The sequence below is a fragment of the Chanodichthys erythropterus genome, chromosome 11, assembly GCF_024489055.1.
Source record: "Chanodichthys erythropterus isolate Z2021 chromosome 11, ASM2448905v1, whole genome shotgun sequence".
Classification (NCBI taxonomy): domain Eukaryota; kingdom Metazoa; phylum Chordata; class Actinopteri; order Cypriniformes; family Xenocyprididae; genus Chanodichthys; species Chanodichthys erythropterus.
The window spans coordinates 11,799,043-11,922,410 of record NC_090231.1 but is presented as its reverse complement, the minus strand read 5'-3'; the positions used below and the strand labels follow the sequence as shown (position 1 = coordinate 11,922,410).

Here is a 123,368-nt window from a genome sequence, read left to right as displayed (position 1 = left end):
TGCTCTCTAGAAACCCAGTCAGTTTGGGTTAAAATTCTTTGAAGTTCAAGTATTAGCATTATAAACACTGAATTATTACCAACATATGAAATTAAATTAAGGACATGCATCAGAAAAACTGGGAATGTTGGACAATAAATGGCATATGAATATAACAGCTTGATTTTGCAGTTTTGTCTAATGTCTAAATTTTTTTTTTTTTTAATTATTAATTTACTATTAATAAATGTGGAAAGTTGCATAAAATGGAAATACTCAATAAAGTAGGCTAACTTACCTCAGATGGATGAATGGTTGGATTTCACAACTGGTAAAATAAAATAAAATAAGACAATACAACATTTACTGTAGGAGCCATTCGATTTACTGATGATTTCATTTGAAAACTGTTCTATTGCGCGTCTGATTTGGCAGTGAAATTCGCTGATTTTGGGTGTGTAAGATGTGAAGGATTCTATGGTCCAGTTAGTATTTTCACCCCATAATGGCGGCCGCGCTACCGGAGCGCCACCTAGTGACTGTTACCCAAATATAATCAGAGTGTCGCCTCTTGGGTTTTAAACTCTTTGGTTTTTAGACAGGATATCTGAACGGCCCCTTAATATTAGAAAATCCCCAAAATATTAGAAAATGTCTGTTCGCAAGCTAACAAACATTCTTAAAAACTAATTAATGTTTAATTTGACACGTTTTTTTTCTTCTTCTGTCATTTACTCTAGGTTAGCTTAAATATGGTGATGCGAACTGTCTGTTGCGCACAATTCTCCTAATTTATCGAATCAGTCTTTCTCTTGCTGTGTTTTTCTGGGCTGCTGAAGAGTTTAAGATGGCCATTAGGGATTTGGCACCCTGTCTATTATTCCGTTGACTGTGGGTCATTATGGCCGGACAACAGCAGAAAAAGAGATCTTGGCGTGCTTCAGTGGAGTGTGCCCGTCCCGTAGGTGAACAGAACAATGCTAAAGGGGGTAGAGGGGATGGGTCGCGCGCTGTGGAGGAAGGGTTGGGAAACTGGGAATAATAGTAGTTCTCCCACTGTGAAAACACTTAAAAACTAAGATTTCTTTGCTATTGTTACGCGTTAGCTACCATCCTCCAACTTTTACCATCCTCTGTCTTTGTTGGAGCAGCGGATACCCCATTCTTGTTTTTGTTTAGGTACATATTATGAATAATTTTGCTTCTAGAAATCAATATGAAATTGATTAATGTTTCTACCTATGTGCTCTACATCAGGTTTAAGCACAGAATCGAAGAGACTCTTTTCTGCATCCACAGGTGCACCCTTAATTGTGCACTTTTCAACTATAGCGTGAATAGTCTCCAAATGAGAGCCACTTTCATTTTTCGTTTTCTGGTTGAGTCAAATTTCTGAAAATGTGTCACATGTGAAATCAAACTTTTGAACTCTGTGCTTTACTCAGTGCACCATCACTATGCGTGGAACGTGGGATTCGTTCTGTTTAATAGGCCAAACCCGAGACTGTGGGAAATTGTGCAGCAAAAAGCACCCGTATTGTCATGGTAATTTCGGTGGGTGGAGGTTTGAGGGGGAGTGTGGGTACATGTTAAACGAGGTTAAGTAAGCTTGTTTAGTTCCAAGTTTTATCAAGCCAACGCCACCGCAAACTTTCAGAAAAACTCGTGGGAAAGCGATAAAGTTTCTAAACAGTTTCTTAGAGGTGCAGAATAATGACGGCCTCCAATATGGGCAACGGCCCGGAGAAGAACTTCAACGCAAAAGAAGAGCGAAAGGTATGTGACACCGTCGTCATTTTGGTTTGTTTTGTGACGTATGCAGCTTTGGCAAAGTATTTATGCATTTGTTCAATGGGGGATACAAGTAGCCTATAAATCGTTTAAAGTAACTGAACGTGCTTTTTTTTTTTTTAGTAAATCTTATAGAGCAACTTTAAAAAAGTTTGCTATATGCACAAGTTCCAGACTGCTGTTTGAGTGAGTGTCCAGTGGTAATTTTATATTGAATATAGGCCTATCTAAAGAAAACAGTTTAAGACCTAAATGTCAGAAATAGCAGTAGCAGTTACTAAATGGTCTATTCCATAAAACAATTATATTGTTTTGCAGATCTAAATATTGTTTAGTATCTAACTTTTAGATGTGCAGCAATTCCTTATGAATATAACCTTGTATGTGAAAAGAAATTGCAGTTTTCTCATGCAGTCTCTTTAAAATGATTTCCTTAAATCAGTTGATATATTTCAAGTACTGTTGTGAGAGTTGGACATATTGAATCTTAAATAACTATTACATTATGATTGAGTAACTTAAGTGAAGTCTTTACATGTTAAATAATTGCATGTAATAAACTCATCTGAGAATATTTCACACATAACTCAGACATGCACCTTACACGAGTCTTGTATTGTCAAATTTGTAGTGAATTAATCCCTTGAGGATGTCTAATGAATATTTCATAGACCCTATAACTGGCTTGTTTATCATTTTAGCTGAGGAAACCCTTGATAGAGAAAAGACGCAGAGAGAGGATAAACTCGAGCCTCGAGCAACTAAAGGGTATAATGGTGGATGCCTACAATTTGGATGTAAGTGACCTAAATAAACATGAATAAAATATACAGATATTCTTTGTATTTGAAATCTCTTTGCACCAATATAATTGGAATCATTTTAATAAATGTATAACGTTTTAAAATGAAAATGAATACATTTAAATGGCACTTCTCCTTTAACTTTTCCCACAGCAATCTAAATTGGAGAAGGCTGATGTTCTTGAGATAACAGTTCAGCACATGGAGAACCTTCAAAGAGGACCAGGTTAGACTTTCTATGCTAAAACAATTTAAGCCTACTTTTTTCTGTCTTTAAGGGGAAATTCATTATTGTTCACATTAAAAATGAATGCAAAATATTATATTATTGAAGTATACAACTTGTTTTTTTGATTGACTTCAATATACATGTATTAAGTTTTAGAAGCATGGTAAAAGATCTAAACACCCTCTGATTTTGCACTTTTTTTGGTATGCACTGAGCACTTGTGTATTTTTATTTCCTCTGAATAACAACTTTAGAAGTTTTTTTTTTTTTTTCTCAAAGGAAATTGTGTGCAGGCTTTTATTATTATGATTACATGAAATCACTCCCATGGTCTTATATGTATCATTTTGCATTGATTTTCAGGTGGTAGTCACAGTCCAGGCACTGGGTTCGAGTCTCGACAAAGATACAGCAGCGGGTATATTCAGTGCATGCATGAGGTGCACAACCTGCTCCTGAGCTGCCCTGGGATGGACAAGACTCTTGGTGCGCGTCTGCTAAACCACTTGTTGAAATCTCTTCCCCATATCAGCACTGAGGCCGGTTCTGTTGGCACCCCTAGCCCTCTTCCTCTATCCCCGACCCATTCCCCTCTTAACCTGCCTTCCTTACAGCCTCATTCTCTCCACCTGCACACCCCTCCATCCCCTTCAACTCCTTCCCCACCCTCCAGCCCCACTCACTCACCCAGAGTCCCACTGATTAGAGAGAGACCCCGAGAACAACCCTCTCCCCCCAGGTCTCCTTCCCCTCAGTCTCCAGCACAATCGGCCCTTCCCCCTTTCTTTCCAGGGGCTGATCCTTCTATGTGGAGGCCCTGGTGAATGAATCCAGCCCAACCCCCCCATTTGCCCTCCCCTTGCCCTTCCTGGCCTGCCCTCTTCTACCTAATAGTTTCCATTACATTTGATCTCTTGAGAGGTTGTAGGGCTTTCCACTCAGAGGGGTGCGTCATATTGGGTTACAACGTCTCATTGGGTTGTGTGGTATCATTTAAAGCACTGTACTGCATGCTTGGAAACAAATGATGTTATGTGCATGCTTTGAGGGTATGATCACAAATGACACCAAAGCTGCCCTCACTGACTGTATATACTAGTTATTGCTGTCTTGACTACTTATAGGGCAAGTTTAGATGACCTTACTTTGGTTTTCTTTTCTTTCTTTTTTTTTAAACAATAGCTGGGTTTTAGATGAGGTGTATTTTGTACATGTAGTAAAGGGGATTTTGTTAAAATCATGCATATTTCTCTACCTTAAATGCAAAACACTAATAGTGACTCAGAATGGGTAGAATGGACGAGATCATTTGTGAAAAATACTCCATCCTTGTATATTACAAGAAGCGAGGAGTCTTGACTAGTACCTCATATTGAAGCAGTTAAAACTGGTTTCCTTTATGAAAAATCAGAACTGTGTATTGATTTTGTACTCTCATAACATTTGAAAATTATGATGATTGTGGTAAAGGTGATTTTAAAATAAAACATGACACTAATCAGTTTGTATGTGTGCCTTTTTTTACACTAATATTTAATCACTTGTACTTGATATCTGGCTGTTAACCCAGTTTTACTTTTACAAACAGCGTCACAGGCATTTACTTCTAAATTAATTTGCTCAGATTATAATATTATGTACATCCCATTGTATTTCACTTATTTTGGCAGCAATTTGAACTTGAAAAATGTGATCTACTTGCCTACATCTTGTAAAGTAACTTTGCTTTCCATTCAATACACTGTAAATATGAAAAATGAGAACACATTTTTTCAGATAATTTGTTGATGGATAATTTAGCTTGGCAAAGACAAAAGAGCTCAAGATCAACAAAATATCAAATAAGCAAAAGGTCTGTTAAATGACATGCCAATCGAATTAAGGCTAACAAAACTATATGTTCCTTCAATCTATATTGTGAGAAATGGTGTAATTACTTAAAACATCCTGAGGATGTCACTATTTACTAGTCACATGCTAAATCACAGATTATATTAAAATTAGATAACTGCCCCCTACTGGATAATCACCCACCTCCCTTGACTGTCCTCCTAAAGAAAATATCTCAATAAAACATTTTTAGCATTAGTCTAGCGTTCTAGTTAATAATAGATTAACTAGGAAAGTGTGATTTAACGCATTTTTAGTGATATTCAGTGCTGTTGTAGAGCTGGATGTCAATCATTCAGCTGATGCAGCATTGATAATAGGCTATTTATTACCAAAACACTTTTACCTGTAAATCAATCAATCAATCACTAAATAAATGCTGGAAAAAAATGTTGTGAAAATTGTGTGATATACAGCTAAGACTTGGTGGTACACTGTCAACGCCTCATTTTCATTCCTGAAAATGAAATATGATCCATATGTTCCAGACATGTGAGTCACAGTTGCGAGAATGAAAAAAAAGGCATTTTTTCTTCTCATCGTCAATAATCACAAAATGACAATATAATTTTAGGTAGAATGAGCTGTTTTGCTCAACATGTGGTTCAGTAGGGCCACCGGTGTGTTTGGACATGTCCTTGACATGGTGATCTGCATCCACTCCTGTTCACCATACATCCAGGTGGCAACTGACTGTTTCAACAAGACAAAACAGGTCTGTGATGGCCAGCATTTATCCTGTAACTGGCCCCTTTGTTGACAGAACAAGGCTGCTCAGTTTTCCTCATAAAGACTTTCATCTTTTTCCCTTTAAGCTTGTAAATATACATAATCAAAACGTTGAACATGGCTGTGCTAAGCATTATTCTTATACAAATTAATGAAAAGTCCAAGTGACCAGGGACAGTCTGATTTCAGATGATGAAAACTGTGAGCTTTGTGATCCACAGATTCCCCTTGAGGTTCATTATTCAGTATCAGCTGGCAGAGCAAGAGCCCAAGATGAATGGGGCTTTTGTTTGGCTTTGGATATTGAATGTGAGTGAAACAGATGGGGGTCGCAGAGTTTGGGTGTACAGTGACACATAAAACCTTGGAGTTGTCAGTTCTTCAGTGTCATAGCAAAGCAAAAGCTCCCACATTTATTTAATTCACATTTATTAACATTAAGTATGGCAAAAAAGTAATATGTAAAACATTGTTATACTATTTCACACAACTATAGAATTAATTCAAAGAAAATAGGATATTTGAACATTTAAAAAATCAAGTCACATAACAGGTCAATTTAAAATGAACTAGTGAGGGTAAAATGTGATTAAAAATGAAGACAGTCTTAATGGAGATATTGACAGAATACACTTCCTAACTCTTTTAACCTAAAATAATAAGTAATTCATGAATTTATACTTGAAATTTTACACAAATTTATAATAGATTAACTTTTTATTTTAAAAGTTTAATTGTAAACCTAAATTTTGGCCAGGTACACATTTATAGCCTGTTTATAGGCCTACATACATTGATACACTCTTAAAAGTAAAACAGCAATGCCATAGAAGAACCATTTTTTTGGTTCCTTGAACCTTTAATGAACAATACTTCGACAGCATTTATTAATCTTAGTTAATGTTAATTTCAACATTTACTCATACATTATTAAAATCAAATGTTGCATTTCACATTAGTTAAAGGTGCCCTAGAACGTTCTTTCACAAGATGTAATATAAGGTGTCCCCTGAATGTGTCTGTGAAGTTTCAGCTCAAAATACCCCATGGATTTTTTTTAATTCCTTTTTTTAACTGCCTATTTTGGGGCATCATTAACTATGCACCGATTCAGGCTGCGGCCCCTTTAAATCTCCCGCTGAAAATAGCGACGGCTCTTGTCTCCGTGAAAACAGTAAGAAACAATGGTAACTTTAACCACATTTAAAAGAACCATTCTTAGTGTGAAGAACATTTTAAAACTCTAAAGAACATTTTTTCACTATAAAGATCCTTTTGTGGAATGGAAAGGTTCTAATGATCTTCATGGAATCATAGTCAATAAAGAACCTTATTGACACAAAAGATTACATTATGGATTAGATGAACAAAACCGTCACTTTTATTGCTGCAGTGCTGCACCAAAAGCACTGAGATGCAGTGGTATTAAGATGTTGCAGGCTGCAGACAGGATAAAGTTACACTCTCCCTGCGGAGTGAAGAGAGCGCGCTGCGCGTGCACGGTCAGAACGCCGACAGACGGGGATACAGTAATGGATGGGGGTTGGGACACATGGACACAGGCAGAAGCGAGGAACTTCTTAAACGAGTAAGATCGCATTTAATGTAGTTTGAAGGACAGACAAATATCTCAGCGTGGTGGGCCGTTTATCAACACAAAACTTTGTTGCATTTGGTGCGAGTTTGTGGATAACGGAAGACTCCCGCATGGATTGATTCACAGGGAATGCTGGAGTGCCGCGCGAACTAACATTTCTTTGCACTTGGAGTAAAGAAACAGCTTTGCAAAGCAAATTTGCACTGACGCTATAAATTCCGAGACACATTTTGGGTGAGTAGATATGATAATAAATACAAACAAATACTAATAATGACAGTCTTAAGGTGCATTTTTCTTGTGACAGCCGCTCTTCCAACTTCAGCGTCGTCCAAGATTATGGGATTCAAATATCTTAATCTGACCGCACACACTATAATGACACAGTATTTTTTTTCTTTCTGGAAACCATTTGCCCTGCGATTAAGTTTTGCCCTTTACTCGGTCTTATGTATATTTCCTTTTATACTTTATTTACTTCGGTTTACTTTTGTCTTGATTACGTGTCAGATTGAATTAGACATATGGTCTAGTGACATCCACCCTAAAGCGGTTTTCCGTTGCTATAGTCATCCCAAGTAATTACATAGATTATTCGGCTATGGGGTCGATTAGTGAGGGTAAGCTTGTTTAGCAGCTTTAGTCACATGCGAACGGCCTGTGGAACAAGGTTGGACTGTTGTCCACTCTCCAAATTTACACACAGATGCAACTTTCTGCAAAGGACCAACTGTTAACTGCATAAGGGATAGTGAACCCTCCAAAAGGGCTGTCATTACTCACTCAACCTTCAAGGGTTAGTTCACCCCAAAATTAAAATTCTGTCATGACTGATCTTTTTGATGACAGAATGCTGTCAGATTTCCTTCCATTGACTACCTTTGTAACTACCACTTTGATGCTTCAAAAACTTTATAAAGAGATCAGAACATTTATCCTTATGAATTGAGCGGTTTAGTCCAAATTATAATATTTAATGTAGGCTTTTACTCACATGTAAACATCAATCAGCGAACATGTCAATGTTTACATGCGATTAAAAGCCTAATTTCAATCTTTTCATCATAACAAGCGATCGATTCTCTTCAGAAAATTTGGACTAAACAGCTCAATTCATAAGGATAAATGTTATGATCTCTTTATAAAGTTTTTGAAGCATCAAAGTGTTAATTTAAAAGGACAGCATTCTGTCATCAAAAAGACCTTCATTTGCATTCCGAAGAAGAGCTAAAGTCTTATGGGTGTGGAATGACATGAGGGTGAGTAATTACTGACAGAATTTTCATTTTGGTGTGAACTAACCCTTTCATGTTTTTCCAAACCAGGGGTGCGTTTCCCAAAGCCAAGTATGGTTGCAAGTTCTGTCGTTACAGATAGAGTTCAATGGAACTTGCGACCATAGTTGGCTAACGATGCTTTTGGGAAACGCACCCCTGACTGATTGATTTTCTTGATTTTTTTTGAAGAATATCCTGGTCACTTTTTCATTATAAAATAAGGACTGAAGCTTTCAAGCTCTGAAATGATGACAACAACAACAAAAACAACTTAACTATTAGGGCTGGGTATTGACACAATTTTCACGATTTGATTTCTAGTCATATGCTTGCAATTCAATTCTGACTTCGATTCGATATTGATTATTTTGGATGTAGTATATCATATACAGTACATGGCAAATTTTCTAATTTTCTCAACTAATGCTGTAAACTACACATTTGAGTCAGTTGGTACTACTTTACTATAATATTGAAGGTTAAAATTAACTTATTTATATACAAAAACTTAAATTACACGCAATGATCTTTTTTATAATAAATGAAGTTTAGAATTGCATAATTTTTCTACTCCAATTTGTTTAGTTTTTTTTAAATATAAATATTTAAATCGTGGCTGTCATAACTGATTTATTCAAACATGCATTAAAAATATTGAAGAATATTTCAGTAAGTTGTATTGTATCTTTTAACATACCTTCAGATGTTTATTCATGTTTATTTCGCGCTGTAACTGGTATTAAAATAGAGGATGTTCCCGTGCACTTCACTCTGCCACTTGTCCGAGGTGCTACAGTGATCTGTCACGCCACATTAAACAGTGCCAAAACGGTATTTATTTTTTGAATCTTAAAATAAGATAGAAGTAATTTGAAATCTGAGACTTTGCTTCATATCAAGAGTAACAAAACACAAAGATTATTGTAATTTTTTGGATGGGAGGTGCACTAAAAGTTTTACCAGAAAGACTCGGGAGGCAAGATAACGTGACACTGATATTTATTACCAAACAGCAAGCAGAATATATAAGATTAATGATCTTTGGCGTAGGCCCCGTCCGTAGCTCAAGTCCTGAGGGTTGCAGACTTTGCGTTTCCTGCCTGAAGCTGAAGGCAGGGGCGTAGCCAACCCCTAAAAATGGTGGTGAGACGTAACCGCCAGGATGGAGCCCACTCTCCCCCCAAAAACTGTGAGAGGGAATGTATACCCACCAGAGGAGAATCTTGCAGTTCCTGAAACAGAGAAAAACAACCGCGATATTTGCAGTTTTTCAATTTTTTGAAAGGTTATGTCCTTCTCGTTTTATACTTCATGCATGTATAATAAATAATAAATAAGTTAATAATGGTAGCATAATGTGTACCATGGTAACTTTCAGAGGCTCCGTAGATTTGTACTAAACAAGCCTAAACAGACAGTGAATGTGAGAGAGATCGACTGAGCGCGTGCGATTACCTGCGTCTGTCCTTCAGGCCGAGATGTATTTGTCGTCTGCAAGGATAGTGAAATCTCTGGAACGCACAGAGATGAGTAACGTTAGTTCTGCTAATACTCGTGAAATATCAACAGAAAGTCTCTTGTTTAGTCAGATTCGAGGATCGGAACTATTATACATATAACAATAGCCCTACGATCTTACTGTCAGGTAGACCCTTATTTTGACTTGACATTCTCTTCTGTTACTTCACTTCCTGTTTCAACGCTCTATTTAGTTTATTGAATATGTCCGCTTGTGTGTTTATTATATATATATATATATATACATATATATAATGGCGGTAAAACCGCATATCGCGCTATTGAGCTGCTCAAAAATACCGCAAGGGAAATTCCTTAACCGCGACAGCCCTACCACATAGAGACAAGGCCACGATAGGTCACATAGAGACAAGGCCACGATAGGCCACATAGAGACAAGGCCACGATAGGCCACATGAAGACAAAGCCACGATAGGCCACATAGAGACAAGCCCATGATAGGCCACATGAAGACAAGGCCACGATAGGCCACATAGAGACAAGGCCACGATAGGCCACATGAAGACAAAGCCACGATAGGCCACATAGAGACAAACCCATGATAGGCCACATGAAGACAAGGCCACGATAGGCCACATAGAGACAAGGCCACGATAGGCCACATAGAGACAAGGCCACGATAGGCCACATAGAGACAAGGCCACGATAGGCCACATAGAGACAAGGCCACGATAGGCAACACAGAGACAAGGCCGCGATAGGCCACACAGAGACAAGGCCGCGATAGGCCACACAGAGAAAAGGTCGCGATAGGCCACACAGAGACAAGGCCGCGATAGGCCACACAGAGACAAGGCCGCGATAGGCCACACAGAGACAAGGCCGCGATAGGCCACACAGAGACAAGGCCGCGATAGGCCACACAGAGACAAGGCCGCGATAGGCCACACAGAGACAAGGCCGCGATAGGCCACACAGAGACAAGGCCGCGATAGGCCACACAGAGACAAGGCCGCGATAGGCCACACAGAGACAAGGCCGCGATAGGCCACACAGAGACAAGGCCGCGATCGGCCACACAGAGACAAGGCCGCGATTGGCCACACAGAGGCAAGGCCACACAGAGACAAGGCCGCGATGGGCCACACAGAGACAAGCAGGGAACTACACTGCGATCAAAATGATCGCATATGCGACCTTTTGAAATGCCATTGCGACCCTAATTTCTATAGGGTCGCAAATGTACCACTGATTATTTTTGTACCTACCTTATGTTTTAGGCAATATGCTATGACTTACTATGATCATTTATTAAAACAAAAATGTGTATTTTAAGAATTCTTTTTATAACGTGCTCTGAGCATTCAACACATCAAGTTGGCTTCAAAACCGCGACCCCCGCCCCCTCCCGGAATGGTGTAGGCGAGGCGTAGCCTAACGTTGATTTAAAAAAATATACCTCTCGTTAAGACACACGCAGCAATCGCATATATATCTCAACATAGCCTACAATCTGTACGTGTTGAAATGAAGCAGACAATTGACTCCTATTTTAAGAAGGGAAGTATACAGTGTAACAGAATCATCACTTGATGTCGATGCGACATATCAAACGGAGCCTGTGAGTGAGAATGATGAGGTTAAGAAGGATTCGTCAGGGAAAGCATACGCGGGAACAACGATACGGACATATGAATTTCGACACCAGTGGCTCGAAGAATACCAGTGGTTAAGGTACCAAGACGGAGCAATGCACTGTGTGTACTGTAAATTATGTAGGCCTTCAATTGCTGGACTGTCCAAATTTGTAACTGCGTCAAAACAATTCAAACACGAATCATTGAAGCTTCATGAGAGTATGAAGCACGCGAAGTGTAGAGACAGGTACATATCCCGTGACTTAGCAGCACTCCCCACTGCATTTCGGTGTCAAGATTTAGCAAACCGAGCAAGTGAGGAGTTCAGTGTAGCTTATAATATAGCCAAAGAATAAATGCATTTCACCAAATTTAAATTGCAAATTATTATTTTGAAGAATAACGGGGTGGCCATTAATCCAACATACGCTAACCACAAATCATGTGCTGAATTTATTGGAGTAATCTCAGACACTCTCAAGCAAAAGACCTGTGCCAAAATTTCTTCTTTTTTTTGTATCTTTAATACAGAAAAGTCAATAGCTGCTGAAAATCTATTATTATATTATTTTATGGATTATATTTATTTTATTTTTCCTTAAGAGTTCAGGAGTCTGCCCATCTGCATAGCATGTTGAAATCCAAAAGAAATTCATTTTGCATTTTATTGTGTACTGTATTTTTATTGCAGTAAATCTATCCCAACCAATGTTAAAGAAAACAAGAATGTGGTTTAAAAGATGGCAAGTAAAATAAAAAGCACATCTGTATGCAATACAGTTTCATTATTGTTCATTATTATCCAGAGTGGCTTACTATAAATAATTTGTGCGACCAAATCATGTTTTGCGCCAGTAACTGAAAAAGTTAGTAGCGCAAGTGCCACCAGTGGAAAAGGTTAGTGTAGTTCCCTGACAAGGCCGCAATGGGCCACACAGAGACAAGGCCGCGATCGGCCACACAGAGACAAGGCCGCGATAGGCCACACAGAGGCAAGGCCACACAGAGACAAGGCCGCGATGGGTCACACAGAGACAAGGCCGCGATCAGCCACACAGAGACAAGGCCGCGATGGGCCACACAGAGACAAGGCCGCGATAGGCCACACAGAGACAAGGCCGCGATTGGCCACACAGAGGCAAGGCCACACAGAGACAAGGCCGCGATGGGCCACACAGAGACAAGGCCGCGATGGGCCACACAGAGACAAGGCCGCGATGGGCCACACAGAGACAAGGCCGCGATGGGCCACACAGAGGCAAGGCCGCGATCGGCCACACAGAGGCAAGGCCGCGATGGGCCACACAGAGACAAGGTCGCGATAGGCCACACAGAGACAAGGCCACGATAGGCCACATAGAGACAAGGCCACGATAGGCCACATGAAGACAAAGCCACGATAGGCCACATAGAGACAAACCCATGATAGGCCACATGAAGACAAGGCCACGATAGGCCACATAGAGACAAGGCCACGATAGGCCACATAGAGACAAGGCCACGATAGGCCACATAGAGACAAGGCCACGATAGGCCACATAGAGACAAGGCCACGATAGGCAACACAGAGACAAGGCCGCGATAGGCCACACAGAGACAAGGCCGCGATAGGCCACACAGAGAAAAGGTCGCGATAGGCCACACAGAGACAAGGCCGCGATAGGCCACACAGAGACAAGGCCGCGATAGGCCACACAGAGACAAGGCCGCGATAGGCCACACAGAGACAAGGCCGCGATAGGCCACACAGAGACAAGGCCGCGATAGGCCACACAGAGACAAGGCCGCGATAGGCCACACAGAGACAAGGCCGCGATAGGCCACACAGAGACAAGGCCGCGATAGGCCACACAGAGACAAGGCCGCGATCGGCCACACAGAGACAAGGCCGCGATTGGCCACACAGAGGCAAGGCCACACAGAGACAAGGCCGCGATGGGCCACACAGAGACAAGCAGGGAACTACACTGCGATCAAAATGATCGCATATGCGACCTTTTGAAATGCCATTGCGACCCTAATTTCTATAGGGTCGCAAATGTACCACTGATTATTTTTGTACCTACCTTATGTTTTAGGCAATATGCTATGACTTACTATGATCATTTATTAAAACAAAAATGTGTATTTTAAGAATTCTTTTTATAACGTGCTCTGAGCATTCAACACATCAAGTTGGCTTCAAAACCGCGACCCCCGCCCCCTCCCGGAATGGTGTAGGCGAGGCGTAGCCTAACGTTGATTTAAAAAAATATACCTCTCGTTAAGACACACGCAGCAATCGCATATATATCTCAACATAGCCTACAATCTGTACGTGTTGAAATGAAGCAGACAATTGACTCCTATTTTAAGAAGGGAAGTATACAGTGTAACAGAATCATCACTTGATGTCGATGCGACATATCAAACGGAGCCTGTGAGTGAGAATGATGAGGTTAAGAAGGATTCGTCAGGGAAAGCATACGCGGGAACAACGATACGGACATATGAATTTCGACACCAGTGGCTCGAAGAATACCAGTGGTTAAGGTACCAAGACGGAGCAATGCACTGTGTGTACTGTAAATTATGTAGGCCTTCAATTGCTGGACTGTCCAAATTTGTAACTGCGTCAAAACAATTCAAACACGAATCATTGAAGCTTCATGAGAGTATGAAGCACGCGAAGTGTAGAGACAGGTACATATCCCGTGACTTAGCAGCACTCCCCACTGCATTTCGGTGTCAAGATTTAGCAAACCGAGCAAGTGAGGAGTTCAGTGTAGCTTATAATATAGCCAAAGAATAAATGCATTTCACCAAATTTAAATTGCAAATTATTATTTTGAAGAATAACGGGGTGGCCATTAATCCAACATACGCTAACCACAAATCATGTGCTGAATTTATTGGAGTAATCTCAGACACTCTCAAGCAAAAGACCTGTGCCAAAATTTCTTCTTTTTTTTGTATCTTTAATACAGAAAAGTCAATAGCTGCTGAAAATCTATTATTATATTATTTTATGGATTATATTTATTTTATTTTTCCTTAAGAGTTCAGGAGTCTGCCCATCTGCATAGCATGTTGAAATCCAAAAGAAATTCATTTTGCATTTTATTGTGTACTGTATTTTTATTGCAGTAAATCTATCCCAACCAATGTTAAAGAAAACAAGAATGTGGTTTAAAAGATGGCAAGTAAAATAAAAAGCACATCTGTATGCAATACAGTTTCATTATTGTTCATTATTATCCAGAGTGGCTTACTATAAATAATTTGTGCGACCAAATCATGTTTTGCGCCAGTAACTGAAAAAGTTAGTAGCGCAAGTGCCACCAGTGGAAAAGGTTAGTGTAGTTCCCTGACAAGGCCGCAATGGGCCACACAGAGACAAGGCCGCGATCGGCCACACAGAGACAAGGCCGCGATAGGCCACACAGAGGCAAGGCCACACAGAGACAAGGCCGCGATGGGTCACACAGAGACAAGGCCGCGATCAGCCACACAGAGACAAGGCCGCGATGGGCCACACAGAGACAAGGCCGCGATAGGCCACACAGAGACAAGGCCGCGATTGGCCACACAGAGGCAAGGCCACACAGAGACAAGGCCGCGATGGGCCACACAGAGACAAGGCCGCGATGGGCCACACAGAGACAAGGCCGCGATGGGCCACACAGAGGCAAGGCCGCGATCGGCCACACAGAGGCAAGGCCGCGATGGGCCACACAGAGACAAGGTCGCGATAGGCCACACAGAGACAAGGCCACGATAGGCCACATGAAGACAAAGCCACGATAGGCCACATAGAGACAAGGCCACGATAGGCCACACAGAGACAAGGCCACAATAGGCCACACAGAAACAAGGCCACAATAGGCCACACAGAGACAAGGCCACGATAGGCCACACAGAGACAAGGCCGCGATAGGCCACACAGAGACAAGGCCGCGATAGGCCACACAGAGACAAGGCCGCGATAGGCCACACAGAGAAAAGGCCGCGATAGGCCACACAGAGACAAGGTTGCGATAGGCCACACAGAGACAAGGCCGCGATAGGCCACACAGAGACAAGGCCATGGTCGGCCACACAGAGACAAGGCCGCGATAGGCCACACAGAGACAAGGCCGCGATGGGCCACACAGAGACAAGGCCGCGATCGGCCACACAGAGACAAGGCCGTGATCGGCCACACAGAGACAAGGCCGCGATAGGCCACACAGAGGCAAGGCCACACAGAGACAAGGCCGCGATGGGTCACACAGAGACAAGGCCGCGTCCGGCCACACAGAGACAAGGCTGCGATGGGCCACACAGAGACAAGGCCGCGATCGGCCACACAGAGACAAGGCCGCGATAGGCCACACAGAGGCAAGGCCACACAGAGACAAGGCCGCGATGGGTCACACAGAGACAAGGCCGCGATCGGCCACACAGAGACAAGGCCGCGATGGGCCACACAGAGACAAGGCCGCGATGGGCCACACAGAGACAAGGCCGCGATAGGCCACACAGAGACAAGGCCGCGATCGGCCACACAGAGACAAGGCCGCGATAGGCCAGACAGAGACAAGGCTGCGATCGGCCACACAGAGACAAGGCAGCGATGGGTCACACAGAGACAAGGCCGCGATCGGCCACACAGGGGCAAGGCCGCGATGGGCCACACAGAGACAAGGTCGCGATAGGCCACACAGAGACAAGGCCACGATAGGCCACATGAAGACAAAGCCACGATAGGCCACATAGAGACAAGGCCACGATAGGCCACATAGAGACAAGGCCACGATAGGCCACACAGAGACAAGGCCACGATAGGCCACACAGAGACAAGGCCACGATAGGCCACACAGAGACAAGGCCGCGATAGGCCACACAGAGACAAGGCCGCGATCGGCCACACAGAGACAAGGTCGCGATGGGTCACACAGAGACAAGGCCACGATGGGCCACATAGAGGCAAGGCCGTGATGGGCTTCACAGAGACACAGAGACAAGGCCACACAGAGACAAGGCCACGATAGGCCACACAGAGACAAGGCCACGATAGGCCACATGAAGACAAAGCCACGATAGGCCACACAGAGACAAGGCCACGATAGGACACATGAAGACAAAGCCACGATAGGCCACATAGAGACAAGGCCACGATAGGCCACATAGAGACAAGGCCACGATAGGCCACACAGAGACAAGGCCACGATAGGCCACATAGAGGCAAGGCCACACAGAGACAAGGCCGCGATGGGTCACACAGAGACAAGGCCGCGATAGGCCACATAGAGACAAGGCCACGATAGGCCACACAGAGACAAGGCCACGATAGGCCACACAGAGACAAGGCCACGATAGGCCACACAGAGACAAGGCCACGATAGGCCACACAGAGACAAGGCCACGATAGGCCACATAGAGACAAGGCCACGATAAGCCACACAGAGACAAGGCCACGATAGGCCACACAGAGACAAGGCCACGATAGGCCACATAGAGGCAAGGCCACACAGAGACAAGGCCGCGATGGGTCACACAGAGACAAGGCCGCGATAGGCCACATAGAGACAAGGCCACGATAGGCCACACAGAGACAAGGCCACGATAGGCCACACAGAGACAAGGCCACGATAGGCCACACAGAGACAAGGCCACGATAGGCCACACAGAGACAAGGCCACGATAGGCCACATAGAGACAAGGCCACGATCGGCCACACAGAGACAAGGCCACGATCGGCCACACCGAGACAAGGCCACGATAGGCCACACAGAGACAAGGCCATGATAGGCCACATGAAGACAAAGCCACGATAGGCCGCAATAAGCCTCAGAAAATTCATAAGGTTATAGAAGCTGAAAATAGTATGAAGAAATACGGCAAACATACACCACCACAAGTATTTGCGTGAAATTACTAAGAGAAGGAGAAAGAACAAGACAGGGAGATAACATGGAGACAAGGCTGTGATGAGCCCCAGAAAATCATAAGGCTATAGAAGCTGAAAATGGCATGATGAAAATACGAAAACATACCACCACCAGTATTTGCATGAAATTACTTAACACATGATGAGAGAAGGATAAAGAACAAGAAAGGGAGATAAGCAACATAGAGACAAAGCCACAATAGGCCACACAGAGGCAAGGCCACACAGAGACAAGGCCGCGATGGGTCACACAGAGACAAGGCCGCGTCCGGCCACACAGAGACAAGGCTGCGATGGGCCACACAGAGACAAGGCCGCGATCGGCCACACAGAGACAAGGCCGCGATAGGCCACACAGAGGCAAGGCCACACAGAGACAAGGCCGCGATGGGTCACACAGAGACAAGGCCGCGATCGGCCACACAGAGACAAGGCCGCGATGGGCCACACAGAGACAAGGCCGCGATGGGCCACACAGAGACAAGGCCGCGATAGGCCACACAGAGACAAGGCCGCGATCGGCCACACAGAGACAAGGCCGCGATAGGCCAGACAGAGACAAGGCTGCGATCGGCCACACAGAGACAAGGCAGCGATGGGTCACACAGAGACAAGGCCGCGATCGGCCACACAGGGGCAAGGCCGCGATGGGCCACACAGAGACAAGGTCGCGATAGGCCACACAGAGACAAGGCCACGATAGGCCACATGAAGACAAAGCCACGATAGGCCACATAGAGACAAGGCCACGATAGGCCACATAGAGACAAGGCCACGATAGGCCACACAGAGACAAGGCCACGATAGGCCACACAGAGACAAGGCCACGATAGGCCACACAGAGACAAGGCCGCGATAGGCCACACAGAGACAAGGCCGCGATCGGCCACACAGAGACAAGGTCGCGATGGGTCACACAGAGACAAGGCCACGATGGGCCACATAGAGGCAAGGCCGTGATGGGCTTCACAGAGACACAGAGACAAGGCCACACAGAGACAAGGCCACGATAGGCCACACAGAGACAAGGCCACGATAGGCCACATGAAGACAAAGCCACGATAGGCCACACAGAGACAAGGCCACGATAGGACACATGAAGACAAAGCCACGATAGGCCACATAGAGACAAGGCCACGATAGGCCACATAGAGACAAGGCCACGATAGGCCACACAGAGACAAGGCCACGATAGGCCACATAGAGGCAAGGCCACACAGAGACAAGGCCGCGATGGGTCACACAGAGACAAGGCCGCGATAGGCCACATAGAGACAAGGCCACGATAGGCCACACAGAGACAAGGCCACGATAGGCCACACAGAGACAAGGCCACGATAGGCCACACAGAGACAAGGCCACGATAGGCCACACAGAGACAAGGCCACGATAGGCCACATAGAGACAAGGCCACGATAAGCCACACAGAGACAAGGCCACGATAGGCCACACAGAGACAAGGCCACGATAGGCCACATAGAGGCAAGGCCACACAGAGACAAGGCCGCGATGGGTCACACAGAGACAAGGCCGCGATAGGCCACATAGAGACAAGGCCACGATAGGCCACACAGAGACAAGGCCACGATAGGCCACACAGAGACAAGGCCACGATAGGCCACACAGAGACAAGGCCACGATAGGCCACACAGAGACAAGGCCACGATAGGCCACATAGAGACAAGGCCACGATCGGCCACACAGAGACAAGGCCACGATCGGCCACACCGAGACAAGGCCACGATAGGCCACACAGAGACAAGGCCATGATAGGCCACATGAAGACAAAGCCACGATAGGCCGCAATAAGCCTCAGAAAATTCATAAGGTTATAGAAGCTGAAAATAGTATGAAGAAATACGGCAAACATACACCACCACAAGTATTTGCGTGAAATTACTAAGAGAAGGAGAAAGAACAAGACAGGGAGATAACATGGAGACAAGGCTGTGATGAGCCCCAGAAAATCATAAGGCTATAGAAGCTGAAAATGGCATGATGAAAATACGAAAACATACCACCACCAGTATTTGCATGAAATTACTTAACACATGATGAGAGAAGGATAAAGAACAAGAAAGGGAGATAAGCAACATAGAGACAAAGCCACAATAGGCCACATGGAGACAAGGCCGCGTTAGAAAATACGTTAAAGCTATAGAAGCTAAAAATACGGAAGCAATGATAAAAACGAGAAACATTACCACCACCAGTATTTGCAGAAAATTACTGATTGTAATGAGCATTTGAGTTGAGCATTGAGCACACAGCAGTCCTCTTCATCTGCTGTTAGGAAAATTTCTAAACCATGCTAGTGGCTTGCTGGAACTTAGCCAACAGGACTCCAACTAGCAGTCAGAACCTGCCGAGAGAACCCCCAAAAGAAGACTGAGAAAACCTTGTCATAATGCTATTGAAGAAAGGAAAACGCATACTTGGTAATGCTTTATTAGCTAACCCTAGCTAGCTATTGAACTCTGCAAAAGCTAGCAAACCTTGGCAAAAGGATAATGCGATAATTGTTGCTCAGTACCTCTGTGAAGAGAAAAACTGTTAAGAGCCCTGCACAGGAGATGGGGCGCGATAAGCACAAGCAAAATACTTATAACCAGGCAGGGGCAGAGTACTGAACGCAATAAATTCAGATGTTTGAAATGCGGTAGGCAGCACGATCGCGATGAACACATCCACAATAGTCACGTCACGGAAATTGCAGTGATTAGACCAAGTTGCATGCGTTCAGGTCCTGAAGATGAGCACACTATTTTCTGTGAACACCAAAACGTGTGTACCATCTATGTGTGTTTGGATGGGCACGTGCGGGTTATGTCAAAAGTCCTTGTGCATACAGCACTTATTGCTTAGGTAACGAACACAGAAAACTGATGTGCTAATTGTAGGGGATCAACGCAATGCCAGATCAAATTGATGAAATGTTAGAATATCGTATAATAATTTGATCTAGCTTACAGTCAACAGACTAATACACAGAACCGCATAAACTTTAAACACGCCCAAATGCAGATTAGTATGATAGTATGACACTAGACCAAGTAAAACATATCTGCTTTATCTCACAATTTTAATTTGACAAATAAACTGACATGTATGAGTAATATTTCAGCACTGGAAGTATTTTGGTAGAATGAATCATCTTATCCTTTATAGCTATACCCTGGGATTCGCTTGGCACTGATATCCGTCTCTCATTACGATCACACCCACAATTTCACACTGAAAAAGATTTTAGTTTTATGCAGTGAAGACAATGCAGTGTTATTTACATTTAATTTATTCATTTCCTGAACTTAAATACTTAGCTGAAAATGTAAACACTTATTACATTTAAAGGTGCAATAAGTAATATTTTTTGCTGTAAATAACGGAAAACCACTAGTCCAGTGTTATATTTGTTTACTTGAGTACTTACAATATCCCAATGTTTCCAACTATATTTAAATTGTGAAAAAATTACAATTTTAACCAAGGCTCCGGGATGTGTGAGGAGTCGCCGGTCAATGGCGTCATACCTGCATTAACCTCGGTTTCCGGTTTTAATTCGTAGTACACTTTAAAATATTATACATTTTAATAGACAACGGAACAACTGTTTTGATATATCTATAGACTAAAAACAATTGATGTTAAATAGCTCAACATGATATTCATTGTTTAAATCTAATATCCTTGATTTTGGTGAGTACTATGCCAAGTAGCTAACATAGCATAATCAGATGCAGCTTTATTTTTATTAACAGTAATACAGCATTTCTCCATCATACAATACGTTTTAAAACAGTAAGCCAGCCTGCAGAACACTCAAAAATGGGTTGAACATCTGTTCTGATTGGATCCTAGACAACATGGAAAAAAAATACTTCATGCAACTAACTTTATTATCATGTACAGGACAGCAAAAATAAATAAGTGTATTAAGTTTAAAAAGGGCAGAGAAAACGGTTCACTTACCTTTTGTTGATGTCAAAGGCAGGACACCTAATCACAGTAGCAAATTTAGCTAAATGCCAACTTGGTCAGGTTGCGTGACATGCCCTCCTCCTCAAAAAGCCATGAACAAACAAAACAAAAGTTAAAATGACCCAGATTAAATTAATTATGAGTTCACTTTGAGCTAGGATAAAATGTTTTGTGTAGTGAAATATTGGATGCAGAAAGAATGAAACCATGACATTTACAAACCAAACACTCTGTTTGCCGCGGGGCCCAGTGCTTTTTACACCAGTCACCTTAAATTATGATCATATATTACATTCATGCACATATATCAGGCTACAGGCAATTTGTCAGTAGATTCACTGCATTATAAGCTAAGTCTAACCCACTAAACTATGTAGGTATGCATAGGGGAAGTAACTATGCAGGCTTTAGCAAGCCGCCAGCAGAGTACCGTGTGAAGGGTCAACAGTCAGAACTAGCTTACATGCAAATTTTCCATTCAGTTGATTATCATATACAGTGGGTACGGAAAATATTCAGACCCCCTTAAATTTTTTACTCTTTGTTATATTGCAGCCATTTGCTAAAATCATTTAAGTTCTTTTTTTTCCTCATTAATGTACACACAGCACCTCATATTGACAGAAAAACACAGAATTGTTGACATTTTTGCAGATTTATTAAAAAAGAAAAACTGAAATATCACATGGTCCTAAGTATTCAGACCCTTTGCTGTGACACTCATATATTTAACTCAGGTGCTGTCCATTTCTTCTGATCATCCTTGAGATGGTTCTACACCTTCATTTGAGTCCAGCTGTGATTGATTATACTGATTGGACTTGATTAGGAAAGCCACACACCTGTCTATATAAGACCTTACAGCTTACAGTGCATGTCAGAGCAAATGAGAATCATGAGGTCAAAGGAACTGCCTGAAGAGCTCAGAGACAGAATTGTGGCAAGGCACAGATCTGGCCAAGGTTACAAAAAAATTTCTGCTGCCCTTAAGGTTCCTAAGAGCACAGTGGCCTCCATGATCCTTAAATGGAAGACGTTTGGGACGACCAGAACCCTTCCTAGAGCTGGCCGTCAAGCCAAACTGAGCTATCGGGGGAGAAGAGCCTTGGTGAGAGAGGTAAAGAAGAACTCAAAGTCGGGAGATGGGAGAAAGTTGTAGAAAGTCAAACATCACTGTAGCCCTCCACCAGTTGGGGCTTTATGGCAGAGTGGCCCGACGGAAGCCTCTCAGTGCAAGACACATGAAAGCCCGCATGGAGTTTGCTAAAAAACACCTGAAGGACTCCAAGATGGTCAGAAATAAGATTCTCTGGTCTGATGAGACCAAGATAGAACATTTTGGCCTTAATTCTAAGCGGTATGTGTGGAGAAAACCAGGCACTGCTCATCACCTGTCCAATACAGTCCCAACATTGAAGCATGGTGGTGGCAGCATTATGCTGTGGGGGTGTTTTTCAGCTGCAGCGACAGGATGACTGGTTGCAATTGAGGGAAAGATGAATGTGGCCAAGTACAGGGATATCCAGGATGAAAACCTTCTCCAGAGTGCTCAGGACCTCAGACTGGGCCAAAGGTTTACCTTCCAACAAAACAATGACCCTAAGCACACAGCTAAAATAACGAAGGAGTGGCTTCACAACAACTGTGACTGTTCTTGAATGGCCCAGCCAGAGTCCTGACTTAAACCCAATTGAGCATCTGTGGAGAGACCTAAAAATGGCTGTCCACCAATGTTTACCATCAAACCTGACAGAACTGGAGAGGATCTGCAAGGAGGAATGGCAGAGGACCCCCAAATCCAGGTATGAAAAACTTGTTGCATCTTTCCCAAAAAGACTCATGGCTGTATTAGATCCAAAGGTTGCTTCTACTAAATACTGAGCAAAGGGTCTGAATACCTAGGACCATGTGATATTTCAGTTTTTCTTTTTCAATCTGCAAAAAAGTCAATTCTGTGTTTTTCTGTCAATATGGGGTGCTGTGTGTACATTAATGAGGAAAAAAATGAACTTAAATGATTTTAGCAAATGGCTGCAATATAACAAAGAGTGAAAAATTTAAGGGGGCCTGAATACTTTCCGTACCCACTGTAAAAGGGAAATGTTCTTTATTGGCATTGATTGTTCAATAAACAACCTTTAAAATTCATGTAATCTTATGATTGTATAAATGGTTCTTTATAGTGGAAAAAGGTTCTTTATATTATTAAATTCTTTATATTATTATATTATGTTCTTCACACAAAGAATTTTTATTTTTTTTTAAGAATTGCTTGCTGAAAGATTCTTTGGGGAACCCAAAATGATTCTTCTGTAGTATTGCTGTAACCCACCCCGCCCACTCCCTTATTTTTAGGAGTGTTGCAACAAAAAAGTTGTGTAGTAAATGTGAACTAGAGACTGTTCTTTTTTTAATCAGAAACCTTTTGTATGAAAACTATTCCCAACTTACTACAAGGCACTGTTCCATAAATTAGTGTACTGTACGCTGCTTTAGAAACAACATCTGCTAAATGGTAACTATTTGCATTAAGTAATCTACAAATCCAATTGTGCATCCAATATTTTTACAGATACAAAGTTGTCCAGCATGTTTACATTTACTTACAACAAAATGGGTTAAGAATATTAATTTCAATCATGACAACTCTTGGAAGATTGTTAACATGGTAATGGATATGACAATGTTAATGGTCTTGGCGGAATAAATCTGCTACGCTGCTGCTGAATTGCTGCTGCTGCAGAGCAAGTACAGAAACTTGCTACTTCCAATACATAAATACATACACCAATAAGCTGCTGCGAGTAAGACGTAGTGCTGCTGCACAAATAGCATATATCAATAACCCATAGCAGATCTATACAGGTGGAGCTGGGGGAAGGTGGAGGGTTTTAGAGGAATTCTGAAGCCATAGTGAATGTAACCAGCCATTTAAATGTGTGAGCAACAAGATCATTGGCTGCAGATGTGACATGCACCAATCAGCTTGTGCCAGTAGTTAACACTGTAATTATCATCAGCTTGCGTTAAGGAACCATCAGCCTGCGCCCTCTAGAGTTTCATGACTGAACTATGTATATAGCCTATGAGGAAAAAAAAAAGGCACCTAAAAGCCAGGAAACCAGATCCTAGAAATCTAAACCTGATGTCTGCCTCAGTGAAACGTGTGTATGGTCCTTAGTAGCAATAAATGTCTTTGTACATTACAATTCGTTGTTCCTACAGTAACATACAAACTAGGTCAGTTTTCAGTTTTCAAAAATGTACACATTGCGTATGAACCATTTGTTTATTCAGGGGTGAAATTTTCCCCTAAGGCAAAGACATTTGTGTCAGGTAATACAGGCGCTCGACTAATATAACAATGACATTTCACAGCTTACCTTTGTGGGATTACAAAAAATAAAAAACTTTATTTGCTCGTTCAAAAAGCACTGATGTTGTAAGTAATGTGTATGCTGTGACAAAATCAGAATTCTTGCCCTCAACAAAATCCAAACACAAGTGGTCACCAGAGACATTAAAACAAGGTGGCCATCTGTCACACCTGACCACTTGTGATGCCGGGTCTCAAAAATAACAGATCCTTTTAAGTTAATTGTTTAGAAGCTTTTGGAACTGCTTACTTGGATATGCTTACAGGATTGAGTGAGTGTTATTGGTTCCATTTGGAGCTCTTTGTCATCCCAAGAATCCCTGAAGCAGTTTTGCAGTTTTATTAGATTTCTTCTGGTGAGCGGGTGTTAGTTAATTACATATCTAGACTGCATGCCAGTGTTTTCTGCACTGCTATTCAGCATCTCTTTGTTGCATTGTCCTCGCTCCAGGCAACACTGACTCAGTGCAACACTGTAATTCATGATGTAATTCATGATTCATGAACAAATGACTCTTTTAGACAAATGACTGATTATGAGTTTATTTGAACAGATTTTCTATTAAATTATTAGTGTCAAATTTTTCTAATAATTTCATCTTCGTCTTTCTTAGTCAAGTGCAAGCTCGAATTTTGATCTGCCACCATTTAATCAATAGCCTCATACACACGACAATTGGTATGTTTCAATAATTTGAGACTATATAACTTTTCAAGTCATAGGCCTATAATAGCTGACCTGAGCTGTGGCCGAAATCACATACTAGTAGATAATACATTTGCTTTCAAAAATTACTTTGCCACCATTAAAAAAGTATGTTCAATATCAGTGGTTCCTAAACTGGGATAGGTCTATGTGTACCCCTGGAGGTACATGAGGTGTCAGAGAGGGTTCGCCAAAAAATGCCCTTCATTTAATTTCCACCTTAAAATAGCATTACAACTAAGTATGTATTTCTAACAGGCAAAATGCCGCATCTAGTATAAAAACGGAATAATGGTATTCCCGTAAAAGGTTAAATACATAACATGACATCCAATCCAATTACTACATATGTTTTGGGCAAAACTGACTGAATCTACACAAGCAGCATGCATATGATAGGCTGTGTGCAGAGTATGCTACATCGTAGGCTATGTGTAGCACAGTTTAATTTTTGGATCTCTCCAAAAATGTAACAACGCGTCAATTCTACACGGCCCACAAGCGCTGTGATTGGTCTGCTAGAACCTCTCCCTCAGGTCAAAAAACTGCGGTGTTTCATTAGAGAACAAATCTGTGGCTTTGAACTAATCGGGAGAGTTAACATGACATACATTTAATAGGGGTTAGAAAAACTTTGCCTTTATAAAGGTAAAAATGCATCTGAAAATCTATTTAAGGGGGCAAATATTGTCCCTTAAAGGCATTATGTTTCTTTTGTTTTGTTGTAAATGAATCACACAATGGAAAACCTTGCGCAATGTAAGCCACTGGGAGACCACAGATTGTTGTCATTACCTGTACTGCATTAATAGAAAGCCAGCTGGTTTTTAATATAAAGTATTTTTAAAATTAAAATTTGAATAGTATTTTCGTGTCATGACCGCAGGGACTTATTAGACCATCTCATTCTAGCGTTCAATGCTGAGGAGGCCTTTCCTGTCCCAATTCGAAGGCTCCTTCAAATGCGTCCTTCGTTTCCCGTGAAATGAAGGATACAACAGATGGATCCTTCGCGGCCTTGCCTACCCCAGAATTCATTGTGCACCAGTGACTACAGGAATCTTTTTTTTTTTTTTTTTGAGAAATTGCTGAATTACTCTTTTAAATGTAAGTATTGGATTTCATCTTACTCTAAAAAAAGTGGTTAATTAATTTAAAAGAAGGAATTAATTTGATTAATTCTAACTCAATTCTTATTTGTTGAATTTAATTAATAATATTGCTTGTAATCTGTTGCCAAAAATGTATGGAGTAGATATAGCATATTACTTTTTACAGTGCAAGGCTAGACTTTGCAAAAAGAGTCAGTAATCAATGCTAAATCAATGTCTTTGGGATAAGGATACAGGCAGGTGAGTTTTTATTTTATTTTATTATTATTATTTATCTGGGTTGGAGCTAAACTCTGCAGGACTGACGTTGCTCATCCTTGATCTAACATATCTATCACAAAAATAATATATATATATATAAACCTTCATGTATACCTCTAATGCTCTAAAAAAACATCGAAGAGTACTGTATTCGTGGCAATCTCATTTGTTTTAATAATGATGAACGTGCTGTTTACTCCGCTTGCAATAATGCCTACGTTTATCGTTCCTGCGAATTTGGATTTGTGTTTGCAAGCAAAGAAAGAGCAGGTCTGACGTCAGACCTCGACTCACATAACAGCAGACTGGTCCCTGCACACCCGCCCACACACTCACCCAAAACACAAAGCAGTCCCTTTTCTCCGTCATAACCTATCGAGAAACTGAAGCGAAGCGCATGCATGTCAAAGAAACGGGAAATTGAACGCACTTGAGGGCAATCGTGCAGGCGCTCAGTTGTCGGTCCATGTACGCACGGATGGAGCACATACATTACACAGACGTCGTCGGGCGGATTTGAAAGGCATCGGCCGAAATGCACCGTGGCTGTTGCCAAACGCCGATCTATAGTGATACCGGCCGGATTTTATCATGGCTTTCAGACGGTCAGCTCGGTAAGTGTGTCAGGCTCAGACTGCGAGGCGCAATCTGTGATTTATGACAGCGGCAGTCTGTCTTTGTCTGAACGAATTCTGCAACACCCTTTTTCATCAAGATGAGACAAGCGAATGGAAACAAAGGCCATTTTTGTGTTGCATCTATTCTCTCAGACTGTTTAATTTTCCTCTACACCCGTTTTTCATGCAAACATCATTTAGTTTGCAATGAAGCACACGACAAAAGTCTGTTCGCTTTGATCGAAGCCTGAGTAGCAGAGAGTCTTGGTTGCTGATATAGCGCCATAAGGCATGGAAAATAATTTTAAATAGCAGCCTTTAAGGTTTTTTGTATGTGTTCTTTATATGTGGATTTGATCTGACAACAGATACACCTGCCTGTTTGTCCTGTCATATTGAATGTCTTCTCCATTTTCACTTTTGTGTTCCACTTTTGTATTTTGTGTACACATTCCATACTTCGCATGCTCACATTCTTCCCTTTTACTGTCCCTTTGTTGGTCTTTTATCATTTCATGTTCTATTAATGAACATTTCGCTGTCCTGTGCTGCACAGTATCACGGTCGAAGCTAACCAGTCCTGTTCTTGGTCATAGGAGAATGCGGTGGCTGGGATGTTATCGGCTGGGGCCCATATGGAAAGCACTCCTGGTATTTGTTGTCATCGCTTTTGCTGGGCAACTACTGGGAGTCATCTTCAACAAGAGGCAAGAAAATGTTCCCATTTCTATTTACATTCCCTCTCATATACCAATTTCCTCTTTTTTACTCTACAGCATTTATAAAAACATTGCTTGAATACCTATTATTGTCATTTAACATCCAGTGTTAAGATATAATGTTGCTTAAATGTTTCTGGATTATTTCCTGCAGCAAAATTATTATTTAAAAAAAAAAAAAAAAAACTATCCCTTTAAGTAATGCTATTTATCCAGTCAAGAGTATTGTGTAATTATTCTTCTGTACGGTATCTTATGCGATTATCTTAAGTGATTATGAATTTCACATCCTCAGAATATCTCTGAATTCATTATGAGGTAATCTGTTTTCATCCATTCTCTTTGAAGTGTTTATTCTCTACTTCCTTAATGATCTCAATTATCTCTATTGTGTAATTATCTGTAACCTGACAGGCCTTTTTGTCTCGTTTAACTTCTTCTCCTCATTTCACTCTTCATCCCGTCATTTTTCTCGTATTATATTGAGCAGAAAAAGAGATTCATTTTCGTTCTTGTTATCATTTTTATGTCATAATTTGCTCTTTCTCTCCATTAGCTGGATGCAGCCAGAGAGGCCTCACTCCCTCTACTCTCTTCCCTCTGAGAATTCCCAAGGGGCCTCTCTGGGGTCTTGTCAACCCCACATCCACATCATGTTCCTGAAGACTCACAAGACAGCAAGCAGCACCGTTCTCAATTTGCTCTATCGTTTTGGAGAGGAGCGGGGCCTTAAATTTGCCCTGCCTGTGGGGTACCAATTTGGCTACCCGCTGCCCTTTATCGCCCAGAGGGTGAAAGGATACAGAGGCCCTCACGTGGCAGAATTTGACATTATGGGAAATCACATGCGTTTCAACAAACCAGAGGTACAGCATATGGTAGCTGGCATTTTCTTGGACAGATCTGTTGAACTCACACTCTGTGTTCATACATATTTTAATCAAATTAATTTGGTTTCTAAGCAACAAAACTGATTAAATTCCTTTCGATTAAATATTGTTTTTATGGCCTAAAAGTGTTTGGGCATCAAAGATCTTTCTTTCTGACACAAGGGCCAGTTGTTAAAAAAGTTTAATCTGGATCAGAATGATCTGGATTTGGAAATCCCATGTTTTGCTATCCAGTATCAGGTTACTTTTGTGCTGGTTTTTTTAAAGCAAAATTGGATTGGATCACCCTGATCCAGATACAGACTTTTCAGATTACCAAATCTGGATTACTAGCTCTATGGAGTCCCTATAGGGCTCTCAAAGAACTTTTGACTGGTAAATCTCTTATTATTGTGCAAGTGTACTTTACAAACAATGATTAAAAAACACTTTGAATTGAATATAATATTTGTGTTTGATATTTACAGCTGTTTGGGGATTATTTTATGGCACCAAAATCTCTTTTTTACTTAACAGTATTACCAAAAGGCTAAATATGTTGCCTAATATCTACTTCTATTTTATTACTTTAACAGTTCAACTAATCAAGAGCAACATAAACAAATGTGTGTATGTATATTACATGATAAAAATGTTGCGTTTTTCAACCAGTTCTAGAGTTTGATTACATTTTTGTTCCTGAAATCCACCCTTCTGATGGGATCAGTATAATCCAGATTTTTTTGGATCAAAGGTATGCCAATCTTACTAAACAACACAAACTGATGATTTTATCCAGATCAAAACCAAGATTGGATTTTGTGATCTAATCTGATTTCAGAATCCTTTTTTCCTTTTGAACAACCCATTTTCAAGATTTGAGCCAATCAGATTACTTTTGAACAACTGGCCCTAGGTGATGCTATAATAAGCACAATTATGTTTTCATTCATAATAAATACCAAATAATCATGCAAATTCTTTTGATTGATGCTTGCAGATATTATTTACATTGTCTTTATCTTATTTATCTTTATCTTATCATTGTTTTTTTTTTCCCCGGTCAGATACTAATTAACTAAATAATTATTGCAAATTCATACATTTATAGCATGTTTATTTTCTTTTAGCTCAAAATCTGGACTTTTAAAGGTGCTCTAAGCCATGTCACAAGTTTTTAGACAAAAACATTTTTTGTCACATACAGCAAACATCTCCTCACTATCCGCTAGCTGCCTGTCCCCTGAACACACTGTAAAAAAACACGGTCTCTGTAGTCGCCACAAGCTCCGAAAACGGCAATAAAAACAAACTGGTGCAGCCTGGACCACGAATCATAATAAACATGTTCCAGCCAATAACCGACAAGAATGATTTTAAATGCGCGTTCATGACTGTTTCAGGAAGCACGGAGGGGAGGGGGAAGAGGAGGAGGAGGGAGGGTCTAGCTAGCCTCTGTTTTGTTTGACAACACTTCGAACGTCAACAGGAAGTTACTCCGCCCAGGATCGCTTAGAGCACCTTTAAACTGGACTTTTAAACTGTAGAAATCTCCTCTTCTGTAACCATTTATATTTGAGACAGTTACATGATTGAAAATGTTCCTGTTTGGAATGTTATTCTCTTTTTCTCTTTTGTTACAGGTTGAAAAGGTCATGCCAGCGGACACCTTCTATTTCTCCATCCTTCGAGACCCTGTGGCGCTAGCTGAATCTTCTTATGCCTATTATAAAAACGTTGCCCCTGCCTTCAGGCGTGCCAAAGGACTGGGTGATTTTGCAGACAACCCCCATAAGTACTACGACCCCAGACTCCGAAACAACCATTATGCCCGCAACCTGATGTGGTTTGACTTTGGTCTGGACCATACCTCCAACTTCAGCCTAGCTCTGGCCAAGCGCGGTGTGGCAGCAGTGCGTCGGAATTTCAAGCTCATTCTTCTCTCAGAGTATTTTGACCAATCTATGGTGCTGCTGCGCCATGCTCTGTGCTGGCCGTTAGATGCTGTGGTTTCTTTTAGCCTAAACGCCAGGCAGCAAGTGTCCAGTGTAAGGTCAGGATGGGTGGGCAAAGCTGCAGCTCCAGCCCCTTTGGCTTTAACAGACAAGCAAAGATCAAAATTACGTGAGTGGAATGCGCTAGACTGGTACCTTTACCAAGCTTTTAATCTGACTTTTTGGCAGGAAGTAGAGCGCTTTGGGCGTAGTCGAATGGAGACTGAGGTGGCCTTGCTTAGGACCAAGCGGGAGGTTCTCACTCGCATTTGCTTACGCGACGGCGGCCGCCCCATAGAAGCCAGTCGTATCCGAGACAAGACCATCCGCCCTTTCCAGAGTGGATTAGTGAAGATCTTGGGTTATGAGTTGCAGTCGGGACTAAACAACGCTACATGGGAAGCTTGTCTACGCATGATCAGGCCTGAGATTCAGTACAAAGACTTGCTGGATCTTCGGCAATTCCCACGTGCCCAGCAACCCCCAGTCGCTGGAGTGCTTCCAGTAAGGAGGGAGTCCTCGAAACTCAGGACTGAAGACCATGGGGGAAAGAGGCTTGTGGAAAGGGACTGGGATGGGACCATTCTGTTTCGGAATCAATCGTTAGATCATCAGGTTGATTCAAAAGTAAGATTTAGATAGTGAGCTAGTTGCACCTTTTTGCCTCAAGGTCAGTAGTTCTGACCCATTTTGGCTCCATGGGCCTCTGTGCTGCACTCCTAGAGGAGAAGGGATATCCAAGACATACAACACACCACTTTGTCATCGGCTCTTCCTCCTCATCTTGCCCTTCTACATGCTATTTTATACAATACTAAGTATTGAAGAAGAGGTATATTGCAGTGGCTGGTGTGATATAATGGTGCAAACATGCAGGATGGTGTCTAAGTGCAAAAAGCTTGCTGTTGGTGAGTTTGACATTGAGAAGAAGTGAGAAAATGCTGCTTCTCTGTCCATGACGAGCCATGGTGTGGTACGAAAATGCAACTTGGCAGTATACATGTCATGAAAGTGGTTGCAGTGTAGGGATGGGCGATATGGTGTTAAATGTATCACAATATTTTCTTGTATTTATTGCAATGTTAATGACGATATAAACATAGTACCATTCACCACTGTTTTGGCTACAAAAAAACTAAAAATTCCAAACACCAGCCCTTGCAGAAATGAAAATGTTGCAGATTTACTTTAAAATTACAAATTTACTTTAAGTTTACATTTAGCACGTCAATTCTGTGTGGTATGACTCTCTCGTTCTCTCTTTTAGTGTGTGAGAAACACCTATCACTCTCAGCAAAGCGACTGCGAGTTTTATCGCGGAGAGAATTTTGATCGCAAACGATAAGATAACGCCTATCCCTATTACAGTGTTTCAAACATACTGTTAAAACCCACTTTTGAACAGATAAAGTATCTTTGGTACATTAGCATTTTAACGTTTGGGGTCAATATTTTTTTTTTAATTTTAAGAAATTAATACTTTATTCAACAGGGATGCATTAAATTGATCAGAAGTGACAATACAGCCACTTATGTTACAAAATATTTCTGTTTCAAATAAATGCTGTTCTTTTTTTAACTTTTCATCCAAGAATACTGAAAATGTATCACATTTTCCACAAAAATATTTGTTAAAATAAATAACAGTAATGATTTTTGAAGGATCATGTGACACTGAAGACTGTAATGATGTTAAAAATTCAGGAATAAATTACTTTTAAAATATATTAAAATAGAAAACAGAATATCATAATAATATTTCTCAATATTACTGTTTTTACTGTATTTTTGATCAAATAAATGGTTAGCATAAGAGTCTTCTTTAAAAAAAGGAAAAAAAGATCCCAAACTTTTGAAAGTGTTAGTGAACATCTAGTATCACTACCAACTAAAAGGCTTTTTGCATCCAGTGAAATAGCAATTTGATATTGGAAATGCATTTGAATTTGTTTTAAAAAAACATGGAAATCCATTTGCTGTATGAAGAAATTCCACAAATGTGGATTCACAGACCCTTCATTGTCTGGCACGCATGATTCAACCAGTGGTACTGTTCAGAGTGGCTGGAATTTCATTTTTTATCCATTTATATGGGTGATTATTCAACAGGAATCCTGACAGCATTTTCTTATTGAATACATTGCTAACTTTTGTTTTATATGCCTCACATTCAGTTTTAAGAACTGGGAACTGAGAGAAGCCACAAAAGCAGACTTGCAATAGTTTGATTTTCCGTGAAACAGTATAAGCTATCATGACTTCCCTGGGTCTGTGAGAACAACATCTCCAGTTTTTAACACTGTGAAATAATATGACCATTCATGAAGGGCAAAATGGGCTGTAGATTTGTATTTATCAACCTCATTGATTGGCCAATGCACTTCCTGTAACAGTCTGTTTACCTCTTGATGTTTGCTAGAGTTTGATATTTTCAGTATTTTTATTTTGATGTTTTGAGTAAAAAAAGATGGTGAATGTTTAATAGCATGGTAAAGGCGGTCATTTCTGAGGCCTGTCATAGACACTTTATTGACCAGAAAAAAACTCCACCTGAAATTCCAAAACTCAATGGTTATTTTGCCTTACAGTTAGTACCTTTGTGAAGCAGTGCTTTAATATCAAAGCTTGCTGTATTTATTATGCTTTTGTATACATTTCTCTGTGTATCTACTGCATTTATACTCTAATACTAAAATGTTTTTTCTCTTATCGTGAGTGCTGAGAAAACGTAGTGTAGAAATTTGACTGGAATGCACTGTGCAAATTGCCCCATGTATAAATACAGCCAGCTTTATGCAAATTTCAATCCGCAGAGAAAGACGATATCTTACATTACAAATTAATTTATTTCCTCTGTTCTAATTCAGATGTTGTTGAAATGAAGAAAACACTAGGTATGCTCATTCATGTGTCATTTGTATAGTTAGGATTTATATGCATGACTATAATTAGCAATCATTTCCTTGTGTAATTGATAAACAACTGCATATTTTGACTTGCATTTTAATACCCCATTCCATTTTAGTTTGAATTGTACTACTGCCAGTTAATTAACTGTCTTTATCACTGAATTTTCCATCCACGGTAGCTCCTGTGTTTGCAGATCATTTGATGGAGCTAAATTCAAAAATAATTAAATGATTTAAATCCTAGAAAAAAAAGATTTTTGTTCAGTAAACATGGAGTGAAAGAAGATGCATTTAACTGATTATATTTGACAAAAAAAGACTTGATTTGTAAGTGTTCCAAGACATAAAGATCAATTTTGATAATACCCTTTTCTCTTTAAAAACTCTGAAAAGAAAATATTAATGCTACTGCTGTAAAACATTTTGAAGAAATTCACCCTAAATCGCTTTGATTTCCTGTTCAGCTTGAGATATATATAATAGCTTTTACATTCATTCACCTCATTTTAGTGAATATTCTGTAATAAGACTTAAAGTCTGGCAATATTGTGCTGTAATACCTGCGTTTCATACTAATCAGTAGGTTCAGCATCTTCATGACTCTTTAGGTAGACTATCTGTGGTACTGCAATTTAAAGATAAACCAAAGAGGTACTGATGTTTCTGTGCTTGGAATCTTGACATGAAAAAAATTGGCGTGCAGTTTTTCATTATATTCATTGACTGGAAAATTAATTCAGAAGGCGTGCAAGGGGGCAGATGCAGCCTACCTTCTGTGTTTTTGCAGATTTGATCTGGATGACATCAACTATCATCTCATAAGAGAAGAAAAAGACAGGCAGAAAGTTGATTAAAAAGCATGCTTTCCAAATGAGAAAAATGCTACACTGCTCTTACAACACATCCTATAAATCGGTACGAGTCATTCAGTTTCATTTGAGCAGGATAAGTAAACTCATTGATGTCTGTTCTGCACTTTTGAGGCCATAATGCGATTCACATGATGTTTCTGGTTGGGTTTCTCTTTGACTGAGATTTTTCAAATCTGTTTACCATATTTATTATTTTTCTTTCTTACTTGAATATATGGGGAAACCTCTGTAAATATTTGAGTGTGATCAAACCTGATTTAGGTTACTTGTATGTAGTAAAATAAAACAACTGAAACTTTTACGACTTTTGTGATGAATTTGAGTCGGATATGCCAATAGTATAGGTGTCTTTGAGTGAGTTAAGGTCATACTACAGAGTGGATATTTGATATACAAAGTTAAACAAAGGAAAAATAGGCTGGAACTGGAAGTTTGCACGTCTTTTCATGTGTAGCCTGCAAATAAGAACACAACAAACATAATACTCTCAGAGACGACTTTATTACGTTTTGCATTGATTCAATATGCAAACATTCAAATCGGTAAATTGAATCTGCTTTGCCTTCAATGAAAATGCTAAAGTTAAATAGCCTAACGCTAAGGCCTCAGTATTTCCTAACTTCCAAAAGAAGCAAAAAAGGTGAAGGAAGGGGCAAAAATGCATAACAATAAGGTGTGTGTGTGTGTGTGTGTGTTTTAATGAACTCTCAATTCTAAAGCTTGAACATTTTCTCAACGATAACAAATTTTAACATCTTGACCATATTCACTATATTATTATCTTAACTAGCTCAAACAATTGTGTTTGTTTACATTTAAATTCAGACAGAAGCTTAAAAACGCTGTACTTTTCCACATACATTCATGGTTGAATGTAAATAAATATTATTTTGTTGGAAATAATAATAAACATTTCAACTGAATATTAATACAAATAAATGAACTGAATATAATAATTATTTGCAGAATGATCCAAAAATAGCTATACCATTATTTACCTTAATCGACAAGCGACTATTCTCGCCTAGTTATTCTCCTGATCTACTCCATCTTAACTCGATAAGCATGCCTGTCATATAGCGCACTTGAATGTATTGTATACGTCAACGGGCAGACAACCGAAATGGGGCAAAATATGATGAATGTAATTTTTCTTCAATCTGGATAACCCTAATATGAACTGAGCTGAAAGGTAAAAGGGGTTTGTTTAATTTACTGATTCTTATTTGAATGGGGAGTGTTATTTGCAGACTGCATAGGCTAACCGGATACCTTCGCTGTCTGTCTGTTTGCAGTGCGCGGTGATGGTTATGGTGTTAATGATGGAATCGCAATGCGAGTACTTCATGTATTTCCCGGCCGTCCCCATCTCAGACCTATCTGACCCGGCCAAATACCGCACGCTTCCACGTCGCAGTCACCTTTATCTAGGGGAAACTGTGCGCTTTCTCCTGGTTTTGCGCTCCCAGAACGTCGCGTCTGTGTCCGGATCGAGCACTGCGGCAGCTGATGGCAGCGGCTCGGAGCATCACAGCAGTCGCTCTTGGAGGGAGCTGGCTGGCTCTCTCAGCGCCGTGGCCAGCGTTAGCCCGGGCGATAACCGACAACGGACACAGCCTCTGTATCACGACTACCACAGCAGCGGAGATGAGTGTGTGGAGGATACGGACGATGATGATGCTGCGGAGGTGGGATGCGCAGGTAGAGGGGGCCCGAGGTACCGGGGCTTCAGGGAATGCAAGCCGCTCCTCATTCACAACAACCCCGGCAACGGCGTGAGGGAATTCCGCAAGGCTCCTGTGCAGGTGCTTAAAAACACTGTAGTCTATTGCATTATAGCTGTTCCTTGTAGAGGTAAAGTTTTAGCTATGCATGCAAATACACTTGATTTTATCTATAATAACACGGAAGTGTTGAGATTTCCTGTTACTGTAATGTTTGAGAGATGTGTGTGTCTTTTCATATGGCTGGTAAGTTGGTAACCATGCAGAACACAGTCCTAAATTTATAACAGGGTTGTCTTATTACTGGTAAGAACTTCCTATTTTAGTGCTCTGGCCAAAATGCAAAATACTACCATGTGTATTTCATGCAGTATATTTCTGTAACAGTATTGACTTCAACACCTACAGGTGCACCCAAAATTGACAATTCTTGTTTATATATATATATATATATATATATATATATATATATATATATATATATATATATATATAATATATATAATATTGCATTATTTATTATAAATGTGCATGTCATTTTTTACTTCATGTGCCTTTGGAATCTTTAATCAAAATAACTACCCTTTCTCTTCTCTTCTCTTCTCTTCTCTTCTCTTCTCTTCTCTTCTCTTCTCTTCTCTTCTCTTCTGATGACGTGTTTACTGGCACTAGGCAATCTGTCACTCACAGCAATATCAAACCACAGCGATCCAATCAATTGCTGATGGACAAAATCAAGTCCCACCCTACATTTTTTCTTGTTCGAGAAGCATTTTCACTTGCATATACGCCACAATAGGGAAGACTAGGACTATTTCAACTTCTGTTTCATGCTGACTTTAACTAAAAAGATCTTACAAAAAAAAAAGAAATGAACTGCATTTTTAAGAAATATCATTGACTAATATTATTTGATTTCACAGGAGGGGTTCACCAATGAGGTGATGCCATAGACACCACATGATGATGGATAAATGGATTAGTGTAGTATACAGGGAGTGCAGAATTATTAGGCAAGTTGATTTTCTGATCATATTTTTTTTCCAAGCACATTTTACCAATTCCAATCCACATCAATCTTAATAACTACTATTAATATTGTTTTTAATCATTTATAAGTGATATATAATTGTTCATGAAGGCTGGAAATGAAAAATGCCCTATATTCAGGTGTGCAGAATTATTAGGCAGGTTTTCTTTTACAGATAAAATGAGCCAAAAAAGAGATTTAACTCAGACTGAAAAGTCAAAAATTATTAAATACTCATGAGAAGGACGCAATACTAATGTAATACTAGAAATTGCAAAGTTAAAGCATGACCATTGGACAGTGAAATGCTCATTGGGTCAGCGGGGTCATACAAAAACAGCTGGAGAAGAAAAGACACGTTAACTGCAAAATAATTAAGAATTAAGGTGAAGAATTAAGTGTGAAACCATCAGGAACCCTTTAGTCTCCAGCACCACCATTTCCCAGTACTGAAACCTACCTGGAGTCTTCAGAAGTGTGAGGTGTCAGGATCTCAGAGACTTAGGTTAGGTGAAGAATCCTAAAAAGCGACCTGCTCTTAATAAGAATCACAAGCTGAAGTGTTATAAAGTACATGAAGACTGGGTTTTTATAGGCCTTATAGACAGACAGCTTGAGAGTGACTCCTGAAGGACCAGCACCACATCCTCTTGTACCACTGTTTGAAGAATTTATCTTCCAGAATCTGGCAGTAAGTTTTGGAAGATCATTTAGTCCATCTCTGCAAGATGGACATTTCAGGATAAGAGATGGACTAAAACTCCCACACCTTACTGCCAGATTCTGGAAGATAAATTCTTCAAACAGTGGTACAAGAGGATGTGGTGCTGGTCCTTCAGGAGTCACTCTCAAGCTGTCTGTCTATAAGGCCTATAAAAACCCAGTCTTCATGTACTTTATAACACTTCAGCTTGTGATTCTTATTAAGAGCAGGTCGCTTTTTAGGATTCTTCACCTAACCTAAGTCTCTGAGATCCTGACACCTCACACTTCTGAAGACTCCAGGTAGGTTTCAGTACTGGGAAATGGTGGCGCTGGAGACTAAAGGGTTCCTGATGGTTTCACACTTAATTCTTCACCTTAATTCTTAATTATTTTGCAGTTAACGTGTCTTTTCTTCTCCAGCTGTTTTTGTATGACCCCGCTGACCCAATGAGCATTTCACTGTCCAATGGTCATGCTTTAACTTTGCAATTTCTAGTATTACATTAGTATTGCGTCCTTCTCATGAGTATTTAATAATTTTTGACTTTTCAGTCTGAGTTAAATCTCTTTTTTGGCTCATTTTATCTGTAAAAGAAAACCTGCCTAATAATTCTGCACACCTGAATATAGGGCATTTTTCATTTCCAGCCTTCATGAACAATTATATATCACTTATAAATGATTAAAAACAATATTAATAGTAGTTATTAAGATTGATGTGGATTGGAATTGGTAAAATGTGCTTGGAAAAAAAATATGATCAGAAAATCAACTTGCCTAATAATTCTGCACTCCCTGTATTAGACGGAAAAAATCAGATGAATATGAACAAGACAGAAGAGAAAGAGCTTCAGTGTGAAGCAATCCGAAGTTAGTAAACAAACTTCACAGATAAGCAAAAAAAAAAAAAAAACCCATAATCACTGATACTTTTGAAACAAATAAGAGACAGCTAAATGTAATATATATACAGTGGGTACGGAAAGTATTCAGACCCCCTTAAATTTTTCACTCTTTGTTATATTGCAGCCATTTGCTAAAATCATTTAAGTTCATTTTTTTCCTCATTAATGTACACACAGCACCCCATATTGACAGAAAAACACAGAATTGTTGACATTTTTGCAGATTTATTAAAAAAGAAAAACTGAAATATCACATGGTCCTAAGTATTCAGACCCTTTGCTGTGACACTCATATATTTATATCAGGTGCTGTCCATTTCTTCTGATCATCCTTGAGATGGTTCTACACCTTCATTTGAGTCCAGCTGTGTTTGATTATACTGATTGGACTTGATTAGGAAAGCCACACACCTGTCTATATAAGACCTTACAGCTCACAGTGCATGTCAGAGCAAATGAGAATCATGAGGTCAAAGGAACTGCCTGAAGAGCTCAGAGACAGAATTGTGGTAAGGCACTGGCCAAGGTTACAAAAAAATCATATTATATATATATATATATATATATATATATATATATATATATATATATAACTTTAAGTCATCAAGTAATTTTCTCTAAAATGGTTGCTGACACTTATTTGAGTTTTGGACAAATTCTTCACACCTAACAAAGACAGCCCATCAAGTTGCCATTCGATACACCTGTGTTTTTTTCCATATTGAAAATTCTCATAAGAAGCAAAGCATAGCAATTAGTTTTCCAAACAGATTGCACAGGTTAGGGAGGTTCAACCCACCTTTGAAATGAGGGCTTAGTCTGCTATTTGCTCTGCTTTCTTGTCACACCCCATAGTGCAAATCATGTGCCAGTTTTAGAAGTCAGACATTACAGAGCCATGATACTCAAGCTGTAGGCCAAGGTTGTGTGGCTATGTTTATTGTCCCTGAAGTATAAAAACACATAGATAAGAATAGTGTCTTTAAGTGCCCCATTATGCTTTTTTCAGATATTGTGTAATATAGCTTTGTGAGTTTGTGAATGTAAAATGTCTGCAAAAGATGAAAGTGCATGAGAAATAGAGTTATTGTTTCCCAAAAGAAAGAACCAATTCTGAACTGCCTGAAAGGAGTCAGTTATTCCAGCTCAGCTTCCTGCTTGAACCTACGTTTACAAACTGCCCTTCTGTTTACAAACTGGTCTTCATTGGCTGCCTGCGAACAATGTCTACTTTGACCCGCCCTCAAACACTGTAGTTAGTTGTAGCTGAGGCCTGGAAGAGTTTGGTTCATGTTGGCAGCATGTTGAGAACATGCTGAAATCCACTTTGCGTGCACTTCCAAAGGATGAGGACTCGGGCTCGAATTGATACAGTTCAACTAATGCCATCGTTATGGTTCTTATCACTGTGTATACAAGTGTTGAGGAAGCCTCCAGTACTGAAATTCAGATATGATAATTGCAGATTTGTTTCTGACATACACTGCAAAGGGTAGACCAATCTCAACAGACTGGGCCATCTGACAAATCAGAGCAGAGTAGGCTCGCAGAAAGGAGGGGTTTGGCGAGGCTGAATCACTTATTAAACCGTTTCAGACACTGTGAAAAAAGAGGTAATAATGCAATATACACTCCTGGGCAAAAAAAATGGGCCAAGCCCAAAATGGCTTAACAACACTAAGCTTTTAACCACAAATGAAAGCAAAATTTAAGCAAATGCACTACTTAAAAAGCCATTGCTGTCTCAGAAAATGGTCAAAGACAGAGTGAAATTTTTTGCTGAATATGGGAAGTTGTGTGTGGCAGAGGTGTAAAGAGTACCTGAAAACCATACTTGAGTAAAAGTACAGATACCTTACATCGAAAATGACTCCACTACAAGTTACAAGTAACCAATTCCAATACGACTTGAGTAAAAGTCTTAAAGTATCTGATTTTAACAGTACTTAAGTATTTTACTCATGCTGAATGTAGGCTCAGAGATCCACTAGTCCTCAAAACCTGAGAGACATGTCAGTGAAAATAAGAAACAGTTGATTTGTAAGATGTGAAATCAATTTTATTTTCTAAAATCGAAATAAACTTGAACACCTCAATGTTGCAACAAATCAAGTTTGATACAACAACCTTTTAAACTTCTACAAACTCTCAAGTCTCAGTTCAGCTCAAGTCCACAGAAAGGCCAAGTACACCAATATCCTTCAAAATGGTCTTGTCAATTAGCGGATAAATAAAACAATGTTAAGTAAAATTAAATAGTCAAAGTGTATGTGCTAGTTTGAGCCTCATCACCAGATGCAGTCATTTCCTCAATAAATCAAACAACTGCGATCAGCAACTACCTGCTAATGCACTCACAGAGACAGAATTGTGGCAAGGCACTGGCCAAGGTTACAAAAAAATCATATTATATATATGCCTTGTTGACAAGTTTTGGGTGAGTAAAGGCAAAATGCACAAGATATAGTACTTTCAGTGTCCTTAGATGGCGATATCGCTTCTATATATCTTAAACAAACTGCTGCAGAAAAAGTTAGGTGCCATGAAAAATGTAATTTGTAATTGCATTACTCATCACAAATGTAGTGGAGTAAAAAGTACATTTACTTGCTCAAAAATGTAGTCAAGTAGAGAGTAAAAGTTGCCCGTATCTTTGATACACAGTACAACTACAAAGTAGACAAAAAGATACTTAAGTACAGTAACTAATTACATTTACTCAAATACTTTAAACCTCTGGTTTGTGGAGTGATGAATCACAATGAAATGCGAGTTGCACGGTGCACAGTGAAAATCTGCTGAGAAGTGTAACAACAAATGCACCACAGTGAAGCATGGAGGAAGAGATGTCATTGTGGTGAGACTTTTTAGCTGCTGGTATCGGTGAGCTACTTCACTGTGAAAGGTCATGCTTTAGAGAATTGGAGAATATTGCAGAATGGCTTGCTTTCCACAAATGAAAAATTGATATCTAAAGAGGAATGATCAGATGTTATCTTCCAACAAGACAATCCTCCTGCCCAAATTGCAAAGACAACCAAGAAGTGGCTTGAGAACAAGTCCATCAGGCTCATGTTTTGGCCTGGTCAGAGTCCACATTTGAACCCGATAGTGTATTTGGTCTCACGTTAAACTCAAACAAACTGGGAGACATTTTTCAACTATTCGTGAACCGTTTGAAGCCAGTAACATTAAGTGGAATGAGACTGACTCTTCTTCCTGTAAAAAGCTGTCTGCAAGTTTACCCACATGGCTTAAACATTTAAAGAAAACAAAAGGGAAGATATATAGTTACTTTATCTACAGTATTTGTGCAATTTTTGCTAATTTCCTGAGAAGTGATTTGTGATTAAAATGGTTAAGACTATTAAAAGACCAAAAAAAATATGTATTTATTTATTTTTTGCCCAGGAGTGTATATTGTGAGAAGATGAAAGTGTTTTTTAACCTTAGATGCATGTAAATTGTAGGAGATCTCTAAATCAAAATTAGGAATCTTTAAAATGTCATAGTGGGGGGCCATTACCTCGTCCCATGTCTCATGTTTTACTTTATATTTCTCAGTCTCCTGTAGATGAGCCAGTTGTTTTAAGTGATGAGGTCATCTTCCCTCTGACTGTATCCCTGGATAAGCTCCCTGTCAACACTCTCAAAGTGAAGGTATGGCTAATGTGTTTGTTTTTATGTACTTTCTGGCATTTGTGCATGTGTTATGCATTTAATATGGGTTGTGATATAAATGGAAACAGGAAGGAACTTCTATCATCATCATATTTTTGGCACTCGATTGTGCTGCTGACTTGTAAATGTTTGTGCAAGGTTCTAATGCAAACAGTGTGAGCTCAAGAAATTATGAAATCAACCACCAGTTCACACGCTATGCCACATCACCTTGCATGTGTTGCCGGTTTCCGACCTCTTCTCGATCTCAGTGCTGCGTTTGACACTGTCGATCGCAACATACTTCTTGACAGGCTGGAAAACTGGGTTGGGCTTTCTGGGATGGTCCTTAAGTGGTTCAGGTTATACTTAGAAGGGAGAGGTTATTATGTGAGTATTGGTGACCATAAGTCTGAGTGGACATCCATGACATGCAGAGTCCATCAAGGTTCAATACTTGCACCCCTCCTGTTCAACCTATATATGCTGCTACTGAGCCAAATAATGAGAAAAAAACAAATTGCATATCACAGCTATGTAGATGACACCCAAATTTACCTAGCCCTATCACCTAACGACTACAGCCCCATTGACTCTCTGTGCCAGTGCATTGATGAAATTAAAAATTGGATGTGCCTAAACTTCCTTCAGTTAAACAAAGACAAAACTGAAGTCATTGCGTTTGGAAACAAAGATGAAGTTCTCAAAGTGAACATGTACCTTCACTCTAGGGGTCAAACAATTAAAAATCAAGTCAGGAATCTTGGTGTGATTTTGGAGTCGGACCTGAGTTTCAGTAGCCATGTAAAGACAGTAACTAAATCAGCATATTTCATCTCAAAAATATTTCAAGAATTAGATGCTTTGTCTCCAGTCAAGACATAGAGAAACTTGTTCATGCTTTCATCACCAGCAGGGTGGATTATTGTAATGGGCTCCTCACTGGTCTTCCCAAAAAGACCATAAGACAACTGCAGCTCGTACAGAACGCTGCTACCAGGATTCTGAGCAGAACCAGAAAACATGAACACATCACACCAGTCCTCAGGTCCTTGCACTGGCTTCCAGTTGCATTTAGAATATATTTTAAAGTACTGTTACTTGTTTATAAATCACTCAATGGCCTAGGACTTCAATACATTGCAGATATGATCATAGAATATAAACCTAACAGATCACTCAGATCATCAGGATCAAGTCATTTAGAAATACCAAGATGTGCTCCAACAGTAGCCACATTCAAATCCAGACTCAAAACATATCTTTTTATCTATGCATTTGCTGACAGAGCACTGTGCTATGTCTGAACTGTTTGCATTTTATTTTATACGCATTATCTTTTTATTCTTTTAATTCCTTTTCCTGTTTTTATTTCATTTTTAATGTATTTTATATCTTTTATGTATCATCTTGTTATTTCTGACTTTTAATGCATTTTAAATATTGCTGTGTGGTTGAAGGAGCTGGGAGAATTAGGAGGAAAGCATTTGTGCATTTGTGATTAGGTTAAAATTTGGGGGACAAACCATGGGGAAATTTGAGCCCTGGTGCATGGTTAAGATATCTCTGGATTACAGTCAGGACACTTTCCAAAGGGGGAAATTTGAACTGCGTTGCATAGATAAGATATCTTTAGGGCTATGTGGTGCAGTTTGAGATGTCTTGGCAAAAGGGGAGATTGAAACTTTGTTTATCAGTTTAAAGTGCCTTTACAGGTAGCGGTCCTGTCGTGTGAGGAAGATCCATTTAGATCTGCTCTGATGGATAGATCTGTTTAGATCCACTCTGACGGACAACAACAACAAAAAACTCCCTAAGACTTCCTAGCTCATCCATCCAGATAGCAATATTCTCTGTTTTTACTGTTATTTCCATTCCTTATGTCCTATTTTTATTATTCTTCTTTATGTAAAGCACTTTGAATTACCATTGTGTATTAAATGTGCTATATTAAAAAAATTGCCTTGCCTTGCCTTGCCTTCTGATTATGTGTTTATGTTTGTGTGTTACCTCAATGAAGATAATTGTGACTGTGTGGAAGCAAGAAGAGGAGAAAGCTGAGATCCAAGAACATGGCTACCTCAGCATCCTCCAACAAAAGAGCCCCTGCCAAACATTCCGCCAGGACCTAAACTCCTTCAAAGCGCAGGGTGAGCTCTTGCTTCCTTCAGCACAAAATTGCATGATGTCATTTGACTTTTTCGCTCGTCACTTCATAGTTGTCTCCTACATTTCAGTATTTGCCCTTTCTCTGTTTCTTTAGCCGTGTGCTTGTCAGAGTCATGTTTTTAGATATGTGTTTTTCCTACTGTGTTGCTTACTGTAACAATGTTAATGGTTCAGGGAAGAAGGAAGTGGGAACCGAAGAATGTTCCAAAATAACTTTAATTATAAAATAAACAAACAACAAAATGCAAGTAAAGCAGAAGTCCCTGAAGTAGGCTGGGGATACTGCTCTCTACCCCTTTTTTTTGGGGGGGGGGTTCTTTCTAGGGCTGGGTATGGACACAATTTTTACGATTAGATTGGATTACTATTCACATGCTTTCGATTCGATTACGATTTCGATTCGATTCAATATCGATTATTTTGGATGTAGTATTTCAGTTACAGTAAATGGCAAATTTTCTGGAGGAAAAAATCTCTCAACTAATGCTGTAAACTACACATGGGAGTCAGTTAGTATTAGCCTACTATAATAATATTTAAGATTAAATTAACTTATTTATATACAAACACTTAAATTACACTCAATGTTTTTATTATAAATAAAGTTTAGAATTACATAATCATATTCTACTCCAATTCGTTTTTGTTTTTTTTTAAATATAAACATTTAAATCGCGGCTGTCATATAATGTTAACCATTGATTAATCATCTGTAGCCATCTAGTGACTATAGTTAAAAATTCATGTGATTTTAATTTTAAAAGCGTTTGCTTTCCAGTAGATGGCATGATTTATTCAAACATGCATTAAATATTGAAGAACATTAAAAATTATAATGAATATGTAACGGCGCATAGCTATATTTATCAGAATGTTGCTTTCTAGAGTTCACTTTTCTAGCTGACTAACGAGTTTATGGTCACTGAATATTTTTCTGAGGTAAATGTGACATTACGTGACATTGTTTACAAGCTGTTTTATTGACATCTTTTCAAGGTTGAAACACTGATTGAGCGATTACACGAGACATGATACGGATTTCGGTAAGATGTACTGTATATTTTAACATACCTTTAGATGTTTAGTCATGTTTATTTCGCGCTGTAACTGGTATTAAAGTGGATGTTCACGTGCGCTTCACGCTGCCGCTTCTCTTTAACTGAGGCGCTAAAGCGATCTGTCACGTCACATTAAACGGCGCCAAAACGGTATTTATTTTTTGAATCTCATAATAAGATGGACATCATTTGAAATCTGAGACTTTGCTTCATATCAAAAGTAACAAAGCACAAAGATTATTGCGATTTATTGGATGGGAGGTGCTACATATTCTGCTCATTCATCAACTGAAAACAGACTAGACTAATCGATTCTTGGGATTTAAGAATCGATATTGGCTTGTAAAAATGAGAATCGATTAAAATCGAGAAATCGATATTTTTTTACCCAGCCCTAGATCTTACGCTTGAATGCTTTAAGGGTTTCTGTCATTAAAGGGTTAGTTCACCCAAAAATGAAAATTCTGTCATTTATCAGTGAGGCCTCCATAGTCAGCAATGACATTTCCTCTCTCAAGATCCATTAATGTACTAAAAACATATTTAAATCAGTTCATGTGAGTACAGTGGTTCAATATTAATATTATAAAGCGACAAGAATATTTTTGGTGCGCCAAAAAACAAAATAACTTATTTAGTGATGGCTGATTTCAAAACTCTGCTTTAGGAAGATTCGGAGTGTTATGAATCAGCATATGGGATCATGATTCAGATCGCGTGTCAAACCGCCAAACTGCTGATTCGACACGCTGATTCATTGTGCTCCAAAGCTTCCTGAAGCAGTGTTTTGAAATCGGCCATCACTAAATAAGTCATTATTTTGTTTTTTTTTGGCGCACCAAAAATATTCTTGTCGCTTTATAATATTAATATTGAACCACTGTACTCACATGAACTGATTTAAATATGTTTTTAGTACATTAATGGATCTTGAGAGAGGAAATGTCATTGCTCCCTATGCAGGCCTCACTGAGCCATCGGATTTCAACAAAAATATCTTAATTTGTGTTCCGAAGATTAACGAAGGTCTTACGGGTGTGGAATGGCATGATTCTGTAATAAATTACAGAATTTTCATTTTTGGGTGAACTAACCCTTTAAGTACTCATCCTCATGTCCCAAACCTGTAAGACCTTTGTTTTTCTTCTGAACACAAAGATAATATATATTTGATGAAATCCAAGGGTATCGATCCACACATAGGCAGCAACGACATTGTACCTTTTGAGGTCCAGAAAGGTACTAAAGACATTGTTAAATCCGGCAACGTGACTACAGTCGTTCAACCTTAATATTATGAAGTGACGAGAATACGCTTTGTGTGCAAAAAAATAAACGGCTTTATTTAACAAATTCAATATTTTCGTTGCAGAGCTTCGCATGCATGCTTCAAGCTGCTCACGTGACAAGAGAAACCGGTTATGTGAAACTGTCGCTTCATAACATTAAGGTTGAACCACTGCAGTCACGTTGCCAGTTTTAACGATGTCTTTAGTACCTTTCTGGACCTCAAAAGGTGCAGAAAGGGGCTGCCTATGTGTGGATCAGATACTCTTGGATTTCATCAAAAATATCTTAATTTGTGTTCCAAAGACAAACAAAGGACTTACAAGTGTGGAACGACATGAGGGTGAGTACTTAATGACAGAAATTTCATTTTTGGGTGATCTAACCCTTAAAATTGGCAAGGCTTGAAAACGTGTGCAAATAACATTACTTCTCTTTCACATCTCCTTGCATTAAACAGACAAATTCACACAAATTTATCTCAAAATGCCCGCCTTTGTGAGTGTCCAGGTAAACATAGTTGGTTATGGCTTAAGCAAACAGTAGAGAAAGAACGCAAGTGTGTTATTATATTGGATCCGTGCATTAGTCTTAAAGTGACAGCAGCCTAATATTCCTGCTGCGGTTTGTGTTTTTAATATTATTCAAACTACAAAAGGCAAAGACATCAGCTGGTCTTCAATGAATAACATGTTTGTAATTTTAATAATGATTAACATTTATATAATTTGCACATTGGATATTATTTGCAGTGTTATTTTACATTTGATTACTTTATTCAATTTCTGTACCTGAGGACTACTGTTAGACCTACCAGAAAAACCTAAAAAGCACTGATTATTTCATTTGTATCTTTGTTCTGTTGTATCTATTTATTTGTGTTATTGCTTGTAGTTTAATTATTTGTTCTTTTTTATTAATGACTGTTTTACTTGTCTTTAACAATGTTTGAAATTTATATTCGTTCGTAGCTTTAGCTGTGGTATTGAAACTGGAACTGAGAATTGTTAAATTTCACTGGTATCTAAAATGTTGGGTGTCATAATCTTATTTATTGCAATACAAGGATACATGGGTCAAAAACAACAAAAACAATAACTATTTTATTCATTCCTTTTTTTGTGGTGAGGCCAGTGAAAATTGAATCATTGAATTAATTGAATCAAAAATCGAGAATTGAATCGAATCGAGAATTGAAATGAATTGAGATCTTGCTAATCGGAATTGAATCGAATTGGGACATCTGTATTGATACCCAGCCCTAGTTCAAAGTAACTTTAATTATAAAATAAACAAACATTGCTCCTCCTTTTATCCTCCTAGAGCTCCTCTGTGAAAAACACGGTGTGGCACGTAGGTGGCGCTCATTAGTACTTGCACCACTGGCCTCGCTACGTTCCCACAGCTCTTAGCACACTGTTTGCCACACATATATTCTTGAAATTTCATGTATTTTATAAGGCATTTGCACAGTTTTTTTAGATGCCTGTGCTGTTTAGGATTTTTTAAAGGTGGTTTTAAATTGGTATCATTTTCTCTTGTTTGCTAACAGTCAGCACCACACTTAACGTCCTGCCCCCTCCCACAGTGAAGTGTCAGCAAATGACTGTTTCAGGGAGACACTTAACCGTCCTCAAAGGTAATGTCAGCCCTATTTCACTTCCTCACATTTTATGAGCACAAACGTTTGGAGTTTTTTGAAAGAAATGAATACTTTTGTTCAGCAAGGATGCATCAAGTTCATAAAGTGACTGTAGACATTTATAATGTTATAAAAACTTTCTATTTCAAATAAATGCTGGTCTTTTGAAGTTTCTATTAATCAAAGATTCCTGGAGAAAGATGTATCACGGTTTCAACAAAAATATAAAGCAGCACAACTGTTTACAATTGATAAAAAAAAAAAAAAAAAGAAAAGTTGAGCACCAAATCAGCATATTAAAATGATTTCTGAAGGATCATGTGACACTGATGGCTGGAGTAATGACTGCTGAAAATTCAGCTTTGCCATCACAGAAATAAATTGAATTTTAAAATATATTCAAATAGAAAATGAAGCCTTGGTGAGCAGAAGAGTCTTTAAGCAGAAAAGTTTTGACTGGTAGTGTGTGTGTATGTGTGTATATATATATATATATATATATATATATTTATTAGGGGTGTAACGGTACATGTATTCACCCCTAATAAATCTAAATAAATATATATATATATTCTTTTTTTATTATTAATATAATATTGATTCTCCTAAAATCTTTATTTAAAAACGGAGGCCTCTTATGAATTTTTTATAACCATGAGCATCTGTCTGTCTTCAGAGTATGATGTAATAGGTCCTTAGTTTTCCCTAATGTGAAGAAAGATATTCAGAATTATATTAATAATTGATTGATTGGATCTGTGCATTATGATTGGATTAGTGCAATTAATATAATTGATTATATTAATAATTGATATTAATAACTATACAATTATTCCCATATCTATTCATACAGTCTTTAAAGGAGGATGCATGCATATGTTTATATGACTTTATTAGACTTTTCTTTAAATCTGTCAACTATGTTCATTACTGTGTGAGACGTGCAGTAGGCATTTTGTAGTGCTTTAGCATGCACTGTTGATTTTCTTTTTGACTTTTGTGGCTTCCTGTCTCTTTATGTGATAGACGTCCTATTTATGTATGTGGGTGTTTCTGCAACTACGGCACTTAAATTTCCCAGTGGTGAAATTTGAGGTTTATGTTAAAATTTGTCATCTGATGCTTTGTAAATATAAACACAGTGTCATTACACACTTTGACATAAAAAATAATGAATGAATAATATGATTTAATGAAATATTATGAAGCATTTATAGGTCCAAACATTTTTGCTCATGTCCTACACCTGTGGTCTCAATGCTGAGATACGTAAAATTAGCTAATTAATTTACAATTTGACATTATTTAAAATTAATTAGTTTCATATAAATGTTACTTTACACCATCCTAAAGATATTTTTTTGTTTACTAATCATTTATGTTTTTTTTTTCATCCAAATACACCTGTCCCACACTTTTGAGTCCTTACCGCAACACTAAGAAAAGACTCAAATGACATTTGTTCAAAGCCAAACAAATCTAGTTTCTATGGAAACAGAGATTAGCATGTGAGCACATGGCTGACACCCCCATTAGGTCACTCACAAGATCCAGAAAACTAATCTTTTCTTAAGTATTTATTATGTGTCCTTACCATGCAGCTTAGTAATTGTGTATTTTGAACTACAAAAATAAATTTATATTGCTGCTGATTACATGTATATCTGGTGCTAAAAGTCCAAAGTGATGTATCAGACCTTGCTAGCTGCCAGTTATCAGCAATATTAGCAAAAATGTCATTTCCGCAACACGTCTTTACTGCAGCATTTTTAGGTGTTGAGGTAAAGACCTTGTGTTGTGGTAGAGACAAATTCAAGTTTTATATTGTATATAACATTGATCAGCCACAACATTAAAACCACTGACAGGTGTGAATATCCGTAGTTGCAGAAACATGTATGAACAACATCTGACTATTTCAGTGTTAAACGGGAGTTCTCAAGAGGAAGTGTGTGTGCGTGACATCAAGATCCTTCCCAACTTCAACGCTTCATATTTACCAATGATGCCAGATGGCTCGGTGCTGCTGGTGGACAATGTTTGGTAAGAGAAAACATTGTGTGAACTCACACACCTGTGAGTGTGATTTGCAGTACAGTTATCAAACTAAAGAGAACGTCCTCAAACATTCTGGATAGGATTTGTTATAAAGTCTTGTTTTTTTTTGTTCTTAAGTAAACTATTAAATGTAAACTACAAATTTTGCTGTTAATTCAACTCGAGACACTTAACATTCTAATGCAAGATCTGTTGTCTATATATTGGCTAGTAAACGTCATACTTATTAGGAAATTTAGGATAAAAGTTTCAAAAGTTTAAACATTTTTGTCATATTTGCATGCTTTATTTAAATGTGGTGCATACTTCCTGCAACATTTATTGCCGCTGTTTCTTTTATACAGTACCAAAGCCTAAAAAACTAACCTTGTGTGAAACTCATTTCGCTTTTTCCTCTTTGAGGAAATGCAATTATCTTTGAAAGCTTACGGAAAATAAAGTGACCATGCCATGATAATTCACCATATTTATTAATAAATCACAGTCTCTTTTTACATTCAAGTAATATCAATTTTGGATGTTTTAAAGGTTTTCGATATTATGTTTATTCTTCAGTCATCAGTCAGGAGAGATTGCCATGGCATCATTTTATAGAATGGACAGCGAGTCTAGCCACCTTCCCAGCATGCTCAGTGCTCTAGAGGAGCAGAACTTTCTCTTCCAGCTGCAGCTCAATAACCAGCCACAAGATGATTCAAATGAGGTGGGCTGTCAGTCACTATGTAGTACATTATGCAGTAAAATGTTTTGTGTAACTTCTTTACGATAATTTAAAACTTTGATGTTATAAATGTACTTAAAAACAAAATAAATATTATTAATAAAATGACATGTTTCTTTTTGCTGCAGGGACTGGAGGTGCCATTAGTTGCAGTCTTACAGTGGTCTACTTCTAAACTGCCCTTCACCAACTCTATCTACACTCACTATAGTCTCCCCAGCGTGAGACTGGACCGGCCGCGCTTCATTATGACGGCCAGCTGTCCCAGTGCAGTCAAGGCCCGTGAGCATTTCCGGGTGCGATATACCCTCCTCAACAACTTGCAGGACTTTCTGGCAGTTCGACTAGTCTGGACACCTGAAGGTGAGGACTGATAAAACAAGTGGCTTAAGTTTAAGAACAGAGCAGAATGGTGATATACTGTATGGTAGGAATATGATCAAATCTATGTTTTGAAGCAGTGTTTTTTTTTTTTGTATTATTTATACACTATTTTAGTATTTATACATATTCTGCATTAGCTTTTATTTTGATATTTTCAGTATTAATTTTTTGTGAAGTTTTATGTTTTTGACATTTTTATTAGTTTTTAGATATTTCGAATTAGCTTTAATTTATTTTTATTTGTTTTAATTTTCATAATATTTCAGTTAGTTGACAGTTAATTATTTCTAATTTAATCCCCCCTCCCCCAATATTTATATTTTATTTCAGCTTTATTTCAGTTTACAAAAACTGTTTTTACTAGTATAAATAATAACAGCACTGTTTTAAAGAGGATGTGGAGAGATGCTCGGATCATAGTCAAAAACGGTGTCAAAAAGCCAAGCGAGAATGAGATATTGGCAATACAGCAAGAAGTGTTGTGCTTGAAGAAAAAAACATCACACCCAGGGGAAAAATGTTTTGACACAGCGAGTGACATGCCTGATAATGGCGAAGTAGAGAGCAAAGGTGAACGTTTCTGAATGTCATTTGCTCATAAAGGGTGTGGTTCATGCTTGTAGATGTAAGATAGCACAGAGTTTGTGGCTCCAGCTGAGACTATGTGAATATTTCTAATGTAATGCAAGGTGAGCTAATGTCAGGCTTAGTACATTAAAGACGTACAAGTAAAAGAATCCAAACTGCATATTGACTGCATTACAGATAAACATTTTTATTTGATTTTAGGTTTCTTATATCCTTATGAAAAGCAACTTTTAGGTTATTGGAGCTTTTGGCTTCTTTTTTATTCTTATTTGTTTTTGTGTTTTTATGTTTTGGGACTATTTTATTCATAACAAAAGTACAGAAAGGACAGGAAATTTTGTGAGAACAAGATTAGGACATAATCACGGTCGTATTAGAACCTGCATCTCCTGCATGAGCAGCATCTCCTTGTGCCTGATGCGTGTGCGTCAACTTCTTGATTATGGCTAAAATTATAATTTTTTTTTTTTTTACATTGGTTTCTACTGTTATATCCTTTTGGTTTTTGATCCTCCTTTTGTCTTTTCAGGTCGTGGACAGAAAGAGGATCCTGCAGTGAATGCTGTGGTGTGTCATTCTCCTCTCAGTAACCTGGGCTACTGTCGAAAAGGCAGTACCCTCTCCGTCAGTGTGGCTTTCCAGATACTCCGAGCTGGCCTTTTTGAGGTAAAGATTCATTAGGTCTTGGTTACATGTGAGCAGGTCATTGTTCAGTTTCACTTCCTTCAACAAAACCAATGAGTTGAATTACTGGATGTAAACACCTCAGTATCCTCTATTCTCTCTCTTCTGTCTTTAGTTAAGTCAGCATATGAAACTGAAGCTACAGTTCACAGCATCCGTGTCCAACCCTCCCCCTGATGCCCGCCCTTTGTCCCGCAAGAACAGCCCGTCGAGTCCAGCGGTCAGAGACATTCTGGACCGTCATCAGGCCAGTCTCAGTCTGGGCCGCTCTCAGTCCTTTTCTCACCAGCAACCATCCAAGTTTCACCTCACAAGGTATAGTGTTAAATATGCACATACACACAGATGATCTTCACATATTTCACATGCTGTAAATATCGTTCGATCTTCCAATTTCCAATTTCTTCAAGAAGTAATTTACAAAAGTTTCATTCTTTTGTTTTTCTATTTTTGTATGGATTAAAAAATATTTCTGTTGACAACCTTTTTTAATGGTAAGAAATAAAATATATTTATTAATTTTAATTCATTAAATGTTTAATTTGTTTTATATTTGATATTACTCACATAGTGAGAGGACAGAGATGAACTGCCAAACAACATTTTAAATAAATTCCAAATAATATTTTAATATTTAGTTTCGACTCTGATACAGTAACAATATACACTACAATTAAAAGGTTTATTTTACATTTTTTTAAGAAAAATTAATACTTTAAATAATACTTTTTTATTCATCAAAGAGTTCTGAAATAAATGTATCACAGATTCACAAAAAATATTACGCTGCACAACTGTTCCCTTTCAGTCGGTCACTTTTGATGTATGTCGGAACTGACCATCGAATTGGGGAACGCTTTGAGAGACCAATCTAGATGTCATTCAAACCGTGTTTTTCTGGATGCGGTCATTATCTGGCTCCGGCTTACCCTACGGGCAGCAAAAGTCACTGCACGGGTGATGGACCCTGGGTCGGGCGATGTCCACATTAGTGATCCAGGAGCGCCATCTGTGGCTGAACCTGGCCGATATGCTTGCCCCTATGGGGCAGGATGTGGCTTCCGCAGCGTTCCCTTTCCTTAAGGGCACGCTTTCCCAGCGATACGCCTGCTGCTCATTTATACCTGCGCTGCAGCACAGAGCAGCTGATGCAATTATTGCATGCCAATGTGCATTGGCTCGTTTTAGTTACACTCGAAGTAGATTGGTCTCTCAAAGCGATTCCCCCATTCGTCGGTCCGTTCCAATGTATAGCTCCGTTCCCTCCTTCAGGGAACGAGGGTTACATACGTAACTGAGATATTTTCTTGATGAACATAAGAAACTTCTTATATATATATATATATATATATATATATATATATATATATATATATATATATATAATATTAGTGCTGTGAATCGGTTAAAAAAATTTACTTGATTTAATTAAAAAAAAAAAAAACTGAGATTTAATCGCAATTAAAAACACTTCAGTATAATGTAATAATTTCACAGTTAATCTCCAAATTTAAACAACATAAAGAAACAACATGAAGACAGTATATTTTAAATACTTCTTATTTATGAATGAAGGCCAGTATCATTGATACTAATACTGCTACTGATGTCTCAATGAAATGTTTTGATTGATCAATGATTTTTTCCCCCAATTTTAAACATGAATTATAGCCATTCAGCATTACAGTGTAATTGAAAGCTATATAATTTTTTTCATTTATTAGGCTTCAAAAACATAACAACTTTTAAGTGAACTTAGAACAATCCTCACATGAACCCATAGTAAATGTCATTTACCTGTGCCTTTCCTACCTGATAGGAAAAATACAGAAATTGAATAAAGTTACCAAACAGTCTGCACTGCATAATTTATAGCCTAAATTAAATATAGATCATTATTAAAGCTACAAAAGTTCTTTAGTCAAGAGCAGTGAATAATTTTCTGTTATCTTTGTTCTTTCATTATCTTCAATGACTTTGGTTGCTGTCACTTTAAGAGCTGCCGCTACTCAGTGTTGCCAAGTCCGCGGTTTTCCCACGGAATTGGGCTACTTTTACACTGTTGCCATGGGTTCTTTTTCAAGTCCGCGGGTTGAATCGACCCAAAATAACGTGATATTTGCCCCTGGAATGCGAATTTTACCAGGGATTCCCAACCAAAAATGTGATTTCAACCCCCCTGAAATGTGATTGGGCTAGTTTTGAGAAGCAATTGGGTGGGTTTTGTTGTGAAAACATGGCAACCCTGCCACTGCTGCACATGACGCAGATCTCACGTGTCCCACTTTTTCACAGCTCTTTACTTTAGTTTTAAGACTTTATTTAACACATTCAAGGCTGCTCTTATGAGGATATTTTTGGCATTATTGTGTGTGTTATTGTTCGTTCAAGTGTGAAAGAGAACTTCTGGCACAGTGTCCATGTGCACAATGACGCACGTCTTTCTGTGCGTCGTGCGTGTGACAGGACGTTCACAGACAGTGCGTTCTCTTTTTCTCTTTTGGCGCGATTAAATGATTTAAAAGAATTTGCATGAATAAGAGCGTGATCAAATATTGTAATGCTAGCCAAAGGATGCTGGGTTAATTCTGTTAATAGTTTTAATGCGTTAAACCGGAAAAACTTAATCCCACGCGTTAACGTTGACAGCACTAATATATGTATGTTAAATTAATTGTAAAAACAAGTTCTCCTCAAAATTTGTCTCTAAAGATTTTTTACACACCATATTAATGGGTTCATACATTAATATATTTAGCTGCCTTTATGTGCTAGTAATATTTGTAAGTCCTTGACATCGAAACTCCTGTTCTCCGGCAGCATCCTGACTGAAATTGAACATCTAGGTTGACTGATTTAGAATTCTTTACATATTCAGGAACTATGATATAGCATATTGCATACTGGTATATCCTCATACAACTGCCTGACTTCACTATGTTTTCTTGTATCACTTGTGCAGCACTGATCAATGTCTTTGTTCATGTTTGTTTGTGTCTTACAGGACAGGCAGTGTTATGGAGCGCAGGGCCATCACCCCTCCCGTGGGTTCTCCTGTTGGTCGGCCGCTGTACCTCCCTCCAGATAGGAACATTTTGTCGCTTGACAAAATTGCCAAGCGTGAGTGCAAGGTGCTGGTTCTAGATTCACACACCTAAATGCACACACACAGGGAGAAGACTTATATATTCTGGAACTTTGGGAAAGAATCATGTGTCATGAAGTAGTGTAATTGGGAAAAAAAGGTTTTAATGTCCATTGTCTTTCAGTTTCTATTCAATATGTATTTATTTTGTTCCTTTTACCAGCATTCATTGTTTACATGCTGTACAGGGTGATTATTTTAAATAATTTTGATGCAATTTATGTGCAGCTACTGACAATTTTGACTGAAGGAATGAATAGAAGGCATAAACACAGGGTTTTTATTGTTTATTCATAGGACATTTCACTAAAGTCAAGAAGTTCTGAAAGTAAAAAAAGTGTATTATGGCTGTTTAAGGGAAGGATGGATGGTTATGGTTAGTAATGCACAGATCATCATGGGATCTGTGCGCTCAGAAATCTCTACAGATTTTTCGAAGAAATTTAGCAAAGGACCTACCCCTTGCTTTTTGGTTAAATAGTTCAATAGTTTGGCTATTTTGGTAACGTTTTCAGCTACCAATTAGAGTCCGTATTTAAATCCATTCTGTAGATTTGTCCTCAAAAATCAATGCAGAAAATATGAAGAAGACAGCATATTCCATCTGGGCCTAGTCATATCCCATTGTAAAAGCATGTAACATGCAAAAGCACCCGCCCCCCTTCTCTGTTTGCTACCTAGTTTTGAATAGATTTTTTAGATGTCTTTACATTTCATTAGTCAACACTGCCAACATTTCCCTGCCCATGTTTAATTCCTATTTGCCATTTGCATTCCACTTTGTAAAAGTGCTTTTATTGTTTTTCTTAAATACTTGAAAGATGGTTTGCAATGTTGTAGCTGTGAGCAATCAAACATTTCTTTAATTTTCAGTCCTGTACACTGGAATGTTTTTGGTCTGGCCTTAATGGTACCGTGTAGTGTAACTCCATGTCACCAATATTCCTTACTCTTTCAATAGTTACATGTACGTGTTGTTAAATTAATATTTATTTGACGTTTTCATCAATTATTTCACTGTAACACTCCAGTTCATCAAGTTATGTTAACTTTTACAGGTTTCCCATGTAATCACACTCAACCTTTCAATGCCTGAGAGCGGGTAAATCACTTCTGGTTCTTGAAGGTGGAGCTTGTGTTATTGGCCGGTGCCATTTTATTTTTGCTCCTCCTTTTATGGATTTAGAAACATTCTGTCACATTCCTACTGTAATGTGTGCTCTCAAATATGTGGTCTAAATTTTTTTGCTCCAGAATCTTATCCCTCTCCTACTAGATGTCCAGGAACAAATTCCAGGTTAGCGTCAGGGCAGATTCTGGCAGTACAGTAGTATTGATTTTCTATGCATTTATGCTAAACATCAGACTTTCGTAGAGAAGTTCATATCCACAACCCCTTTGGCAGTAGTGATAATCAATTATCGAACTGACGTAAAGTGTGACTCCATCGAGCCATTTAATGGGGTTATGATTGATTTCGCTTTGCATCAATGTTTACATGTGAGGACTACTGACTCATCCTTGGGACTGAAAAAGCTTTTCCTTTGTTGTGGAATGTCAAACATGGTTTTATATTGTCTCTGAATATAGGATCTTGAATGTTTTTCGAACAAAAATATTTGGACAGACTTCTTATTCTGCAGAAAATTAACACACTGATCCAAAACTATATTGTGGATGTAGATAAAATGTTTTAATATAAACACTGTGATGTATTTTAATTTTCAAATTCTCAATCCATTTCACTTTTCCATATGCATCTTGCAATTTTTTTTTGACTATGTAATTATTATTTTACATCACAGACTTGTGAAGAAAGCAATTAGACTGTTTATTGCAGAAGGAAATGTTTAGAAAATGTTTGTTATACTACTTTCTAGGGCATCAATTCATTACATTTCATTTTATTTTCAACAAAGATGTAGACGATCTTGTTAATTTTTTTGTAAGCACTTTATTGCAATTTTTTAATTTATTTTTTTGGGGGGGAAAAGAAGAAATGTTCAAACAAAGGATCATATGCGTTCCTGAGCAGTCTGGTTCAAAAATTCAAAAATGTTTGGATTCTTTTTTTTCTTTTTCTTTGTACACACAGAACTTGATGCTGCAGGGATGAGAAATGCCAACTCTAACCACTGGATTTACTCCTAGTCTGTATAAATATCCCGAGGTTAGAAGTTGTGCAAAAGGTATCACAGCTGTTGAGGCAATATATGTTGAGTATTGCGCTTGTATTGTGTGTTTGGACTGTCTGCATTTTTTGAATTGCAAAGACCTGCCAAGAAGCTCTTCTGAGGGAAAAGTCCTTGTGGCACTCAAACTCAAATAGATAGCTGGTCGAGCAAGACAATTTTTACTTTTGTCCTTTATGAACTGCTGCTTTGCGCCTTTTTGTTTTTATACAGCTTTATTTACAATGCTGTTTAAAGTGTTAACAAAAGTGTTGGAAATGTGTGTTGTTGGATATTGGATTGTTGCACTTGAACAAGTTGAATAAAAGCAGTCGGAGCATAAATTGGCTTGTTGACTTATTCAAAATAATAATAAAAAATAACCATAAAGGATAAAACAAATTTCAGAAGAAAATATAATTTATTTCATATCAGATGTTCACAGACATTTGTTCACCCAATTATCTCGCACCGAAAATTACAATAAAAGTTTACAAATAAGTTACTGAAAGGTTGAAAAACTATTAACAGGTTTTGCCAGTTACTTCACGTATTCCACAAAGACATTTAAAGTGAATAAATATAAACAAAATCTTAATGTATAAGCAAATCCGCGTCAAAAAACACTTCAGAACGTTGTTGCCTTCAGCACGCCGTTGACCTCTACCTGCTTCTTACTATCATCCAGACTTTTATAGGGATGTCCTGTGAACAAAAATACTCATATTACAGCTCACATTATACTTCTCATAGTTTTTTGGTGTTTTAGAAATACAATCAGTTATCACATACCTGTTTTGTTCAGTTCATATTTACTTGGTTCATAAATCATTTTTTTGCGGCTGTGTGAAAAGAGATTAAAAATCATTAATTTGCCTTAAAAAAAGGAATGAATACATCATTGCTCAATCAGTGTCTTTGATGTAAGTTTATTCTTTAAATGGTCTTTACCTGCACTTCTTGTAAATGCACACAATTGCAGTGACTATGAGGATGACACCAAGCGGCACAAGGACTCCAATCAAGATAATAGATTTTTTATCTATAAAACGGCAAGCGGGTAAAACCTGTTATTACACTTCACTGGCATATATGGTTTCATTTTTAAGCATGAAAATACACAATACATTAAGAATGGATATGGTATGTTCACATTCACTTACCCAGGCCTTCCTCAGTGGGGATTTTAAAGAGCTCACAATTTGTGCCCTCAAAACCTTCAGCACAAGTGCAGGTGTACCCAGAACCGTCTGGTTTTTCCACACAGGTACCATCGTTCTGACAGGGCGAGCTCAAACATGGACTCACTGAGAGAGAGAGAGAGAGAGAGGGCAAAAGGAAGTTTAAAATCAGTGCATTACTCTTTTGTAGGATCTGTAACATGATAATGAATCCACATAATACCAATCCAGAATCATTTGTAGACTAAGAAAGGTCTCAAGCTATGCATGATATATTTATCAAATATTTTGAGCCAGAATATCTTATGAATAACCAATTGATAAAATGCTTTAAAGGGATAGTTCACCCTTTACACCACTAATACACCACTATGTCCAACTTCGTTCAGCTTCCTGTTAGTGAGGTCAAAAAACGCGTTCTGAAGACGGAAGTGATGTCTCGCCCATATACTTCAATGAGCGCGAGACATCACTTCCGTTGTCAGAGCGCGATCCGACCTCACTAGCCGGAAGCTGAACGAAGTTGGACATAGTGGTGTATTAGAGGTAAAACATTATATAAATACTGTTCGGTTTCTCGCACAAACCGATCGTTTCGTGTCTTAGGACATCAATGTGTCGTCACGAGCCGCAGGGTTTAATTTGGATTTGTCTATGGAAGTTTTTTCAACTCTTATTGTTGAAGTTCCCAATCACTGCTATTATTTGACTGACAGATGGCAGCGGTTGCAGTTAAAAATCATAATTTGCGTTCGACTGAAGAAAAAAAGTCATCTACATCTTGGATGCCCTGGGGGTAAGCCGATAAACATCAAATTTTCATTTTTGGGTGAACTATCCCTTTAAGAGTAAAGCAATCTCAAAAGCTCACCTTCATAACAGTCGCGTTTGGTCTCATACACAGTGCAGATCTCGCTGTCTCTACAGCTCTTTGTTTGACACACAGCACCACTTGTAGTACACTCACAACTTTGTGAACAATCTTCAGTCGCAAATGTCTCTTTGAGCTGTGTAGGGTACAGAGAAACATGATCAGCAAGTGCACTGTCTTGTTTCATCTTTCTTTGCTATGCATTTTACATCATAACCTTTAACCTGTAGTGTTTCTCATGTATCAAAAGCCTTACCAGATAGTAGCGATCTAGGTAAGTGCATCCACACTGGCTGTAAGGCACACAGTCTTGGTCGCTCAGGACAAAGCCAGGGTGGCACTTACATCCCTCCACACACGCTGTTTGCTCGCACTCTGAAGGAGCCGCCAGATCTGGGCATGACGCCGGGCATGGAGTCATACAGATGGAGTAGCTGCTGTTGGCTCCACATTGCAGGCCTGAATGTAATCACAAACACAGTCAGAAAAGTACATGCGAAAGAGGTAACATGGATATATCTCAAGTATGTTAAATAATATATTATGTGTATGTATATACAGCTATGGAAAAAATTAAGAGACCACTTAACATTGATTTCTGAACTTGGAGTGGTCTCTTAATTTTTTCCATAGCTGTATATATATATATTTATAAAAGGTCAAGTTCAGTTACAGTTTTTATATACACTAACGTTCAAAAGTTTGGGGTTGGTATTTTTGAATGTTTTGTTCTTTTATGCTCACAAGGGCTGCATTTATTTAACAAAACTACAGTAAAAATGTGAAATATTTTTACAATTTAAAATAACTTTTCTATTTTATTAATCAAAATCTAATTTATTCATGTGTTGGCAAAGCTGAATTTTCAGCATCATTACTCCAGCCTTCAGTGTCACATGATCCTTCAGAAATCAGTTGTGCTGCTTTTTTTTTTTTTTTTTTTTTGTGGAAAAAAAAAAAAAATCTTACTGATCCCAAACTTTTGGAAAGGAAGTGTGAGCTACAGGCTGGATAAAGTCCTTTTTTTGCCATACCGCAATTCAACTCTTGTCTCCATAGCCCTAATGTGACACCCTCATCTTGACAAGAACGAGCGTAGACAGCGTAATTTTCACAACGCAGCACTTCACTGCCCTGATCAGCGCACAGGTCAAACACACAATCCCTGCAATACACACACACACGGTCATGAAGAACTGTGCATCCAACACCTACAAATCAGTCAAACACAATGCACACACACATGTTTCTATTCAGAGTAAGTGCAATACACACCCACTTCACATTACGTCATTCTCTGATTTCAGGAAATGAACAGTACTTGCTGTCACACACCCTTACACACAAATATGCACACATTACTCACTCCTGAAACGGGTCTGGAGCAATCACAGCATGACAGGCAGCGAAAGGACCAGTAGGGTCACTGAGTGCCCCACACTGTTTATTCCCGTTCAGCTCAGCCAGCTGAGCATTTGTGCAGCCTGTCGTCTCAAACCCTGAATCTGGATCGGCCTCTACTTCACGCCTAATTGTAAAAAAGAAAGCATTTTTAGGAGTAGAATAAATTCAGATGATTCATTTCAGCTTAGTTTATATGGTTAGGTTGAACTTCATGAGAATTTTAATCCCAGATGATTTATAATGCATAGCATAACAGATAATCGGAGTCTCCCGTACTTGTGCAGGTGCACCATCTTTGGTAGGGATGTGGTACGAAGACTCGCCCCATCTTTGTCCGTTATTCTCCAGCTGTCTCCAAACTCATTGAGGTTGCGAGTAACTGTGCCATCTGGTTTTGTGTACTCATTACTGGTGCGTCCATCATAGTTACCACACAGACCGAGCACACGAGATCTGTATACACTAGGCAGTCTCACCACTTTAGGTGAGTGGAAGAGAGAGAGAGAGTGTGTTTTCGATTATATACTTCAAAAAAGAAGCAAGCCAGGGTTAAACATTTCTTGATAAATTGTTCATTTTGAGTTTGAGTGTTGTACCTCCATGGGAACCGCCATCAAAGCGCACAGAAAGGCCAAAGTCAGTTGTGAGCATAACAAAGCGAGACTTTGTTTTTATGGTAACTCCCTGTACAGGACTGTACGGTAGACCAACTTTCTCGCCATCGACCTGATGGAGGAAAACAAAGCAGAAGACTTCTATGATGTGGGATTTTACTATATAGTGTAGTTGAAAGTCTGTTAGATTCAGTTATTAGGACTGACTATATGTCCCATGATTCTCTCACCAGCACTTTCTTCTTCTGTTGCATGCGAACAGTAATGCCGTACACATCCACATAGACCTCGTGCAGGAGGGACACCCGACCGATGCCTCCCTGCCTTTGGTTTTTTCCGCGGACCCTGAAAGGAGTGAGGGAGCTTGGCAGATTGTTTCCTTGGGTTAATACATAGGTATACGCTCCCTGGTAGTGGTGATTGTAATTGTCGAAGGTTCGATAGTGAGGGTCCCCAGCAATATTGCAGTCATCGAATTCTATGTGAAGTAAAAGAAGTTTGAGTTGGTTAATTCCTGAGGTGGACTAATCTGGAAACTGCTTAGAGGGTCTAACATATACATTTCTTTGGATGCCTATCAGGCCCAGTCATTAAAAACTTTGGTCAATGAGTATTCCAATCCTTGCTGTATAATGTAGCTTAGCTGTCCATAACACCATTATTTTAGGCTAAATATGTACTCGTTTTGGTGCGTGATATAGCAATGTCACTATATGCAAATGTATATAAATAAATTAACTGAAAATTATTTTGTTTTATAAATATTATATTTGACAAGACGAGCAGACAAACTGTGTAACTGTGTTGTCTTTGATGTATAGTAATTCAGTAATTTAGCTCTGGTGGTCTGAATTAAGCAAATCTTTGACTCATTCTTAGTGTTTCGCATTGTAAAACTCACTCTCGGGTTTGCAGTAACGGTCTCCACTGCTGTCAAGATCACAGATTGAGTTGTCATTGCATTCAAAGGATGTGCAGGACAGCACTGCTCCAAGGCTGCAGCTGCACCTTTGTTCGCAGCGGTCAGTTATCCACGAATCTCCCACCTGAAATGTATACCAGGCATTACTGTAATATCACGTGACATTTAAAATGAAAGCACTGCCATCTTTACAGCACCTTTTTTCTAATACATTCTTTAAGCAACTTGTCTTTGCACATTATACATTTACATGGAAAATGATATCAATAATGAGATGACTAGAAGAGTTATGAAAAATAGAACAGAAAAGATTAAAAAAAATCTTCATATATACACCACCGTTCAAAAGTTTGGGGTCGGAAAGATTTTTAAGTGTTAGAAATAAGGTTTTTTTTTAGTTTCTTAAAAAATAACTGTAAAAACTGTAATTCTGTGAAATATTATTACAATATAAAATATTTCATTTATTTTTATTATTAATGTTGAAAACAGTTGTGCTGCTTAAAGGTGCCATCAAACGTTTTTTTACAAGATGTAAGATAAGTCTAAGGTGTCCCCATAATGTGTCTGTGAAGTTTCAGCTCAAAATACCCCATAGATTTTTTTTATTAATTTTTTTAACTGCCTATTTTGGGGCATCATTAACTATGCACCAATTCAGGGGCTGCTGCCCCTTTAAATCTCATGCTCCCTGCCCATCGAGCTCTCGACTCTATAATACAGTGCATTTACAAATTTCACACAGCTAATATAACCCTCAAATGGATCTTTACAAAATGTTCGTCATGTATGCTGCATGCATGCTTCGGGTCATGTGAGTATAGTATTTATTTGGATGTTTATATTTGATTCTGAATGAGTTTGATAGTACTCCGCGGCTAAAGCTAACATTACACACTGTTGGAGAGATTTATAAAGAATGAAGTTGTGTTTATTAATTATACAGACTGCAAGTGTTTAAAAATGAAAATAGCGACGCCTCTTGTCTCCGTAAATACAGTAAGAAACGATGGTAACTTTAACCAAAAGTAGCCTACATTAGAAACATGCTAACGAAACATTTAGAAAGACAATTTACAAATATCACTAAAATATCATGATATCATGGATCATGTCAGTTATTATTGCTCCATCTGCCATTTTTCGGTGTTGTTCTTGCTTGCTTACCTAGTCTGATGATTCGGCTGTGCACATCCAGACGTTAACTGGCTGCCCTTGTGTAATGCCTTTCATAATGTTGGGAACATGGGCTGGCATATGCAAATATTGGGGGTGTACATATTAATGAGCCAGACTGTTACGTAACAGTCGGTGTTATGTTGAGATTCACCTGTTCTTCGGAGGTCTTTTAAACAAATTAGATTTATATAAGGAGGAGGAAACAATGGAGTTTGAGACTCACTGTATGTCTTTTCCATGTACTGAACTCTTGTTATTCAACTATGCCAAGGTAAATTCAATTTTTAATTCTAGGGCACCTTTAATTTTGTGGAAATAATTATGATAATTGTCTTCAGGATATTTGATGAATGGAACATTCGGAATCAATTGTAACATTATAAAAAAAAAATGTAAATGTAAATTCTGGTCAAATTAATTTGCAATTGCTGAATAAAAGTATTAATTTCCTTTCAAAATTATTTACTTTTGAACAATAGTGTAATATCTCAATATTTCATGCAACCTTTAGTATTAGGGAAAGCTGATTTTTAGTTGTTTTTTTGTTAGCTCCAAAGTTTACTCACCTCATGATACTCTCCATTGCTGTCAACACACCCACAACTTGAGAGGGGAACACACTTGCCATCACTTAGCACGAAGCCTGCATTGCATTGACAGCCTTCGACACAGCTATTGGGTGGTAATGGGCAGAATACGGGGAAGAGGTCGGCGCAAGTAGGAGGACATGGTGCTGTGCACTCAGAATAGTGACTGTTTGGTGGGCATGGGAGAGCTGGAAATAGGTATGAAGCACTGACTTTAAATGACAATGATTCTCTGACATATTTAGGGACAGTTTCTTCAAAATGTGCATAAATATTCATTATGTGGCCTAGGGGTTATCAATGGAGAATGTTATAAATGCTTAATGTTATCAGCATCACAGTTCTGCTCTTTAAATCTTTACAATTTATGATTCCTCCTCCTGTCACCCAGCATAACATTCTCAGCACAGACAGTCCCTCTTTCTCTTTAACTTACGGCAGAATGTGCTGTTCCTCCAGTTGATTTTGATTCCAGCGCTATAACAGGCCTGGGCGTAAGCCTCAACGTTATCGCACAGAGTTGACTGCATGCCATCATATTCGCACATGTCATAAACGCAGTTGCCCAGGAAGGCTTCTGGAGGGATGAGAGAGTGACAGGGCTTGAAGAGATCAGATAGGATCGACGACGCACACTGTGACTTGTAGATTTCTTCCTCATTCTCGTCACAGTTGGGTATGTCTTCAGGGCGTGGATCAGGTTGACAGCTGTGAGTGGAGGAACGAGGGATGGTTGAATACAACAGAAGAATGAAAACAAGTAAAACTCTACAATTCTTTCACCATGATGCCTCAAATATGCATCATACATGCATCTATAATGCTGATATTTATCTAGGTTTGTTATTTCTGAATTATTTAGAGATGCTTAGAGGAACCAATTAATCAGCATCACTCACCCAGGATCACTATCTCCTTCTGCTTTCCAGCTGTCACCAAGTTCAATGGAATTTTTAGCAGGTTTGCCATCAGGCATCAAGTTATCATCAGAAGAATCACCGTTGTAATTACCACACATTCCACACACCTATGATAGAAATATTAAAGGACAGGAGAAGCAGTGAGTGATATGTGTTAAAATTCTTTAATTCAATTCAGACATTCTAACAAAAAGGGAACCGTTTATTAATCAAATATCAGTATCAAAAGAAAACATGTATAGTGATGTTCTAGTTTTGTTTTTGTGTAGTTCCATACCTTGTTGAAATAGTCTCCAGGCACTGTGATCTCAATATGGTGCACTCCATCAAACTTCACAATCAGGCCAAAGTCAGTGTCTAGTATGGTGTTTACTCCACTGGTAAACACCCGTGCCTTGGCTGCAGTAATGTCGTAGGGGGTCTTTATCCTGCGTTCATTCAGCTAGTCAAAACAGATGAGAGTACAGGCCAGAGATTTAGCACAATGATATCACTGAATACATATTGTATAGAATCATAATCATACAATATTCACAATGTCTAATCAAAGGAGACATGCAAATGCCAAGTAGTTAAAACCACTACTCCATCACTTCCTCTTTCCCTCTCGGACTCTCACCAGTACTCTTCCGCTCTTGCTGATGGTGATGTTGGCAGTGGGCAGGTAGACGGTCACTGAGCGAACATAAGAAGCTTGCGGTTGGCCGCGTTCTTCGTTCTTGGCCACAATGGTGAAGGGTGTCACCATGGAGATGTCGCATATCGCCACCAGCGTGTAAGTACAGGTACCCATGTAGGTGTGCATGATCCCATCAAAGGTGTAGTAGTGAGGATCACCAGCAATGTGGCAAATGCCCACTCCTGCAAAGAAGGCCAGTTAGTAAGTGTATATAATAAAGATGTTAGATAGACAGACAGATTTTATATTTATTTATTTAGCAGATGCTTTTATCCAAAGTGACAGATACAGACAGACAGAGTAACACTTTGGCATGGGGAACACATATTCACTATTAACTATGACTTTTGCCTCAATAAACTCTTAATTTACTGCTTATAATTAGTAAATATTAAAATAGTATGTATTATATATATATATATATATATATATATATATATATATACAGCTATGGAAAAAATTAAGAGACCACTCCAAGTTCAGAAATCAATGTTAAGTGGTCTCTTAATTTTTTCCATAGCTGTATATATATATATATATATATATATATATATATATATATATATATATATATATATATATATATATAGATACAGTACAGTCCAAAAGTTTGGAACCACTAAGATTTTTAATGTTTTTAAAAGAAGTTTCGTCTGCTCACAAAGGCTACATTTATTTAATTAAAAATACAGTAAAAAACAGTAATATTGTGAAATATTATTACAATTTAAAATAACTATGTACTATTTAAATATATTTGACAAAGTAATTTATTCCTGTGATGCAAAGCTGAATTTTCAGCATTGTTACAGTGTCACATGATCCTTCAGAAATCATTCTAATATGCTGATTTGCTGCTCAAGAAACATTTATGATTATTTTCAATGTTGAAAACAGTTGTGTACTTTTTTTTTCAGGATTCCTTGATGAATAGAAAGTTCAAAAGAACAGCATTTATCTGAAACACAAAGCTTCTGTAGCATTATACACTACCGTTCAAAAGTTTGGGGTCACTAAGAATTTTTATTTTTTTTTTGAAAATAAATTAAAGAAATTAATACTTTTATTCAGCAAGGATGCATTAAATCAATCAAAAGTGGCAGTAAAGACATTTATAATGTTACAAAAGATTAGATTTCAGATAAACACTGTTCTTTTGAACTTTCTATTCATCAAATAATCCTGAAAAAAAATATTGTACACAAATATTTTGTACAATTGTACACATTAAATGTTTCTTGAGCAGCAGATCAGCATATTAGAATGATTTCTGAAGGATCATGTGACACTGAAGACTGGAGTAATGATGCTGAAAATTCAGCTTTGCCATCACAGGAATATATTACTTTGTCAAATATATTCAAATAGAAAAATGTTATTTTAAATTGTAATAATATTTCACAATATTACTGTTTTTACTGTATTTTTAATTAAATAAATGTAGCCTTGGTGAGCAGACAAAACTTCTTTTAAAAACATTAAAAATCTTAGTGGTTCCAAACTTTTGGACTGTACTGTGTATATATATATATATATATATATATATATATATATATATATATATATATATATATATATATATATATATATATATATATAAAATAGTATATATAATATTAAAAGTACTAATAAACAGCCAATATGCAAGCTAATATGTAACTAGTTAAAAGTGAGAGCTGTTCCCCATACTAAAGTGTTACCATAGATAGATAGAATAGTATATAACAGTAAGATTAACATGTGGTATTGGTAGAGTATGTACCTGTGTTCACACATCCCAGCTGACCCTCATTGACCTTACATTCCTGAGCAGGACCACATTGCCATGCCTCGCACATCACCGTATTGAAAGGTGAACAAACACAGCGCTCTGTGCAGTCATCTTTTGTGAACCAGCTGTCTCCAACCTTAAAAACACATTGATTTGAATTAATCATTTAACTGCACAAAGGAAACTAGAGACAAAAATGAACTGAATTAAACTATACGGTTTTATTTATATTGTTTAATATCTTTTTGTGATTAAATTGTTTAAAACTTGAAAACAGAAGGAACAGGAACTTACAGGCCTGTAGTTGTTGTCTCTGTCAGTGCAACCACAATCACTAAAGGGCACACACTCGTCTCCACTGAGGACAAAACCAGGGTCACACACACATCCCTCAACACAGGGTTCAGTACAGGTGCCTTCAGATCCAGGGTCCTGACAACTGGCTGGACACGCTGAACCACAAGGCTCATAGTGACTACCAACAGGACATTTAATAGCTGCAAGAAATAGAAATAAAGGAGTGGTGGTCAATGAACAGATGAGAACAAATGAATGAAAATAGAGGGAAAAGGATAGACGAGAAACTGGGAACTATGGGTGGAGAAGGAGAGACAAAAGTACAACTGTTTAACACAGCCACTTTAGGAACAAAAGAACAAAACAACACCTATTGATGTCTCCCTAATTGAAGGGTGCACACTGCAAAGTCTTAAAAAGGATACCAGGATATATTTAATAGCAGGTTTTAAAGGGCACTTTACAGAATGCCTGTAGGGCTCAAACACTTACGGCAGAAGGTGTTATTTCTCCAGTTAATTGGCACCCCAGCTTGAGCGCACAGGTCAGCATAGCTTTGAATAGCTTGGCACAGTGCCACTGTGGCGCCACCAGTGCCACACTGATCAAACACACAGTTCTCTAAGTAGGGATTAGGCGGCACTACTGCATGACATGGCTTGAAGATTCCTGGGAAAAGAATGATGAAAAGGCTTTAATGGTGCAAAAACAGATGTCACAAGAACAGCCCTATAAAACTGAACGAACAGATGTGCTGGAATATAAGCCAAAATAGAGCAGAATGAGGACTTTTGTACACTTTACTCTTGACATTCATGTAAATGGCAGTGTTATTTATTTTAGCATCATTCAGATACTATTATAATTTTTATTAATACTTTGAATTAGTTTTTATTTATATATTTTCTAATTTCAGTCAAAGTTTTAGTAATTTTGTAGTTTTTTTTAAATGTCTTTTTTTTTTAAATAAAATTGTTTTTTTCAATTTTTTATTTTATTTCAGTTAATGTTTATTTTATTTAAAGCTTCATTTTTTTCTAAGGTTTTAGTTTTAATTTTGGTTAACTATAATAACCCTGACATAAGCCAATATTTCTAAGTATTACAGATGATCCGACCTGAGTATGAAGGGAACAAAAAGGACAATAATTATAGGTGATTAAGAAAAGTGACACTAAGCCCCAAAAGACTGTTAAATTATTATATCTTGTAACCAAGTCATATGCTGATTTGAAAATAAAAATAATAAAAAATAATAGTGAATAATAAACAAATAAAATAAAACACCTATAAGAAATAGAACAAACAGTACATAAATGTTTAACTATGATAAAGCCTTTTAAATCTTTTATGTATTTGATCAGTGACCTCATCATCAAAGTGCTTTAAAATATATGTGTGTCCTACCATTTTCGTCACTGATCATGCCACAGCTAGTAGGTTTCTGAGCTTCACTCTGGATCTTGTCATCGCATTCAATGTCTCCTCCACCATGAGTACAACTGGAGAGAGAGGAAAGGCATGAATGATAAAAAGAGCATTTATAAAAAAATAATCGTACTATTATTGATGCAGTGCATGGTCATATATGCTTTTACTTACTCTGGTCTGTCATCGGGCACCTGCCAGCTCTCTCCAAGCTCATTGGTGCTGTCTGTTGGCTTTCCATCTGACTTGATGTTATCATCATTAAGATTACCATTATAGTTTCCTGTAATATATTATTATTATTTAAATGAATCATATAACACTATTAATATTTGGTTAGTAGCAGTGGAATAATTGAATTAGCAGTCTTTACCACAGAGTCCACATAACAGTCCGCTGTAGGAGGAAGGCAGGGTGACATCTGCATGATGATTTCCATCAAAACGGACACGCAATCCGAAGTCTGTTTCAAGCACCACAAATTTGCCACTTAGGTAGATCTTAATACCATTTGGAAGTGTGACAGGCACAGTGACCTGAACTCCATTCACCTGCAGGATGTACAAATAAGGTAAGCTTACGAATGCACCACAGTCCTGATCTCCTCTAATCTGTTTTTTAGGTCTCACAAATCTCAGAAATATCCCTCACCTGTACTTTGCGACCCTTGCCCAAAATGACTGTTGTGTCGTGGACATTGATGATAACAGATCTTACATAAGACACTTTCTTATTATTGTCTCTGTGCTCATTCTGTGTCTCCACAGAAAAGTATGGCAAGCCGGAGGTCTCATTACATGGCTTAGTGAGAGTGTAGGAGCAGGCACCCATGAAGTGATGTGTTTTGCCATCAAAGGAGGTATAATGAGGATCACCAGAAACAGAGCAAATGCCTGTACCTAAAAGAGATAAAAAAAAGATTAGGTCCATGCGTCAACAGGTTTGTGCAGAACTGCATGTGTGTATGAGATAAGATGTGTAAACCAATATACCAGTGGTATATTTGTAGTACCAGTACAAATATACCATATGCTAAAAACTGTAAACCAGTATAATTTTTGTTACCAAGTGGTTTGCAGATATAGTCTCCATCTAGTTGGCAGCTCTCAGTAGGAAGACAGCTGGAGCTGGAACACTGAATAGTTCCTCCACCCTCACAAGTACACTTCTGCGTACAGCCCTCCAGATACCAGCTCTCATTTACCTAAACATGGCCACATTGATAGGAACGTTTAGAAAAGAACATCAAGCACATTTCTTCTTTTTTAAACATGAATATCTTATATTAATTAAAAAATCTGCACAATGTTTTAAGCAATCCTATAGACTATATAAACACTAATAAAATTGATTTTGATTCATCCCAGTGACTCAATTAATTTGATCAGAAAGGTTCATTTAGCCTACTGATTCGTTCAGTGACTCTGTTACGCCAGTAGTTAGTGACAAGTGTCTTACTGGCTGTGTCTGAAAGCTAGGGCAACTGACATGTTGCCTTGGGGAATAGCTGTGTTCAGCTTGAATCATCAAAATCAAAATACCACAAGAGCGATTAGAGAGCAGACGGCTCTGTTTGTGATAGCTTAGTGAACATTTAGTTACTACAATACTTATTTCTTGTAGAAATGACATCAAAAGAGGAAAAAGCATACATTTACACACAAATGTATTTTTTTAGCTCAACTGTCACGAAATGGAATGCACAAGATTGTGGGATATCATAGGCAGTGAAGGATGCATATATGCTGCCTACAAAATTGATCAGTTGAAGTTATCTCAGTAGACAGGATGTGACATGATTCTTGGATTGTTTGATTGCATGATTATTACTCATGTCGTTCCACACACATAAGACTTTCGTTCATCTTCGGAACACAAATTAAGATATTTTTGAAATTTAAGATATTTTAATGGCTCAGTGAGGCCTGCATTGCCAGCAAGATCATTAACACTTTCAGATGCCCAGAAAGCTACTAAAGACATATTTAAAACAGTTCATGAGACTGCAATAGTTCAACATTAATGAACTATTCGTTATTATTTTGTTTTTTTTGTGCGCCAAAAAAACAAAATAACGACTTTATTCGACAATATCTAGTGATGGGCGAATTCAAAACACTGCTTCATGAAGTTTCAAAGCTTTACGAATCTTTTGTTTCGAATCAGTGGTTCGGAGTGTGTATCAAACTGCGAAAGTCACGCCCCCCAGTGGTGAACTATTGAAATTTCGAAACACTTATGATGTAACGAAGCCTTGTTTACTGAAAAAGTGTGATTTTGCCAGTTTGATACACACTCCGAACCACTGTTTCGAAAAAAATATTCGTCACTATTCTCGTCGCTTCATAACATTAGGGTTGAACCACTGCAGTCTCATGAACTTAAATATGTCTTTAATAACTGTTAGCTTTCTGGGCATCTGAAAGTGTTAATTATCTTGCTGGCAATGGAGGCCTCACTGAGCCAACGTATTTTATTGAAAATATCTTAATTTGTGTTCTGAAGAGAAACGCAAGTCTTACGGGTGTGGAACAACATGAGGGTGAGTAATAAATGACAGAATTTTCTTTTTTGGGTGAACTAACCCTTTCAATCTTTCGGATGTAGCCGTTGTGTTGTGTAAAGACTCATTGAATCATTTACTCAACCTATTCGTTAAAACATCCAGTCGACCGAATATTTGGTTATCCTTTATTATAATTTCTCCAAAATAACAATCTATTTTAATTCTAATTCTAATAACTGTCTATTTTGAATTCAATTTTTATTTAAATTGAGACCTCATTAACAGAGAAATACATTAATAACATCATGGATGAACATGGAACATTTTTTAGATTTTTAATTTACTTGTCATGATTGCAGTGGTTTTGTGGAAGTTTTGATCAAAATGTTGACACTTTTTACTCCAGTGCATCTTATTTTCCTAATCTCATCCATGTCCCCAGAACCGCACGGGTCAGTCCTGGTTTTAAACTCACTGGGTGGTAGGAGCCTGAGGGGTCCACACAGCCGCAGTCTTTGACAGGAACACATTTGTTGTCACTGAGGATGAAGCCAGCGTCGCACTCACAGCCCTCGACACACTTCTCACTGCAGCCCGGTGGTCCATTGATACCCAGACATGTCTCCGGACAGGAGCTCACACATATGGAGTAATGGCTGTTTGGAGGACATTCCAGAGCTGTAGAAAAATGAGGTAAAACATTAACTGATGGTAAAAATACAGTTAAAGTGAGGATGCAGTGTGGAGTATGTAGTTTCTCAGTCCCATGTGCCCATCCCTCTGTGACGGCATTCCTGTCTCCACCACTCTGGCCATTAAAGGCATAAAAGCCTCATAAATAATAAAAACAATCAGGCTAAAGTTAACGTAAGTGTTCAACTCTAGCTATCTTATTCCAACCTCCTGAACTGCATTTACTTAAATAATTTATTTTGTGCATTAGAGATAGAGAGCTGAAAGCTGGCTTCACTGGGAAAATGAAATGTTATTCTTACATGGATGTAAGTTGCTAAATTTTGCTGCTTTATTATATTCTCAAACCATTCCACACTTCATGCAATATGATACAATCTTCATGACTCACGGCAGAAGTTTGGCTCCCTCCACTGATGGACAGGTGCACCTGCACTCAGGCAAGCATCGGTGTAAGCTTGAAGCTGGTCACAAAGAACCTGCTGCAGCCCTTGATAACGGCACATATCAAACACACAGCTCTGGAAGAAAGGCAACGGGTCCACCACATTTATACAGTCCCTGTGAGGAGCAAATGTAAGAGAAAGTGTACAAAGTTTAAGCACTCAAAGTCTTTCAACATTGTTCATTAGCAGCATTTAGAAATTTCAGTTTGGTAAGTCCTAACCTAAAAGGTCCATTTGTGTCAGTTATTCTCCCACAGTTCTCTGGGTTTGACACCACACCCTCCAGAATAGGATCGCAGGGTGGTTGAGGTCCAGGGTCAGGCTTGCACCTGAAAACACAACATCATCATTGAACATATGAAGTCGACCTAATCCTCAAAACATTGTGCTGCCTGTGCAGATGATAAAAGGAAGAAAAGGTACTGACGTTGCGTCCTCATCCTCATCGGTTTGCCAGCTGTCTCCAAACTGACTTGAACTGTCGACTTGTGAGCCATCTGGCTTAGTGAAATCATTATTAGGGTTTCCATCGTAGTCCCCACACAGGCCACACATCTGGTCATAGTAGGAACTGATAAAATGAGTGAGAGAGGAACAAAGAGAGAGATTAATGAGAGATTAATGTAAAGCTGTTTGTTTCTGTAGAGCTTTTTGATTTTTTTTCTTTTGCAGGATTTACTCAAGTCCTATAACCCTTAAGAATCATAGTGGGTCTTAGTGTTTCCTGACAAATACTTCAGGTCAGAGTGATATACTGTACTGTATATATTCCAGTGAGGCTGTTTTCAGAGTTTCAGTACCTGGGAACAGAGATCTTGGCGTAATGGTTGCCGTCCCACTGCACCTTCAGGCCGAACGGAGTCGTGAGGATTACATATTGGCCAGCAAGAGACAGAGAGATGAGCGGAGATGGGAAGTGGGGGAGGGACACCCTGAGTCCATTTACCTGGATGTGTGAAAAAGAGATAAACAATAGAGATGGACTGAAGATCTATGTTAGCTCTGACTAGAAGAACGGTGAGATTTTTTTTCTTTTCCTTAAGAAACATTATTCCTGGAAAATTGAAAAATGGACAGAGATGTTGTGACTATGAACAGATTAGGAATAACTGAAAGAAAAGATTTAAGATACGAGGAGTGACTCAAAACTATTGTCTTCATTTACTTAATGCCATAAAACCTATTTTAGCTGTTGACTTAAAATCTCAATTGTTTATCTCAAGATTATAGAATGATTTCAATGGCGGTTTAATGATGGCAGCTGCAGTGGATACTGACCAGAGTTCTCCTGTTTTTCATCATTGTCACAGTGACACCATCAACAGTCACGTACAGTTTCCTCAGGTAAGAAACACCAGAAACTCCTCTCTCTTCATTCTTTCCCTCTACGGAGAACCAGGGGCCTGCAGACCCAGGAGAGAGGAAAGTAAAGTTATTTTAAAGCTGTACACCTATATTCTTATTTAAACTCAATTTTATGTTAATTTTGGGAGCATTTAATTTACATTGAATCAATATTAAGATTGTCATGATGTTTTGTTACTCCATAACACCTACTGACAACCCAAGCATTCTAATGTCACTGCTGATTGCGGATAGTTTTAATGTGGTTTGTCCATTGCTTACCAGTGTTGTTTTTACAGGTGCGGGCCAGAGTGTAGGTGCAAGTGCCCATGAAGCTGTAGTATTTGCCATCAAAGGTGTTATAATGAGGGTCACCAGAGATAATACAGTCTTGAGATCCTGGGGGAGTGTGAAAAGAGAATGATTAAGTATATTTAAAGACATCAAATATTGAGCGCTAAAGATTGCGTAAAAGTACAATAGTGTATTGTCAGATTCAATTAGTAAACAACGAAAAGTTTATGATTTTATAACCTGTTTGCATGTAATACAACATCATATGACCATATCCATCTCTAGCCAAATATACTTGATGCAATGCATAATCAAATATTGAGGATCAATCACAAATAACATCTGTCTTTCAGATTCAGCGCACAAAGACAAGGCCAGTTGTTGTCTTATTAATGCATATACATGCTGGACAAAGCCAAGCTATAATTACATCTACTGTTAGCTAAACATTGTACAACTGGACTAGTATGATTTTAAAGTCAGACATTTATTTAAAAAAAAAAAAAAAATTATTATTGCTTTAGCCTAACTGAAATTAGATGGATGGATGGATGGATGGATGGATGGATAAAAAGTGATTGGAAATGCACATGTTGAGTTTACTTAACTATGGTACTCACCTTCTGGGTAACATCCAATTACGCCATCCTGTACTCCACATTGTTCCATTGGTGGACAGTCAGTGGCATTACAGGTAACAGATGGGGGGTTACACTTGCACAGTTGCTCACAGTCCTTGGTGTAGAACTCTTCACCTGGCTAAATCCATGCAGAGAAGAAATATGTTAGTTTGATGAAAAATACTATTTGATTGACTATAACAAACTATTGCTGTCCTAAATGATACCACATCCAGTTTCCTCACCTGATAATAATTTCCATTATGGCTGCAGCCACATGTGTCTTCTTTCACACACTGGCCAGCACTGAGGATGTATCCAGGGTCACAAACACATCCTTCAGAACAAGGCCCAGTGCACTGGTTTGGTGGAAATGGGTTACAGGAAGGTTGGCAAATTGGGGCGCATGATTCAAAGTGACTGTTGGGTGGGCATTTCAGAGCTGGATAGGAAGAATGTGTGTTAGTGCTGATCATAAACTTCACTCTATCTGACAGTATTAGAAATAGGACAAGCCATTGATGTCAGCAGTTTTTGTGAGAGTTCATGGTTGAGGAATATGTATTTTTCAGACATACGACAGAAGGTGCTGTTTCTCCAGGGTCCAATAGTGACGCCACGGTCCTGACATTCATTGACGTACGACTCTATTGCTTCACACAATGCAGAATGAGCTCCATCCAGTTCACACACATCAAACAAACAGTCTTGGAAGAAACCCTATAAACACAGGGTTAATATGTGTAAGTATCTGATATATGGTTAAAATTATACACTAAAGCATTTCAAATGAACTGATTTGATTTAACTCACATTGGGGTTGACTTTTGGATGGCAAGCAGCAAATGGGCCTTTGGTTTCCAATATTATACCACAGTAAGCAGGTCCTTCATACAAATCCTGCTCAGCATCTGTACATCCTGGGGTTGGGTCGACATCTGGCTTGTTACACCTGAAGGGCAAAATCATAGTTAAGACACCTATGATATGAACTAACGATTAACATTAATTCTTTTAGCAGTAACAGTGTGCAAATTGCATATTGCCTTACTCAGTGTCTGTGTTCCAGCTGTGGCCAAAGTCATTGGGGTTTTGGACCAGTTCACCAGTCGGGGTCTTGAAGTCATCCTTAGAGTCTCCGTTGTAGTCGCCACACAGTCCACAAAGTTTGTCCTCATAGCTGTAAAATGATCACAAGCATGTAGAAACATTTAAAAATGAACCAAGTTATTATAGTTATTAAGACTTTTATAAGAACCATACTCACTCCTTGATAACTTTAATGTCCATAAAGTGGTTTCCATCATAACGTACAGTCACTCCAAAGCTCAAGGCCACAGTGTAGTGCTTGCCAGACATAAAAATGTCCACACCACTGACAGGACTCAGAGGAATGTTCACATTGGTTCCATTGACCTGAGAAAAGTCAGAAAACAGAACTGTCCATTTGAATACCCCACTAAATAATATGTATACAATATATATACATTAGCAATAATATTGAAAATAATGTTCTTTTCTCTTACCTGCACAGTTCCTCCTTTCAGAATGGACACTATCACTCCCAGCGCATGGACATGAACTGCTTTTACATAGCTGATATGAGGATTGTTGTAGCGATTCTCATTGTCTGTGTATACAGCGAAGTAAGGCACATCTGTGCTGTTACAAGGTTCAGACATCAGGTAAGAACAGTTTCCCATGAAGTCGTAGCGCCGCTTATCAAAGGTGGTGTAATGGGGGTCACCAGAAGCAACACAGGTAGAGGTTCCTGTGAGTGAAAAATATCTTGATGTCAAAGATATACATTCTAACAACAATGTTTAGAGTAGAAGATTATATAAAATGCATTTGGAAGCATATTGGCTATGAAACATGAGCTATCACAAATAATTTAGCATGTCATTTAAGGGTATTCATAGTTCACCTACCAGTGATCACTTGTCAGTTACAGTAACTGTAGTTTAAGGGAAGATTGTTGTTGTTTTGTACAATACCTTTAGGGTAGCAGCCGTGCACTCCACCAACCTCCCGACATTCTTCTGTCACAGGGTCACAGGTGTTGTCCACACAGTCGAAAGTGTAGTTGCCAGCACAGCGACACAACTTGGAACAGCCATTTCCAAATATGATCTCACCAGGCTGAGTGTAAATACAGACCAAGTTTAGAGCAAAGGCTTAGGTCACAGAACTAGATAAAATGCAGCCTCACATCAACGACAACTCTTGTACCTCAAAGTAATTGTTTTCCTCATCCAGGCACCCACACTGCTCAATAGGAACACAGCGCCGGCCACGGAAAACAAATCCTGGTTTACAGAAGCAGCCGCTGATGCAAGAACCAGAGCAGTTGGTGGAGGGTTCTGCACAGGTAGGAATACAGGCTGGGCCGCAATCAATGTATTCAGAGTCTGGAGGGCAGATCACTGCTGGAAGACATGAAGAGTTGTTTAGTTTTACAAATGCTGTAATTTCTTGATAGAGCAGGAGCAGGTACTCATGAAGAGATGTACTTTATTATCAAATGATGCAATAAGGGTCAATCGAGACAGAACAAATTCTTATATCTAAAAAAAAAAAGATACAAATTTGATTAGAAAAAATAGTTCCAGATCTGTCAGGAGTGTCGACTGGTTTGTGTATAACTGGATTTGTGTATATTCATGGTGTGATAATATGTGTAAACAAATGTACCAGTACATGTGCTCAAAACTTTATGTATAAACCAGTACTATAACTGTTACCACTTGGTTTGCAGAAATAGTCTCCATCTTCTAGTTGGCAGCTCTCATTAGGAAGACAGCTGGAGCTGTAACACTGAATAGTTCCTCCACCCTCACAAGTACACTTCTGCTTACAGCCCTCCAGATACCAGCTCTCATTTACCTAAACATGACCACATTCATAGGAATGCGTGTCATTTTTGCAGTGGTTGCATGAATGCTGATATCATGTTTTGACAATTTTTACATCAGTGGATCCCATTTTCCTAATCTCATCCATGTCCCCAGAACCGCACGGGTCAGTCCTGGTTTTAAACTCACTGGGTGGTAGGAGCCTGAGGGGTCCACACAGCCGCAGTCTTTGACAGGAACACATTTGTTGTCACTGAGGATGAAGCCAGCGTCGCACTCACAGCCCTCGACACACTTCTCACTGCAGCCCGGTGGTCCATTGACACCCAGACATGTCTCCGGACAGGAGCTCACACATATGGAGTAATGGCTGTTTGGAGGACATTCCAGAGCTGTAGAAAAATGAGGTAAAACATTAACTGATGGTGAAAATACGGTTAAAGTGAGGATGCAGTGTGAATTATATAGTTTTCCAGTCCCATGTGCCCATCCCTCTGTGACGGCATTCCTGTCATAAAAGCCTCATAAATAATAAAAACAATAAGGCTAAAGTTAAAGCAATCAATCGACTCTAGCTGTCTAATTCTGACCTCCTGAACTCCATTTCAATAATTTATGTTCTGGATTAGAGAAAGCTTAAAGGAGACTTGTCACTGGGAATGTGAAATGTAATTCTTGCATGGATGTAAGTTGCCAAACTTTACTGCTTTTTATATGTTTAAAACATTATACACTTTGTGCAATGTAATACAATCTTCATGAGAGTATGACTCACGGCAGAAGTTTGGCTCCCTCCACTGATGGACAGGTGCACCTGCACTCAGGCAAGCATCGGTGTAAGCTTGAAGCTGGTCACAAAGAACCTGCTGCAGCCCTTGATAACGGCACATATCAAACACACAGCTCTGGAAGAAAGGCAACGGGTCCACCACATTTATACAGTCCCTGTGAGGAGCAAATGTAAGAGAAAGTGTACAAAGTTTAAGCACTCAAAGTCTTTCAACATTGTTCATTAGCAGCATTTAGAAATTTCAGTTTGGTAAGTCCTAACCTAAAAGGTCCATTTGTGTCAGTTATTCTCCCACAGTTCTTTGGGTTTGACACCACACCCTCCAGCACAGGATCGCAGGGTGGTTGAGGTCCAGGGTCAGGCTTGCACCTGAAAACACAACATCATCATTGAACATATGAAATCGACCTAATCCTCAAAACATTGTGCTGCCTGTGCAGATGATAAAAGGAAGAAAAGGTACTGACGTTGCGTCCTCATCCTCATCGGTTTGCCAGCTGTCTCCAAACTGACTTGAACTGTCGACTTGGGAGCCATCTGGCTTAGTGAATTCATTATTAGGGTTTCCATCGTAGTCCCCACACAGGCCACACATCTGGTCATAGTAGGAACTGATAAAATGAGTGAGAAAGGAACAAAGAGAGAGATTAATGAGAGATTAATGTAAAGCTGTTTGTTTCTGTAGAGATGCTTTTTGATTTTTTTCTTTTGTAGTATTTACTCAAGACCTATAACCCTTAAGAATCATAGTGGGTCTTAGTGTTTCCTGACAAATACTTCAGGTCAGAGTGATATACTGTACTGTATATATTCCAGTGAGGCTGTTTTCAGAGTTTCAGTACCTGGGAACAGAGATCTTGGCGTAATGGTTGCCGTCCCACTGCACCTTCAGGCCGAACGGAGTCGTGAGGATTACATATTGGCCAGCAAGAGACAGAGAGATGAGCGGAGATGGGAAGTGGGGGAAGGACACCCTGAGTCCATTTACCTGGATGTGTGAAAAAGAGATAAACAATAGAGATGGACTGAAGATTAATGTTAGCTTTGACTAGAAGAAGGGTGAGAGATTTTTTTCTTTTCCTTACAATGAAAGATTATTCTTGGAAAACCAAAACATGGACAGAGATGTTGTGACTATGAACAGATTAGGAACAACTGAAAGAAAAGATTTAAGATACGAGGAGTGACTCAAAACTATTGTCTTCATTTACTTAATGCCATAAAACCTATTTTAGCTGTTGACTTAAAATCTCAATTGTTTATCTCAAGATTATAGAATGATTTCAATGGCGGTTTAATGATGGCAGCTGCAGTGGATACTGACCAGAGTTCTCCTGTTTTTCATCATTGTCACAGTGACACCATCAACAGTCACGTACAGTTTCCTCAGGTAAGAAACACCAGAAACTCCTCTCTCTTCATTCTTTCCCTCTATGGAGAACCAGGGGCCTGCAGACCCAGGAGAGAGGAAAGTAAAGTTATTTTAAAGCTGTACACCTATATTCTTATTTAAACTCAATTTTATGTTAATTTTGGGAGCATTTAATTTACATTGAATCAATATTAAGATTGTCAGGATGTTTTGTTACTCCATAACACCTACTGACGACCCAAGCATTCTAATGTCACTGCTGATTGCGGATAGTTTTAATGTGGTTTGTCCATTGCTTACCAGTGTTGTTTTTACAGGTGCGGGCCAGAGTGTAGGTGCAAGTGCCCATGAAGCTGTAGTATTTGCCATCAAAGGTGTTATAATGAGGGTCACCAGAGATAATACAGTCTTGAGATCCTGGGGAATTGTGAAAAGAGAATGATTAAGTATATTTAAAGACATCAAATATTGAGCGCTAAAGATTGCATAAAAGTACAATAGTGTATTTTCAGACTCAATTTGTACACAACGAAAAGTTTGTGATTTTATAACCTGTTTGCATGTAATACAACATCATATGACCATATCCATCTCTAGCCAAATATACTTGATGCAATGCATAATCAAATATTGAGGATCAATCACAAATAACATCTGTCTTTCAGATTCAGCGCACAAAGACAAGGCCAGTTGTTGTCTTATTAATGCATATACATGCTGGACAAAGCCAAGCTATAATTACATCTACTGTTAGCTAAACATTGTACAACTGGACTAGTATGATTTTAAAGTCAGACATTTAAAAAAAAAAAAAATTATTGCTTTAGCCTAACTGAAATTAGATGGATGGATGGATGGATGGATGGATGGATGGATAAAAAGTGATTGGAAATGCACATGTTGAGTTTACTTAACTATGGTACTCACCTTCTGGGTAACATCCAATTACGCCATCCTGTACTCCACATTGTTCCATTGGTGGACAGTCAGTGGCATTACAGGTAACAGATGGGGGGTTACACTTGCACAGTTGCTCACAGTCCTTGGTGTAGAACTCTTCACCTGGCTAAATCCATGCAGAGAAGAAATATGTTAGTTTGATGAAAAATACTATTTGATTGACTATAACAAACTATTGCTGTCCTAAATGATACCACATCCAGTTTCCTCACCTGATAATAATTTCCATTATGGCTGCAGCCACATGTGTCTTCTTTCACACACTGGCCAGCACTGAGGATGTATCCAGGGTCACAAACACATCCTTCAGAACAAGGCCCAGTGCACTGGTTTGGTGGAAATGGGTTACAGGAAGGTTGGCAAATTGGAGCGCATGATTCAAAGTGACTGTTGGGTGGGCATTTCAGAGCTGGAGAGGAAGAATGTGTGTTAGTGCTGATCATAAACTTCACTCTGTCTCACAGTATTAGAAATAGGACAAGCCATTGATGTCAGCAGGTTTTGTGAGAGTTTATGGTTGAGGAATAAGTATTTTTTAGACATACGACAGAAGGTGCTGTTTCTCCAGGGTCCAATTGTGACGCCACGGTCCTGACATTCATTGACGTACGACTCTATTGCTTCACACAATGCAGAATGAGCTCCATCCAGTTCACACACATCAAACAAACAGTCTTGGAAGAAACCCTATAAACACAGGGTTAATATGTGTAAGTATTTGTTATATGGTTAAAATTATAAATTAAAGCATTTCAAATGAACTGATTTGATTTCACTCACATTGGGGTTGACTTTTGGATGGCAAGCAGCAAATGGGCCTTTGGTTTCCAATATTATACCACAGTAAGCAGGTCCTTCATACAAATCCTGCTCAGCATCTGTACATCCTGGGGTTGGGTCGACATCTGGCTTGTTACACCTGAAGGGCAAAATCAAAGTTAAGACACCTATGATATGAACTAACGATTAACATTAAGTCTTTTAGCAGTAACAGTATGTGAATTGCATATTGCCTTACTCAGTGTCTGTGTTCCAGCTGTGGCCAAAGTCATTGGGGTTTTGGACCAGTTCACCAGTCGGGGTCTTGAAGTCATCCTTAGAGTCTCCGTTGTAGTCGCCACACAGTCCACAAAGTTTGTCCTCATAGCTGTAAAATGATCACAAGCATGTAGAAACATTTAAAAATGAACCAAGTTATTATAGTTATTAAGACTTTTATAAGAACCATACTCACTCCTTGATAACTTTAATGTCCATAAAGTGGTTTCCATCATAACGTACAGTCACTCCAAAGCTCAAGGCCACAGTGTAGTGCTTGCCAGACATAAAAATGTCCACACCACTGACAGGACTCAGAGGAATGTTGACATTGGTTCCATTGACCTGAGAAAAGTCAGAAAACATAACTGTCCATTTGAATACCCCACTAAATAATATGTATACAGTATTTGTACATTAGCAATAATATTGAAAATAATGTTCTTTTCTCTTACCTGCACAGTTCCTCCTTTCAGAATGGACACTATCACTCCCAGCGCATGGACATGAACTGCTTTTACATAGCTGATATGAGGATTGTTGTAGCGATTCTCATTGTCTGTGTATACAGCGAAGTAAGGCACATCTGTGCTGTTACAAGGTTCAGACATCAGGTAAGAACAGTTTCCCATGAAGTCATAGCGCCGCTTATCAAAGGTGGTGTAATGGGGGTCACCAGAAGCAACACAGGTAGAGGTTCCTGTGAGTGAAAAATATCTTGATGTCAAAGATATACATTCTAACAACAATGTTTAGAGTAGAAGATTATATAAAATGTATTTGGAAGCATATTGGCTATGAAACATAAGCTATCACAAATAATTTAGCATGTCGTTTAAGGGTATTCATAGTTCACCTACCAGTGATCACTTGTCAGTTACAGTAACTGTAGTTTAAGGGAAGATTGTTGTTGTTTTGTACAATACCTTTAGGGTAGCAGCCGTGCACTCCACCAACCTCCCGACATTCTTCTGTCACAGGGTCACAGGTGTTGTCCACACAGTCGAAAGTGTAGTTGCCAGCACAGCGACACAACTTGGAACAGCCATTTCCAAATATGATCTCACCAGGCTGAGTGTAAATACAGACCAAGTTTAGAGCAAAGGCTTAGGTCACAGAACTAGATAAATTGCAGCCTCACATCAACGACAACTCTTGTACCTCAAAGTAATTGTTTTCCTCATCCAGGCACCCACACTGCTCAATAGGAACACAGCGCCGGCCACGGAAAACAAATCCTGGTTTACAGAAGCAGCCGCTGATGCAAGAACCAGAGCAGTTGGTGGAGGGTTCTGCACAGGTAGGAATACAGGCTGGGCCGCAATCAATGTATTCAGAGTCTGGAGGGCAGATCACTGTTGGAAGACATGAAGAGTTGTTTAGTTTTACAAATGCTGTAATTTCTTGATAGAGCAGGAGCAGGTACTCATGAAGAGATGTACTTTATTATCAAATGATGCAATAAGGGTCAATTGAGACAGAACAAATTGTTATATCTAAAAAGAAAGATACAAATTTGATTAGAAAAAATAGTTCCAGATCTGTCAGGAGTGTCGACTGGTTTGTGTATAACTGGATTTGTGTATATTCATGGTGTGATAATATGTGTAAACAAATGTGCCAGTACATGTGCTCAAAACTTTATGTATAAACCAGTACTATAACTGTTACCACTTGGTTTGCAGATATAGTCTCCATCTTCTAGTTGGCAGCTCTCATTAGGAAGACAGCTGGAGCTGGAACACTGAATAGTTCCTCCACCCTCACAAGTACACTTCTGCTTACAGCCCTCCAGATACCAGCTCTCATTTACCTAAACATGGCCACATTGATAGGAATGCGTGTCATTTTTGCAGTGGTTGCATGAATGCTGATATCATGTTTTGACAATTTTTACATCAGTGGATCCCATTTTCCTAATCTCATCCATGTCCCCAGAACCACACGGGTCAGTCCTGGTTTTAAACTCACTGGGTGGTAGGAGCCTGAGGGGTCCACACAGCCGCAGTCTTTGACAGGAACACATTTGTTGTCACTGAGGATGAAGCCAGCGTCGCACTCACAGCCCTCGACACACTTCTCACTGCAGCCCGGTGGTCCATTGATACCCAGACATGTCTCCGGACAGGAGCTCACACATATGGAGTAATGGCTGTTTGGAGGACATTCCAGAGCTGTAGAAAAATGAGGTAAAACATTAACTGATGGTGAAAATACGGTTAAAGTGAGGATGCAGTGTGAATTATATAGTTTCCCAGTCCCATGTCCCCATCCCTCTGTGACGGCATTCCTGTCATAAAAGCCTCATAAATAATAAAAACAATAAGGCTAAAGTTAAAGTAATTAACAGAGTCTAGCTGTCTAATTCGGACCTCCTGAACTCCATATCAATAATTTATGTTCTGGATTAGAGAAAGCTTGAAGCAGGCTTGTCACTGGGAATGTGAAATGTAATTCTTGCATGGATGCAAGTTCCCAAACTTTACTGCTTTTTATATGTTTAAAACATTATACACTTTGTGCAATGTAATACAATCTTCATGAGAGTATGACTCACGGCAGAAGTTTGGCTCCCTCCACTGATGGACAGGTGCACCTGCACTCAGGCAAGCATCGGTGTAAGCTTGAAGCTGGTCACAAAGAACCTGCTGCAGCCCTTGATAACGGCACATATCAAACACACAGCTCTGGAAGAAAGGCAACGGGTCCACCACATTTATACAGTCCCTGTGAGGAGCAAATGTAAGAGAAAGTGTACAAAGTTTAAGCACTAAAAGTCTTTCAACATTGTTCGTTAGCAGCATTTAGAAATTTCAGAGTTTGGTAAGTCCTAACCTAAAAGGTCCATTTGTGTCAGTTATTCTCCCACAGTTCTTTGGGTTTGACACCACACCCTCCAGCACAGGATCGCAGGGTGGTTGAGGTCCAGGGTCAGGCTTGCACCTGAAAACACAACATCATCATTGAACATATGAAATCGACCTAATCCTCAAAACATTGTGCTGCCTGTGCAGTTGATAAAAGGAAGAAAAGGTACTGACGTTGCGTCCTCATCCTCATCGGTTTGCCAGCTGTCTCCAAACTGACTTGAACTGTCGACTTGTGAGCCATCTGGCTTAGTGAATTCATTATTAGGGTTTCCATCGTAGTCCCCACACAGGCCACACATCTGGTCATAGTAGGAACTGATAAAATGAGTGAGAAAGGAACAAAGAGAGAGATTAATGAGAGATTAATGTAAAGCTGTTTGTTTCTGTAGAGATGCTTTTTGATTTTTTTCTTTTGCAGGAATTACTCAAGACCTATAACCCTTAGGAATCATGGTGGGTCTTAGTGTTTCCTGACAAATACTTCAGGTCAGAGTGATATACTGTACTGTATATATTCCAGTGAGGCTGTTTTCAGAGTTTCAGTACCTGGGAACAGAGATCTTGGCGTAATGGTTGCCGTCCCACTGCACCTTCAGGCCGAACGGAGTCGTGAGGATTACATATTGGCCAGCAAGAGACAGAGAGATGAGCGGAGATGGGAAGTGGGGGAGGGACACCCTGAGTCCATTTACCTGGATGTGTGAAAAAGAGATAAACAATAGAGATGGACTGAAGATTAATGTTAGCTCTGACTAGAAGAATGGTGAGATTTTTTTTTCTTTTCCTTAAAAAGAAAGATTATTCCTGGAAAACTGAAAAATGGACAGAGATGTTGTGACTATGAACAGATTAGGAACAACTGAAAGAAAGATTTAAGATACGAGGAGTGACTCAAAACTATTGTCTTCATTTACTTAATGCCATAAAACCTATTTTAGCTGTTGACTTAAAATCTCAATTGTTTATCTCAAGATTATAGAATGATTTCAATGGCGGTTTAATGATGGCAGCTGCAGTGGATACTGACCAGAGTTCTCCTGTTTTTCATCATTGTCACAGTGACACCATCAACAGTCACGTACAGTTTCCTCAGGTAAGAAACACCAGAAATTCCTCTCTCTTCATTCTTTCCCTCTATGGAGAACCAGGGGCCTGCAGACCCAGGAGAGAGTAAAGTAAAGTTATTTTAAAGCTGTACACCTATATTCTTATTTAAACCCTTTTTTTGTTAATTTTGGGAACATTTAATGTACATTGAATCAATATTAAGATTGTCAGGATGTTTTGTTAATCCATAACACCTACTGACGACCCAAGCATTCTAATGTCACTGCTGATTGCGGATAGTTTTAATGTGGTTTGTCCATTGCTTACCAGTGTTGTTTTTACAGGTGCGGGCCAGAGTGTAGGTGCAAGTGCCCATGAAGCTGTAGTATTTGCCATCAAAGGTGTTATAATGAGGGTCACCAGAGATAATACAGTCTTGAGATCCTGGGGAATTGTGAAAAGAGAATGATTAATTATATTTAAAGACATCAAATATTGAGCGCTAAAGATTGAGTAAAAGTTCAATAGTGTATTTTCAGACTGAATTTGTAAACAACTATTGTTACATCTATTATTAGCTCAACATTGTACAACTGGACAAGTATGATTTTAAGTTAGACATTTATTTAAAAACCCCAAAAAACTAAAACAAATTATTGCTTTGCCTGACTGAAATGGATGGATGGATGGATAAAAAGTGATTGGAAATGCACTTGTTGAGATTACTTAACTATGGTACTCACCTTCTGGGTAACATCCAATTACGCCATCCTGTACTCCACATTGTTCCATTGGTGGACAATCAGTGGCATTACAGGTAACAGATGGGGGGTTACACTTACATAGTTGCTCACAGTCCTTGGTGTAGAACTCTTCACCTGGCTAAATCCATGCAGAGAAGAAATATGTTAGTTTGACGAAAAATACTATTTGATTGACTATAACAAACTATTGCTGTCCTAAATGATACCACATCCAGTTTCCTCACCTGATAATAATTTCCATTATGGCTGCAGCCACATGTGTCTTCTTTCACACACTGGCCAGCACTGAGGATGTATCCAGGGTCACAAACACATCCTTCAGAACAAGGCCCAGTGCACTGGTTTGGTGGAAATGGGTTACAGGAAGGTTGGCAAATTGGAGCGCATGATTCAAAGTGACTGTTGGGCGGGCATTTCAGAGCTGGAGAGGAAGAATGTGTGTTAGTGCTAATAATAAACTTCACTCTGTCTCACAGTATTAGAAATAGGACAAGCCATTGATGTCAGCAGTTTTTGTGAGAGTTTATGGTTGAGGAATATGTATTTTTCAGACATACGACAGAAGGTGCTGTTTCTCCAGGGTCCAATAGTGACGCCACGGTCCTGACATTCATTGACGTACGACTCTATTGCTTCACACAATGCAGAATGAGCTCCATCCAGTTCACACACATCAAACAAACAGTCTTGGAAGAAACCCTATAAACACAGGGTTAATATGTGTAAGTATCTGATATATGGTTAAAATTATACACTAAAGCATTTCAAATGAACTGATTTGATTTAACTCACATTGGGGTTGACTTTTGGATGGCAAGCAGCAAATGGGCCTTTGGTTTCCAATATTATACCACAGTAAGCAGGTCCTTCATACAAATCCTGCTCAGCATCTGTACATCCTGGGGTTGGGTCGACATCTGGCTTGTTACACCTGAAGGGCAAAATCATAGTTAAGACACCTATGATATGAACTAACGATTAACATTAATTCTTTTAGCAGTAACAGTGTGCAAATTGCATATTGCCTTACTCAGTGTCTGTGTTCCAGCTGTGGCCAAAGTCATTGGGGTTTTGGACCAGTTCACCAGTCGGGGTCTTGAAGTCATCCTTAGAGTCTCCGTTGTAGTCGCCACACAGTCCACAAAGTTTGTCCTCATAGCTGTAAAATGATCACAAGCATGTAGAAACATTTAAAAATGAACCAAGTTATTATAGTTATTAAGACTTTTATAAGAACCATACTCACTCCTTGATAACTTTAATGTCCATAAAGTGGTTTCCATCATAACGTACAGTCACTCCAAAGCTCAAGGCCACAGTGTAGTGCTTGCCAGACATAAAAATGTCCACACCACTGACAGGACTCAGAGGAATGTTCACATTGGTTCCATTGACCTGAGAAAAGTCAGAAAACAGAACTGTCCATTTGAATACCCCACTAAATAATATGTATACAATATATATACATTAGCAATAATATTGAAAATAATGTTCTTTTCTCTTACCTGCACAGTTCCTCCTTTCAGAATGGACACTATCACTCCCAGCGCATGGACATGAACTGCTTTTACATAGCTGATATGAGGATTGTTGTAGCGATTCTCATTGTCTGTGTATACAGCGAAGTAAGGCACATCTGTGCTGTTACAAGGTTCAGACATCAGGTAAGAACAGTTTCCCATGAAGTCGTAGCGCCGCTTATCAAAGGTGGTGTAATGGGGGTCACCAGAAGCAACACAGGTAGAGGTTCCTGTGAGTGAAAAATATCTTGATGTCAAAGATATACATTCTAACAACAATGTTTAGAGTAGAAGATTATATAAAATGCATTTGGAAGCATATTGGCTATGAAACATGAGCTATCACAAATAATTTAGCATGTCATTTAAGGGTATTCATAGTTCACCTACCAGTGATCACTTGTCAGTTACAGTAACTGTAGTTTAAGGGAAGATTGTTGTTGTTTTGTACAATACCTTTAGGGTAGCAGCCGTGCACTCCACCAACCTCCCGACATTCTTCTGTCACAGGGTCACAGGTGTTGTCCACACAGTCGAAAGTGTAGTTGCCAGCACAGCGACACAACTTGGAACAGCCATTTCCAAATATGATCTCACCAGGCTGAGTGTAAATACAGACCAAGTTTAGAGCAAAGGCTTAGGTCACAGAACTAGATAAAATGCAGCCTCACATCAACGACAACTCTTGTACCTCAAAGTAATTGTTTTCCTCATCCAGGCACCCACACTGCTCAATAGGAACACAGCGCCGGCCACGGAAAACAAATCCTGGTTTACAGAAGCAGCCGCTGATGCAAGAACCAGAGCAGTTGGTGGAGGGTTCTGCACAGGTAGGAATACAGGCTGGGCCGCAATCAATGTATTCAGAGTCTGGAGGGCAGATCACTGCTAGAAGACATGAAGAGTTGTTTAGTTTTACAAATGCTGTAATTTCTTGATAGAGCAGGAGCAGGTACTCATGAAGAGATGTACTTTATTATCAAATGATGCAATAAGGGTCAATCGAGACAGAACAAATTCTTATATCTAAAAAAAAAAAGATACAAATTTGATTAGAAAAAATAGTTCCAGATCTGTCAGGAGTGTCGACTGGTTTGTGTATAACTGGATTTGTGTATATTCATGGTGTGATAATATGTGTAAACAAATGTACCAGTACATGTGCTCAAAACTTTATGTATAAACCAGTACTATAACTGTTACCACTTGGTTTGCAGAAATAGTCTCCATCTTCTAGTTGGCAGCTCTCATTAGGAAGACAGCTGGAGCTGTAACACTGAATAGTTCCTCCACCCTCACAAGTACACTTCTGCTTACAGCCCTCCAGATACCAGCTCTCATTTACCTAAACATGACCACATTCATAGGAATGCGTGTCATTTTTGCAGTGGTTGCATGAATGCTGATATCATGTTTTGACAATTTTTACATCAGTGGATCCCATTTTCCTAATCTCATCCATGTCCCCAGAACCGCACGGGTCAGTCCTGGTTTTAAACTCACTGGGTGGTAGGAGCCTGAGGGGTCCACACAGCCGCAGTCTTTGACAGGAACACATTTGTTGTCACTGAGGATGAAGCCAGCGTCGCACTCACAGCCCTCGACACACTTCTCACTGCAGCCCGGTGGTCCATTGACACCCAGACATGTCTCCGGACAGGAGCTCACACATATGGAGTAATGGCTGTTTGGAGGACATTCCAGAGCTGTAGAAAAATGAGGTAAAACATTAACTGATGGTGAAAATACGGTTAAAGTGAGGATGCAGTGTGAATTATATAGTTTTCCAGTCCCATGTGCCCATCCCTCTGTGACGGCATTCCTGTCATAAAAGCCTCATAAATAATAAAAACAATAAGGCTAAAGTTAAAGCAATCAATCGACTCTAGCTGTCTAATTCTGACCTCCTGAACTCCATTTCAATAATTTATGTTCTGGATTAGAGAAAGCTTAAAGGAGACTTGTCACTGGGAATGTGAAATGTAATTCTTGCATGGATGTAAGTTGCCAAACTTTACTGCTTTTTATATGTTTAAAACATTATACACTTTGTGCAATGTAATACAATCTTCATGAGAGTATGACTCACGGCAGAAGTTTGGCTCCCTCCACTGATGGACAGGTGCACCTGCACTCAGGCAAGCATCGGTGTAAGCTTGAAGCTGGTCACAAAGAACCTGCTGCAGCCCTTGATAACGGCACATATCAAACACACAGCTCTGGAAGAAAGGCAACGGGTCCACCACATTTATACAGTCCCTGTGAGGAGCAAATGTAAGAGAAAGTGTACAAAGTTTAAGCACTCAAAGTCTTTCAACATTGTTCATTAGCAGCATTTAGAAATTTCAGTTTGGTAAGTCCTAACCTAAAAGGTCCATTTGTGTCAGTTATTCTCCCACAGTTCTTTGGGTTTGACACCACACCCTCCAGCACAGGATCGCAGGGTGGTTGAGGTCCAGGGTCAGGCTTGCACCTGAAAACACAACATCATCATTGAACATATGAAATCGACCTAATCCTCAAAACATTGTGCTGCCTGTGCAGATGATAAAAGGAAGAAAAGGTACTGACGTTGCGTCCTCATCCTCATCGGTTTGCCAGCTGTCTCCAAACTGACTTGAACTGTCGACTTGGGAGCCATCTGGCTTAGTGAATTCATTATTAGGGTTTCCATCGTAGTCCCCACACAGGCCACACATCTGGTCATAGTAGGAACTGATAAAATGAGTGAGAAAGGAACAAAGAGAGAGATTAATGAGAGATTAATGTAAAGCTGTTTGTTTCTGTAGAGATGCTTTTTGATTTTTTTCTTTTGTAGTATTTACTCAAGACCTATAACCCTTAAGAATCATAGTGGGTCTTAGTGTTTCCTGACAAATACTTCAGGTCAGAGTGATATACTGTACTGTATATATTCCAGTGAGGCTGTTTTCAGAGTTTCAGTACCTGGGAACAGAGATCTTGGCGTAATGGTTGCCGTCCCACTGCACCTTCAGGCCGAACGGAGTCGTGAGGATTACATATTGGCCAGCAAGAGACAGAGAGATGAGCGGAGATGGGAAGTGGGGGAAGGACACCCTGAGTCCATTTACCTGGATGTGTGAAAAAGAGATAAACAATAGAGATGGACTGAAGATTAATGTTAGCTTTGACTAGAAGAAGGGTGAGAGATTTTTTTCTTTTCCTTACAATGAAAGATTATTCTTGGAAAACCAAAACATGGACAGAGATGTTGTGACTATGAACAGATTAGGAACAACTGAAAGAAAAGATTTAAGATACGAGGAGTGACTCAAAACTATTGTCTTCATTTACTTAATGCCATAAAACCTATTTTAGCTGTTGACTTAAAATCTCAATTGTTTATCTCAAGATTATAGAATGATTTCAATGGCGGTTTAATGATGGCAGCTGCAGTGGATACTGACCAGAGTTCTCCTGTTTTTCATCATTGTCACAGTGACACCATCAACAGTCACGTACAGTTTCCTCAGGTAAGAAACACCAGAAACTCCTCTCTCTTCATTCTTTCCCTCTATGGAGAACCAGGGGCCTGCAGACCCAGGAGAGAGGAAAGTAAAGTTATTTTAAAGCTGTACACCTATATTCTTATTTAAACTCAATTTTATGTTAATTTTGGGAGCATTTAATTTACATTGAATCAATATTAAGATTGTCAGGATGTTTTGTTACTCCATAACACCTACTGACGACCCAAGCATTCTAATGTCACTGCTGATTGCGGATAGTTTTAATGTGGTTTGTCCATTGCTTACCAGTGTTGTTTTTACAGGTGCGGGCCAGAGTGTAGGTGCAAGTGCCCATGAAGCTGTAGTATTTGCCATCAAAGGTGTTATAATGAGGGTCACCAGAGATAATACAGTCTTGAGATCCTGGGGAATTGTGAAAAGAGAATGATTAAGTATATTTAAAGACATCAAATATTGAGCGCTAAAGATTGCATAAAAGTACAATAGTGTATTTTCAGACTCAATTTGTACACAACGAAAAGTTTGTGATTTTATAACCTGTTTGCATGTAATACAACATCATATGACCATATCCATCTCTAGCCAAATATACTTGATGCAATGCATAATCAAATATTGAGGATCAATCACAAATAACATCTGTCTTTCAGATTCAGCGCACAAAGACAAGGCCAGTTGTTGTCTTATTAATGCATATACATGCTGGACAAAGCCAAGCTATAATTACATCTACTGTTAGCTAAACATTGTACAACTGGACTAGTATGATTTTAAAGTCAGACATTTAAAAAAAAAAAAAAATTATTGCTTTAGCCTAACTGAAATTAGATGGATGGATGGATGGATGGATGGATGGATGGATAAAAAGTGATTGGAAATGCACATGTTGAGTTTACTTAACTATGGTACTCACCTTCTGGGTAACATCCAATTACGCCATCCTGTACTCCACATTGTTCCATTGGTGGACAGTCAGTGGCATTACAGGTAACAGATGGGGGTTACACTTGCACAGTTGCTCACAGTCCTTGGTGTAGAACTCTTCACCTGGCTAAATCCATGCAGAGAAGAAATATGTTAGTTTGATGAAAAATACTATTTGATTGACTATAACAAACTATTGCTGTCCTAAATGATACCACATCCAGTTTCCTCACCTGATAATAATTTCCATTATGGCTGCAGCCACATGTGTCTTCTTTCACACACTGGCCAGCACTGAGGATGTATCCAGGGTCACAAACACATCCTTCAGAACAAGGCCCAGTGCACTGGTTTGGTGGAAATGGGTTACAGGAAGGTTGGCAAATTGGAGCGCATGATTCAAAGTGACTGTTGGGTGGGCATTTCAGAGCTGGAGAGGAAGAATGTGTGTTAGTGCTGATCATAAACTTCACTCTGTCTCACAGTATTAGAAATAGGACAAGCCATTGATGTCAGCAGGTTTTGTGAGAGTTTATGGTTGAGGAATAAGTATTTTTTAGACATACGACAGAAGGTGCTGTTTCTCCAGGGTCCAATTGTGACGCCACGGTCCTGACATTCATTGACGTACGACTCTATTGCTTCACACAATGCAGAATGAGCTCCATCCAGTTCACACACATCAAACAAACAGTCTTGGAAGAAACCCTATAAACACAGGGTTAATATGTGTAAGTATTTGTTATATGGTTAAAATTATAAATTAAAGCATTTCAAATGAACTGATTTGATTTCACTCACATTGGGGTTGACTTTTGGATGGCAAGCAGCAAATGGGCCTTTGGTTTCCAATATTATACCACAGTAAGCAGGTCCTTCATACAAATCCTGCTCAGCATCTGTACATCCTGGGGTTGGGTCGACATCTGGCTTGTTACACCTGAAGGGCAAAATCAAAGTTAAGACACCTATGATATGAACTAACGATTAACATTAAGTCTTTTAGCAGTAACAGTATGTGAATTGCATATTGCCTTACTCAGTGTCTGTGTTCCAGCTGTGGCCAAAGTCATTGGGGTTTTGGACCAGTTCACCAGTCGGGGTCTTGAAGTCATCCTTAGAGTCTCCGTTGTAGTCGCCACACAGTCCACAAAGTTTGTCCTCATAGCTGTAAAATGATCACAAGCATGTAGAAACATTTAAAAATGAACCAAGTTATTATAGTTATTAAGACTTTTATAAGAACCATACTCACTCCTTGATAACTTTAATGTCCATAAAGTGGTTTCCATCATAACGTACAGTCACTCCAAAGCTCAAGGCCACAGTGTAGTGCTTGCCAGACATAAAAATGTCCACACCACTGACAGGACTCAGAGGAATGTTGACATTGGTTCCATTGACCTGAGAAAAGTCAGAAAACATAACTGTCCATTTGAATACCCCACTAAATAATATGTATACAGTATTTGTACATTAGCAATAATATTGAAAATAATGTTCTTTTCTCTTACCTGCACAGTTCCTCCTTTCAGAATGGACACTATCACTCCCAGCGCATGGACATGAACTGCTTTTACATAGCTGATATGAGGATTGTTGTAGCGATTCTCATTGTCTGTGTATACAGCGAAGTAAGGCACATCTGTGCTGTTACAAGGTTCAGACATCAGGTAAGAACAGTTTCCCATGAAGTCATAGCGCCGCTTATCAAAGGTGGTGTAATGGGGGTCACCAGAAGCAACACAGGTAGAGGTTCCTGTGAGTGAAAAATATCTTGATGTCAAAGATATACATTCTAACAACAATGTTTAGAGTAGAAGATTATATAAAATGTATTTGGAAGCATATTGGCTATGAAACATAAGCTATCACAAATAATTTAGCATGTCGTTTAAGGGTATTCATAGTTCACCTACCAGTGATCACTTGTCAGTTACAGTAACTGTAGTTTAAGGGAAGATTGTTGTTGTTTTGTACAATACCTTTAGGGTAGCAGCCGTGCACTCCACCAACCTCCCGACATTCTTCTGTCACAGGGTCACAGGTGTTGTCCACACAGTCGAAAGTGTAGTTGCCAGCACAGCGACACAACTTGGAACAGCCATTTCCAAATATGATCTCACCAGGCTGAGTGTAAATACAGACCAAGTTTAGAGCAAAGGCTTAGGTCACAGAACTAGATAAATTGCAGCCTCACATCAACGACAACTCTTGTACCTCAAAGTAATTGTTTTCCTCATCCAGGCACCCACACTGCTCAATAGGAACACAGCGCCGGCCACGGAAAACAAATCCTGGTTTACAGAAGCAGCCGCTGATGCAAGAACCAGAGCAGTTGGTGGAGGGTTCTGCACAGGTAGGAATACAGGCTGGGCCGCAATCAATGTATTCAGAGTCTGGAGGGCAGATCACTGTTGGAAGACATGAAGAGTTGTTTAGTTTTACAAATGCTGTAATTTCTTGATAGAGCAGGAGCAGGTACTCATGAAGAGATGTACTTTATTATCAAATGATGCAATAAGGGTCAATTGAGACAGAACAAATTGTTATATCTAAAAAGAAAGATACAAATTTGATTAGAAAAAATAGTTCCAGATCTGTCAGGAGTGTCGACTGGTTTGTGTATAACTGGATTTGTGTATATTCATGGTGTGATAATATGTGTAAACAAATGTGCCAGTACATGTGCTCAAAACTTTATGTATAAACCAGTACTATAACTGTTACCACTTGGTTTGCAGATATAGTCTCCATCTTCTAGTTGGCAGCTCTCATTAGGAAGACAGCTGGAGCTGGAACACTGAATAGTTCCTCCACCCTCACAAGTACACTTCTGCTTACAGCCCTCCAGATACCAGCTCTCATTTACCTAAACATGGCCACATTGATAGGAATGCGTGTCATTTTTGCAGTGGTTGCATGAATGCTGATATCATGTTTTGACAATTTTTACATCAGTGGATCCCATTTTCCTAATCTCATCCATGTCCCCAGAACCACACGGGTCAGTCCTGGTTTTAAACTCACTGGGTGGTAGGAGCCTGAGGGGTCCACACAGCCGCAGTCTTTGACAGGAACACATTTGTTGTCACTGAGGATGAAGCCAGCGTCGCACTCACAGCCCTCGACACACTTCTCACTGCAGCCCGGTGGTCCATTGATACCCAGACATGTCTCCGGACAGGAGCTCACACATATGGAGTAATGGCTGTTTGGAGGACATTCCAGAGCTGTAGAAAAATGAGGTAAAACATTAACTGATGGTGAAAATACGGTTAAAGTGAGGATGCAGTGTGAATTATATAGTTTCCCAGTCCCATGTCCCCATCCCTCTGTGACGGCATTCCTGTCATAAAAGCCTCATAAATAATAAAAACAATAAGGCTAAAGTTAAAGTAATTAACAGAGTCTAGCTGTCTAATTCGGACCTCCTGAACTCCATATCAATAATTTATGTTCTGGATTAGAGAAAGCTTGAAGCAGGCTTGTCACTGGGAATGTGAAATGTAATTCTTGCATGGATGCAAGTTCCCAAACTTTACTGCTTTTTATATGTTTAAAACATTATACACTTTGTGCAATGTAATACAATCTTCATGAGAGTATGACTCACGGCAGAAGTTTGGCTCCCTCCACTGATGGACAGGTGCACCTGCACTCAGGCAAGCATCGGTGTAAGCTTGAAGCTGGTCACAAAGAACCTGCTGCAGCCCTTGATAACGGCACATATCAAACACACAGCTCTGGAAGAAAGGCAACGGGTCCACCACATTTATACAGTCCCTGTGAGGAGCAAATGTAAGAGAAAGTGTACAAAGTTTAAGCACTAAAAGTCTTTCAACATTGTTCGTTAGCAGCATTTAGAAATTTCAGAGTTTGGTAAGTCCTAACCTAAAAGGTCCATTTGTGTCAGTTATTCTCCCACAGTTCTTTGGGTTTGACACCACACCCTCCAGCACAGGATCGCAGGGTGGTTGAGGTCCAGGGTCAGGCTTGCACCTGAAAACACAACATCATCATTGAACATATGAAATCGACCTAATCCTCAAAACATTGTGCTGCCTGTGCAGTTGATAAAAGGAAGAAAAGGTACTGACGTTGCGTCCTCATCCTCATCGGTTTGCCAGCTGTCTCCAAACTGACTTGAACTGTCGACTTGTGAGCCATCTGGCTTAGTGAATTCATTATTAGGGTTTCCATCGTAGTCCCCACACAGGCCACACATCTGGTCATAGTAGGAACTGATAAAATGAGTGAGAAAGGAACAAAGAGAGAGATTAATGAGAGATTAATGTAAAGCTGTTTGTTTCTGTAGAGATGCTTTTTGATTTTTTTCTTTTGCAGGAATTACTCAAGACCTATAACCCTTAGGAATCATGGTGGGTCTTAGTGTTTCCTGACAAATACTTCAGGTCAGAGTGATATACTGTACTGTATATATTCCAGTGAGGCTGTTTTCAGAGTTTCAGTACCTGGGAACAGAGATCTTGGCGTAATGGTTGCCGTCCCACTGCACCTTCAGGCCGAACGGAGTCGTGAGGATTACATATTGGCCAGCAAGAGACAGAGAGATGAGCGGAGATGGGAAGTGGGGGAGGGACACCCTGAGTCCATTTACCTGGATGTGTGAAAAAGAGATAAACAATAGAGATGGACTGAAGATTAATGTTAGCTCTGACTAGAAGAATGGTGAGATTTTTTTTTCTTTTCCTTAAAAAGAAAGATTATTCCTGGAAAACTGAAAAATGGACAGAGATGTTGTGACTATGAACAGATTAGGAACAACTGAAAGAAAGATTTAAGATACGAGGAGTGACTCAAAACTATTGTCTTCATTTACTTAATGCCATAAAACCTATTTTAGCTGTTGACTTAAAATCTCAATTGTTTATCTCAAGATTATAGAATGATTTCAATGGCGGTTTAATGATGGCAGCTGCAGTGGATACTGACCAGAGTTCTCCTGTTTTTCATCATTGTCACAGTGACACCATCAACAGTCACGTACAGTTTCCTCAGGTAAGAAACACCAGAAATTCCTCTCTCTTCATTCTTTCCCTCTATGGAGAACCAGGGGCCTGCAGACCCAGGAGAGAGTAAAGTAAAGTTATTTTAAAGCTGTACACCTATATTCTTATTTAAACCCTTTTTTTGTTAATTTTGGGAACATTTAATGTACATTGAATCAATATTAAGATTGTCAGGATGTTTTGTTAATCCATAACACCTACTGACGACCCAAGCATTCTAATGTCACTGCTGATTGCGGATAGTTTTAATGTGGTTTGTCCATTGCTTACCAGTGTTGTTTTTACAGGTGCGGGCCAGAGTGTAGGTGCAAGTGCCCATGAAGCTGTAGTATTTGCCATCAAAGGTGTTATAATGAGGGTCACCAGAGATAATACAGTCTTGAGATCCTGGGGAATTGTGAAAAGAGAATGATTAATTATATTTAAAGACATCAAATATTGAGCGCTAAAGATTGAGTAAAAGTTCAATAGTGTATTTTCAGACTGAATTTGTAAACAACTATTGTTACATCTATTATTAGCTCAACATTGTACAACTGGACAAGTATGATTTTAAGTTAGACATTTATTTAAAAACCCCAAAAAACTAAAACAAATTATTGCTTTGCCTGACTGAAATGGATGGATGGATGGATAAAAAGTGATTGGAAATGCACTTGTTGAGATTACTTAACTATGGTACTCACCTTCTGGGTAACATCCAATTACGCCATCCTGTACTCCACATTGTTCCATTGGTGGACAATCAGTGGCATTACAGGTAACAGATGGGGGGTTACACTTACATAGTTGCTCACAGTCCTTGGTGTAGAACTCTTCACCTGGCTAAATCCATGCAGAGAAGAAATATGTTAGTTTGACGAAAAATACTATTTGATTGACTATAAGAAACTATTGCTGTCCTAAATGATACCACATCCAGTTTCCTCACCTGATAATAATTTCCATTATGGCTGCAGCCACATGTGTCTTCTTTCACACACTGGCCAGCACTGAGGATGTATCCAGGGTCACAAACACATCCTTCAGAACAAGGCCCAGTGCACTGGTTTGGTGGAAATGGGTTACAGGAAGGTTGGCAAATTGGAGCGCATGATTCAAAGTGACTGTTGGGCGGGCATTTCAGAGCTGGAGAGGAAGAATGTGTGTTAGTGCTAATAATAAACTTCACTCTGTCTCACAGTATTAGAAATAGGACAAGCCATTGATGTCAGCAGTTTTTGTGAGAGTTTATGGTTGAGGAATATGTATTTTTCAGACATACGACAGAAGGTGCTGTTTCTCCAGGGTCCAATAGTGACGCCACGGTCCTGACATTCATTGACGTACGACTCTATTGCTTCACACAATGCAGAATGAGCTCCATCCAGTTCACACACATCAAACAAACAGTCTTGGAAGAAACCCTATAAACACAGGGTTAATATGTGTAAGTATCTGATATATGGTTAAAATTATACACTAAAGCATTTCAAATGAACTGATTTGATTTAACTCACATTGGGGTTGACTTTTGGATGGCAAGCAGCAAATGGGCCTTTGGTTTCCAATATTATACCACAGTAAGCAGGTCCTTCATACAAATCCTGCTCAGCATCTGTACATCCTGGGGTTGGGTCGACATCTGGCTTGTTACACCTGAAGGGCAAAATCATAGTTAAGACACCTATGATATGAACTAACGATTAACATTAATTCTTTTAGCAGTAACAGTGTGCAAATTGCATATTGCCTTACTCAGTGTCTGTGTTCCAGCTGTGGCCAAAGTCATTGGGGTTTTGGACCAGTTCACCAGTCGGGGTCTTGAAGTCATCCTTAGAGTCTCCGTTGTAGTCGCCACACAGTCCACAAAGTTTGTCCTCATAGCTGTAAAATGATCACAAGCATGTAGAAACATTTAAAAATGAACCAAGTTATTATAGTTATTAAGACTTTTATAAGAACCATACTCACTCCTTGATAACTTTAATGTCCATAAAGTGGTTTCCATCATAACGTACAGTCACTCCAAAGCTCAAGGCCACAGTGTAGTGCTTGCCAGACATAAAAATGTCCACACCACTGACAGGACTCAGAGGAATGTTCACATTGGTTCCATTGACCTGAGAAAAGTCAGAAAACAGAACTGTCCATTTGAATACCCCACTAAATAATATGTATACAATATATATACATTAGCAATAATATTGAAAATAATGTTCTTTTCTCTTACCTGCACAGTTCCTCCTTTCAGAATGGACACTATCACTCCCAGCGCATGGACATGAACTGCTTTTACATAGCTGATATGAGGATTGTTGTAGCGATTCTCATTGTCTGTGTATACAGCGAAGTAAGGCACATCTGTGCTGTTACAAGGTTCAGACATCAGGTAAGAACAGTTTCCCATGAAGTCGTAGCGCCGCTTATCAAAGGTGGTGTAATGGGGGTCACCAGAAGCAACACAGGTAGAGGTTCCTGTGAGTGAAAAATATCTTGATGTCAAAGATATACATTCTAACAACAATGTTTAGAGTAGAAGATTATATAAAATGCATTTGGAAGCATATTGGCTATGAAACATGAGCTATCACAAATAATTTAGCATGTCATTTAAGGGTATTCATAGTTCACCTACCAGTGATCACTTGTCAGTTACAGTAACTGTAGTTTAAGGGAAGATTGTTGTTGTTTTGTACAATACCTTTAGGGTAGCAGCCGTGCACTCCACCAACCTCCCGACATTCTTCTGTCACAGGGTCACAGGTGTTGTCCACACAGTCGAAAGTGTAGTTGCCAGCACAGCGACACAACTTGGAACAGCCATTTCCAAATATGATCTCACCAGGCTGAGTGTAAATACAGACCAAGTTTAGAGCAAAGGCTTAGGTCACAGAACTAGATAAAATGCAGCCTCACATCAACGACAACTCTTGTACCTCAAAGTAATTGTTTTCCTCATCCAGGCACCCACACTGCTCAATAGGAACACAGCGCCGGCCACGGAAAACAAATCCTGGTTTACAGAAGCAGCCGCTGATGCAAGAACCAGAGCAGTTGGTGGAGGGTTCTGCACAGGTAGGAATACAGGCTGGGCCGCAATCAATGTATTCAGAGTCTGGAGGGCAGATCACTGCTAGAAGACATGAAGAGTTGTTTAGTTTTACAAATGCTGTAATTTCTTGATAGAGCAGGAGCAGGTACTCATGAAGAGATGTACTTTATTATCAAATGATGCAATAAGGGTCAATCGAGACAGAACAAATTCTTATATCTAAAAAAAAAAAGATACAAATTTGATTAGAAAAAATAGTTCCAGATCTGTCAGGAGTGTCGACTGGTTTGTGTATAACTGGATTTGTGTATATTCATGGTGTGATAATATGTGTAAACAAATGTACCAGTACATGTGCTCAAAACTTTATGTATAAACCAGTACTATAACTGTTACCACTTGGTTTGCAGAAATAGTCTCCATCTTCTAGTTGGCAGCTCTCATTAGGAAGACAGCTGGAGCTGTAACACTGAATAGTTCCTCCACCCTCACAAGTACACTTCTGCTTACAGCCCTCCAGATACCAGCTCTCATTTACCTAAACATGACCACATTCATAGGAATGCGTGTCATTTTTGCAGTGGTTGCATGAATGCTGATATCATGTTTTGACAATTTTTACATCAGTGGATCCCATTTTCCTAATCTCATCCATGTCCCCAGAACCGCACGGGTCAGTCCTGGTTTTAAACTCACTGGGTGGTAGGAGCCTGAGGGGTCCACACAGCCGCAGTCTTTGACAGGAACACATTTGTTGTCACTGAGGATGAAGCCAGCGTCGCACTCACAGCCCTCGACACACTTCTCACTGCAGCCCGGTGGTCCATTGACACCCAGACATGTCTCCGGACAGGAGCTCACACATATGGAGTAATGGCTGTTTGGAGGACATTCCAGAGCTGTAGAAAAATGAGGTAAAACATTAACTGATGGTGAAAATACGGTTAAAGTGAGGATGCAGTGTGAATTATATAGTTTTCCAGTCCCATGTGCCCATCCCTCTGTGACGGCATTCCTGTCATAAAAGCCTCATAAATAATAAAAACAATAAGGCTAAAGTTAAAGCAATCAATCGACTCTAGCTGTCTAATTCTGACCTCCTGAACTCCATTTCAATAATTTATGTTCTGGATTAGAGAAAGCTTAAAGGAGACTTGTCACTGGGAATGTGAAATGTAATTCTTGCATGGATGTAAGTTGCCAAACTTTACTGCTTTTTATATGTTTAAAACATTATACACTTTGTGCAATGTAATACAATCTTCATGAGAGTATGACTCACGGCAGAAGTTTGGCTCCCTCCACTGATGGACAGGTGCACCTGCACTCAGGCAAGCATCGGTGTAAGCTTGAAGCTGGTCACAAAGAACCTGCTGCAGCCCTTGATAACGGCACATATCAAACACACAGCTCTGGAAGAAAGGCAACGGGTCCACCACATTTATACAGTCCCTGTGAGGAGCAAATGTAAGAGAAAGTGTACAAAGTTTAAGCACTCAAAGTCTTTCAACATTGTTCATTAGCAGCATTTAGAAATTTCAGAGTTTGGTAAGTCCTAACCTAAAAGGTCCATTTGTGTCAGTTATTCTCCCACAGTTCTTTGGGTTTGACACCACACCCTCCAGCACAGGATCGCAGGGTGGTTGAGGTCCAGGGTCAGGCTTGCACCTGAAAACACAACATCATCATTGAACATATGAAATCGACCTAATCCTCAAAACATTGTGCTGCCTGTGCAGATGATAAAAGGAAGAAAAGGTACTGACGTTGCGTCCTCATCCTCATCGGTTTGCCAGCTGTCTCCAAACTGACTTGAACTGTCGACTTGGGAGCCATCTGGCTTAGTGAATTCATTATTAGGGTTTCCATCGTAGTCCCCACACAGGCCACACATCTGGTCATAGTAGGAACTGATAAAATGAGTGAGAAAGGAACAAAGAGAGAGATTAATGAGAGATTAATGTAAAGCTGTTTGTTTCTGTAGAGATGCTTTTTGATTTTTTTCTTTTGTAGTATTTACTCAAGACCTATAACCCTTAAGAATCATAGTGGGTCTTAGTGTTTCCTGACAAATACTTCAGGTCAGAGTGATATACTGTACTGTATATATTCCAGTGAGGCTGTTTTCAGAGTTTCAGTACCTGGGAACAGAGATCTTGGCGTAATGGTTGCCGTCCCACTGCACCTTCAGGCCGAACGGAGTCGTGAGGATTACATATTGGCCAGCAAGAGACAGAGAGATGAGCGGAGATGGGAAGTGGGGGAAGGACACCCTGAGTCCATTTACCTGGATGTGTGAAAAAGAGATAAACAATAGAGATGGACTGAAGATTAATGTTAGCTTTGACTAGAAGAAGGGTGAGAGATTTTTTTCTTTTCCTTACAATGAAAGATTATTCTTGGAAAACCAAAACATGGACAGAGATGTTGTGACTATGAACAGATTAGGAACAACTGAAAGAAAAGATTTAAGATACGAGGAGTGACTCAAAACTATTGTCTTCATTTACTTAATGCCATAAAACCTATTTTAGCTGTTGACTTAAAATCTCAATTGTTTATCTCAAGATTATAGAATGATTTCAATGGCGGTTTAATGATGGCAGCTGCAGTGGATACTGACCAGAGTTCTCCTGTTTTTCATCATTGTCACAGTGACACCATCAACAGTCACGTACAGTTTCCTCAGGTAAGAAACACCAGAAACTCCTCTCTCTTCATTCTTTCCCTCTATGGAGAACCAGGGGCCTGCAGACCCAGGAGAGAGGAAAGTAAAGTTATTTTAAAGCTGTACACCTATATTCTTATTTAAACTCAATTTTATGTTAATTTTGGGAGCATTTAATTTACATTGAATCAATATTAAGATTGTCAGGATGTTTTGTTACTCCATAACACCTACTGACGACCCAAGCATTCTAATGTCACTGCTGATTGCGGATAGTTTTAATGTGGTTTGTCCATTGCTTACCAGTGTTGTTTTTACAGGTGCGGGCCAGAGTGTAGGTGCAAGTGCCCATGAAGCTGTAGTATTTGCCATCAAAGGTGTTATAATGAGGGTCACCAGAGATAATACAGTCTTGAGATCCTGGGGAATTGTGAAAAGAGAATGATTAAGTATATTTAAAGACATCAAATATTGAGCGCTAAAGATTGCATAAAAGTACAATAGTGTATTTTCAGACTCAATTTGTACACAACGAAAAGTTTGTGATTTTATAACCTGTTTGCATGTAATACAACATCATATGACCATATCCATCTCTAGCCAAATATACTTGATGCAATGCATAATCAAATATTGAGGATCAATCACAAATAACATCTGTCTTTCAGATTCAGCGCACAAAGACAAGGCCAGTTGTTGTCTTATTAATGCATATACATGCTGGACAAAGCCAAGCTATAATTACATCTACTGTTAGCTAAACATTGTACAACTGGACTAGTATGATTTTAAAGTCAGACATTTAAAAAAAAAAAAAATTATTGCTTTAGCCTAACTGAAATTAGATGGATGGATGGATGGATGGATGGATGGATGGATGGATAAAAAGTGATTGGAAATGCACATGTTGAGTTTACTTAACTATGGTACTCACCTTCTGGGTAACATCCAATTACGCCATCCTGTACTCCACATTGTTCCATTGGTGGACAGTCAGTGGCATTACAGGTAACAGATGGGGGGTTACACTTGCACAGTTGCTCACAGTCCTTGGTGTAGAACTCTTCACCTGGCTAAATCCATGCAGAGAAGAAATATGTTAGTTTGATGAAAAATACTATTTGATTGACTATAACAAACTATTGCTGTCCTAAATGATACCACATCCAGTTTCCTCACCTGATAATAATTTCCATTATGGCTGCAGCCACATGTGTCTTCTTTCACACACTGGCCAGCACTGAGGATGTATCCAGGGTCACAAACACATCCTTCAGAACAAGGCCCAGTGCACTGGTTTGGTGGAAATGGGTTACAGGAAGGTTGGCAAATTGGAGCGCATGATTCAAAGTGACTGTTGGGTGGGCATTTCAGAGCTGGAGAGGAAGAATGTGTGTTAGTGCTGATCATAAACTTCACTCTGTCTCACAGTATTAGAAATAGGACAAGCCCTTGATGTCAGCAGGTTTTGTGAGAGTTTATGGTTGAGGAATAAGTATTTTTTAGACATACGACAGAAGGTGCTGTTTCTCCAGGGTCCAATTGTGACGCCACGGTCCTGACATTCATTGACGTACGACTCTATTGCTTCACACAATGCAGAATGAGCTCCATCCAGTTCACACACATCAAACAAACAGTCTTGGAAGAAACCCTATAAACACAGGGTTAATATGTGTAAGTATTTGTTATATGGTTAAAATTATAAATTAAAGCATTTCAAATGAACTGATTTGATTTCACTCACATTGGGGTTGACTTTTGGATGGCAAGCAGCAAATGGGCCTTTGGTTTCCAATATTATACCACAGTAAGCAGGTCCTTCATACAAATCCTGCTCAGCATCTGTACATCCTGGGGTTGGGTCGACATCTGGCTTGTTACACCTGAAGGGCAAAATCAAAGTTAAGACACCTATGATATGAACTAACGATTAACATTAAGTCTTTTAGCAGTAACAGTATGTGAATTGCATATTGCCTTACTCAGTGTCTGTGTTCCAGCTGTGGCCAAAGTCATTGGGGTTTTGGACCAGTTCACCAGTCGGGGTCTTGAAGTCATCCTTAGAGTCTCCGTTGTAGTCGCCACACAGTCCACAAAGTTTGTCCTCATAGCTGTAAAATGATCACAAGCATGTAGAAACATTTAAAAATGAACCAAGTTATTATAGTTATTAAGACTTTTATAAGAACCATACTCACTCCTTGATAACTTTAATGTCCATAAAGTGGTTTCCATCATAACGTACAGTCACTCCAAAGCTCAAGGCCACAGTGTAGTGCTTGCCAGACATAAAAATGTCCACACCACTGACAGGACTCAGAGGAATGTTGACATTGGTTCCATTGACCTGAGAAAAGTCAGAAAACATAACTGTCCATTTGAATACCCCACTAAATAATATGTATACAGTATTTGTACATTAGCAATAATATTGAAAATAATGTTCTTTTCTCTTACCTGCACAGTTCCTCCTTTCAGAATGGACACTATCACTCCCAGCGCATGGACATGAACTGCTTTTACATAGCTGATATGAGGATTGTTGTAGCGATTCTCATTGTCTGTGTATACAGCGAAGTAAGGCACATCTGTGCTGTTACAAGGTTCAGACATCAGGTAAGAACAGTTTCCCATGAAGTCATAGCGCCGCTTATCAAAGGTGGTGTAATGGGGGTCACCAGAAGCAACACAGGTAGAGGTTCCTGTGAGTGAAAAATATCTTGATGTCAAAGATATACATTCTAACAACAATGTTTAGAGTAGAAGATTATATAAAATGTATTTGGAAGCATATTGGCTATGAAACATAAGCTATCACAAATAATTTAGCATGTCGTTTAAGGGTATTCATAGTTCACCTACCAGTGCACTGCAAAAAATGCTGTTCTTACTTAGAATTTTTGTCTTGTTTCTAGTCAAAATATCTTAAAGTTCTTAAATCAAGAAGCATTTTCTTGACAAGTACAAATTATTTTCTTGTATTCAGGAAAAATAAATCAAAATTAAGTACTTTTTTCCTTAAAACAAGCAAAATAATCTGCCAATGGGGTAAGAAAAATAATCTTAGTCCAAACTGAAAACAAGATTATATAGCTTATTCTTGGTCTGAAATAAGATTATTTTTCTTACCCCATTGGCAGATTATTTTGCTTGTTTTAAGGAAAAACTTACTTAATTTTGACTTATTTTCCCTGAAAACAAGAAAATAATTTTTACTTGTCAAGAAAATGATTCTTGATTTAAGAACATTAAGATATTTTGACTAGAAACAAGACAAAAACTCTAAGTAAGAACAGCATTTTTTGCAGTGTGATCACTTGTCAGTTACAGTAATTGTAGTTTAAGGGAAGATTGTTGTTGTTTTGTACAATACCTTTAGGGTAGCAGCCGTGCACTCCACCAACCTCCCGACATTCTTCTGTCACAGGGTCACAGGTGTTGTCCACACAGTCGAAAGTGTAGTTGCCAGCACAGCGACACAACTTGGAACAGCCATTTCCAAATATGATCTCACCAGGCTGAGTGTAAATACAGACCAAGTTTAGAGCAAAGGCTTAGGTCACAGAACTAGATAAATTGCAGCCTCACATCAACGACAACTCTTGTACCTCAAAGTAATTGTTTTCTTCATCCAGGCACCCACACTGCTCAATAAGAACACAGCGCCGGCCACGGAAAACAAATCCTGGTTTACAGAAGCAGCCGCTGATGCAAGAACCAGAGCAGTTGGTGGAGGGTTCTGCACAGGTAGGAATACAGGCTGGGCCGCAATCAATGTATTCAGAGTCTGGAGGGCAGATCACTGCTGGAAGACATGAAGAGTTGTTTAGTTTTACAAATGCTGTAATTTCTTGATAGAGCAGGAGCAGGTACTCATGAAGAGATGTACTTTATTATCAAATGATGCAATGAGGGTCAATTGAGACGGAACAAATTGTTATATCTAAAAAGAAAGATACAAATTTGATTAGAAAAAATAGTTCCAGATCTGTCAGGAGTGTCGACTGGTTTGTGTATAACTGGATTTGTGTATATTCATGGTGTGATAATATGTGTAAACAAATGTGCCAGTACATGTGCTCAAAACTTTATGTATAAACCAGTACTATAACTGTTACCACTTGGTTTGCAGATATAGTCTCCATCTTCTAGTTGGCAGCTCTCATTAGGAAGACAGCTGGAGCTGTAACACTGAATAGTTCCTCCACCCTCACAAGTACACTTCTGCTTACAGCCCTCCAGATACCAGCTCTCATTTACCTAAACATGACCACATTCATAGGAATGCGTGTCATTTTTGCAGTGGTTGCATGAATGTTGATATCATGTTTTGACAATTTTTACATCAGTGGATCCCATTTTCCTAATCTCATCCATGTCCCCAGAACTGCACGGGTCAGTCCTGGTTTTAAACTCACTGGGTGGTAGGAGCCTGAGGGGTCCACACAGCCGCAGTCTTTGACAGGAACACATTTGTTGTCACTGAGGATGAAGCCAGCGTCGCACTCACAGCCCTCGACACACTTCTCACTGCAGCCCGGTGGTCCATTGATACCCAGACATGTCTCCGGACAGGAGCTCACACATATGGAGTAATGGCTGTTTGGAGGACATTCCAGAGCTGTAGAAAAATTAGGAAAAACATTAACTGATGGTGAAAATATGGTTAAAGTGAGGATGCAGTGTGAATTATATAGTTTCCCAGTCCCATGTCCCCATCCCTCTGTGACGGCATTCCTGTCATAAAAGCCTCATAAATAATAAAAACAATAAGGCTAAAGTTAAAGTAATTAATCGACTCTAGCTGTCTAATTCCAACCTCCTGAACTCCATTTCAATAATTTATGTTGTGCATTAGAGAAAGCTTGAAGCAGGCTTGTCACTGGGAATGTGAAATGTAATTCTTGCATGGATGTAAGTTGCCAAATTTTACTGCTTTTTATATGTTTAAAACATTATACACTTTGTGCAATGTAATAGCCTGACGTGGTCATACTCAATTCTAGTTTGAATATGAGTCTGATACTGCTCCATTGGGCTTTGATTATGGGGGCGTATTTCAACCGATCCAGGAAAGACCTCAATTGGATAGACCTACAACCAATCAGAGCTACAGAGTAAGTGATGTATGTTGAGCGACGCATAGTTGTCAGCAGAACTCAACTGCACACATGCTGGAACTAGTAGAAGATGAGCGTAAACAATCTTTGCCGGTGTTGTAAAAAGAATAAGTATACACGGAGTACTTGCCAATTAATGCGCTGTCGATATCTTCTATAACGGACGCGATGGCAGTTCTTCAACAACAACCATCATTGTTGTAAACTAATTCAACCCAAGCGCTCTTTGATGACGTGGCTGATTACGTTTCTGGTGATAATCTGTCAATCATCGCCCTGACAAATGTGATTGGTCCGAACAGTTTCTGTTCAGGCAGAATTACTCTACGGATCGAGTCCAGACCGAACTCCCTGACCTCAAAATGTTGTGAGCGGGGCTAAGTTCGGCTGGCATCCAGGCTAACAATGTAATACAATCTTCATGAGAGTATGACTCACGGCAGAAGTTTGGCTCCCTCCACTGATGGACAGGTGCACCTGCACTCAGGCAAGCATCGGTGTAAGCTTGAAGCTGGTCACAAAGAACCTGCTGCAGCCCTTGATAACGGCACATATCAAACACACAGCTCTGGAAGAAAGGCAACGGGTCCACCACATTTATACAGTCCCTGTGAAGAGCAAATGTAAGAGAAAGTGTACAAAGTTTAAGCACTTAAAGTCTTTCAACATTGTTCATTAGCAGCATTTAGAAATTTCAGAGTTTGGTAAGTCCTAACCTAAAAGGTCCATTTGTGTCAGTTATTCTCCCACAGTTCTTTGGGTTTGACACCACACCCTCCAGCACAGGATCGCAGGGTGGTTGAGGTCCAGGGTCAGGCTTGCACCTGAAAACACAACAGCATCATTGAACATATGAAGTCGACCTAATCCTCAAAACATTGTGCTGCCTGTGCAGATGATAAAAGGAAGAAAAGGTACTGACGTTGCGTCCTCATCCTCATCGGTTTGCCAGCTGTCTCCAAACTGACTTGAACTGTCGACTTGTGAGCCATCTGGCTTAGTGAATTCATTATTAGGGTTTCCATCGTAGTCCCCACACAGGCCACACATCTGGTCATAGTAGGAACTGATAAAATGAGTGAGAAAGGAACAAAGAGAGAGATTAATGAGAGATTAATGTAAAGCTGTTTGTTTCTGTAGAGATGCTTTTTGATTTTTTTCTTTTGCAGGAATTACTCAAGACCTATAACCCTTAGGAATCATGGTGGGTCTTAGTGTTTCCTGACAAATACTTCAGGTCAGAGTGATATACTGTACTGTATATATTCCAGTGAGGCTGTTTTCAGAGTTTCAGTACCTGGGAACAGAGATCTTGGCGTAATGGTTGCCGTCCCACTGCACCTTCAGGCCGAACGGAGTCGTGAGGATTACATATTGGCCAGCAAGAGACAGAGAGATGAGCGGAGATGGGAAGTGGGGGAGGGACACCCTGAGTCCATTTACCTGGATGTGTGAAAAAGAGATAAACAATAGAGATAGACTGAAGATCAATGTTAGCTCTGACTAGAAGAACGGTGAGATTTTTTTTCTTTTCCTTAAAAAGAAAGATTATTCCTGGAAAACTGAAAAATGGACAGAGATGTTGTGACTATGAACAGATTAGGAATAACTGAAAGAAAAGATTTAAGATACGAGGAGTGACTCAAAACTATTGTCTTCATTTACTTAATGCCATAAAACCTATTTTAGCTGTTGACTTAATCTCAATTGTTTATCTCAAGATTATAGAATGATTTCAATGGCGGTTTAATGATGGCAGCTGCAGTGGATACTGACCAGAGTTCTCCTGTTTTTCATCATTGTCACAGTGACACCATCAACAGTCACGTACAGTTTCCTCAGGTAAGAAACACCAGAAATTCCTCTCTCTTCATTCTTTCCCTCTATGGAGAACCAGGGGCCTGCAGACCCAGGAGAGAGTAAAGTAAAGTTATTTTAAAGCTGTACACCTATATTCTTATTTAAACCCTTTTTTTGTTAATTTTGGGAACATTTAATGTACATTGAATCAATATTAAGATTGTCAGGATGTTTTGTTACTCCATAACACCTACTGACAACCCAAGCATTCTAATGTCACTGCTGATTGCGGATAGTTTTAATGTGGTTTGTCCATTGCTTACCAGTGTTGTTTTTACAGGTGCGGGCCAGAGTGTAGGTGCAAGTGCCCATGAAGCTGTAGTATTTGCCATCAAAGGTGTTATAATGAGGGTCACCAGAGATAATACAGTCTTGAGATCCTGGGGAATTGTGAAAAGAGAATGATTAATTATATTTAAAGACATCAAATATTGAGCGCTAAAGATTGCATAAAAGTACAATAGTGTATTTTCAGACTGAATTTGTAAACATCTATTGTTACATCTATTATTAGCTCAACATTGTACAACTGGACAAGTATGATTTTAAGTCAGACATTTATTTAAAAAAACAAAAAAAAAACAAAAACAAATTATTGCTTTGCCTGACTGAAATGGATGGATGGATGGATAAAAAGTGATTGGAAATGCACTTGTTGAGATTACTTAACTATGGTACTCACCTTCTGGGTAACATCCAATTACGCCATCCTGTACTCCACATTGTTCCATTGGTGGACAGTCAGTAGCATTACAGGTAACAGATGGGGGGTTACACTTACATAGTTGCTCACAGTCCTTGGTGTAGAACTCTTCACCTGGCTAAATCCATGCAGAGAAGAAATATGTTAGTTTGACGAAAAATACTATTTGATTGACTATAACAAACTATTGCTGTCCTAAATGATACCACATCCAGTTTCCTCACCTGATAATAATTTCCATTATGGCTGCAGCCACATGTGTCTTCTTTCACACACTGGCCAGCACTGAGGATGTATCCAGGGTCACAAACACATCCTTCAGAACAAGGCCCAGTGCACTGGTTTGGTGGAAATGGGTTACAGGAAGGTTGGCAAATTGGAGCGCATGATTCAAAGTGACTGTTGGGCGGGCATTTCAGAGCTGGAGAGGAAGAATGTGTGTTAGTGCTAATAATAAACTTCACTCTGTCTCACAGTATTAGAAATAGGACAAGCCATTGATGTCAGCAGTTTTTGTGAGAGTTTATGGTTGAGAAATATGTATTTTTCAGACATACGACAGAAGGTGCTGTTTCTCCAGGGTCCAATAGTGACGCCACGGTCCTGACATTCATTGACGTATGACTCTATTGCTTCACACAATGCAGAATGAGCTCCATCCAGTTCACACACATCAAACAAACAGTCTTGGAAGAAACCCTATAAACACAGGGTTAATATGTGTAAGTATCTGATATATGGTTAAAATTATACACTAAAGCATTTCAAATGAACTGATTTGATTTAACTCACATTGGGGTTGACTTTTGGATGGCAAGCAGCAAATGGGCCTTTGGTTTCCAATATTATACCACAGTAAGCAGGTCCTTCATACAAATCCTGCTCAGCATCTGTACATCCTGGGGTTGGGTCGACATCTGGCTTGTTACACCTGAAGGGCAAAATCAAAGTTAAGACACCTATGATATGAACTATCGATTAACATTAAGTCTTTTAGCAGTAACAGTATGTGAATTGCATATTGCCTTACTCAGTGTCTGTGTTCCAGCTGTGGCCAAAGTCATTGGGGTTTTGGACCAGTTCACCAGTCGGGGTCTTGAAGTCATCCTTAGAGTCTCCGTTGTAGTCGCCACACAGTCCACAAAGTTTGTCCTCATAGCTGTAAAATGATCACAAGCATGTAGAAACATTTAAAAGTGAATCAAGTTATAATAGTTATTAAGACTTTTATAAGAACCATACTCACTCCTTGATAACTTTAATGTCCATAAAGTGGTTTCCATCATAACGTACAGTCACTCCAAAGCTCAAGGCCACAGTGTAGTGCTTGCCAGACATAAAAATGTCCACACCACTGACAGGACTCAGAGGAATGTTGACATTGGTTCCATTGACCTGAGAAAAGTCAGAAAACAGAACTGTCCATTTGAATACCCCACTAAATAATATGTATACAATATATATACATTAGCAATAATATTGAAAATAATGTTCTTTTCTCTTACCTGCACAGTTCCTCCTTTCAGAATGGACACTATCACTCCCAGCGCATGGACATGAACTGCTTTTACATAGCTGATATGAGGATTGTTGTAGCGATTCTCATTGTCTGTGTATACAGCGAAGTAAGGCACATCTGTGCTGTTACAAGGTTCAGACATCAGGTAAGAACAGTTTCCCATGAAGTCATAGCGCCGCTTATCAAAGGTGGTGTAATGGGGGTCACCAGAAGCAACACAGGTAGAGGTTCCTGTGAGTGAAAAATACCTTGATGTCAAAGATATACATTCTAACAACAATGTTTAGAGTAGAAGATTATATAAAATGCATTTGGAAGCATATTGACTATGAAACATGAGCTATCACAAATAATTTAGCATGTCGTTTAAGGGTATTCATAGTTCACCTACCAGTGATCACTTGTCAGTTACAGTAATTGTAGCTTAAGGGAAGATTGTTGTTGTTTTGTACAATACCTTTAGGGTAGCAGCCGTGCACTCCACCAACCTCCCGACATTCTTCTGTCACAGGGTCACAGGTGTTGTCCACACAGTCGAAAGTGTAGTTGCCAGCACAGCGACACAACTTGGAACAGCCATTTCCAAATATGATCTCACCAGGCTGAGTGTAAATACAGACCAAGTTTAGAGCAAAGGCTTAGGTCACAGAACTAGATAAATTGCAGCCTCACATCAACGACAACTCTTGTACCTCAAAGTAATTGTTTTCTTCATCCAGGCACCCACACTGCTCAATAGGAACACAGCGCCGGCCACGGAAAACAAATCCTGGTTTACAGAAGCAGCCGCTGATGCAAGAACCAGAGCAGTTGGTGGAGGGTTCTGCACAGGTAGGAATACAGGCTGGGCCGCAATCAATGTATTCAGAGTCTGGAGGGCAGATCACTGTTGGAAGACATGAAGAGTTGTTTATATATGTTGGAATCTTTTCTTAATAGACTTTTATAGGGAAAATAGTTTAACTTACCTGGTGGTGTTGGTTTTGGAGTAGTTGGCTTAGGGGTTGTTGGTTTAGGAGTTGATGGACCCGGTGTTGTTGGTTTAGGTGTAGTGGGTTTAGGAGTTGATGGACCCGGTGTTGTAGGTTTAGGTGTAGTGGGTAGTGGTGGGGATGGTGTTGTTGGAGTTGCTAAAATCAAGCAAGAAAACATTCAATAGACTGGTGCTTTCTCATTAAATTTTTTTTATTATGCAACCGCTACGTATATCCTTAAAATGACTATTGTTATTGACACCTACCTGTACAAGTGGTAATGCAGACACTATCAATTGCAATATCTGTTTTGTCGGTTTCACCATAAACACCAACAATTACAAACTGAAATAAAAAATGTACAGTGTAAACACATGCACCTTTGGCAACATTTATAATGAATACAAATTATTTTGTAACTCAAATGGGTCTCATCGTTCTTTAAAAATAATATAAAGATGCTCTGTTACAAATTCCTAAATGAGAGAATAAAACTGACCTGCATTGTACCAGCTGAGCCGATGTAGCGAACACTTGCAGGCTTCCAGCCCTGACCTTGATTCCCTTTGAGGCTGAAAATAGGGGCTCCAAGTGCTCCACCTAAAACAAAAATAATAATAAATAAATCTAAGCTAAAATTTCTGTAATTATAAATCTGTATTATAAATTTTTTAGAAACCATTGATCAAGTTTTTGAAAGTTGATAAATTGCTTTCACATGTGCATATGATCCTCATGATATTGTAATACCATAGCTGTCCTTTGATTTTAAAACTGTTTAAATAAAACTCTTAATCTTCACCCTTACCAGTGGTGACTGCATGGACATTAAGTTCCATGTTGGCAGCACTGCCATACATGTAGTAATGAAAGTCCAGCTGCAGGCAACCAGAGGCTGAGGTAGAGGGACTCCAGAGCTGAGCAGATTCTCCTTCAACGCTATAGCTGGAGTCCATTAACAGGTATGACCCCACTGCATTGGAAAGAAACAGTTTGAGAAAATAGGGAATGTTGAGAGGGCTGAAAGAAGTCCTTAACATCAGTGTTGTAAAAGCCAGTGCGGAACGTTGGACTCACGTCCTGGTTTAGAGAAATCATCATCAGGGCCAGTGCCTGGTGTATCTGTCTGTCCAGTCCAATGCTCCCAACCAAAGATATTTTCATTTGATACCTCATTCATCCAGCCACAAAATTCACCATCATCAAAATCACACCCAGCTATACAGCCTGTATAAAAATAAATAAATAAAATTGTATTATTATTGTAATATGAAATGTGTTTCTTTGTAATATGCAATAAGGGAATAAAGTACCAGCACAGGCTCCCTCGCTGATGACAATGTTATCCAGGGCAGTGTCACATAATGAAGAGGGCCCACGCATTGCTTGAAACACAATCTAGAAGAGAAAAATTACATTAAAGCAGACTGAAAGGGAATTTTCTGTCATGCTGTGGTAGTCTGTCTTTTAGAGCTTTTAGCAGTGTTGTCTATAACTGATGATGAAAATAAAGTCAATATAGATTAGACATACTGTAAGCAGTGTAGTCATAAACACAGTGACCACACTGAAATTTAACAGCTAAAGTCTTCTACAGAGGCCATTATACTTTGGCTAGTTAGTTTTTAAGGCAATGTGGTCAAGTATGGCAGGATAGCACCCATGTGTATTTCACTTTAAAATGCATGCTAGAGCCTTAGAATAATTTCTAAAGCCTTACATGAACACGTGAATTAGCACTCTTTCGCTGTTTTTAACCAACCCACCTGAGTCTGCCCGGCTGGTATGGGCACTGTGACAGAAGCGCCAAGCCATGACGGGCTCTGTATCCCAATTTTTTGCCACAGTTGTTCCTCAGAGCCGGAATGTTTGGCCAATACAGTCAGAGTGTTACTCCTGTCACCGCCATACATGTAGTAGTAGAACTGTACACAGATCTCCGCAGGTCCATTACTAATAACTGGGCTGAGGAGGCGTACTTTCTGTCCATTTACACTGTTGTCAGCCTCATGATATATGTAATAGCCAGCTAAGGGGGAAAGGGTTACATTTAACAATGAATGAGAGAAAGGAATGGTGACAAAAATGCTTTACCATTTCATAGGTTACCTGACAAAACATTTTTAATTAATTAGTGACATAATAAGTGTACTGTAATTTTGTAAACATTTGGGGTTGCTGTAATTTTAGTAATTAAAAAAAAAAAAAAAAATGAATGTGCATCTTCAGTGACTGATCACTGGATTGTTGTTTGTTAGTTTGGCGTTATACTCACAGCCATCTGGATAGTCTCCATCAGGTCCTGTGTCTGGGGTTGGGGTGGGTCCAGTATGGCGTGTCCAATCACCATTATCTGTGTTGTCTTGTTGGAAGTTGCAGAAAGGTTCTTCATTTTTGTTGAAGTCACAGGAGGCCAACACTACTTATAAGATAGAAAAACATGACATTTCAGTTATCAGTGGTAGAAATTGTCTAGAATTGACTTAACTAGGAATTGTAGTTGATTTTAGATTGTTTAAGGATATGCTGTTAAATTATAACCAGTCCTTAAATGAGGAAAAAGTAAAAACTCACCATTTTAGTGTTTATCATTTTCTAGTTATACAATACCATAAATGTTCTTTATGTTCATAATGTGTTGGTATCGGACATGGACCTTAGATATGCTTTATGGGGGCCTACCGTACTCCACCCATTTACAACCAGTTCTCATGTCATTTTGTAATCATATGTGTCCTTGCTTGATTGCACGTGTGAACATTTTTTTTGTGTGTGTGACAGAACAAAGTCTCACCCAAGTGTTCATAGTAATAAACAGACATTATACTGTTTTTTTGTGCATAGATTTTTAGGATATAATAATAGTAGTTCTTGTGTGTATATATGTAGTAATTTATATAACATTGTAATAATTTCTACATATTGAAAAGTTATTAAATATTTGAAAAAGACAAGAGGGAAAATTTATTAAAATATTAAAGACAGGAAATTTTGCAATAGCGCTAATTCCCTGGTAAATCATTGCCCTTATAACATTTTATATGACGATTTACTTACCAGCATCCCTCTTTGTCACAGCATATCTATAAAAACATAAAATAATTCAGTTCTAGTTAACTAATACCAAGACAAAAGAGCTGGCTTTATTTTATATGCATGTTAAATAATACATTAACTGCATGATCATTTTAGAATTTCTTATATATACAGGCATAAAAGTAGTGTAATTCAGTTACATAATAGTAGTCATCATCATAACATTTATCATTTGTTCCCATCATTATGATCATATTATCACAGTCTAAGATCAAAGTTGATTTTTAAATGAGATGTTATTTACATTACATTTAAACAAAGACTGTAAGGAAGTGACAATAAATGCCTTGGCAATGAATTAATGTTGTGTATAAAATTAAGAAATAGCAAAATTCTGATATGTTAAAGAAGATTTACAATTTTGTAAAAAATTTTGGGGGTCTTTGCCTGTTTTCCTAATTTAAACAGTTAGTTCACACAAAAATGAAAATTCTGTCATTTATTACTTACCCTCATGCCATTCCACACCCATAAGACCTTCATTAATCTTCGGAACACAAATTAAGATATTTTAGTTGAAATCTGATGGCTCCGTGAGGCCTCCATAGGGAGCAATGTCACTTCCTCTGTCAAGATCCATAAAGGTACTAAAAACATATTTAAATCCGTTCTTGTGAGTACAGTGGTTCAATATTAATATTACAAAGCGATGAGAATATTTTTGTAGCACCAAAAAAAACAAAATAACAACTTATTTAGTGGTGGCCGATTTCAAAACAATGCTTCAGGAAGATTCGGAGCATAAATGAATCAGTGTGTCGAATCTGCTGTTTGGAGCGCCAAAGTCACGTGATTTCAGCCGTTGGCAGTTGACACGCAATCTGAATTATGATTCGACACACTGATTCATTTATGCTCCGAATCTTCCTGAAGCATTGTTTGAAATCGGCCATAACTAAATAAGTTGTTATTTTGTTTTGTTTTTGGCGCACCAAAAATATTCTCGTCGCTTTATAATATTAATATTGAACAACTGTGTTCACATGAACTGATTTAAATATGTCTTTAGTATCTTTATGGATCTTGAGAGAGGAAATGTCATTGCTGGCTATGGAGGCCTCACGGAGCCATCAGATTTTAACAAAAATATCTTAATTTGTGTTCCGAAGATTAACGAAGATTTTACAGGTGTGGAACGGCATGAGGGTGAGTAATAAATGACAGAATTTTTTGGGTGAACTAACCCTTTAATTGTTAGAAACGTGTGGCTGCATTTCAATGCCTAATGTAAATGATTAACAAGTATTGGATGAATCAATTTCATTGTATAGTCATTAATATTTAGAATATGCTATCACATATTATATATATATATATATATATATATATATATATATATATATATATATATATATATATATATATATATATATATATATAATATATATTACTATTTCTGCCAGTACATACAATAAAATTGTTTACTGAATCTATACTTAAAAGCAAAATTCACATTACTGCTGAAACATTACACCAAATTACTAAATAATTATGAGCATCTCACCTATTCTTGTTGTTGTCTATAGTAAAGCAACCTGTTATCCATATTAATGCTAGTATTAACTCCAGATGTCCCATGTCTGGATTATGGATGGTGTTAGGTTCACTAAGAAAGATGCATGACTTTATAAAGGATCGGTTGCGTGGACGGTGAGGCAGGGCAATAGAAGGTGTGTATCATTTTTTATCACTTTCATGTATATTATTTTACATAGCTTATTGCAAAACCAGTTTAGTGAATCAGTAACTGTTTGTGATAGGACCAGGGTGTGTTCCCCCTGTTCTTTTAGGTCTTATGGGTGGAAACATTTATCAGAAGATGCAGTGAAGTTCAGCTCATACAGTACACAGACCTTTGAATTGAACTTTCAAAGCAGGAATCCCCCATGTGGTTTATCACCATTTTTTTATGATGATTTTTTTGACTAGTCTGTATAGCACCACACTCTTAGAAAAAAGTTCAATGTGGTTCTAGACTAGAGTGCTTTATGCCAAAAAGGGTACTTTCATGTTTAATGGGTTTTTTCAATTTTTCAACAAGCTGTTTAATTAATAAAAATTTAATTAAAATTAAAAATGAATTCACTAAAACCAAATCCATAAAATGATGGATAAAACCTTACCCCTAAAAGGTTCTATATATGAAGTGCCTGACACAACCCTTTAAGGTTATACAATACAAAGAACCTTTTCTTTCTAAGAGTGTAGGAATTCATTACTGACATCAAGCTCTGATTTTATCAATGAAACAATTTTCCAGATATTGAATATATAGGACAAAAGGTTGCAGAGTGGATAAACCATATGCTCATGTCTTCCAAGCCAAATGTGCGTCTATAGTCCAGCTCCACTTTTATTAATTTACATAATCATTAATGTATTATCAGGGCTGGTCCAAGCCTTTATGGGGCCCTAAGCAAAATTGTATTTGGGGGCCCCTCGGTTAAAATAACTTAAGATAAACAGTATCTTCTTTGTGTCCCGTGAGTTTAACTCTACTGCTGAGTTAACATCTAATGTAGGGCTGCACGATATTAGAAAAAACTGACATTGCGATATTTTGTTTTTCTGCGGATATATGTTGCGATATGAATTAAATTTAACAGATTACTTGAATAGCTCCATTTGGAAAGAATAATTTTAGAACGATTGGGGTGATTTAAAAATTTTTTCAGGTAAGTAGGCTATTCAAGTCCAGAAAATGAATAATCAAATGTAAAATAACACTTCATAGTCTTCTGTATAGAATAGAATTAATCTGTGTTAAAGCTGCAAAAGTGATTTTCTCTTTGTATTTTGTTGTTAACATTCATGACACAGAAAGCAGCAAGCCTACTGTAGACCGAATGCGCGGATCCCCTATAATGATACACATCCGTTTTCTTTGTTTGCTTATAAGCCATAAGCAACTGTGTTTACAAGGACATTTTGACATAATTCTGTGTGTATATGTCTGTTCAAGCACAAGTAGATGCGGAAGTGAACGCAATTTAGTGTTCACGTGCATCTATGCGGCTCCGTGTACAGGGTGAGCTTGTACCTTGCTGAAATTGCATATGCCCTGCTTAATATAGTCCAGCTGAAGAAGTGAATGAAAACAAATGAATGATTTCGGACACTGACTGCGCAGGTGTGGTGCCAAATTCCAACCCCTGCCAAATTATTACGGGTCTTGACTAGAGAATCCATCACTCATTTTCTAAAAAAAAAATAAATAAAATTTTATACATTTTAACTATAATTGCTCATTTTGAACTAGCTCTTTTCTTCTTCTTCTTCTTCTTCTCTATTAGAATTCCAGCAGTGCAGACATTGCTAAGTGTATTTCTGCCCTCCACAGGTCAATTTTTTAACTAAATGTCATATACAATATGCTAGTGCAAGTATATAACAATTAGTTCAAACTTTGACCTGTGGAGGGCAGTAATACACTTAGCAGTGTCTACACTGCCAGAATTCTAATAGAGAAGAAGAGAGCTAGTTCAAGATGAGCATTTATGGTTAAAACATATATAATTAAAAAAAAAAAAAATTAAAAAATGAGCGATGGTTTCTCTAGATAAAGCCAAGTTCACACTGTGCGATTTATAATAGTCCTTTGCGATGGTTACTTGTCAGACTGTAGAACATGATCCTCATGTCACACTGTGGGATCTCAGCTGTCATTAATGTCAGACTGCACGACAGTCAAAACGCGTTAAAAACGGACGCGCACATGAAAACTTGTCCGGAGTTTTACATCATCAAAACATACACATTCGTTGACAGTGAGCTGCATTACACACGGGACTGAAATGGTGGCTAACAACGACATCTCTATCATTAATTTTGATCACGGCTTGTCTTGAAAAAAGAAGACAATTTGACGTTCGTCGTAGGAGAAGTCACACTGGAGGATTGTGCGCCAAATCTTCTGACACTGCCAGAATTTCGTCGGAGGTAAAATTTGATCGCAACGGTCATTAACCGGCTGTCGGTGAACATGTCAAACTAGCGATCAAAGACAACAGATTTTAGGCTAGGATTATAGGAATCTTTTAGGATTTGCAAAATTTGTCTCAGACGACCAAATCTTGGCCAAAATCGCACAGTGTGAACCAGCCTTAAGACTCTTATTTCTCGTCTAGGATCGTGTAGAACGCTTTGAAGCTGCACTGAAACTGTAATTTTGACCTTCAACCGTTTGGAGGCCTTTGAAGTCCACTATAAGGAGAAAAATCCTGGAATGTTTTCATCAAAAACCTTCATTTCTTTTTGACTGAAGAAAGAAAGACATGAACATTTTGGATGACATGGGGGTGAGTAAATTATCAGGAAATTTTAATTTGAAAGCGAACTAATCCTTTAATGGTCATCAATATCGTAAATCCTTCGTAAAGTTTTTTATATTTTCATTTTTTAAAAATGTATGTACATTTATAACACTATACTTAGTATTATATTACCTTTGCATCAAATTACAAAAATTAATTAAAGGGTTAGTTCACCCAAAAATGAAAAGCATCGGAGCACAAATAAATCAGTATATCGAATCTGCTTTTTCGGAGCGAGTAAAACAAACGAATTACAATAAAGATTGGGTGTTTCTTACAACTTGTCAAATAAACCTAAACCATGGATATTGACATGCAGCCAGGAGTCGTGTTTCCTGACATTTAGCCTAACGTTATATGTGCCCGATTTCGATGCCGGGGAAATACATAAAGCAAATCTGCCTGTTAATATTTTATATAACTACAATATAGGTAGGTTTAAATCCGGGTGATCACTTATATCAATGTTATATATATCGTCATAATGTCCAGTCCTAAAACTTGTATAGTTTCTGTCAGTGTTTATTTAAAAACACCCAATTATGCAGAATATAAGATGGTAAATATTTAATTGATAATTTCTCAACGCAATATATAACAGTACAATATAAACGGTATGATTTTACCTCAAAATCCAACATCCCTGCCAACACACCCATGTGGGTTCCATAAGGGTTGGATATGGGCTGGTGAGTGGGCCCCATCTGGGCTGCCCAGATGGGGCCCAGTTAGTTTTGTCCGGGGGTTCCATGGTGGCCCCATGTGGGCAAGCCCAGATGGGCTGAAGTTGGGCTTCACATGGGCCCTAGCTAAAACCCACACGGGCAACCCAGGTTTCTCCCATCTGGGGCCCACACTTACCTGGGCCCCATGTGGGCTGCTCATGGGCCCCTGCTATTCTACCCATAAGGGTAATAACCATTATTATGGGCTAACAAATTCATTTTTGGGGACTTATTTTACAGTCAGCCCATACAGTTTTGTAACCCGTG

General features: G+C 39.0%; 4 protein-coding genes across 12 annotated transcripts; 3 read left to right on the top strand and 1 right to left on the bottom strand.

Annotated features, from left to right (window-relative positions):
* The first annotated feature begins 1,273 nt into the window (after positions 1-1,273).
* Positions 1,274-4,284, top strand: her8a (hairy-related 8a). The gene is made up of 4 exons (XM_067400752.1): positions 1,274-1,755; positions 2,472-2,567; positions 2,727-2,799; positions 3,166-4,284. Exons 1-4 carry the CDS (start codon positions 1,693-1,695, stop codon positions 3,624-3,626), a joined length of 693 nt encoding a protein of 230 aa, XP_067256853.1. The 5' UTR covers positions 1,274-1,692; the 3' UTR covers positions 3,627-4,284.
* A 2,698-nt stretch (positions 4,285-6,982) lies between these two features.
* On the top strand, positions 6,983-34,774 carry gal3st4 (galactose-3-O-sulfotransferase 4). 2 transcript variants are annotated; one of them, XM_067400553.1, is made up of 4 exons: positions 6,983-7,252; positions 27,969-28,079; positions 28,648-28,957; positions 30,604-34,774. In XM_067400553.1, exons 2-4 carry the CDS (start codon positions 27,973-27,975, stop codon positions 31,594-31,596), a joined length of 1,410 nt encoding a protein of 469 aa, XP_067256654.1. In that variant the 5' UTR covers positions 6,983-7,252; positions 27,969-27,972; the 3' UTR covers positions 31,597-34,774. The 2 variants fall into 2 exon arrangements, with proteins under 2 accessions (XP_067256654.1, XP_067256653.1); XM_067400552.1 differs by lacking the exon at positions 6,983-7,252 and adding an exon at positions 27,125-27,369.
* Positions 34,775-35,809: 1,035 nt separating this feature from the next.
* On the top strand, positions 35,810-58,998 carry trappc14 (trafficking protein particle complex subunit 14). The gene is made up of 11 exons (XM_067400420.1): positions 35,810-35,927; positions 36,031-36,540; positions 42,664-42,759; positions 44,780-44,909; positions 48,826-48,912; positions 50,838-50,958; positions 51,529-51,676; positions 51,823-52,057; positions 53,196-53,332; positions 53,466-53,665; positions 56,355-58,998. Exons 2-11 carry the CDS (start codon positions 36,040-36,042, stop codon positions 56,506-56,508), a joined length of 1,809 nt encoding a protein of 602 aa, XP_067256521.1. The 5' UTR covers positions 35,810-35,927; positions 36,031-36,039; the 3' UTR covers positions 56,509-58,998.
* Positions 58,999-59,104: 106 nt separating this feature from the next.
* zanl (zonadhesin, like) lies at positions 59,105-119,693 on the bottom strand. Of its 8 annotated transcripts, none has more exons than XM_067401683.1 (84): positions 94,043-94,124; positions 93,415-93,531; positions 93,067-93,191; positions 92,585-92,730; positions 92,210-92,353; positions 92,004-92,111; positions 91,728-91,897; positions 91,142-91,344; positions 90,842-90,983; positions 90,330-90,526; positions 90,095-90,239; positions 89,624-89,868; positions 89,365-89,513; positions 89,149-89,277; positions 88,911-89,049; positions 88,676-88,817; positions 88,343-88,539; positions 88,098-88,236; positions 87,682-87,798; positions 87,335-87,459; positions 86,854-86,999; positions 86,479-86,622; positions 86,273-86,380; positions 85,995-86,164; positions 85,409-85,611; positions 85,109-85,250; positions 84,599-84,792; positions 84,364-84,508; positions 83,893-84,137; positions 83,634-83,782; positions 83,418-83,546; positions 83,180-83,318; positions 82,945-83,086; positions 82,612-82,808; positions 82,367-82,505; positions 81,740-81,856; positions 81,392-81,516; positions 80,910-81,055; positions 80,535-80,678; positions 80,329-80,436; positions 80,053-80,222; positions 79,467-79,669; positions 79,167-79,308; positions 78,655-78,851; positions 78,420-78,564; positions 77,949-78,193; positions 77,690-77,838; positions 77,474-77,602; positions 77,236-77,374; positions 77,001-77,142; positions 76,668-76,864; positions 76,423-76,561; positions 75,791-75,907; positions 75,443-75,567; positions 74,965-75,110; positions 74,592-74,735; positions 74,386-74,493; positions 74,110-74,279; positions 73,501-73,703; positions 71,585-71,723; positions 71,171-71,418; positions 70,893-71,070; positions 70,694-70,802; positions 70,499-70,593; positions 69,584-69,760; positions 69,089-69,291; positions 68,786-68,930; positions 66,964-67,205; positions 66,622-66,786; positions 66,324-66,451; positions 65,861-66,132; positions 65,404-65,612; positions 63,638-63,782; positions 62,967-63,214; positions 62,719-62,848; positions 62,399-62,600; positions 62,085-62,246; positions 61,753-61,883; positions 60,975-61,177; positions 60,719-60,854; positions 59,830-59,973; positions 59,618-59,708; positions 59,459-59,508; positions 59,105-59,371 (listed from the first exon to the last, which is right to left on the bottom strand). In XM_067401683.1, exons 1-84 carry the CDS (start codon positions 94,089-94,091, stop codon positions 59,295-59,297), a joined length of 12,999 nt encoding a protein of 4,332 aa, XP_067257784.1. In that variant the 5' UTR covers positions 94,092-94,124; the 3' UTR covers positions 59,105-59,294. The 8 variants fall into 8 exon arrangements, with proteins under 8 accessions (XP_067257784.1, XP_067257785.1, XP_067257786.1 ...); XM_067401684.1 differs by having other exon boundaries at positions 78,655-78,848; XM_067401685.1 differs by having other exon boundaries at positions 90,330-90,523.
* Positions 119,694-123,368: the final 3,675 nt, after the last annotated feature.

Bases quoted from the DNA above. Each gene is read 5' to 3' on its own strand.
- gal3st4 (XM_067400552.1), top strand. From the start codon at position 27,347: ATGGCTTTCAGACGGTCAGCTCG. The intron at 27,370-27,968 runs GTAAGTGTGTCA...TCTTGGTCATAG, and splicing joins GCTTTCAGACGGTCAGCTCG to GAGAATGCGGTGGCTGGGAT. The intron at 28,080-28,647 runs GCAAGAAAATGT...TCTCTCCATTAG, and splicing joins GGAGTCATCTTCAACAAGAG to CTGGATGCAGCCAGAGAGGC.
- zanl (XM_067401683.1), bottom strand. From the start codon at position 94,091: ATGGAACAATGTGGAGTACAGGATGGCGTAATTGGATGTTACCCAGAA. The intron at 86,623-86,853 runs GTACTGAAACTC...TCATTTTATCAG, and splicing joins GCCAAGATCTCTGTTCCCAG to TTCCTACTATGACCAGATGT. The intron at 80,679-80,909 runs GTACTGAAACTC...TCATTTTATCAG, and splicing joins GCCAAGATCTCTGTTCCCAG to TTCCTACTATGACCAGATGT.
- trappc14 (XM_067400420.1), top strand. From the start codon at position 36,040: ATGGTTATGGTGTTAATGATGGAATCGCAATGCGAGTACTTCATGTAT. The intron at 50,959-51,528 runs GTAAGAGAAAAC...TTTATTCTTCAG, and splicing joins CTGCTGGTGGACAATGTTTG to TCATCAGTCAGGAGAGATTG. The intron at 51,677-51,822 runs GTGGGCTGTCAG...TTTTTGCTGCAG, and splicing joins CACAAGATGATTCAAATGAG to GGACTGGAGGTGCCATTAGT.
- her8a (XM_067400752.1), top strand. From the start codon at position 1,693: ATGACGGCCTCCAATATGGGCAACGGCCCGGAGAAGAACTTCAACGCA. The intron at 1,756-2,471 runs GTATGTGACACC...TTATCATTTTAG, and splicing joins ACGCAAAAGAAGAGCGAAAG to CTGAGGAAACCCTTGATAGA. The intron at 2,568-2,726 runs GTAAGTGACCTA...CTTTTCCCACAG, and splicing joins TGGATGCCTACAATTTGGAT to CAATCTAAATTGGAGAAGGC.